This window comes from Oncorhynchus gorbuscha, linkage group LG03, assembly GCF_021184085.1.
Source record: "Oncorhynchus gorbuscha isolate QuinsamMale2020 ecotype Even-year linkage group LG03, OgorEven_v1.0, whole genome shotgun sequence".
In the NCBI taxonomy this organism is placed as follows: Eukaryota; Metazoa; Chordata; class Actinopteri; order Salmoniformes; family Salmonidae; genus Oncorhynchus; species Oncorhynchus gorbuscha.
In genome coordinates, this window is record NC_060175.1 from 93,101,120 (window position 1) to 93,245,298 (window position 144,179).

Sequence of the window (144,179 nt, forward strand, 5' to 3'; positions counted from 1 at the left end):
GTGTTATGGGCAGTTTGGGAGAGAGTCTGACTGTCTCTTATTTTATGTGACCACCAATTGATGTTCTGTTTTGAAGTGCTAGCCTGCTAGAATCTGACCTCAAGTTCCTGAATGTATAATGTAATGCATTCTTAAACCTGGATTCTGTTTCGTATTCTGCAATGGCACTGACAGTGTTTGTAGTGGCATTGTTTAGTGTGATATGTCTCTGGTTTTGAATGTCTAAAAGTGTAATGTTTAGGATGGAGCACAGCAGAGCTCCTCAGATACTGGGCCAGGCCTCATGTAAGCAATGCTCTGTATTACAACCATAAATTCCATCTGTTCTATTCACACAGCACATGCAACAATGCAAAGATTCCAACGCTGCTGCCTGCCTTCTATTCTCTCTCACTCAATCTCTCCCTTTAATGGTTTCTTTCTTTCTCTCGCTCGCTTTCTCTCGCTCTCTTTCTCTCGCTCTCTTTCTCTCGCTCGCTTTCTCTCGCTCGCTTTCTCTCGCTCTCTTTCTCTCGCTCGCTTTCTCTCGCTCTCTTTCTCTCGCTCTCTTTCTCTCGCTCGCTTTCCTCGCTCGCTTTCTCTCGCTCTCTTTCTCTCTCTCTCTTTCTCTTGCTCTCTTTCTCTCTCTCTTTCTCTCTCTCTTTCTCTCTCTCTCTTTCTCTCTCTCTTTCTCTCTCTCTTTCTCTCTCTCTTTCTCTCTCTCTTGTAAAGGTACAAGTTTTAATCCTATTAACATATTTTATGCTTAATTAAGTGGGTTTGCATTTTCTGTTTTGTGTTCAGAGTCAATCTATTTCATTATACTGTACCTTTTTATCTAAGACAGACTGCAATAATGAGGCCATAGGCCACTGGGTCATTCTAATTGGCACCGGAGGGGATCAAATAAAATAAAACTTTATCCAACCGAATACAACAAGTTTAGACTTTACCGTGAAATGCTTACTTACAAGCCCCTAACCAACAGTGCAGTTCAAGAAGAGTTAAGAAAATATTTTCTAGGTTGACTAAAATAAAAAGTAATGATAAAAAGTAACACAATAAGAATAACAATAATGAGGCTATATACAATGAGCACCGGTACCGAGTCAGTGTGCGGAGGTACAGGTCAGTTGATGTAATTTGTACATGTAGGTAGAGGTGAAGTGACTATTCATAGATAATAAACAGCGAGTAGCAGCAGTGTACCAAAGGGAAAGGGGGGGTCAATGTAAATTGTCCAGTGGCGATTTTATTAATTGTTCAGCAGCCTAATGGCTTTGGGGTAGAAGCTGTTGAGGAGCGTTTTGGACCTAGACTTGGCGCTCCGGTACCACTTGCCGTGCGGTAGCAGAGAAAACAGTCTACAACTTGTGTGACTGGAGTCTCTGACAATTTTATGGGCCTTCCTCTGACACCGCCTATTGGATGGCTGACGTTTTACGTGCTTCTAACCAACTGTGCTATTTTGTTTGTTTTTTCGCGTTGTTTGTAATATTTTTTACAACTTATTTTGTACATCATGTTGTTGCTACGGTCTCTTATGACTGAAAATAACTTCTGGACATCAGAACAGTGATGACTCACCACGAACTGGAAGAATAATTTTTCCTTAATGAGTCTTCTTTAATTCTTCTTTAATGGGAACAGGCCCAAATCCCTGTAATTTGCGTGAAGAAAAGACCGAGAATAAAGGGGTGGATGTTGGGCTTCCTTCTGAGAATTCGTAGGCGAGCAGTAAACTCTCACTGCCATCCGTTCTATTGGCCAACGTGCCATCATTGGAAAATAAAATCGATGACTGACGATCAAGATTATCCTACCAATGGCACATTAAAAACTGTAATATCTTATGTTTCACAGAGTCGTGGCTGAACGATGACACAGATAATATAGAGCTGGTGGGATTTTCCATGCATGGGCAGAACAGAGAAGTCTGGTAAGATGAGGGGTGGGGGTGTGTGTCTATTTGTCAAAAACAGCTGGTGCCGATGTCTAAAATGAAAGAAGTCTTGAGGTATTGCTCGTCTGAGGTAGAGTACCTTATGATAAGCTGTAGACCACACTATCTACCAAGAGAGTTCTCTATATTATTTGTAGCTGTCTATTTAAGTCCATTAGAAAAATAAAATGCTCATCCAGAAGCGGCGCTCCTAGTGACCGGGGACTTTAATGCAGGCAAACTTAAATTGGTTTTTACCTAATTTCTACCAGCATGTCACATGTACTACCATAGGGAAAGACATTCTAGACGACCTTTACTCCACACACAGCGATGCATACAGCATACAAAGCTCTCCCTCACCCTCCATTTGCCTCCCGATTCCTGCTTACAAGCGAAAAATAAAAAAGGAAGTACCAGTGACTCGCTCAATACAGAAGTGGTCAGATGATGTGGACGCTACGCTACAGGACTGTTTTGCTTGTACAGACTGGAATATGTTCCAGGATTCATCCAATGGCATTGAGGAGTATAGCACCTCAATCATCGGCTTCATCAAAAAGTGCATCGACGGCGTCATCTGTTCACCCACAACTGCTTGGCCAAACACGACTTCAACGACATCATTAAGTTTGCTGACAACATAACAGTGGTAATAACAGTGGTAGGCCTGATCACCGACAACGATGAGATAGCCTATAGGGAGGAGGTCAGAGACCTGGCAGTGTGGTGACAGGACAACAACCTCTCCCTCCATGTGAGCAAGACAATGAAGCTGATCGTGGACTACAGGAAAAGGTGGGCCGAACAGGCCCCCATTAACATCTACGGGGCTGTATTGGAGCGGGTCGAGAGTTTCAAGTTCCTTGGTGTCCACATCACCAACGAACTATCATGGTCCAAACACACCAAGACAGTTGTGAAGAGGACACGACAACACCTTTTCCCCCTCAGGAGAGTGAAAAGACTTAGCATGGGTCCCCAGATCTTCAAAACGTTCTACAGCTGCACCATCGAGAGCATCCTGTCCGGTTCCATCACCGCCTGGTGTGGCAACTGCTCAGCATCTGACCGTAAGGCGCTACAGAGGTTAGTGCGTACTGCCCAGTATATCACCGGGGCCAGGCTTTCTGCCATCCAGGACCTATATAATAGGCGTGTTAGAGGAAAGCCCCAAAAATTGTTGGAGACTCCAGTCGCACAAGTCATAGACTGTTTTCTCTGCTACCACACAACAAGCGGTACCGGAGCGCCAAGTCTAGGACCAAAAGGCTCCTCAACAGCTTGTACCCCCAAGCAATAAGACTGCTGAACAATTAATCAAATGGCCACCGGACTATTTACTTTAACCCCCCCTCTCTCCATTTGTTTTGTACACTACTTCTACTCGCTGTTTATTATCTATACATAGTCACTTCACCCCTACCTACATGTACAAATTACCTTGACTATCCTGTACCTCCGCACATTACCAGTTCCCCCTGTATATAGCTTAGTTATTGCTATTTTATTGTGTTACCTTATATAATATTTTACTTCAGTTTATTTGGTAAATATTTTCTTAACTACACTGTTGGTTAAGGGCTTGTAAGTGAGCATTTCACAGTAAGGTCTGCACTTGTTGTATTTAGCTCAAGTGACAAATGAAAGTTTAATTTGATTTGATAACACTGCTGACATTTACTCTATACTCTCTCTCTCTCTCTCTCTCTCTCTCTCTCTCTCTCTCTCTCTCTCTCTCTCTCTCTCTCTCTCTCTCTCTCTCTCCCCATCTCTCTCTCTCTCTCTCTCTCTCTCTCTCTCTCTCTCTCTCTCTCTCTCTCTCTCTCTCTCTCTCTCTCTCTCTCTCTCTCTCTCTCTCTCTCTCTCTCTCTCTCTCTCTCTCTCTCTCTCTCTCCCCATCTCCCTCTCTCTCACATGCTCTGTCTCACACACACTCTCTCTCTCTCTCTCTCTCCCCATCTCCCTCTCTCTCACATGCTCTGTCTAACACACTCTCTCTATGTGTAATTACAAGTAGAAACTGTTTTGCCTGAAAGCCTACTACAGGTGCCTTAGCATATATGGTGCTGTAGCCCATAGTGTGCTGTAGCCTATAGGGTGTTGTAGCCTATAGGGTGCTGTAGCCTATAGGGTGCTGTAGCCTATAGGGTGCTGGGCCAAGCAACCAATACTCTAAACCTGTTAGTCCCAGCTTGCACTGCTTCGAATAGCCAATTGAAAAGGAGAGGGTTGAGTTGAGAGCCTGTGATTGGATGGCTGGTAATGCTACCTTGTCTCCATGATTAATGTACAGTAGCTAGGAAGCAGGAGCCAGGGAGAAGCTGTTTCCAAAGATTGTGTAACATGAAAACATAATATCACAGAGTTGTTATTGAATCTATTCTACAGAATGGGTTAATTTCATTACAAACCCTGTTTTCCAGAAGTAGCATACGCTCTTTAATCTCAATAAAATGCTGTTGGAGAATGAAGTCATTCTGATAAGAAATGAATGAAGATAAGGATTCCACTGATATTGATTTTACACAAATACATTTATTAAACATCTCAAATAATCAAGAACAGTATCAAAAACTGATTTTAGTTTACATAATACATGCATAACAAAAATAGAACTTTGTTCAGTATGAACATATGCTGTTTTCACACTTAGCCCTAACAACTTACACATGTAAACAACTTACACATATGAGCAGCTATGAACATGATAAGAACACATGAAACAAGACCTAACACATGACACCTACAGCCAAAGTCAAATTCCCCTCCCTCTGGTCTACGGATACAACAGCCACATGTATTTGACACAGGAGGTCTTGAAAATACTAAATGGATGGCTAGTAAATGATCTTACTTACACGATCAGAACATAACATCAAACAACTATAGCAAAGTCAAAGAATTTTCTCTATGATTTACAGAGATGACAACCAGAAATCAATTATCTGATACATTATCTGACACAGATTAATAATGTGTTCAAAACATGCATTCATCATGCAAAACAGTACAGTAATACCAGTAGAAGGTATTTGAGGAGTTTATTGCTATAAGCTAAATCAGGTCAATTATGACAAAAGATTACTGGTATGCTATGTACAGTACATCATGCCTTACATCTGCCACAAGGTATAATAGAATAGCAACAGAGGGGGCAGTAGTGGTTGCTTTGGAATAGAAACCTAGTCCCAGGGATACTCAGGATAAACTACAGGTAATAATTATGCCTTGTTCAGGAAGCCGCTATCAAAACGTTGAATGAAAAGTAACGTCTGCAGGGCTGGTTTGATTGAATTGAGCCCATCGACTCACAGTCTACAGTGAGGGAAAAAAGTAATTGTTCTCCTGCTTATTTTGTACGTTTTCCCACTGACAAAGAAGTAATCAGTCTATAATTTTAATGGTAGGTTTATTTGAACAGTGAGAGACAGGATAAAATAAATCAAATAAAAACGCATGTCAAAAATGTTATAAATTGATTTGCATTTTAATGAGAGAAATAAGTATTTGACCCCCCCTCAATCAGAAAGATTTCTGGCTTCCAGGTGTCTTTTATACAGGTAATGAACTGAGATTAGGAGCACACTCTTAAAGGGAGTGCTCCTAATCTCAGTTTGTTACCTGTATAAAATACAACTGTCCACAGAAGCAATCAATCAATCAGATTCCAAACTCTCCACCATGGCCAAGACCAAAGAACTCTCTAAGGATGTCAGGGACAAGATTGTAGACCTACACAAGGCTGGAATGGGCTAAAAGACCACCGCCAAGAAGCTTGGTGAGAAGGTGACAACCACAGTTAGTGCGATTATTCGCAATTGGAGGAAACACAAAAGAACTGTCCATCTCCCTCGGTCTGCGGCTCCATGCAAGATCTCACCTCGTGGAGTTACAATCATGAGAACGGTGAGGAATCAGCCCAGAACTACACGGGAGGATCTTGTCAATGATCTCAAGGCAGCTGGGACCACAGTCACCAAGAAAACAATTGGTAGTCCTGTGAAGGACTGAAATCCTGCAGCGCCCGCAAGGTCCCCCTGCTCAAGAAAGCACATATACATGCCCGTCTGAAGTTTGCCAATGAACATCTGAATGATTCAGAAGACAACTGGGTGAAAGTGTTTTGGTCAGATGACACCAAAATGGAGCTCTTTGGCATCAACTCAACTCGCCGTGTTTGGAGATTTGTCCTGTCCCGTCAAACATGGAGGTGGAAACATTATACTTTGGGGGTGTTTTTCTGCTAAGGGGACAGGACAACTTCGCAGCATCATAAGGACGATGGACGGGGCCATGTACTATCAAATCTTGGGTGAGAACCTCCTTCCCTCAGCCAGGGCATTGAAAATGGGTCGGGGTGGGTATTCCAGCATGACAATGACCCAAAACACACGGCCAAGGCAACAAAGGAGTGGCTCAAGAAAAAGCACATTAAGGTCCTGGAGTGGCCTAGCCAGTCTCCAGACCTTAATCCCATAGAAAATCTGTGGAGGGAGCTGAAGGTTTGAGTTGCCAAACGTCAGCCTCGAAACCTTAATGACTTGGAGAATATCTGCAAAGAGGAGTGGGACAAAATACCTCCTGAGATGTGTGCAAACCTGGTGGCCAACTACAAGAAACGTCTGACCTCTGTGATTGCCAACCAGGGTTTTGTCACCAAGTACTAAGTCATGTTTTGCAGAGGGGTCAAATACTTATTTTCCTTATTAAAATGCAAATCAATTTATAACTTTTTTGACATGCGTTTTTCTGGATTGTTTTGTTGTTATTCTGTCTCTCACTGTTCAAATAAACCTACCATTGAAATTGTAGACAGATCATTTATTTGTCAGTGGGAAAACGTACAAAATCAGCAGGGGATCAAATACTTTTTTTCCCTCACTGTTGGTGTTAGGGTTGTGCCCTACTCTCAAGGGTGAGTAGGAGGTTCTAGGGGGGAAGCCGTGACGTTTGAAGCGTGCACTGATGTCATAAGATAGGTGTGCATCATTGTGCCATAAGGAAGGTTCTGAGAGACCTGTGGACAAACAACTGCTGTCTCTAACAGTAAGAGACAGGTGCAGGTATGGTGGTGAGATGGGGAAGATCCATGGAGGAAACACAAAAACATTCACTGTCATTTCTACTGTTAAAACCAACCAGAGCAGGGGTACGATCTTAATCTATGAAGAGGAGGGTTGGAGATCTAGGCGCTCTCACCAGACAAGAACTGAGTACCCAACACCAATAGAGAACCTTAGACTGAGGGAGGACAACGTGTGTGGTGATAGAGAAGGATGGTTTGGCATCTCAGTCTCTATGACACTGTCCTCCTTATGGTCCTTCTCGTGTTTCATGCGTCGGTTCTGGAATCAGATCTTTTGATCTGCCGATCGGTGAGCCTCAGGTCTGCAGCCATCTCCAGCCTGCGGGGTGGACACAGGTAGGGCCTGAAGTGGAACTCCTTCTCTAGTAACACTAGCTGGGTGCTGGTGAACACTCTTGCTCTCGCCTGCCTCCGTCTCTCCCTCCGTCTCTGTATCTTTTTCCATCTCTTCCTCTACTTAGGAGACCACCAGCCTCGTTATGACAGGACACTGAATCACCTGGGGAAATGACAAAAGGAACATTTAAAAGTAATGCTGTACTGCAAGTGTCTGAGACATAACAAGGGATAGTTACATCTTGTGTTACATCTTCCCCCCTTCTAAAGACAAAGTCTAGGAGGGGAAACATCTGACACATGCATTAATAAAATCTACACATGTCAGTGTCAACTCATCACTTAAAGAGTGAGACCACTGGAAATAATCACCTGCAGTGTCACATGTGCTACAACAGTCCTGTCAGTATTATGTGCAGGGTTTTATACTCCCAATTTACCCCTGGGTATCTGACCTATCTAGGAGGAAACTATTGTATGTAATACAGTTGTGAACTAACATAAATGATAAGGAATTGATCAAACCAGGGGCCTAACCCCCATCCACATTCTGAAATGTCATTTTTGACGAGTTTCCGTCATCCAGGGGAAGAGATGTCTTGGTGAGAGGGAAAGGGGTGGATGGAATGCACCTGTTTCCTCTGAAGAGAGCTTTGCCTTACCATGGCGGGTATCCACCTGGTCAGGCGTACCTCAGAACGGGTCAGACAGGAACAGAGTGCAGCTGACACAAGCAGAAGAGGTGACAGTAGGACGAAAGAGTGGGATCTCATTGAATTGTGGCGCGTGGCCTCTACTGTATCCAGTGCGATATCCAGCAGGTGCTAGTGTTGTAGTAGCCCTGTGGATGACATATGGGGGATTGGTGGTGGTCCATAGATATAGCAGGGTGCACTTCAAATGGATATGACCTCAAAAGTTGGGAAGGAATGATCTTTTGTATGATAAATATATAGCTTTACACAGAACTTAAATGACTTGAATAAGATGTAAGACTGTATTGAATATAACCAGATGGATAAACCGTGAAGTCACTTGCAGCTATCCTCTAATAGTCTGAAAGGAACTTAATGGCGCCGAGGAACCCGCTCCGATTCTTCAGGCAGCATAGCAATACGTGTTTCTTTCTTCTTAACCTACGGAGGAAAACAACCAATTAGAATATATGAATAGTAAGAGAACAATAGCAGTGCATGATCAGTATGCCATTTTAGAGAGACAAAGACAGATACAGGACAGAGACACGACAGAGACAGGGACAGGACAGACACAGGACAGAGACAGGACAGAGACAGGACAGAGACAGGGACAGGACAGACACAGGACAGAGACAGGACAGAGACACGACAGAGACAGGGACAGGACAGACACAGGACAGAGACAGGACAGAGACACGACAGAGACAGAGACAGGGACAGGACAGAAACAAGACAGAGAGAGGACAGAGACAGAGACAGGACAGAGACAGTTGAGAGGACAGAGACAGAGACAGGACAGAGAAGGGACAGAGACAGAGATGGGACAGAGACAGAGACGGGACAGAGACAGAGACGGGACAGGACAGAGATGGGACAGAGACAGAGACGGGACAGAGACAGAGACGGGACAGGACAGAGATGGGACAGAGATAGAGACGGGACAGGACAGAGATGGGACAGTGACAGAGACAGGACAGAGACAGGACAGAGACAGGACAGAGACAGGACAGACACAGGACAGAGACAGGACAGAGACAAAGACATAGACAGAGACAGAGACAGGACAGAGACAGGACAGAAACAGAGACAGGACAGAGACAGAGACAGGACAGAGACCGGGACAGGACAGAGACAGAGACAGGATAGAGACAGGACAGATACAGGACAGATACAGGATAGAGACAGGACAGAGACAGGACAGAGACAGGACAGAGACAGAGACAAAACAGAGACAAAACAGAGACAGAGACAGAGACAGAAACAGAGACAGGACAGAGATAGGAGAGAGACAGAGACAGGACAGAGAGAGAGACAGGGACAGAGACAGGACAGAGACAGGAAAAAGACAGAGACAGGACAGACACAGGACAGAGACAGGACAGAGACAGAGACAGGACAGAGACAGGACAGAGACAGGACAGAGACAGAGACAGGACAGAAACAGAGACAGGACAGAGATAAGACAGAGACAGAGACAGGGACAGGACAGAGACAGAGACAGGACAGAGACAGAGACAGAGACAGGACAGAGACAGAGACAGGATAGAGACAGGACAGATACAGGATAGAGACAGGACAGATACAGGATAGAGACAGGACAGAGACAGGACAGAGACAGGACAGAGACACAGACAAAACAGAGACAGAACAGACAGAGACAGAAACAGAGACAGGACAGAGATAGGAAAGAGACAGAGACAGGACAGAGAGAGACAGGGACAGAGACAGGACAGAGACAGGACAAAGACAGAGACAGGACAGAGACAGGACAGAGACAGAGACAGAGACAGGACAGAGACAGGACAGAGGCAGGACAGAACAGAGACAGAGACAGGACAGAGACAGGACAGATACAGGATAGAGACAGGACAGAGACAGGACAGAGACAGGACAGAGACAGAACAGAGACAGAGACAGAAACAGAGACAGGACAGAGATAGGAAAGAGACAGAGACAGGACAGAGAGAGACAGGGACAGAGACAGGACAGAGACAGGACAAAGACAGAGACAGGACAGAGACAGGACAGAGACAGAGACAGAGACAGGACAGCGACAGGACAGAGGCAGGACAGAACAGAGACAGAGACAGGACTGAGACAGGACAGAAACAGGACAGAGACAGGACAGAGACAGGACATAGACAGGGACAGAGACAGGACAGAGACAGGACAGGGACAGAGACAGGACAGAGACAGAGACAGGTCAGAGACAGGATTTATTTGTTATTTACAGAGTAGGCCTACCACAATTGGGAAGATATTCGAATGAAAACCCAGCGCAATTAAAGTTACTTCGTTTCTTGAACTTTCCTGGTACGTTATAGCAATGCTCCTTATTGGAAACTATTGATTGAGTAGCCTATTTGAAGGAATGATATGTAAGGCTACTTGGATCATATCAATGCTATCACAAAATATTTTTAAAATTATTTTTGACTGAATGTGTATTTTTCGTGAATGTGTAATTATAATATGAGTGTGCTGTTTGTTGAAATATAGCTATTACTATATTAAAATGATGATAAACCATTGTGAATTGTGTTCTTACATCTTCCAGGTATAGACTACAATGCTTGCACTTAAAACTCACTTTTGTATATTTATTTATTCTATTTGCACGTGATTATGCATACAATTTCTGCTGGTTGTATGAAAATGCAAAGAATGACAAGACCCGAGTTATTAGCGTAATTACTTCCCTATAAGCAAACGACCTCATATGCTAAATGGAAGTGGTAAAACAAGGGGTTTTGAAAATCATTGCCACACAAAGATAATGAAAAGAATATCGTAAATAATAGTAGTTTTACCTCAAATGTCTGCTTATCTGCGTTCACTAATCAATTGCAACATGGATGTGTTCGCTCTGTCAAACAACATTCATATTACAGAGTCGTTTTCGATTGATAAAACATGTGTGGTATACGGACGAACAGACAAAGAGGTAGTGGAATAATGACATACTGTCGCCATATGAACCCAAAGCTAACACTAAAGCAATACAGTGTGGGCTACTAACGAAGTGTGTTAGGGTACATTTTTTGAACTTGTAGGCTATTACAAAATATATTATAATAATGCAATCATGTAAAATATTATTAGCTTAATATACACCAAATATATGTGTACATATCAAACTCAAATGAACATGGCAGTGCCATAGACCCTCGTATACATTGGACCAATGCCGTCATTAGGCTACTGCATTTATTTCAAAAAGCTGATTAAATTCTATAGGACTTTTACTACAAGTATAGCCTACAGTACCTCTATTTATCTAATATTATACGACAACGCTGTTGAAGAGAATCCTCCAGTAGACGTCTTAGCCTCTCCAGCACCACTCTGATCCCTCTTCCGTTCACCCTCCTCCAAGCACCGCCACAAGGGCAGCCTCACTCCCTGAAGCTGCATTCCCACTTCACACCCTAACTCCAATAAGTTATTTTAACATCAACATGATCATCTCATAATGATCATCATTGTAAGCACAAATGATCAAAGGAAAGACAAGACATCATTTAGAATACAATAGAACAACACGAATAGCATGAGGGGCAGAGATGGAATTTCCGGTGTTGTGCCCATTCTATATTTCCTTAATTTTGTGGCTAGAGTCAAATACTTTCTGTGGCACACGTCAGAGTAAAATACTTTCTATAGAACAAACTTCACATCAGGATATGCAACCGAAATGAATAATTAATGTATATGTGTGTTATATTAAACATAGAGGAGGGAGTAAAATGTTGGCAAGCAATAAACATTTCAGAACAACTATGGCTGAATTATTATCCTTACCAGTCGAATAAGACATGGGAGAGATGACGAATATTGGCAAAGACATTTATTCATAAACTAATACAAATCAGTAGCGGATTTAGGTACGGACGACATGGGCGGGCGCAGGCACTATACAAGCTAGAACCGCCACATACACTTGAAACAAATAGCCAAACCGAAAACTGCAGACAAAAATGCTTTCTGCTACTAAGATCAGTGAAATTTAGGCTAACCTGACAACGAAGTGAAAAGCAGAAATCTCAACTTTTTCTTACCCGTTCCAATTGTTCTTCCAAAATCAATCTTGTTTTAAGAACTTTTGTTATTTAGAGTTCAGTGAATTTCGGTCACAGATCTTGTCAGATAGAGGCATTCATTATGCACATAACAGGTCCGATATTGGTGCAGTTTACATGAAATATGACTTGGTTGGAGTGTGCATTGAATGCGAGAAGATTCATTCCATAACCTGGGATAAATTCAAACATGGGTAAATTATACTAATAACCCAACTCGATAGGTTTATTTGAGGTTCATGTGCATTTAATGCACTTTTTAATTTCCTTCACAAATGATCCATTTAGATGTACACTATTGGCATTGTGATTAGTATGATAATTATGAGCGTCACGCTATTATTATTAAATCATCATCATCATCTTGTATACCTGTAGCATCAGGCAGTCCTGTAATCTGGAGAGGAGAAATCAGGCCTAAAGTAATTACATTCCGTTTGTTTTCTTTGCCTCAAACGTTGAGCACACTTACTCGCCTGTAGCCTATTGGATATAGAATCTGTGAAATACTAGCTCAGCAAGACAATCATTTATCTCCTCCGCGCGCAAACGTCACAATTCTCAGTGAACTCTGGTTGAACCGCTCGCGTGGCAATAAATCATTTTTTTCTCTCTGCACAAAAGCGGGCGCCGGTCTCTCTGGGTGTCAACCCCTTTTTACAACCCCCTTACCTTCTGCACTCTCTTAGCCTGCTCTTGGGTTGGTGTATAACATATTGCCTTCTGCAGACTCTTAGCCTGCTCTTGGGTTGGTGTATAACATATTACCTTCTGCAGTCTCTTAGCCTGCTCTTGGGTTGGTGTATAACATATTACCTTATGCAGTCTCTTAGCCTGCTCTTGGGTTGGTGTATAACATATTACCTTCTGCAGTCTCTTAGCCTGCTCTTGGGTTGGTGTATAACATATATTACCTTCTGCAGTCTCTTAGCCTGCTCTTGGGTTGGTGTATAACATATATTATCTTCTGCAGTCTCTTAGCCTGCTCTTGGGTTGGTGTATAACATATATTACCTTCTGCAGTCTCTTAGCCTGCTCTTGGGTTGGTGTATAACATATTACCTTATGCAGTCTCTTAGCCTGCTCTTGGGTTGGTGTATAACATATTACCTTCTGCAGTCTCTTAGCCTGCTCTTGGGTTGGTGTATAACATATTACCTGCTCTTGGGTTGGTGTATAACATATACCTTCTGCAGTCTCTTAGCCTGCTCTTGGGTTGGTGTATAACATATTGCCTTCTGCAGTCTCTTAGCCTGCTCTTGGGTTGGTGTATAACATATATTACCTTCTGCAGTCTCTTAGCCTGCTCTTGGGTTGGTGTATAACATATTACCTTCTGCAGTCTCTTAGCCTGCTCTTGGGTTGGTGTATAACATATTGCCTTCTGCAGTCTCTTAGCCTGCTCTTGGGTTGGTGTATAACATATATTACCTTCTGCAGTCTCTTAGCCTGCTCTTGGGTTGGTGTATAACATATTACCTTCTGCAGTCTCTTAGCCTGCTCTTGGGTTGGTGTATAACATATTACCTTCTGCAGTCTCTTAGTCTGCTCTTGGTCTCTTAGTTCTTGGGTTGTATAACATATTGCCTTCTGCAGTCTCTTAGCCTGCTCTTGGGTTGGTGTATAACATATTATATGCAGTCTCTTAGCCTGCTCTTGGGTTGGTGTATAACATATTGCCTCTGCAGTCTCTTAGCCTGCTCTTGGGTTGGTGTATAACATATTACCTTCTGCAGTCTCTTAGCCTGCTCTTGGGTTGGTGTATAACATATTACCTTCTGCAGTCTCTTAGCCTGCTCTTGGGTTGGTGTATAACATATTACCTTCTGCAGTCTCTTAGCCTGCTCTTGGGTTGGTGTATAACATATTACCTTCTGCAGTCTCTTAGCCTGCTCTTGGGTTGGTGTATAACATATTACCTTCTGCAGTCTCTTAGCCTGCTCTTGGGTTGGTGTATAACATATTACCTTCTGCAGTCTCTTAGCCTGCTCTTGGGTTGGTGTATAACTATTACCTTCTGCAGTCTCTGCCTGCTCTTGGGTTGGTGTATAACATATTACCTTCTGCAGTCTCTTAGCCTGCTCTTGGGTTGGTGTATAACATATTACCTTCTGCAGTCTCTTAGCCTGCTCTTGGGTTGGTGTATAACATATTACCTTCTGCAGTCTCTTAGCCTGCTCTTGGGTTGGTGTATAACATATTACCTTCTGCAGTCTCTTAGCCTGCTCTTGGGTTGGTGTATAACATATTACCTTCTGCAGTCTCTTAGCCTGCTCTTGGGTTGGTGTATAACTATTACCTTCTGCAGTCTCTTAGCCTGCTCTTGGGTTGGTGTATAACATATTACCTTCTGCAGTCTCTTAGCCTGCTCTTGGGTTGGTGTATAACATATTACCTTCTGCAGTCTCTTAGCCTGCTCTTGGGTTGGTGTATAACATATTACCTTCTGCAGTCTCTTAGCCTGCTCTTGGGTTGGTGTATAACATATTACCTTCTGCAGTCTCTTAGCCTGCTCTTGGGTTGGTGTATAACATATTACCTTCTGCAGTCTCTCTGCTCTTGGGTTGGTGTAGCAGTCTCTTAGCCTGCTCTTGGGTTGGTGTATAACATATTACCTTCTCTCTTAGCCTGCTCTTGGGTTGGTGTATAACATATTACCTTCTGCAGTCTCTTAGCCTGCTCTTGGGTCTCTTAGCCTGCTCTTGGGTTGGTGTATAACATATTACCTTCCTGCAGCAGTCTCTTAGCCTGCTCTTGGGTTGGTGTATAACATATTACCTTCTGCAGTCTCTTAGCCTGCTCTTGGGTTGGTGTATAACATATTACCTTCTGCAGTCTCTTAGCCTGCTCTTGGGTTGGTGTATAACATATTACCTTCTGCAGTCTCTTAGCCTGCTCTTGGGTTGGTGTATAACATATTAGTCTCTTAGCCTGCTCTGCAGTCTCTTAGCCTGCTCTTGGGTTGGTGTATAACATATTACCTTCTGCAGTCTCTTAGCCTGCTCTTGGGTTGGTGTATAACATATTACCTTCTGCAGTCTCTTAGCTCTTAGCCTGCTCTTGGGTTGGTGTATAACATATTACCTTCTGCAGTCTCTTAGCCTGCTCTTGGGTTGGTGTATAACATATTACCTTCTGCAGTCTCTTAGCCTGCTCTTGGGTTGGTGTATAACATATTACCTTCTGCAGTCTCTTAGCCTGCTCTTGGGTTGGTGTATAACATATTACCTTCTGCAGTCTCTTAGCCTGCTCTTGGGTTGGTGTATAACATATTACCTTCTGCAGTCTCTTAGCCTGCTCTTGGGTTGGTGTATAACATATTACCTTCTGCAGTCTCTTAGCCTGCTCTTGGGTTGGTGTATAACATATTACCTTCTGCAGTCTCTTAGCCTGCTCTTGGGTTGGTGTATAACATATTACCTTCTGGTCTCTTAGCCTGCTCTTGGGTTGTGTATAACATATTACCTTCTGCAGTCTCTTAGCATATTACCTTCTGCAGTCTCTTAGCCTGCTCTTGGGTTGGTGTATAACATATTACCTTCTGCAGTCTCCTGCTCTTGGGTTGGTGTATAACATATTACCTTCTGCAGTCTCTTAGCCTGCTCTTGGGTTGGTGTATAACATATTACCTTCTGCAGTCTCTTAGCCTGCTCTTGGGTTGGTGTATAACATATTACCTTCTGCAGTCTCTTAGCCTGCTCTTGGGTTGGTGTATAACATATTACCTTCTGCAGTCCTGCTCTTGGGTTGGTGTATAACATATTACCTTCTGCAGTCTCTTAGCCTGCTCTTGGGTTGGTGTATAACATATTACCTTCTGCAGTCTCTTAGCCTGCTCTTGGGTGGTGTATAACATATTACCTTCTGCAGTCTCTTAGCCTGCTCTTGGGTTGGTGTATAACATATTACCTTCTGCAACATATTACCTTCTGCAGTCTCTTAGCCTGCTCTTCTTGGGTTGGTGTATAACATATTACCTTCTGCAGTCTCTTAGCCTGCTCTTGGGTTGGTGTATAACATATTACCTTCTGCAGTCTCTTAGCCTGCAGTCTCTTAGGGTTGGTGTATAACATATTACCTTCTGCAGTCTCTTAGCCTGCTCTTGGGTTGGTGTATAACATATTACCTTCTGCAGTCTCTTAGCCTGCTCTTGGGTTGGTGTATAACATATTACCTTCTGCAGTCTCTTAGCCTGCTCTTGGGTTGGTGTATAACATATTACCTTCTGCAGTCTCTTAGCCTGCTCTTGGGTTGGTGTATAACATATTCTTAGCCTTCTGCAGTCTCTTAGCCTGCTCTTGGGTTGGTGTATAACATATTACCTTCTGCAGTCTCTTAGCCTGCTCTTGGGTTGGTGTATAACATATTACCTTCTGCAGTCTCTTAGCCTGCTCTTGGGTTGGTGTATAACATATTACCTTCTGCAGTCTCTTAGCCTGCTCTTGGGTTGGTGTATAACATATTACCTTCTGCAGTCTCTTAGCCTGCTCTTGGGTTGGTGTATAACATATTACCTTCTGCAGTCTCTTAGCCTGCTCTTGGGTTGGTGTATAACATATATTACCTTCTGCAGTCTCTTAGCCTGCTCTTGGGTTGGTGTATAACATATTACCTTCTGCAGTCTCTTAGCCTGCTCTTGGGTTGGTGTATAACATATTACCTTCTGCAGTCTCTTAGCCTGCTCTTGGGTTGGTGTATAACATATTACCTTCTGCAGTCTCTTAGCCTGCTCTTGGGTTGGTGTATAACATATTTACCTTCTGCAGTCTCTTAGCCTGCTCTTGGGTTGGTGTATAACATATTACCTTCTGCAGTCTCTTAGCCTGCTCTTGGGTTGGTGTATAACATCTCTTAGCCTGCTCTTGGGTTGGTGTATAACCTTCTGCAGTCTCTTAGCCTGCTCTTGGGTTGGTGTATAACATATTACCTTCTGCAGTCTCTTAGCCTGCTCTTGGGTTGGTGATAACATATTCTTACCTTCTGCAGTCTCTTAGCCTGCTCTTGGGTTGGTGTATAACATATTACCTTCTGCAGTCTCTTAGCCTGCTCTTGGGTTGGTGTATAACATATTACCTTCTGCAGTCTCTTAGCCTGCTCTTGGGTTGGTGTATAACATATTACCTTCTGCAGTCTCTTAGCCTGCTCTTGGGTTGGTGTATAACATATTACCTTCTGCAGTCTCTTAGCCTGCTCTTGGGTTGGTGTATAACATATTACCTTCTGCAGTCTCTTAGCCTGCTCTTGGGTTGGTGTATAACATATTACCTTCTGCAGTCTCTTAGCCTGCTCTTGGGTTGGTGTATAACATATTACCTTCTGCAGTCTCTTAGCCTGCTCTTGGGTTGGTGTATAACATATTACCTTCTGCAGTCTCTTAGCCTGCTCTTGGGTTGGTGTATAACATATTACCTTCTGCAGTCTCTTAGCCTGCTCTTGGGTTGGTGTATAACATATTACCTTCTGCAGTCTCTTAGCCTGCTCTTGGGTTGGTGTATAACATATTATTGCCTTCTGCAGTCTCTTAGCCTGCTCTTGGGTTGGTGTATAACATATTACCTTCTGCAGTCTCTTAGCCTGCTCTTCTGCAGTCTCTTAGCCTGCTCTTGGGTTGGTGTATAACATATTACCTTCTGCAGTCTCTTAGCCTGCTCTTGGGTTGGTGTATAACATATTACCTTCTGCAGTCTCTTAGCCTGCTCTTGGGTTGGTGTATAACATATTACCTTCTGCAGTCTCTTAGCCTGCTCTTGGGTTGGTGTATAACATATATTACCTTCTGCAGTCTCTTAGCCTGCTCTTGGGTTGGTGTATAACATATATTACCTTCTGCAGTCTCTTAGCCTGCTCTTGGGTTGGTGTAGTCTCTTAGCCTGCTCTTGGGTTGGTGTATAACATATTACCTTCTGCAGTCTCTTAGCCTGCTCTTGGGTTGGTGTATAACATATTACCTTCTGCAGTCTCTTAGCCTGCTCTTGGGTTGGTGTATAACATATTGCCTTCTGCAGTCTCTTAGCCTGCTCTTGGGTTGGTGTATAACATATTACCTTCTGCAGTCTCTTAGCCTGCTCTTGGGTTGGTGTATAACATATTACCTTCTGCAGTCTCTTAGCCTGCTCTTGGGTTGGTGTATAACATATTACCTTCTGCAGTCTCTTAGCCTGCTCTTGGGTTGGTGTATAACATATTACCTTCTGCAGTCTCTTAGCCTGCTCTTGGGTTGGTGTATAACATATTGCCTTCTGCAGTCTCTTAGCCTGCTCTTGGGTTGGTGTATAACATATTGCCTTCTGCAGTCTCTTAGCCTGCTCTTGGGTTGGTGTATAACATATTGCCTTCTGCAGTCTCTTAGCCTGCTCTTGGGTTGGTGTATAACATATTGCCTTCTGCAGTCTCTTAGCCTGCTCTTGGGTTGGTGTATAACATATTACCTTCTGCAGTCTCTTAGCCTGCTCTTGGGTTGGTGTATAACATATTACCTTCTGCAGTCTCTTAGCCTGCTCTTGGGTTGGTGTATAACATATTACCTTCTGCAGTCTCTTAGCCTGCTCTTGGGTTGGTGTATAACATATATTACCTTCTGCAGTCTCTTAGCCTGCTCTTGGGTTGGTGTATAACATATATTGCCTTCTGCAGTCTCTTAGCCTGCTCTTGGGTTGGTGTATAACATATATTGCCTTCTGCAGTCTCTTAGCCTGCTCTTGGGTTGGTGTATAACATATATTGCCTTCTGCAGTCTCTTAGCCTGCTCTTGGGTTGGTGTATAACATATATTGCCTTCTGCAGTCTCTTAGCCTGCTCTTGGGTTGGTGTATAACATATATTGCCTTCTGCAGTCTCTTAGCCTGCTCTTGGGTTGGTGTATAACATATTACCTTCTGCAGTCTCTTAGCCTGCTCTTGGGTTGGTGTATAACATATATTGCCTTCTGCAGTCTCTTAGCCTGCTCTTGGGTTGGTGTATAACATATTGCCTTCTGCAGTCTCTTAGCCTGCTCTTGGGTTGGTGTATAACATATATTGCTTTCTGCAGTCTCTTGGTTTGGTGGCTGACAAATTCAGGAAAACATCAATAAAAAAATACTTGTATAAAATATTTCCCCCATGCTTATATGAAAACAGGCAGAATATGGAGACTTGTATAAACATGGGCGATATTGACAGAAAATATATACCAAACGCACAACACTAGCATTTCCACTCAAATATATGTTTTTTTCCATGTATACCATGTTGGACTTGGAGCAAAAATAATATTCCTAACCCCTTTGTTCCAAAAACGCACTGTTTTCTACACGGCTCTTTTCAAGAAAAAGCTACCATGCCACGGATCTGCGAATTTGTTTTCTGGCAGATAGAGCTCTATTCGGGCAGATAAGAGGAGACTGAGAGCATGGGGAAGGACATTAATGGGCAGAGGATGTTGTCAGTTAAAAGAAGTGCATACAAATGGTTCTGTCTCGGCAGCTCAGGCGGGAGATTTATGGCCCGGTGCCCCATATTGATGTAAACAATGCAGAGTGTAATGAAAGGACCAGAGACTTAGCTGCTGCACTCAGCACTTCATAAGAACACTTCATAAGTGAGGAAAAGGAAAAGACACTGTCAATTTACTTTCTCCCAACATGCGTTCTTGTCTTGAACTATACGCACATAAGCAACTTCCTTCTGCAATACACCATAGCTGGGGCGGACTGGCCATGTGGCATTTCGGGCAAATGGAAAAAAAAGAAAAAAGATTATGTCATTATCCAATACATAGGCTATATGACACACTATATCATATATATCATGGCACAGCAGTCTAGGGCACTGCATCTCGGTACTAGAGGCGTCACTACAGACATCCTGGTTCGAATCCAGGCTGTATCACAACCCGGCTGTGATTGGGAGTTCCATATGGCGGCCCACAATTGGCCCAGCGTCGTCCGGGTTTGGACGGTGTAGGCTGTCATTGTAAATAAGAATTTGTTCTAAACTGACTTGTCTATTAAATAAAGGTTCAATAAAAAAATATACAAAAGTATGTGGACACCCCTTCAAATGAGTGGATTTGGCTATTTCAGGCACACCCGCTGCTGACAAGTGTATACAATCGAACACACAACCATACAATCTTCATAGACAAACATTGGCAGTAGAATGGCCTTACTGAAGAGGGCCAGCCACTAGAGCATACAGGTCGCAGTGGTGGGTGGTATAAGGTGCTTTAGTGACAAAACGGATGGCACTGTGATAAACTGCATCCAGTTTGCTGAGTAGAGTGTTGGAAGCATTTTTGTAGATGACATCGCCGAAGTCAAGGATCGGTAGGATAGTCAGTTTTACTAGGGTAAGTTTGGCGGCGTGAGTGAAGGAGGCTTTGTTGCGGAATAGAAAGCCGACTCTAGATTTGATTTTTGATTGGAGATGTTTGATATGAGTCTGGAAGGAGAGTTTACAGTCTAGCCAGACACCTAGGTACTTATAGATGTCCACATATTCAAGGTCGAAACCATCCAGGGTGGTGATGCTAGTCAGGCGTGCGGGTGCAGGCAGCGAACTGTTGAAAAGCATGCATTTGGTTTTACTAGCGTTTAAGAGCAGTTGGAGGCCACGGAAGGAGTGTTGTATGGCATTGAAGCTCGTTTGGAGGTTAGATAGCACAGTGTCCAAGGACGGGCCGGAAGTATATAGAATGGTGTCGTCTGCGTAGAGGTGGGTCAGGGAATCGCCTGCAGCAAGAGCAACATCATTGATATATACAGAGAAAAGAATCGGCCCGAGAATTGAACCCTGTGGCACCCCCATAGAGACTGCCAGAGGACCGGACAGCATGCCCTCCATGGGGAATCCAGAATTCTAATCGACTTTCCTGCTGTTCCTACCGCTTCCACTGGATGTCACCAGTTTGTAGAAATTGGTTGAGGTTTTTCCATTGTGTAATGAAGAAGTACCATAGCTCAGAACGAACGTCACTTCATGTGTACCTTTTGATAGAGGCGCATAACCAGAAAAGTAGCGTCAGTTTGTTTTGCTCCTGTATTGAACACAGATCATCCCGTCTTCAATTTGATCAATTATATACGTTTAGAAATACCTAAAGTTGTATTAAAAAAGTAGTTTGAAATGTTTTGGCAAAGTTTACAGGTAACTTTTGAGATATTTTGTAGCGACGTTGCGTAAGTTGGAAGCGGTTTTTTTCTGGATCAAACGCGCCAAATAAATGGACATTTTGGATATATATCGACGGAATTAATCAAACAAAAGGACCATTTGTGATGTTTATGGGACATATAGGAGTGCCAACAAAAGAAGCTCGTCAAAGGTAAGGCATGATTTATATTTTATTTCTGCGTTTGGTGTTGCGCCTGCAGAGTTGAAATATGCTACTCTCTCATTGATTATTGTTGTGCTATCATCAGATAATAGCATCTTGTGCTTTCGCCCGAAAATCCTTTTTGAAATCTGACATGTTGGATGGATTCACAACGAGTATAGCTTTAATTTGCTATCTTGCATGTGTAATTTAATGAAAGCTTGATTTTTATAGAAATGTATTTGAATTTGGCGCTCTGCATTTTCCCTGGCTATTTATCCCAGAGAGGTTAAAGAAGAAAGTGTCTAAACCATCTGACACAGATGTTTTTTTGTGGTCAAGTTTAAGGAGCTCCTTTAGCACCTCGGACTCAGTGACTGCCTGCAGGGAGAAACTTTGTAGCGGGGCAGGGGAAAAGAGGAAAAAGCATTGGGGATAGTCGCATTCGAAGGGGTGGGAGATGAGGAAATGTTGGACGGGCAAGGAGGCATGGCTGAGTCAAATAGGAATCCTGACCTAATGAAGTGGTGATTAAAGAGCTCAGCCATGTGCTTCTTGTCAGTAACAACCACGTCCTCAACTTTAATGGACATGGGCAACTGTGAGGAGGAGGGTTTATTCTCCAGGTCTTCAACCGTTTTCAAGAACTTCTTGGGGTTAGACCCACAGAGAGAGAACTGCTCCTTAGAGTAACTAATTTTGGCCTTCCGGATAGCGTGAGTGCAATTATTTCTCATTTGCCTGAACGATAGCCAGTCAGCCTAAGTATGCGTTTGCCGACCCATTCGCCAAATGCAATTCTTGAGGTGGAGTAAGGCTATGTAGTATAGGCTGCTGCAGCAAATGTAGTTCTACCTGTAACAATAAAAAAGGTTACCATGATGAGATGATAGGTCTACATACTGAGATGGGCTGTCAGTCACCACCCTGAGCTTTGATGAATCACCATGCAGTGACCAGAGAGGCTATAGAGAATCTAGATTTAGACACTGCTTATCATTTAACAGTTCCATTTCATGTCATTTACCACTTTCTCACTGTTATTTATCCCAGGAAAGGGGAGTGGTTTTGGGTGGTAAGTCTCTGTAATCGGGTTCCTGCCATTCAAACCTAGGCGGGTACATTTTTAGCTTAGTGGGCTTGTCAAGCTTGGGTTTTTTCTCATTATCTGACTAATAATCGGGCCGCAAGGAAAATAATGGGCCGGTGTGACTACCTCCAGGAACAAAATGGGCTGGTGTGTTACAAATGCTAGGGCCAATTTCTGGTCCCATTCCACACCTGCACCATAGCTACATTGGCTGCTCTTAAATAACCCATTAAAGCAACCGACTAAAACGGTTTATTTTGCCTTTCTTGGCCAACGTGAAATTTGGGGAAATTAGCATGTTGGTTTGTGTCCAATAGACATTACCTTTCATTTGTATATCTCTCTCTTGGTGTCACGGCAGTCGAAAGAACTAGACCAAAGCGCAGCATGGTGAGCATACATATTCCTTTTATTAGGATGACGCCGACAAAAACAATAAACAATACAAAACAACCGTGAAGCCCGTTGCGGGCCCCGGACTGGGGTCTGTCACTGGAGGCTCCGGACTGGAGTCCATCGCTGGAGGCTCCAGACTGGAGGCCGTTGCTGGAGGCTCCAGACTGGAGGCTGTCGCTGGAGGCTTCGTACCATGGATCATCACTGGAGGCTTCGTGTAATGGATCATCACTGGAGGCTTCGTGCCATGGATCATCACTGGAGGCCTCGTGCAATGGATTATCACTGGAGGCTTCGTGCCATGGATCATCACTGGAGGCTTCGTGCCATGGATCATTACTGGTGGCTTCTTGCCATGGATCATCACTGTAGTGGAGAGACACACAAGAGGCCTGGCTCTGGGAGCAGGCACAGGACTCACCAGGCTGGGGAGACATACAGGAGGCTTTATCCTTGGCAGAGGCACTGGATACACTGTGCCGTGGAGGCGCACTGGAGGTCTTGAGATTAGAGCTTGCGCAACCCGTCCTGGCTGGGTGGTTATCTTCGCCCTGAAAATATGGGGCGCTGGCACAGGACACACTGGGCTGTGCAGATGTACCGGAGACACAGTGCACAGAACAGGCACAGGATATCTCACCCTAGCCGGGCAGATGCGGGGAGCTGGGATGTAGCGTACTGGGCTGTGAACACGCACTGGAGACAATGTGCGCTCCACCGCATAATGACCAGTACAACACTCGCCACGGTAAGCACTGGTCTCCAACCTGAACCAACCAAACTCCCTGTGTGCCCCCCCAAACAATTTTTTTGGAGTGGCCTCCCGGTCTTTAGTGCCAGCCGTGACCCTGTGTAATCCCGGGTCCTCCTTCTCGCTGCCTCCACCCTCCTCTCTGCTTCCACCTGCTCCCACGGCAGGCGATCCTTTCCGGCCAGGATCTCCTCCCATGTCCACGATCCCTTAGCATCCAGGATGTCATCCCATGTCCATTCCTCCTTTTTCCCACGTTATTTGGTCTTTTGGTGGTGGGTAGTTCTGTCATGGCCGTCGAAAGAACTAGACCAAAGCGCAGTGTGGTGAGCATACATATTCCTTTTATTTAGGATGAAGACAATAAACAATACAAAACAACCGTGAAGCTTAAGGGCTATTAGTGCCACAAACAAAGTTAACTACCCACAAAGACAGGTGTGAAAAGGGCTGCCTAATTATGGTTCCCAATCAGAGACAACGATAGACAGCTGTCCCTGATTGAGAACCATACCCGGCCAAACAAAGAAATACAAAACATAGAAAATAGAACATAGAATGCCCACCCCACATCACACCCTGACCTAACCAAATAGAGAAATAAAACGTTTCTCTCAGGTCAGGGCGTGAAACTTGGGCCTATACCATAAATTGAACATCCAGTCCATTCAGAGGAGTGCTGGGAGTGTTACATTTTCACCCCAAAATGTAGCACGGACGGAAGATCTATTTTACGCACCCTTATTTTGGGATTGATTCTCTGCTCTTTTAATACGTTTCTATTGTATATAACTTCAAAATTGTTACGTCCAAATTCTCAAACACATGGTAAAAACATGATACAGGGTGAATTCTGAAACAGTGGGACACTTTCTGCATTTCACTCTTCTGTTACCTCTTTCATCATCTTATCCAAGATACAGTATTAGCCCAACAAATGATTTATTTCTGAAATCCTCAAAATGTTTCCTAATCACACAAAAAGGACAAATGTTGGTATCATATTCACATGAGGCATGACACACCCATTTGTGTACACTGAGCCAAAACCACATTTTTCTTCCGCATTTGGTCAACTGGGACAGCAGGTTAGATAAACTGGGGCACCATTATTACAAGAGATTACAGAAGACAGAAATGTATCATGTGTTGGGATAAAAGAGATTACAGAAGACAGAAATGTATCATGTGTTGGGATAAAAGAGATTACAGAAGACAGAAATGTATCATGTGTTGGGATAAAAGAGAGTACAGAAGACAGAAATGTATCATGTGTTGGGATAAAAGAGATTACAGAAGACAGAAATGTATCATGTGTTGGGATAAAAGAGATTACAGAAGACAGAAATGTATCATGTGTTGGGATAAAAGAGATTACAGAAGACAGAAATGTATCATGTGTTGGGATAAAAGAGATTACAGAAGACAGAAATGTATCATGTGTTGGGATAAAAGAGATTACAGAAGACAGAAATGCAAAAAGTGCGACATTATATAAACTGGAACCGCTTAATCCTGACACGTTTATCTCTTGGTCTGAGAAGTGAAAATCCAAACTATTGTTACTAAGCCCTTGCAGAGACACCACATGACCAACATCACATCACTTCATTGGTGTGACATAATAGAGGGAGATGGAGTCAAACGGGAACCTCACCCGCAAAGGACACGGTAAGACCAGTTTCTGTCAAACTGCCATAAATAACGCAATGTGTCAAATTGTGATGTAAATGTGCATACTATGTACTTGTGCATCAAAATAAATAATAAAGCTGCCAATATTATGTTTACATTTTGTAATTCAGTCATTGTAAGACCCTCACAAGCTTCTACAGATGCACCATCGAGAACATTCTGTCAACGCCTGGTACGGCAACTGCATGGCTCTCCAGACTGTGGTGTGGTCAACCCAATGCGTCACCGGGGGCACACTGCCTGCCCTCCAGGACATCTACAGCACCTGGTGTCATAGGAAAGCTAAGAAGATCATCAAGGACCTCAGCCACTCGAGCCACAGGCTGTTCTCCCTGCTACCATCAAGCAGACGGAGATAGCACAGGTGCATCAAAGCCGGGACAGAGAGACTGAAAAATAGCTTTCATTTCCAGGTCATCAGACTGCTGAACAGACATCACTAGCTGGCCACTGCCACTGCCAGGTACTCTGCCCTGCACCTTAGAGACTGCTGCCAAATGTATATAGAGACATTGAACACTGGTCACTTTAAAAATGTTTACAGCGTTTTACCCACTTTATATGTATGTACAGTGGCTCATCCTATATAACTACTGCTGCACAAACCTTTTCTATTCCTATACTGTCCATACTGTCTAAACCGACTATTTTTTTATATATAGTTGGTCCCCTGGGGGTGGCAGTAGCCTAGTGGTTAGAGCGTTGGACTAGTAACTGAAAGGTTGCAAGTTCAATTCCCTGAGCTGACAAGGTACAAATCTGTTGTTCTGCCCTTGAACAGGCAGTTAACCCACTGTTCCTAGGCTGTCATTGAAAATAACTGACTTGCCTAGGAAAATAAAGGTTAAAAAAATATATATAAATATTTACATTCCGGACATTATATTGCTCATTCTGATATTTCTTAATTTACAGTTTTTTACGTTTTGGATTATGTGTGTATTGTTATTCAAAGTTTCACTTTGGGATTTGACAAATTAATTTTTGACCCAGTAATTCTGCATGGTTAAAAGGGTTAAAACGGCTAAAATGGTTAAGTTTAGGTACGATGGCTCTTTCTTGTGATATGCCTGATTACTGCACTGTTGGAGCCAGAAACATAAGCATTTCGCTGCACCTGCGATAACATCTGCAAATCTGTCTAGTGACCAATATTTGATTTGATAAGATTTTTTTTACCAACCATAGATAGCTAAAGTACAACAGCATGGAGTAGCTAAAGTGGAACAGTCTTATACACTTTTCCAACGGAGGAACGAGATCCAGTTTACATTAGGGACCCCTTATGTTAGGCAGGGCTCTGTTTCTTGTAGTACTGTTCTACGGTTTAATTTACACTCACTGGCCAATTAGGTACACCCATCTAGTACCGGATAGGACCTCATCGCCTCCAGAACAGCCTTTCTTCTGGGCATTGAAACGTTTCTCAGTTGGTATCAAGGGACCTAGCATGGGTCAGGAAAACATTCCCCACATCATTAAACCACCACAACCAGTCTGTACCGCTGACCCCAGGCAGGACGGGGGATGTACTCATGCTGTTTATGTCAAATCCTGACAGCCAAATTCTTCTTTACATTTTTTTATATATATATAGAGTGGGGCGAAAAGTATTTAGTCAGCCACCAATAGTGCAAATTCTCCCACTTAAAAAGATGAGAGAGGCCTGTAATTTTCATCATAGGTACATAGGTATCTATGGGGTTGAGATCTGGAGACTGGCTAGGCCACTCTAGGACCTTGAAATGCTTCTTACGAAGCCACTCCTTCGTTGCCCGGGCGGTGTGTTTGGGATCATTGTCATGCTGAAAGACCCAGCCACGTTTCATCTTCAATGGCCTTGCTGATGGAATGAGGTTTTCACTCAAAATCTCACGATACATGGCCCCATTCATTCTTTCATTTTCACGGATCAGTCGTCCTGGTACCTTTGCAGAAAAACAGCCCCGAAGCATGATGTTTCCACTCCATGCTTCACAGTAGGTATGGTGTTCTTTGGATGCAACTCAACATTCTTTGTCCTCCAAACACGACGAGTTGAGTTTTTACCAAAAAGTTATATTTTGGTTTGATCTGACCATATGACATTCTTCCAATCTTCTTCTGGATCATCCAAATGCTCTCTAGCAAACTTCAGACGGGCCTGGACATGAACTGGCTTAAGCAGGAGGACACGTCTGGCACTACAAGATTTGAGTCCCTGGCGGCGTAGTGTGTTACTGATGGTAGGCTTTGTTACTTTGGTCCCAGCTCTCTGCAGGTCATTCACTAGGTCCCCCCGTGTTGTTCTGGGATTTTTGCTCACCGTTCTTGTGATCATTTTGACCCCACGGGGTGAGATCTTGCTTGAAGCCCCAGATCGAGGGAGATTATCAGTGGTCTTGCATGTCTTCCATTTCCTAATAATTGCTCCCACGGTTGATTTATTCAAACCAAGCTGCTTACCTATTGCAGATTCAGTCTTCCCAGCCTGGTGCAGGTCTACAATTTTGTTTCTGGTGTCCTTTGACAGCTCTTTGGTCTTAGCCATAGTGGAGTTTGGAGTGTGACTGTTTGAGGTTGTGGACAGGTGTCTTTTATACTGATAACAAGTTCAAACAGGTGCCATTAATACAGGTAACGAGTGGAGGACAGAGGAGCCTCTTAAAGAAGAAGTTACAGGTCTGTGAGAGCCAGAAATCTTGCTTGTTTGTAGGTGGCCAAATACTTATTTTCCACCATAATTTGCAAATAAATTCATTAAAAATCCTACAATGTGATTTTCCGGATTTTTTCTCATTTTGTCTGTCATAGTGAAGTGTACCTATGATGAAAATTACAGAACTCTCTCATCTTTTTAAGTGGGAGAACTTGCACAATTGGTGGCTGACTGAATACTTTTTTGCCCCACTGTATGTATATATATTTTTTAAACCCTATTTCTGAGATACTGGAACTGGCGCGCCTGGCACCGACGATCATGACCACGTGGCTCACTGTCTGTAAGAGTGACCATTTTTAGTGAACGGGGTGGTGTACCTAATAAACAATTTGAGCATAATCACAGTCCCGTTATTCCCTAACTTTCCAGGTGGTGGGGCAATATACTGGGCATCAACACTGAATACATTTTTTATGGAGTATTTTCATGATTCATGTATCTGCTACAATGCAATAGGAACCATTGAGTTCTGCATAGCCTACAGAACACTCAGTGAATGCAACTGGTAGTCCACCACCCGTCCCACCTGATTCCATGGGCCTACTAGTGCATAGACTTGGAGAGATGACAAGAAATGATGGCTGCTGAGAATGATACAACACCTTGGAAATGTATCAGATCAAATCAAAATCAAATCAAATTGTATTAGTCACATGCGCCGAATACAACAGGTGTAGTAGACCTTACAGTGAAATGCAAGCCCTTAACCAACAGTGCAGTTTAAAAAAAATACTGATAAGAATAAGAGATAAAAGTAACAGGTAAATAAAGAGCAGCAGTAAAATAACAATAGCGAGACTATATACAGGGGGGTACCGGTACAGAGGCATTGTGCAGGGGCACCAGTTAGTCGAGGTAGTATGTACATGTAGGTACAGTTATTAAAGTGACTATGCATAGATGACAACAGAGAGTAGCAGTGGTGTAAAGGAGGGGGGGGGCAATGCAAATAGTCTGGGTAGCCGTTTGACTAGATGCTCAGGAGTCTTATGGCCTGAAGGTAGAAGTTGTTTAGAAGTCTCTTGGACCTAGACTTGGCACTCCGGCACCGCTTGCCAAGCAATAGCAGAGAGAACAGACTATGACTAGGGTGGCTGGAGTCTTTGACAATGTTTAGGGCCTTCCTCTGACACCGCCTGTAGTGCCTTGCGGTTGGAGGTGCAGCTGTAGAACCTTTTGAGGATCTGAGGATCTGTGCTAAATCTGTTACATTGTCCAGAGAAATCTATTTAATCAAATCATATTAATAAAATCTCTGTTGGGCTTACTAGTGAGGACACAAAGTTACCAGTAGCTCTCTTGATATTGTAACTAATCACTCTCCCCTTATAATTCTGAAAGCCCAGTTTATTCAGTCCATCCACTGACTGCAATGTCCTATACTCTAGAAAAAAAAGTTCCCAAAGGGTTCTTCGGCTGTCTCCATGGGATATATATATATTTTTTTTTGGTGGGATCCAGGTAGAAATAACCCATTTGGGTTCCATGTAGAACCATCTATGGAAAGGGTTCTACGCGGAAACCAAAAAGGGTTCTTCCACAGGTTCTCCTATGGGATAGCTGAAGAACCTTTTAGATTCTATATAGCACCTTTTTTTCTAGGAGTGTAAATAGCTCAATACTCTGACACTTGCCTGTTACCAGGGGCTGAAATGTAGGTAAATGTTATATTATGCTACACTAATGTTTCTCAATGCTTTATAAGTAATTGCAGTAGGCCTATAATTATCTAAATGATGAATAATCCCATGATGGTAAATAAATAACATTTTGGCAACCTATTGTCAGGTTCAAGTGCTTGTAATATTTATAATATTGCGCTTTGGATGGTAACTTTACTTGTAATTAATTCATTAACAATATAGATTCAAGAATCAGTTCGACACACACACACGCACACACACACACACGCGCGCGCGCGCGCAGAAGCACACAGGACAGACACATCTGCTCCTCTGGTGGAGAACCGACAGACGCTAGAGTAGATTTACGGATTTATGACGCGTCCTCCTCTGATCTGGTCAATGTGAGAGTGAGCCGCCCTATTCCCCCTATCCCTGGAACATGGTGACGTGAACCCTGTTTCAACTCAGCGCCTTTATGCAGCTGCCATGGCTGCCATTTAAACAGACTAGCTCATCCCTATCACAATACTCCGGACATGGCCCTTTTGTCTTACAAGACACTCATCTAAGACGAGGAAATGTTGCTATAACCATAATCCATTACTAACATAAATCTCAAAATAGGCACAGATGAGTTATCACCACAATGATCATTACAACTGTTGATTTATTTTGGGGATTTATGGATGAATGTGACTTCGTTACATGCTTTCTACTTCTTTTAACTATTTAAAACAAGTTTGTTTTCGTTTTTCTGTCAGCCAAGAGAGAGAGAGAGAGAGAGAGAGACACGCCTTGCCAAAGGCCTGCCATAAATCAACCTTCTAGAGTGGAATGTTCGCCTGTATTCCCTTGAATCACATGGAGAGAAAAATTCTCAATATTCTCTAAATACTTTGAAGAGACAAGATTCACAATGGCTTATCTTTTGCAGGAATGCTATCAAATCATTATATTTAAGAAATACATAACACTATAGGCTACATTTGTACAAATGCAACGTATTCTTTATTTACTTTTGGGGAATTAATCACACCAATTGAAATACATGACATGAAGTTGGACAATTAAACAAATAAATAATAAACGAACATAAACAATTTCTGAAAAGACGGATCTTATCCTGGAGCTAGTTACAAAGTAAATAAAACATTTAATTTGAGCCAGTGCTTAATTCCTTTAAATGTAAACCCACATAATTATTTACATTTTCTACGTTCAAATTAGTTTTCTTATTAATTACATTCAAATGTAGATTTGATAGAATGCTGAAACTCGTTATCAAGTTTTCAAATCAAGTTTAATAGACATTAGGTTGCAGCTGCTTGCAATTTTAAGTCCCGAAGAATGTCTGTTAAAAACACTTTCTCCATCATTTCTGAACAGTATCAATAATATTTTCCTTCAATTGACCGTGACTTTTCGCATTGCGTCACAAAGTACAATGAGTCAATTAAATTAAAGTCAGAAGTGAAACAATAACGTGTTTCATGCTGATTGTGTTTACTCAAATAATATTGGACATCGTGAAAATAAAAGTTGCCACATACTGTAACTTCCAGATATCTTCAGGCCATGAGGTCAGTGGCGAGGTGGCTAACTCGATGCCGTTGACTGTATGCTCAGAAGAAGACCCTCAGAGGAAGTTGTAACCGTATATCCCTGGCCTTAATGTCAAATTCCGGATGCAAGATGTAGCTAGGTTTAGCTATAAATTCGTGAGCTATACACAATCTACAGAGGTCCAAGTTTAGGCTACACTATTCATTTTTATAACGAATAGGCCTATACGTGTAAGAACTCCAATATGCGATACACAGATACAGAAAAATAGTTGCAGGTTAGCTTGAAAGGGTTGTACGAATACTAATGGCCATTGAAAACTAAGTTAGCTGGAAATGGGTTTCTACAGGTTCTACATGGGTTCTACAGAGGTTATACATGTTTTACAGGGGTTCTACAGGTTCTACGGTGGTTCTACAGGTTCTACAGGGTTTCATAAAAGTGCACCGAAAGCCAAATTATATCAAATCCCATAAAATGTGGTATGCATCCTATAAAATATCGCGTGACATTTTCTAGGCCCATAAACACATTATTTGTGCCATATAGACTGCAGTAGGTTTAATATCTCGTTGGGAGCAATTCAAAGCATTATCTAAATATCGTTCATTCTATTCGGAAAAAAACACTCTTTTGTGTTAAATAATTCTAAAAAGTACATTTGAACGTCAATCCTCTAAATACAGTTCATAATATATATTGGACCTTTATTTAACTAGGCAAGTCAGTTAAGAACAAATTCTTATTTTCAATGACGGCCTAGGAACAGTGGTTACATGCCTTGTTCAGGGACAGAACGACAGATGTTTAACTTGTCAGCTCGGGGATTCAATCATGCAACCTATCGGTTACTAGCCCAACTAGTCCAACGCTCTAACCACTAGCTACCTGCAACCTCACTAATATAGTGATTACGAGTCACTATATAGTCTGTTACCCACACAAATACATACTGTAACATATCATAGCCTAAATATCTATATGGAGATGAATCTGAGAGAAAGTGAAATGTTCAAACTGTAAGAGGGGAATACTTCCTAATACAGTTCTATGAAACACACCTGCCATGTAATATTTTGCATGGAGATCCCCGGCAGCATCTCTAATGAGCATCTCTGATGCTGACATATGGTGAGAGAGAATTAAGTCTAGATATTCGTAGGCCCACTTTGACCATAGATCCTAAACTGACCTTCAGTCAACTGCAAAGATAGGTTTTTGCTACATGAGGTACAACAGTTTGTAATAAAATACAGAATATGCCTACAAATGATAGATAGCAACAGCATATGGATTTTAAAATATTTATGTTTTAAAAAATGATTTTATTTATTTTAGAACTGGTTATGTTGTTGTAAGAATCAAAGGCATGTCCAGGACCACATTTGCATTTGAAATGGTAAATGTAGGTAGGCTTAAGCCTATACTACGCCGGAAAGTGCATATATACATAGGTCTAGGTCTACTAATCCTTAATTTAATCATATTGAAATGTAAATACTATCCTCGAACATGTACTCGTGAGATTACACTGAAGCTATGCACATCAAAACTATTTTTGTTATGTACATAATTCGAATCCAAAAAGGTAATAATGCATTCGACATGAGTAACACTCACATGCAGACCGATCATAAGCTCCGAAGTAACCGCTTGGAAGTCCCTCAAATTTGTAGGATGTCCTACAAAGGGTCTAGGTCCTACAGGGCGCACAATGGAAGAGAAGTGACCGACAGTTCACCGCACTATCGGGTCACCACTGAGAGCAACAAAAGAGCAACACATTCAGAGGTGCCCTTCTACCGGCCCCTCAAGTAGAAAAACACACAAAGAAAGTCCAGAGCCCTGACGAGGCCACGCAAGGACCGGGGACGACCTACGAGGGCACACACAGAAGGTACAAGTATAGAGACCCAGTCAGGTCACGGGGGGTTGCAAAGGTCGGTCATCCCGGCTGAAACGGACCTAATGGGACAGAAAATGTGCCCTCCGACTGAACTCGGCCTTCTCGCGGTTGATCCCAAACTTCAATAAAGTACCTTTTCAGCCTCGCTACATGGAGGCGACAGGATCTAGAAAGAGATTGGAGGGATGGTGAGACTGTGGCGTAGCTACACATTAATTTCTCTCAATTGTCCAGGCAGCTATATAAAGGGTACTGGAATTCTGCATGTTTTAGGGCTTTACGGGCGTTCCAACTGCCATTCCAAAGTCATGTCCAAGTCACGGTGTTAAGTTTCCTTTTTGGCCCTGATAGTTTTATTTCGTAAAATTACTAGTTAGCGATTTGGGCTTATTTCTGAGAGAGGCTGTTGCCAAATGAATATATTCAGACCCAAATAATTCGTTACTCTGCGGCGCTAAGATTGATGGTTTAGAATACCTCTCCCCTTTGTGCTCTTTGCCCCCCCACCTAGCAAGCCGTTGTATCATTTCTATTCAAGTCACACAGTTTAAATCATCTATCAAACTATTGCGCTCTTTTCAAAATTTTCATTTTTTGCACAACATTTTGAGCAGAATAAGAAAAAGTTATTCTACAATTAAATTCGTTTTGGAGAACTGTTAATTGGACGGCCTGTTTCGTGGCTAGGGCCCAGATACGATCAAATGCGCAATATGACTGTCCTATGTATTATCACAGTTGCATGGTGACAACAAGTCCACAACATTGCCATAGTCCTATCGAAAATCCCCCCACGATGCTTGAGCAGTATAGGCTATACTTACCAAGAGCAGAGGTCACGATGACGTTGCCTCAAGCGCCACTTTTTAAAAGCATATTCTTCACTTTGACGGGGGATGTCTCAGGGCGCAACAAACATAGACTATTATACGAATGATAATTGGTGAACATCTCAAACTTACAACTAACATTCCATTGTATATAGGGTACAAATGATTGCATATTGAGAAGGTGGCCTACGTGCATGCATATTAAACACTATTATCCAAACTATTGTTTCATACAAGATCATCTTGGAAAATCTGGATGCATATTTTTAAGAGGCAACAGGTCTTGCTGGTAGATATAATCCGAATACAATATTTTGCAGGCTATATTCTCACTTATTGTCCAGGATGTAGTCCTTCAAGGCCTTAGGCCTTTCAGAATCTGACCTCGAGTTATTGACTTTATTAGAAGAAAAGAAGCAACCTGCAATTGGGGCTAAACAATGACTTAATAGGAGCCCATATACCATCAACACAACTGATTATGTGTCATATTTTGGCAATATGAAATTGATTTCCAAAAGGTATGTGCAGAGCTCTATGTTCAGTAATGAGCAGGAAGCAGGGCTCCAGCCAGCCAATCTGAAGGGGCATGGTTGAGGGCCTGGTGGAATGGCTTGCCAAGTTAATTGAATGTCCTTGAGAATAATGAGCTACGTGTAGGATAATATGATGCATGCAGCCAGGCCATAACCCTTTATTTGGAGTAGAATTATGGATTATTATTGGATTAGGGGGGAATATGAACGGTGGATCTGTATACGCGTGCCGACCTCGAGAACGATTCTAAAGGAACATTTCAAATCGTCAGTATCATATTTGGCATATGCTAAACAATTTATAGCTAAACATTGCCAAACAAATAATGCGTTGTTAGGCTGAACCAACAATAAAGAACTTGGTAAATTGTGACTATACTATTTTATATAACGGCCACCACATCAATAGCCACAGTCACCAAAACAATATGCACTCTGTTGGCCATGAATGAATCGATCCAAACGCGCGTAAAACTAGTACACCCACTGTTTTATTGACCAATATGATTATAACAAATACACTAAACTCTGTGTATTGCATTTCACAATAACCTGCTAAACACACCACAAACTAGATTGTAATTAAAAATCCTGTTTCTGAAAGCAAGGAGCTAATTCACCTTGTTATAATCCTAAACATATGCGTTCAAGATCAATGTTCCATTGGTACGTTCCAGCATTTTTACCAAAAATAACTATGATTGCCTAATAATGACATTCTTCCAGTGTTGAGCTTGAAATAAATAGATTGTGCATTTCAACTTGGGCGGTAGGGCAAACAAATGGCTCACAATAACATTTTGATTAAATGTACAATAATTTCCTTCATTCAAAAAACATTTCTCGTAAAAAAACATAATCTTGATTCAGCATTAAATAACTTAAACCCTGTGTCACGTAAAAATAACTCATCACTATTCGTATAAATCCATGCGATATAACATGCATTTTATATAACTTTGGACTTAAATGAAACCGCACAAATACCTACGAAAACAAAATATATAATATACTATAAATAATCAGTCATTCTCTATCCCCCTTCTTAAAGGGGGTTTCTTTTCGCCTTATAACCTTGTAATATCCTCGCCATCCTCTACTCCGGACAGTTCATCGGGAGTAATGCTACCAGTGGCCGAGGAAGTGGCGACAACACCGACTGATGAGGTGGTGTTGGACCCGGAGGATATGCCCGTGGTGGAGGATCTCACTTTGGTGTTAGGAAGCCTATGGTCTTTTTTCCACTTCATCCTGCGGTTCTGAAACCAAATCTTGATTTGTCGTTCGGAGAGAACCAAGGTATGGGCTATCTCAATGCGCCTCCGCCGAGTTAAATAGCGGTTATAGTGGAATTCCTTCTCCAATTCTAAGACCTGCTGTCGAGTGTAAGCTGTCCTAGACCGCTTGGAATCCGGTCCATTGTAATTCGGGTTCGCTGTAAAGGGGGAGAATTAAAGAGAGAGAAAGAGAGACAGAGAGAGAGATAGAGAGAGAGAAAGACAAGGAGGGAAGGAGTGGGTAAACAATAGTGTCCTCAACTGAGACATATGATGGTCAGGGCATAAGGAATGGCTAGATATGCTAGTCATGGTATTAGAAATCATAGAAATGGGAAGTTAAGAACTTGTCTATTTCTCCATACTGAGGGGACACTCACATCCAAGTATGCACTAAATAATTAATGCAAGATTCCAAAGCCAGTCTTTTTTCTGTTCATCTGTCCCCCTCTTCTCTCCATCCCGCACATACATAACAGCAGAAGCCACATGGTGATACAGCTGCCCAGAGTATACCTCAGCTATAAAATTTATGGCGGGTGTAATTACCGACGCCGAGTCGTAAATCCGACTCAATTGTGCCATTTCAAAGGCTTCTCCCCTATCTTAGCAGGGGCTGGGAAGGAGATGGGAGTCAGAGGCACTGATAAAGGGAGGGAAAGGAAGAGAAAGGAGTAAGAGAGTGTAGAGAGAGAGAACAGACAAACACAGACAAGTTGCCTACCGGTGCTGACGTGAATTTTCTTCATCCATGGGTATACCACGGGCTGCTTGGAGGAGGCTGAGCTGTTTGGATGCTCAGGTGTAGCTTGGTTGCAGGCGGAGGATGCAGCTGGTGGAGTGATGGGGGACATGGGTAACTGTGGGGTCTCACATGAGGCTGGCTGCCCTTTCCCTGCAAGCAGGTGCGCAGAATGGGGTAGTCCATGTCCCCTTTGCGTGTCAGGTTCAGGGATGCTTGCACAATTATATTGGCGCTCTTGGTAGCTCGCCCGCGGAGGGTATAACTCCTGATGGTGATGCTGGAAACCAGAGCTAGGGTCCCTGGCGCGGCTGTAATATTCGGGGCTGTGCTCGGGGATGTAGCTGTTTTGTGAATATTCCTCGCATGGAGGAAATTTCGGATCAATGTAGGTAGAGTCCATCAAATACGAGCTCATGATCATTAATTTCTGCAGTGGAAATGTATTTTTCTAGCTTTGTCGTTTTTCTGCTCCATATAGCCCTCCTACTTGCGAGCAGCCCTTGTAAAGTTAGTTTTACCACGTGACCCCACGGCCCAATGGAAGAGTGAGAGCTAGTCCCCGGATAAGGAACCAAAGGTTTTGAAACATATCTTCGGTCGCCATTGTGTGCATAATCTCTCTCTCTCTCTCTCTCTCTCTCTCTCTCTCTCTCTCTCTCTCTCTCTCTCTCTCTCTCTCTCTCTCTCTCTCTCTCTCTCTCTCTCTCTCTCTCTCTCTCTCTCTCTCTCTCTCTCTCTCTCTCTCTCTCTCTCTCTCTCTCTCTCTCTCTCTCTCTCTCTCACTGCTCTCTGAATTCAATTTTAATTTCTCTCTCACTCTCTCCCTTGTTGTGTTACCAATGCCATTGATATTGCAGCAAAAAATTGCAACACAAACACTTCTTATGTGAATTACCCAGTGTCATTATAGTTATATTATTAGCATCATTTCAGAGGTACAAATAGCAGTAAATAATAATAATAAGTATTAATAGTAAAAATTATAACCAATAAAAAAGTAGAATGATTAGGCCTGCCTAGATCACAGAAATAATATTATTCTCAAATATAAAATAATCCAATAATGTTCGCCAAATCCTAAATAGTTTTTTTTAAATACGCTAAAATGCACTTTCACATAGCAGTCAGAATTATGAATTATTTTTTAACTAGAACTGAGCTTGGCACATATGAGAAGAAAGTGGACACCAAATGGGCACCGTATCAGGGAAGTAACCACACAATGAGTATTTTGCTTTGCATTTGAGAACTTTCAAAACTGTGTCAATACTTTTCAAACATAGCATTCCAAATACTTTTCAAATGTATTAAGACTTTTCAAATGTATTAAGACTTTTCAAATGCATTAATACTTTTCAAAGGCATTAATACTTTTCAAATGCATTAATACTTTTCAAACATAGCATTCCAAATACTTGTCAAATATATTAAGACTTTTCAAATGCATTAATACTTTTCAAATGCATTAATACTTTTCAAACATAGCATTCCAAATACTTTTCAAATATATTAAGACTTTTCAAATGCATTAATACTTTTCAAAGGCATTAATACTTTTCAAATGCATTAATACTTTTCAAATGCATTAATACTTTTCAAAGGCATTAATACTTTTCAAATGTATTAAGACTTTTCAAACGCATTAATACTTTTCAAAGGCATTAATACTTTTCAAATGCATTAATACTTTTCAAAGGCATTAATACTTTTCAAATGCATTAATACTTTTCAAATGCATTAATACTTTTCAAAGGCATTAATACTTTTCAAATGCATTAATACTTTTCAAATGCATTAATACTTTTCAAATGCATTAATACTTTTCAAATGTATTAAGACTTTTCAAATGCATTAATACTTTTCAAAGGCATTAATACTTTTCAAATGCATTAATACTTTTCAAAGGCATTAATACTTTTCAAATGCATTAATACTTTTCAAATGCATTAATACTTTTCAAAGGCATTAATACTTTTCAAATGCATTAATACTTTTCAAATGCATTCATAGTTGTCAAATGGGCCTACTTTGCTATCTTGTGCAATGGACACAAGGGAAGGCAAATATTATTTAATGATGGTATATCTCTAATGTTTATATCACTGTCATTATTGGATATTGCATTGAGGTCTCTGTCTCCATGTTTAGAGACGTATGCATTTGAATACAAATCTTTATAAGGCTGCAATGTTGATGAAACCAGCTTTACGTGCCCTGAAATGACTCGTAGGGACGTTTTGACCAATCGTAAGTTTATCTCCATCAACACTAGTGGTTGTCTAAGTGCACGTGTATGGTTATTAATTTGATGTTAAACCTAGATGTGGGAGTAAGTCCATTACAAACTCTTGCAGATAAGCTGTCAATTATGTCTGGTAGACTATCCGTTGCCACAGACGCTTTACAGGTACTATTATACTGTCATTAACTGCTGGCTAAATTTGTCAGTGGCTGTAATTCCATGCCTTCAATTATGCACGACACCACAAACCACAGGACTGTAGACCTATATAATCAATGTGACCTTTGTGAGTCAATGGAGTTAATAATAATAATATTACATATTTAAATATTAAATATTTATATTAAATAAATATATTATAAATGTAGGACCTACTACATACTAGGGATGGATTATAATAAGATTATATTAACAAGGGTTATAATACGAGGTCAATCACCTGTTAATCATCATCTAATGTAGCGGTAGTGGCCTTCTTTTAGTCTTATATGAGCAGGTGAAAATAACATAACAGGGCAGATGTTTATGGTTTGTTTATGTGTAGACCGCGCCCGCCATTTCTATTACTTTTGGCAGCGATGTTTGAGGCGTTTTATAGGGCTGTAAAACGCAGTAAATCAGTCTGCTTTAAACGATTGCTGTTTTTTTACATGCTTACTGGTACTGACCGAATACTCGTAGAAGCCCTTTGCTTCCAGATAGCCTACTGTACACAATATAGGCCTATGGACGTCCTGACAATGCCTAGGCTACTTATGTGAAGGTTGAACACATACGGTGTATGCTGCACATATCCTTCTTCTGAGATGTATGCTATTCGTGCCCTGTTATTCCTGCTAACACTGCATGCAGCTATAACCTACTGGATAGAAGCGAGGGTTGACCAGACGATTATCTTGACATACGTGGGATTTCAGTAACCCATGTATTCCCGTAGAGACGTACTTGCGATTGTTATCTATTAACACAAATTCGGTTCTACAGGGTACATATAGGGAACTAATGAGTCTTTTCCATTGCAGCCTGAAAAGAAGAGCTCCAACTGGAAGAATTCAGTTAGGTGAAAATCTCTCTCTCTCTCTCTCTCTCTCTCTCTCTCTCTCTCTCTCTCTCTCTCTCTCTCTCTCTCTCTCTCTCTCTCTCTCTCTCTCTCTCTCTCTCTCTCTCTCTCTCTCTCTCTCTCTCTCTCTCTCTCTCTCTCTCTCTCTCTCTCTCTCTCTCTCTCTCTCTCTCTCTCTCTCTCTCTCTCTCTCTCTCTCTCTCTCTCTCTCTCTCTCTCTCTCTCTCTCTCTCTCTCTCTCTCTCTCTCTCTCTCTCTCTCTCACACACACACACACACACACACACACACACACACACACACACACACACACACACACACACACACACACACACACACACACACACACACACACACACACACACACACACACACACACACACACACACACACACACACACACACGAATAGAGTCTCCTGCCTAATATGTTTTTCTCTATCAGATTCAATCAAAACCCTGCCTTTGAGGTAACTTCTCTAAACTATTAATATTCAGGCAAAACACGTGCACTACGGGTACAAAGCGGGCGACCGCGTGACAGCACAGATGAAATATACGTTTATTTTGTCCCCAACGATTTCTTGTGATCGCATGCCTCGTCATTACCATACTGACCGCTCCGTAACCTCTCTTCCTGCCACTCCAGAAGTTAATGAGAAGACAGAGATGAAAAATGTTATATCCATGTTATATCCTGCATGGTGTGAATGTGACCTGTTTCAATAATCCAGAGGGGCAAACATAGGCTACTGAAATCGTGAATATATTTAATATATAGTCTAGAAATAGAATCCAATAGAATGTTTTATTTTTTAAGTAATCAAAACAATAACATGTTCACTTAACTTGATAAAATGGTATACCTAGAATAGAAAATAATCGAAAAGGTGAAGGTAGGCCTGCAAAAGACGTCAGCTACCTTGGTAACCATGAGACAAGAGAATAAGAAAACGCACTCAAAATGTAAAGGACCCTTTCGTTCTCATCTTACTTTAGCTGCTGCAAATCTCCACATATTATTCTCATTTTTGCACACAAACGCCCCACCCCGCCTACGCCTTCACAGGCCCCGTGCACGCCTTCACAGGCCCCGTGCACGCCTTCACAGGCCCCGCCCATGCCTTCACAGGCCCCGTGCACGCCTTCACAGGCCCCGCCCACGCCTTCACAGGCCCCGTGCACCGCCCCCAGCTCCCCTCTCCACCCAGCTCCAGTGTTGTGGACGCATTTTAATATTCGTTAGACAGCCTGACCTGCGTTTAAACCCTCGCGTTTGACTACTTCCAATAGTTCACTGCCAAGGATTATTGATGGGCGAAAATAAATAAATAATTTCTCCCCACAAATGGCTTTCAGATCTCTCATCTAGTTCAATATCTAGTTATAATGTAGAACTACAGAAAAACGAGGGCCATAGGCGAACTAATTTGATGTTCCATTTGTTCATGGGAAAAATGGTTAACATTTGCTTTTCTGTTAAATGAAAACCTTTCAGCATGTTCTCTTTCACACGCATATGCTATGCATATCTGTAACACACGATATGCATGCAACACATGTAGGCTACAACATTGATGGTAGGATGAGAAAAGATTCGTTGTTCTTTCACTGAATAATGTTTTTTTTTTACCAGACAAGTCAGTTAATTAGGAACAAATTAGTATTTACAATGACGGCCTACCCTGTCCAAACCCGGATGACACTGGGCCAATTGTGCGCTGCCCTATTACACCCAATCACAGTGATTCAGCCTGGATTCGAACCAGAGACTGTAGTGACGCCTCTTGCACTGAGATACAGTTGCCCCACTCGGGAGCCCAATAGGGCTTTTGAATAGATATCTTTCAGAATATTATAATAAATTGACCACAGTGTGCATGGTGAGGCCCGGTGAGGCCAAACTGTGTGAAATGTAATGTTTAATATTAAACCCATTGCACAATGGAATTTGTGTGCATATGTCTAGGCTTCGGTGAAACCAACTTCTTATCATGAGAGCAAATAGCTTCATAGCCATTATCAGGTAACACTGCCCTCTCTGTTGGCTCTGCGCACGGGAAAGGACAGGGCATGTAGCCTATTTGTGTACAATATAATAAACAACTTACTGATACATACATGCTCCCCTTCATTCCGCCTCAGTCCTCGATTGTTGTCTGCAAAATTGAAAAAATATATCAAATTAGATAATCAGTGGGATAACCAATAAAGTTCCAATGCGTAAAAGTATATATTATTCCCACTCCAAATGATTCGGAATGGTTTTAATAAAAGCTCTAAAATAGAATAGCCTATGATGCCATGAAAAACCACATACGGTATTGGTAATGGAGGGCCAGGATAGCCTGCACTATTTTCGAATTTCATAAACCACAAAATGATCATTATTGGAGAATTATCTAATAAATTTGCAGGTTTGAAATAGCTAAATACTTGTTAATTTGTAATCAATTGACGAAAATCAAGTCATACGACACAAATCCCTATTTCTAAAGACATCACTATTTTCCCTGAAATTCTAAATGTATTTGGAAAATACAAACCACATTTAACTTTCCCCATTAAGGAACAATGTTCATGTCCTTGAATTTGGAGACCCTATTAGATTTTTAAAAATTCAATTCAGTCTGGTACAATCCAAGTTGGTGTAGCAGTCAGACAGACGTCTTTTGTCCTCGTCTTGTCATGTCCCCTGTATATATCTTTTTATGCGCATTTATATTTAAAAAAAATTCTAAACCTCAACTTCAAAACACTCTCCTGCAACCGCCTCACCCAATGTGGTGCGGATATATTTTTTTCTAAAGTATTTGTATTCACCTCGAATCCGGAATCCCCCAACAGAAGCTATCCAGCTAATAGCTAGTAGTCAGCTAACCACTGCTAGCGGTCATCAGCTAACAGTTTAGCTCGGAAAGCACTCGCCAGTTTGTACAAAGCGACTCAAACCAGAGCATTACGGACCTATTTTCTCTCCATATCCTCGGATTCCTACCACAAGCTCTGGACATTTTCACCTGGATCTTCGCAGCTAGCTAGCTGCTAGCCGAGTGTCTACTGGCTAACGTCGGTCCCAGAGCAAGCACCAATTAGCCTGGAGCTAGCCCATGCTAGGCCCTTTCTCCCGGTTAGTTAAAGAGGCCCATCAGCCACTCCTGGGCTACAATACCCGGACCCCTTCTACTGCCGGTGCGGGGCACGGAACCCTGCCGATCCTGCACGACTGGACTACGACGTAATCTGATCAAGGGGGTACTCAACTGGCCTCTACATCGCAACGTCACTTGAATGCCCATCCACTTGCTGCTAGCCGCGGCCCGCTAGCTGTCTAGAGCATATTGGACTGTTAGCTGTATAGATTCATCGGCCAATTTCTTGGGCCACTATATCTATTTTGCCAATTGGACTTGGACCTCTCTGCTACCCGGAACCCTACTAATCCATCACGATTGGTCTATTGACATCACCGCACACAGAGGCTAAAACAGACTTTCCTCTGTCGAGATGTTGCTGTAAGGCCCTTCTGCTATCTTGCTAGCCCTGGGCCTGCTAGCTGTCTGAATCGCCGTGTCTCCAGCAAACCCAACCACTCACTGGATCCCTATTGATCACCCGGCTATGCATGCCTCTCCCTAATATCAATATGCCTTATCCATTACTGTCCTGGTTATTGAATATTGTCTTATTTCACTGTAGAGCCTCTAGCCCTGCTCAATATGCCTTAACCTACCATTTACTTCCACCTCCCACATATGCGGTGACATCACCAGGTTTAAACATCTCTAGAGACAATATCTTTCTCATCATTACTCAATGCCTAGATCTACCTCCAATGTACTCACATCCTACCATACCTCTGTCTGTACATTATGCCTTGAATCTATTCTCTCACACCCAGAAATCTGCTCCTTTTACTCTCTGCTCTGAACGCACTAGACGACCAGTCCTGATAGCCTTTAGCCATACCCTCATCCTACTCCTCCTTTGGTCCTCTGGTGATGTAGAGGTTAATCCAGGACCTGCAGTGCCTAGCTCCAGTCCTACTCCCCAGGTGTTCTTATTTGTTGACTTCTGTAACCGAAAAAGCCTTGGTTTCATGCATGTTAACATTAGAAGCCTCCTCCCTAAATTTATTTTATTCACTGCTTTAGCACACTGCCAACCCGGATGTCCTAGCCGTGTCTGAATCCTGGTTTAGGAAGTCCACCAAAATCCCTGAAATTTCCATCCCTAACTATAACATTTTCCGACAAGATAGAACTGCAAAGGAGGCGTTGTTGCAACCTACTGCAGAGATAGCCTGCAGAGTTCTGTCTTACTATCCAGTTCTGTACCCAAACAATTCGAGCTTCTACTTTTAAAAATCCATCTTTCCATAAATAAGTCTCTCACCGTTGCCGCTTGCTATAGACTACCCTCTGCCCCCAGCTGTGCTTTGGACACCATATGTGAATTGATTGCCCACCATCTATCTTCAGAGCTCGTGCTGCTAGGTGACCTAAACTGTGACATGCTTAACACCCCAGCCATCCTACAATCTAAGCTTGATGCCTTCAATCTCACACAAATTATCAATGAACCCACCAGGTACAACCCCAAATCCGTAAACACGGGCACCCTCATAGATATCATCCAAACCAACTTGCCTCAATTATCAATCCTTTCATCTGGGATTATAAAACACACAGGATAGGTAAAAAACACCTCTGTAAATCCAAGATGGAAGGAGGATTGTCTCTCCCAAATTTGATATTTTATTACTGGGCCGCTAACCTCCGCATTGTTACGTTTCTGTTGGATGACGTACTCCCGGCATACAGCTGGCTTAGTATGGAGCGGGAGGAGTGTCACCCCTTCTCTATTGGCGCTGTGATTTTGTCGCCTGTCAATCTGGAGATGTCACTTTATTGTAAAAATCCTATAATACATAGCACAGTCCAAATCTGGAAGCAAATTAAAGTCCACTTTGAGCTCAGACCAATGTCATTCATGCTCCCTGTCGCCAGGAATCCCTCCTTTGCCCCTTCTAACCTTGATAACACCTTTGAGCGATGGGGAGAGTTGGGGATAAGCATCATAGGGGATTTATACATAGAAGGGACCTTTGCTTCCTTTGAGCTGCTGAGGGAAACTTATAATCTTCAGAGAAGTAATTTTTTCAGATACCTACAAATTAGAGACTACGTTAGAAAACACCTCCCAACATTTGGGAATGCTAAACCTTCCATGTTTGACGGATGCATAAAAATATGCCCCACCTCAGATAAACTGATATCGCGTCTATATGATGCTTTTCAATCTGTTAGCACACCTTCTACTGATGCCATCAAGGCAAAATGGGAGGAAGAACTAGGGACTGACATATCAGTGGCAGACTGGGAAGAGAGCTTGGAGTATATCCACACATGCTCCATTAATTCCAGACATCGTCTCATACAATTCAAGGTATTACACAGATTACACTATTCCAAAACTAAACTGCATAGGATATTTCCTGACACATCCCCTACATGTGATAAATGTCAGGCTGCGCAGGGTACACTACTCCACTGCTTTGGCCTATGCTCTAGCTTGCATGGTTATTGGGGTGGAATTTTTAGGATCCTCTCTGAAGTTTTGGAGACTTCAATAGATCCAGACCCGCTTCTGATAATCCTGGGAGTATCTGAGTCCCTAAACAGATTAACCAACCCCCAAAAACAACTAATCTCGTATGGTCTCATCTCGGCAAAAAAACTAATCTTGTTGTTTTGGAAAAGGAGGGAAGCGCCCTCTACCAAATTATGGCTCAGTGAATTGGCAAACACTGTACACTTAGAAATAATTAGATATATTCTGAACAATAAATTATCAACATTTGATAAAATCTGGCAGCCTTTCCTCTCCTACTTGGACGAGTCGGCGCTGTGAATTTGTACTTATTAACGCACTCTCAATGGTAAAATTTTAATCTACCTTTGGGCAGCGTGTGCTGGCCCTACCACCTGAGCAGTTGGGAGGGGGGGGAATAGGGGATGAAGGATAGGGGGATAGGGGGGACATCTTCCCTCTTTCTTTCTACGTGTCCTTGTTTTGTATGTCGTGTTTTGTATTATTTGTTCTTCACCCAGAACTCTGGGTCTTGTTGTTCCTGTATGCTCTTTTATGTTTAGATAAGAATTGTATACCTGTCATGTATACCTATACACCATCCTTGTGTGTGTTTAATAAAAATATTTGAAACAAACCAACTTGCCCTCCAAATACACCTCTGCTGTACTCAACCAAGATCTCAGTGATCACTGCTTCATTGCCTGCATCCGTAATGGGTCTGCGATTTAACGACCACCCCTCATCACTGTCAAGCACTCCCTAAAACACTTCAGCGAGCAGGTCTTTCTAATCCACCTGGCACGGGTATCCTGGAAGGATATTGAACTCATCCCGTCAGTAGAGGATGCCTGCTTATTCTTTAAAAGTGCCTTCCTCACCATCTTAAATAAGCATGCCCCATTCAAAAAATGTAGAACCAGGAATAGATATAGCCCTTGGTTCTCTCCAGACCTGACTGCCCTTGGCCAGCACAAAAACATCCTGTGACCTTCTGCATTAGCATCAGACAGCCCCCATGATATGCAACTTTTCAGGGAAGTTAGGAACAAATATACACAGGCAGTTAGGAAAGCTAAGGCAAGCTTTTTCAAGCAGAAATTTGCATCCTGTAGCATAAACTCAAAAAAGTTATGGGACACTGTAAAGTCCATGGAGAATAAGAGCACCTCCTCCCAGCTTCCCACTGCACTGAGGCTAGGAAACATTGTCACCACCAATAAATCGACTATAATTGAGCATTTCAATAAGCAATTGTCTACAGCTGTCCATGCTTTCCATCTGGTTACCCCTACCCCGATCAACTGCCCACCACCCCCCACAGCAACTTGCCCAAACCTCCCCACAAACTCTCCTTCCAGACTCACATTAAACATCTCTAATCCAAAATGAAATCTAGAATCAGCTTTCTATTTCGCAACAAAGCATCCTTCACTCATGCTGCCAAACATACCCTCGTAAAACTGACCATCCTACCGATCCTCGACTTCGGCGATGTCATTTACAAAATAGCCTCCAACACTCTACTCAACAAATTGGATGCAGTCTATCACAGTGCCATCTGTTTTGTCACCAAAGCCCCATATACTACCCACCACTGCAACCTGTACCCTCTCGTTGGCTGGCCCTCGCTTCATACTCGTCACCAAACCCACTGGCTCCAGGTCATCTCTGCTAGGTAAAGCCCCGCCTTATCTCAGCTCACTGGTCACCATAGCAGCACCCACCCGTAGCACGTGCTCCAGCAGGTATATCTCACTGGTCACCCCCAAAGCCAATTCTTCCTTTGGCCGCCTCTCCTTCCAGTTCTCTGCTGCCAATGACTGGATCAAACTGCAAAAATCTCTGAAGCTGGAGACTCTTACCTCCCTCACTAGCTTTAGCACCAGCTATCAGAGCAGCTCACAGATCACTGCACCTGTACATAGGTCATCTGTAAATAGCCCATCCAATCTACCTCATCCCCATACTGTATTTATTTATTTATCTTTCTCCTTTGCACCTGAGTATCTCTACTTGCACATTCATCTTCTGCACATTCTACCATTCCAGTGTTTAATTGCTATATTGTAATTACTTCGCCACTATGGCCTATTTATTGCCTTACCTCCCGTATCCTTCCTCATTTGCACATTCTGTATATAGACTTTTATACTGTATTATTGATCGTATGTTTGTTTAATCCATGTGTAACTCTGTGTTTTATGTGTCTAACTGCTTTTCTTTATCTTGGCCAGGTTGCAGTTGCAAATGAGACCTTGTTCTCAACTAGCCTACCTGGTTAAATAAAGGTGAAATAAAAAATAAATACATAAAAATGAGAACAGTAGCCCCTATCTGCAAAAGCAGGGTGTCTGCGGAAAGCTTTGTGTCTTGGCTATTAATCTTTGCCTTAAAATCGTTTGTGTCATTTACTGCCATATATGGGCATACGAATGTGTAAGGGCAGGCCGAGCCGAATACCTAATTTCAAGATGGCTGCTACCTACATTCCGGTTTAAGTTGTGAAGCATAAACTAAATAAACACGGAATACGTCGATACACACCGAAAGCCGGGACTCCACAGATCATGAGGATGTCTTATTTGTCTGCCAGTGACCTACTGTTATTGATCACCAACGTTTTCACCAAACATCTACAATATAAGCTTCGATTTGGTCTGTGTTTGAGCTATAGATACATGGGGAGGTATGAAATTAATCCTTAGGTTTGTAGGAACAAATCTAATCTATTGCCAATGCTATCTGATGATGTATGACTTAATGGAAACATTGAATGTCCACAGAGTGACTATGTCTTTGCGCATTAAAAATATGATGATCCAACGGGGATTGCCTATATCCCTGACAGTCTTGTAACCAATGGGATAAGCGTTCCAGTGATATGCAGGTGACCTGGGTGGGACAATGCAAGGCCTAGAACCTTTTATGTGCAATGCATAATGCAAACTATCGCTACCTGGCTCAGAGACAAGACGCATTGAGCAGGTTACACTACAATGTAAACAGCTTTCATCGCTTTAGCATGAAAGCTGGTTTTCTCAAAGGGGGGAAATGTAAAAAGGAAGAGTATCGAACAGGAAGCTAAAAAGAAGGCAGCTATGAATAAGTATACCGACATTGAAGCTTTGAATAAAATACCCGTCAGACTCGGATAAGGGAAGCAATTTGGATAACGAGGATTTCGACTCGGCCGATGAGGACTACCTTCTAGAAGGATTGGATCCACTTTTAGATCTGTTAGTACATTATTTTCACAACTTTATATAGCTAATTTACTATATGTATTTCGTTTTTTTATAAGTTGTCTGCTTTTTGTGCTTTGGATTAAGTTTACATTGGCCTATGTAACTAGTCATTTCAATGTTATATAATGCCAATGTAGTTGTCTATTTTCATATTAGTTCACTGTTTGCTGTTCCTTGTAACTTTGCAGAGGCCACTAAACTCTCGTGGCCACTGTTTATTTGTGATTCTCACCTTTGCCTTTGTGTGTGTGCTTCACACCTTCTATGTGAGTCACTGTACAGGTAAAGTTTAGGCTTGGTGTTTTTACTTTACAGTAATGTTGTTTAGTAAATTTAGTGAACTGTAATTCTGTGTGTCTTACAACAATATACCTTTATTTTATTCACAACAGAATAGAGGATGCAGATGAATTGGATGATGACGTTTGGGAGCCACCCCTCCCCAGCTAGCGCCCCCGCCGGTCAAGGTCTTCATCCCCCACTGCTATGTCAATCACCCGTCTGATGGTTCTACATCCACTTTTCATAGACCTCTTGAAAAACAAAATGGGGGCTTGTGGCACCATTCGTAATAATGGTTTCCCCAAGACCAAGGTAAGAAGGAAAGAAAATTTAAAAAATGTGCTTTTAACAAAGCACACCTGTTAATTGAAATGGTTTTCAGGTGACTATCTCATGAAGTTGGTTGAGAGAATGCCAAGAGTGTGCAAAGCTGTCATCAAGGCAAAGGGTATCTACTTTGAACAATCTAAAATCTATTTTTGATTTAAGACTTTTTTGGTTACTACATCATTTCATATGTTTTAGTTCATAATTGTGATGTCTGTAACGGCGTTCGTCTGTTGGAGAAAGAGAGTCGGACCGAAAAGAGTCGGACCGAAAAGGCGTGACAGAACCCTCCCCCCCCTAAGGTGCGGACTCCCGGACGCACCTCAAGAGCATAGGGAGGGTCCGGGTGGGCGTATGTCCATGGTGGCGGTTCTGGCTCGGGACGTGGACCCCACTCCATTAATGTCCTATTTCCCCCCTCCGTCCTGGGATAATCCACCTTCTCCGCCGACCATGGCCTAATAGTCACCCAGATCCCCACATAACTGAGGAGCAGCTCGGGACAGAGACGCAGCTCGGGACAGAGGGGCAGCTCGGGACAGAGGAGCAGCTCAGGACAGAGGGGCATCTCAGGACAGAGGGGCAGCTCAGGACAGAGGGGCAGCTCGGGACAGAGGGGCAGCCCGGGACTGAGGGGCAGCCCGGGACAGAGGGGCAGCTCAGGACAGAGGGGCAGCTCGGGACCGAAGCAGCCCGGGACTGAGGGGAAGCCCGGTACTGAGGGGAAGCCCGGTACTGAGGGGAAGCCCAGTACCGCGAGGAATCCCAGTACTGAGAGGAAGCCCAGTACTGAGAGGAAGCCCAGTACTGAGAGGAAGCCCAGTACTGAGATGAAGCTCAGGCAGGTAGTAGGCTCCGGTAAATGCTGGCTGGCTGGCTGGCAGATCTGGAAGAGACTGGTTGTCGGGCAGATCTGGAAGAGACTGGTTGTCGGGCAGCACTGGGCTGACTGGCGGCACTGGCGGTGCTGGGCAGACTGGCGGCGCTGGGCAGACTGGGAGCACTGGTGGCGCTGGGCAGACTGGGAGCACTGGCGGCGCTGGGCAGACTGGGAGCACTGGCGGCGCTGGGCAGACTGGGAGCACTGGCGGTGCTGTGCAGACTGGGAGCACTGGCCGCGCTGGGCAGACTGGGAGCACTGGCCGCGCTGGGCAGACTGGGAGCACTGGCCGCGCGGGGCCGACTGGGAGCACTGGCGGCGCTGGGCAGACTGGAGACTCCGGCAGCGCAGGAGAGGAGAAAGGCTCTGGCTGTGCTAAACAGGCGGGAGACTCCGACAGCGCAGGAGAGGAGAAAAGCGCTGGCTGCGCTGAACAGGCGAGGCGCACTGGAGGCCTGGTGCGTGGTGCTGGAACTGGTGGTACTGGATCGAGGACACGCACAGGAAGCCTGGTGCGGGGAGCTGCTACCGGAGGACTGGTGTGTAGAGGTGGCTCTGAATAGACCGGACCGTGCAGGCGCACTGGAGCTCTTGAGCACCGAGCCTGCCCAAGCTTACCTGGCTCGATGCCCACTCTAGCCCGGGCCAATAGGAAGGGCTGGTATGTGCCGCACCTGGCTCTGCACCCGCACTGGAAACACCGTGCGCTCCATAGCATAACATGGTGCCTGCCCGGTCTCTCTAGCCCAACGGTGAGCACAGGGAGTTTGCGCAGGTCTCCTACCTGGCATAACTACTCCCCCTTCTAGCCCCCCCCCAATAATTTTTTTGGGCTGCTTTTCCGGCTTCCAACCGCGTCGCCGTGCTGCCTCCTCATACCTGCGCCTCTCCGCTTTAGCCGCTTCTATTTCTTCCTTGGGACGGCGATATTCTCCCGGCTGCGCCCAGGGTCCTTTTCCATCTAATATCATCTCCCAAGACCAGAAGTCCTTATATTGCTGCTCCTCACAATTAACAGGGAGAGTAGGCTCAGGTCTGACTCCTGACTCAGCCACTCTCTCTCTGCACTCTCTCCCAATAAATATTTGGGGGTTACTTTCGGTTTTCGCTCTGCGTCGCCGTGTTTTCCTTTTTGACTCCATTCGTCTATAGCCCTCTTCGCACTGCTGCAGGGAATCTCAGGCGGGCTCCTGCACTCGCTCTGGGTCGGCCGCCCACCTGTCGATTTCTTCCCACGTCGTATACTCCATGCCTCTACCGTCCATAACGTCCTCCTTTAGCTCCTGCCAATTTACACACTGCTCGGTCTGTGAATGTTGGGTGTTTCTGTAACGGCGTTCGTCTGTTGGAGAAAGAGAGTCGGACCGAAATGCAGCGTGTAGGTTACTCATGACTTTAATGAAAGATATGACGGTACATGAAATAACTGAAATACGAAAACAACAAACGAAACGTGAAACTAATTACAGCCTATCTGGTGACTACAACACAGAGATAGGAACAAACACCCACAAAATACAAAGCGAACTCAGGCTACCTAAATACGGTTCCCAATCCGAGACAATGAGAATCACCTGACTCCAATTGAGAACCGCCTCAGGCAGCCAAGCCTAACTAGACACACCCCTAATCATACACAATCCCAATACGAAACACAACATATAAACCCATGTCACACCCTGGCCTACCCAAACATATAACAAAACACAAAATACAAGGACCAAGGCGTGACAATGTCTTCACTATTATTCTACAATGTAGATAATTGTAAAAATAAAGAGAAACCCTTGAATGAGTAGGTGTGTCCAAACTTTTGACTGGTACTGTACATCTGTTGCTTTTCTATTGTTTTTGTAAACAGGTCATTTCTATGTGCGACCAATACATTGGATTATTAATTTATGCCTAGGTTAAACGTTCAGGCACTTTGGAGAGGTTTAAAAAACACTTGGATATCCCCTGTATGTCCCCAGACACCACCACAATGTTTGAGAGAGGTTGATATGGTAGAAATTGTGTTTTTATACTGAACAAATAGAATTTAGGGATTGCAAATATGTAATAGCACTTAAATGATCTCATTTACAGACATGCCACTTTGGAGAGGTTTAGGGACACTTGTAAATGTGCTGTGACCACACCTGACACCACTTACTAAAACATCTGCCCATTTCTAGTTGTTAGGTCTATCAACTCCATGTTGTGTCCTGATATTGCTCACATGTTGTTGAAATCATCTGACATGTTTCCACATGTTGTAGAAGCCATCTGATGTGTTTCCAGCTCTGGGCATCAATAATTCACTTATAGCTTGTCAATGAAAGAATACTTTAAAAAATAAATAAACAATGGTTATTTTGTGTGTGCTTGATCTTGTGTATTCTGAACTATGTAACTCCAATCTATCTTCTGATAATTTCCTTGTCTTCCTTCCAAACATACCAAGTTTTGGCATGTCAGAATCATGTAATTACACATGAATAGCAGTTACTTTTGGGTATGTCTATTTAGGCGGGAAACAAAATTTTGCCATTACATTGAAGAGGTTAACCCCCAGCAACAACTGCTCCCCGGGTGCCAATGTCATAGACGTCGATTAAGTCAGCCCCCACACCTCTCTGACTCAGGGGGGGTTGGGTTAAATGCAGAAGACACATTTCAGTTGAATGCATTCAGTTGAACAACTGACTAGGCATCCCTTTCCTTCCCTATTGTGTTTTATGCAATCTCATCTCATAAAGAAATTATTTTCATAAAGGGAAATTAATATAATCTGAATACATTACAATATAATAAACCATTCAGTCTACAAACAAATGCATAAGCATAAAAAGCATAATAGAGTTTTCTGTTCATCTAAAAATGTTTGGGCTTCTGGAGGTGGGTCCCTCTACCAACAATTAGGCAATGTTCTCATTGCCAGGTAACACGCTCTCATGATCTAGACTAGACAGTGGCTTTCTTATTGGATGATTATTTGCTAACCCTGGGAATACCATGGCTCGATTACAGTCAACAAGATTAGAAAAAGTCAATAGGAAGACATACCGAGCTTAAGAACAGTGGAGAACTTAGCCACCCCAATGCACTATAATGCAGGCAAATCCCCTCTATAACAGCATTTCCAAAACTTGGTAATGAGGCCCACCCTGGGTGCACCTTTTGGGATTTGCCCTAGGACTACACAGCTGATTCAAATAACCAACTCATCATTAAGCTTTGATTATTTGAATCAACAGTGTAGTGCTTGGGCAAAAACCAAAACATGCACTCATGAGGGGCCCCAGGACCGCGTTTGGGATACCCTGCTCTATAGCATCATTATTCTCTATTTGGAGGGGGGCATGTTTAATAGCACCCCCTATTGACTGTGTATCATTTGTTTCCACTCTCTTCATCTAACAGGAAGTAAGGGGTTAAAACTCAACATCAAATAAATAGCTCATCTGGTAGGCTCGTGTCCCTTTGTAGTCCGTAATAGTTTTCAAGTCCTGCCACATCCAACGAGCATCAGAGCCGGTGTAGTAGGTTTAGTGTCTCACTCCTTGAAAGTGGCAGCTCCAGCCTTTAGCTCGATGCGGATGTTGCCTGTAATCCATGGCTTCTGGTTGGGATATGTACGTACGGTCACTGTGGGGGCGACGTTGTCAACGCACTTATTGATGAAGATGATGACTGAGGTGGTGTACTCCTCAATGCCATTTGATGAATCCCGTAACATATTCCAGTCTGTGCTAGAAAAACAGTCCTGTAACGTAGCATCCATGTCATCTGACCACTTCGTATTGGGCGAGTCACTGGCACTTCCTGCTTTAGTTTTTGCTTGTAAGCAGGAATCGGGAGGACAGAATTATTGTCAGATTTGCCAAATGGAGGGCGGGGGAGAGATTTGTATGCATCTCTGTGTGTGGAGTAAAAGTGGTCGAAAGTTTTTTCCCCCTCTGGTTGCACATGTGACATGCTGAGTTTGCCTGCATTAAAGTCCCTGGCCACTAGGAGCACCGCTTCTGGATGAACATTTTCTTGTTTGCTTATGGTCTTATACAAATGGTTGAGTGCGGTGTAAGTGCCAGCAACGGTTTGTGGTGGTAAATAGACGGTTACGAATAATATCGATGAGAACTCTCTTGGTAGATAGTGTGGTCTACAGCTTATCATAAGATACACATGGTTAGCAGATGTTAATGTGAGTGTAGTGAAATGCTTGTGCTTCTAGTTCTGACCGTGCAGTAATATCTAACAAGAGGTCTAACAATTTCACAACAACTACCTTATACACACAAGTGTAAAGGAATTAATAAGTACATATGTACATATAAATATATGGATGAACGATGGAAACGGCTTAGGCAAGATGCAAAAGATTGTATAGAGTTCAGTATATATATATGAGATAAGCAATGTTGGGTATGTAAACATTATATAAAGTGGCATTGTTTAAAGTGACTAGTGATACATTTATTACATCCAATTTTTAATTATTAAAGTGGCTAGAGATTTGAGTCAGTATGTTTGCAACAGCCACACAATGTTAATGATGGCTGTTTAACAGTCAGATGGACTTAAGATAGAAGCTGTTTTTCAGTCTCTCGGTCCCAGATTTGATGCACCTGTACTGACCTCACCTTCTGGATGATAACAGGGTGAACAGGCAATGGCTCACCTGGTTGTTGTCCTTGATGATATTTTTGTCCTTCCTGTGACATTGGGTGGTGTAGGTGTCCTGGGGGGCAGGTAGTTTGCCACCGGTGATGCATTGTGAAGAACTCACTACCCTCTAGAGAGCCTTACGGTTGTGGGCGGAGCAGTTGCCATACCAGACGGTGCTACAGTCCGACAGGATGCTCTCGAATGTATATACATCTAGAAGTTTGTGAGGGTTTTAGGTGACAAGCCAAATTTCATCAGCCTCTTGAGGTTTAAAGAGACGCTGTTGCACCTTCTTCACCATGCTGTCTGTCTGGGTGGACCATTTCAGTTTGTCTGTGAATTGTATGCCGAGGAACTTAAATCGTTCCACCTACTCCACTACTGTCCCATCAATGTGGATAGGGGGGTGCTCCCTCTGCTGTTTCCTGAAGTCCACGATCATCTCCTTTGTTTTGTTGACGTTGAGTGTGAAGTTATTTTCCTGACACCACACTCCAAGGGCCCTCACTTCCTCCCTGTAGGCCGTCTCATTGTTGTTGGTAATCAAACCTACCACTGTAGTGTTGTCTGCAAACTTGACGATTGAGTTGGAGGCGTGCATGGCCAAGCAGTCATGGGTGAATAGAGAGGGCTGAGAACGCACCCTTGTGGGGCCCCAGTGTTGAGGATCAGCGGAGTGGAGATGTTCTTTCCTACCCTCAACATCCGTCAGGAAGTCCAGGACCCAGTTTCACAGGGCGGGGTCGAGACCCAGGGTCTCGAGCGTGAGGACGAGTTAGCCTACTTCAGCAGTAGGCTAACTAGGCTAACTGTGTCATTTTAATCATTTTAGTCAATAAGATTCTTGCTACGTAAGCTTAACTTTCTGAACATTCAAGACGTGTAGTCCACTTGTCATTCCAATCTCCTTTGCATTAGCGTAGCCTCTTCTGTAGCCTGTCAACTATGTGTCTGTCTATCCCTGTTCTCTCCTCTCTGCACAGACCATACAAATGCTCCACACTGCGTGGCCGCGGCCACCCTAATCTGGTGGTCCCAGCGCGCACGACCCACGTGGAGTTCCAGGTCTCCGGTAGCCTCTGGAACTGCCGATCTGCGGCCAACAAGGCAGAGTTAATCTCAGCCTATGCCTCCCTCCAGTCCCTCGACTTCTTGGCACTGACGGAAACATGGATCACCACAGACAACACTGCTACTCCTACTGCTCTCTCTTCGTCCGCCCACATGTTCTCGCACACCCCGAGAGCTTCTGGTCAGCGGGGTGGTGGCACAGGGATCCTCATCTCTCCCAAGTGGTCATTCTCTCTTTCTCCCCTTACCCATCTGTCTATCGCCTCCTTTGAATTCCATGCTGTCACAGTTACCAGCCCTTTCAAGCTTAACATCCTTATCATTTATCGCCCTCCAGGTTCCCTCGGAGAGTTCATCAATGAGCTTGATGCCTTGATAAGCTCCTTTCCTGAGGACGGCTCACCTCTCACAGTTCTGGGCGACTTTAACCTCCCCATGTCTACCTTTGACTCATTCCTCTCTGCCTCCTTCTTTCCACTCCTCTCCTCTTTTGACCTCACCCTCTCACCTTCCCCCCCTACTCACAAGGCAGGCAATACGCTCGACCTCATCTTTACTAGATGCTGTTCTTCCACTAACCTCATTGCAACTCCCCTCCAAGTCTCCGACCACTACCTTGTATCCTTTTCCCTCTCGCTCTCATCCAACACTTCCCACACTGCCCCTACTCGGATGGTATCGTGCCGTCCCAACCTTCGCTCTCTTTCCCCCGCTACTCTCTCCTCTTCCATCCTATCATCTCTTCCCTCTGCTCAAACCTTATCCAACCTATCTCCTGATTCTGCCTCCTCAACCCTCCTCTCCTCCCTTTCTGCATCCTTTGACTCTCTATGTCCCCTATCCTCCAGGCCGGCTCGGTCCTCCCCTCCCGCTCCGTGGCTCGACGACTCATTGCGAGCTCACAGAACAGGGCTCCGGGCAGCCGAGCGGAAATGGAGGAAAACTCGCCTCCCTGCGGACCTGGCATCCTTTCACTCCCCCCTCTCTACATTTTCCTCCTCTGTCTCTGCTGCTAAAGCCACTTTCTACCACTCTAAATTCCAAGCATCTGCCTTTAACCCTAGGAAGCTCTTTGCCACCTTCCCCTCCCTCCTGAATCCTCCTCCCCCCTCCTCCCTCTCTGCAGATGACTTCGTCAACCATTTTGAAAAGAAGGTCGACGACATCCGATCCTCGTTTGCTAAGTCAAACGACACCGCTGGTTCTGCTCACACTGCCCTACCCTGTGCTCTGACCTCTTTCTCCCCTCTCTCTCCAGATGAAATCTCGCGTCTTGTGACAGCCGGCCGCCCAACAACCTGCCCGCTTGACCCTATCCCCTCCTCTCTTCTCCAGACCATTTCCGGAGACCTTCTCCCTTACCTCACCTCGCTCATCAACTCATCCCTGACCGCTGGCTACATCCCTTCCGTCTTCAAGAGAGCGAGAGTTGCACCCCTTCTGAAAAAACCTACACTCGATCCCTCCGATGTCAACAACTACAGACCAGTATTCCTTCTTTCTTTTCTCTCCAAAACTCTTGAACGTGCCGTCCTTGGCCAGCTCTCCCGCTATCTCTCTCAGAATGACCTTCTTGATCCAAATCAGTCAGGTTTCAAGACTAGTCATTCAACTGAGACTGCTCTTCTCTGTATCACGGAGGCGCTCCGCACTGCTAAAGCTAACTCTCTCTCCTCTGCTCTCATCCGTCTAGACCTATCGGCTGCCTTCGATACTGTGAACCATCAGATCCTCCTCTCCACCCTCTCCGAGTTGGGCATCTCCGGCGCGGCCCACGCTTGGATTGCGTCCTACCTGACAGGTCGCTCCTACCAGGTGGCGTGGCGAGAATCTGTCTCCTCACCACGCGCTCTCACCACTGGTGTCCCCCAGGGCTCTGTTCTAGGCCCTCTCCTATTCTCGCTATACACCAAGTCACTTGGCTCTGTCATAACCTCACATGGTCTCTCCTATCATTGCTATGCAGACGACACATAATTAATCTTCTCCTTTCCCCCTTCTGATGACCAGGTGGCGAATCGCATCTCTGCATGTCTGGCAGACATATCAGTGTGGATGACGGATCACCACCTCAAGCTGAACCTCGGCAAGACGGAGCTGCTCTTCCTCCCGGGGAAGGACTGCCCGTTCCATGATCTCGCCATCACGGTTGACAACTCCATTGTGTCCTCCTCCCAGAGCGCTAAGAACCTTGGCGTGATCCTGGACAACACCCTGTCGTTCTCAACTAACATCAAGGCGGTGGCCCGTTCCTGTAGGTTCATGCTCTACAACATCCGCAGAGTACGACCCTGCCTCACACAGGAAGCGGCGCAGGTCCTAATCCAGGCACTTGTCATCTCCCGTCTGAATTACTGCAACTCGCTGTTGGCTGGGCTCCCTGCCTGTGCCATTAAACCCCTACAACTCATCCAGAACGCCGCAGCCCGTCTGGTGTTCAACCTTCCCAAGTTCTCTCACGTCACCCCGCTCCTCCGCTCTCTCCACTGGCTTCCAGTTGAAGCTCCCATCCGCTACAAGACCATGGTGCTTGCCTACGGAGCTGTGAGGGGAACGGCACCTCAGTACCTCCAGGCTCTGATCAGGCCCTACACCCAAACAAGGGCACTGCGTTCATCCACCTCTGGCCTGCTCGCCTCCCTACCACTGAGGAAGTACAGTTCCCGCTCAGCCCAGTCAAAACTGTTCGCTGCTCTGGCCCCCCCAATGGTGGAACAAACTCCCTCACGACGCCAGGACAGCGGAGTCAATCACCACCTTCCGGAGACACCTGAAACCCCACCTCTTTAAGGAATACCTAGGATAGGATAAAGTAATCCTTCTCACCCCCCCACCCCCCTTAAAAGATTTAGATGCACTATTGTAAAGTGGCTGTTCCACTGGATGTCATAAGGTGAATGCACCAATTTGTAAGTCGCTCTGGATAAGAGCGTCTGCTAAATGACTTAAATGTAATGTAAATGAGTTTGGAGGGTACTATGGTGTTAAATGCTGAGCTGTAATTGATGAACAGCATTCTTACATAGGTATTCCTCTTGTCCAGATAGGTTAGGGCAGTGTGCAGTGTGATTGCGATTGCGTCGTCTGTGGACCTATTGGGGTGGTAAGAAAATTGGAGTGAGTCTAGGGTGTCAGGTAGGGGGGGGAGGTGATATGATCCTTGACTAGTCTCTCAAAGCACTTCATGATGATTTAAGTCAGTGCTACGGGGCGATAGCCATTTAGCTCAGTTACCTTAGCTTTCTTGGGAACATGCCCTCTTGAAGCATGTGGGAATAGCAGACTGGGATAGGGATTGAATGAATATATCCGTAAACACACCAGCCAGATGGTCTGTGCATGCTCTGAGGATGCAGCTAGGGATGCCGTCTGGGCCGGCAGCCCTGCGAGGTTTAACACATTTAAATGTTTTACTCATGTTGGCTGCGGTGAAGGAGAAGGAGAAGGAGAGGTTTTGGTAGCTGGCCCTGTCAGTGGCACTGTATTGTCCTCAAAGCGAGCAAAGAAGTTGTTTAATTCGTCTGGGAGCAAGACATCGGTGTCTGAGATGGGGCTGGTTTTATTTTTGTAATCCGTGATTGACTGTAGACCCTGCCACATACGTCTCGTGTCTACTGGGATCTGATCCATTGTCCTGGGTGGTGGTCCAAACAGAGGATTCGCTTCGGGAAAGTCATATTCCTGGTCGTAATGTTGGTAAGTTGTAATGTTGGTATTGTTGGTAAGCTCTTATATCCAATAGTTCCTCCCGGCTCTATGTAATAAGACTTAATATTTCCTGGGGTAACAGTGTAAGAAATAATAGATTCAAAAACAAAATACTGCATAGTTTCCTAAGAACGCGAAGATAGGCGACCATCTCTGTCGGCGCCATCACAGCAAGCAATACCTCGAGACTTCTTTAATATTGGACACCCCCGCACCTCGTCTTACCAGACGTAGCTGCTCTGTCCTGACGGTGTATGGAAAATCCTGCCAGTTCTATATTAGGTGAGGTGAGATACAATGTAACAATTGAGATTTAACTTGTCACGCTGCTCTTAAACAAATGTTGGCTTCCAGAACTATTTCTATTCTGTTAACATTCCATTTCTCAACTACGAAAATAAACAGTATCACATCTGTGTGTTGATTATGGGATGGCAGGGGATGGATGACATTTATCCAATGGACTGCTATACCATGACAGGTATCAATTGGACTGGCCTACAAAGTTAAAGATAGTCAAACCATTGAGCAGTGAACATGATACACTCATCAGTTTCTCTGTCAACAGTGTGATTTAGCAATATCTTACCAAGACAATCCTGAAAAGTGGGTTGCTATGTTTATTCAAGCACAAGTATGAACTTGTAATTTATACACACATCCCAGCTCTGAAACCTGACTGCATTTTTGTGGGAGCATAGCTGTACATAGTAGCTTCAGTTAGTACTGTATGATAGGACATCAACACACACACACACTCTTATTTTGGTTATCTGACAACTGTGTAACAGTAACATGAAGCATTTGACAATGTGCAGACCATTATCTAAATTAATAAATTGTGTTCTGTTTAAAGATGTATCATATGCCTAATGAATGAGAGGAGAGTAAATTAGAAACCAGTCAGGAAAGCTAGAACAGAACTGTCTTTCAGAAGTAACTCTATTTTTACTAGTGGGTTAGGGACCATGCATGATCCATACATTAACACGTTTGTAATCTATTGGAAGACATATCTCCTCTACCGACAAACAAACAGCAAGCAGAGCCAGATATAACATTACGATTGGTTATAATAACTATAAGGAACGTGTACCACAAAAACAATTGAACAAATCCTGTTGTATCAAAAACATCAAGCCAACCGAACCACAGCATCAAATACAAAATAAACGCTATAGGTTGACGCAACATACATGTTAGTAAAAATATGATAAACTTACTGGAGCATTTAAGGATCCATTTGCGACCGAGAGATCAGCACCACCACCACTACAGACGGACTAGTCCGGGCCAGGGTAATCCACACTAACTGAGACAAAGCCCTTTCTTCCTCAGGTAATAGAAGCCAGCAGCTGCGATCCAGGACCAGATTATATATGATGTGTATATATCGAAGGTTTGTCAGTTTTTCCAGGCCATAAACCCCACTTTAATGGCACCACGTGCTCCCTGTGCACCATTCACAGGCCCTGCTGGAGGCAATTGGCATAAATAACATTACAAACTTTAAAATACTAAAAGAAAGAGACACTAAAAGGGGAATGCGATAGCCCTATATAACAATGTAGCACGGTTAGGCCCGACAGTGCCATTGAGAAATCAGTCCATGCTCTGTTGTATTTATATAGCAGTGAAACTAGGCTAAAATCTGCAAGGTGAGTGAAAATATATATATTTTTCATATGGGGCAACATTTCCTACAGGAAAAGGCATCTGATTAATCCTCTTCCCTGAAACTAGATTTTGTTCTTGTTAAGACATCTTGTTACAATACATGTGAATAATTAGGCCAGCAGTGTGCCAAATACAGGTCAACGCGTAGCTGTGTTTCAATGTATGGTTTTGTCTACTACACTAGCGTACAATATTGACTCACATGATAAAATATCTACTTAAAGCTATATTAATAAACCGTTTTTTTGTTAGCTTTAGAAAAAGCTTTTGATATAGACTGAATATAAACATATAGCATACTCTCTTAACATATGGTCCTTCTGTAGCTCAGTTGGTAGAGCATGGCGCTTGTAACGCCAGGGTAGTGGGTTCGATTCCCGGGACCACCCATACGTAGAATGTATGCACACATGACTGTAAGTCGCTTTGGATAAAAGCGTCTGCTAAATGGCATATTATTATTATTATTATTATTATTATATTTCATAACCATAGCTTTACATTTGGTACGTGAGTAAGGCCACTGAAACATCCAAGTCTGTGAGTGGCTATAGGCCGATGGAGAATGTTAGCCTATACATCTCAACCCATACGAATTTAGAAGCAGCTCGCTATGCTCTCTGGCTCTATCATGTTAAAACAGGAGCCATTTTATATCTGTGGTGGAGAGGTGGAAACGCAGTAATACCGTTTTATTGGGGGTTTAAACGTGTATGTGCATGCGTCTGTCTGTCAGGGATAGATAGGCCTACTGTAAATGTTTCAAATAGACGTGTGGGACCTCGAATCTATTTCTTAATACTAGGTGCCTATACATGTATACTGATACAAAACTGCGACACGAATGTGCTGGTAATACGGTATGGGAGGTTTATTCAAACGTTTTCTCAACACCAGTAAGCGTTTTGATTGAATCACAAGCTTATTCAGACAATTGTACAATAGGCCTTCTGTACATATGCAATTATTGTGCATCTATGGGGGTGGCAGATTATTCAATATGTACACTGTTTCGATTGGTTCAGACAACTGCGAACATATATATATATATATATATATATATATATATATATATATATATATATATATATATATATATATATATATATATATATATATATATATATATATATATAAGACATGGAATGGTAGGTATGGGTGCTGTCCTCAAATACCATCACGAAAGTCTTACATATTTGGTTGGACATAAATCCATAGTTCAGAAAGTGAACCGTCTGTTTGCTGTAAGCCCGAAAACAACAAAGTCACTCAAAGTCACATTTAATAAAACAAAAAATGTTCGTCATTATAAGAGACACGAACAGTTAGGTCTCCTCGCTTTGATTGTATTACCACTCAGTATCACTCACTGACATGTTCTAAATTATTATCTCAAGGATAAAAGAATAGCCAGAATGCTCGTGTATTCGCATTGAAACATGAAAGAGGGAGTGGCCTTATAGTCCACAGCTCCTCCCTAAGAATTCCAAAGGTCTTTACACAATCTTTACATTTAGACAACATATTACTATATTTTTGTTCAATATTTTCCTTCCATTTTTACATCCATCAAGCAAAGAATTAAAGTCCACATGTAAAGTTACAAACACGTAATATGATAATAATGTAATAGTCCGTAACACAAGTGCTGATTTATGAAAACGGCCTTCACGTTTCGAATAATGGTCTCCCTCTGCATACTTCTTTTAGCAGTTCGTCTCCAGATCAGTCATCAACTCCATGTTTACATTGAGTCCTTTGATTTCAGTTTCGAATCCTTCTTCCACTTCATACGTCGATTCTGGAACCAAATTTTGATTTGCCTCTCGTTCAGACAGAGGGAATTGGCGAGGTCAATGCGCCTGCGACGGGTGAGGTAGTGGTTGAAATGGAAGTCTTTCTCCAACTCCAGAGTCTGGTAGCGGGTGTAACTGCTTCGAGAGCGTTTACCGTCAGATGATTCTGAAGTGGTATTAGAGAAAATATGCATTAGCCTACATTTTAAGAAAATCCAAGAGTTATCGAATATTATAAAATTTTAGGTCAAGGTTAATGTCGAATGACGTGAGATGAAGATACTGCCTCTCTATTTTGAGTTGCAGCATCTAAAATGATTCGAATCGTTTACAAATGATGAAACGTTCAAGTGACCCAGCCTCAAAGAAGTGAAACTATTTCAATTCAAATTAACTGCTTGAACGAAATAATGAAATTGAAATCATGGGACAAAAGCTCTGGATGAATGAAATGAAATTGTATTCGTCCCTTGCAGGTGTAAAAGGTGTAAACTAACAGTGAAATTAATGTTCTTCTAATTCTATTTCATTGAATACAAAAGCTTATTTATTCTGGCGTTTGTTCATTTTAAATAAATATTGGAAAACTTTTAAAAAACAGCATTTGCTGCACTGGGAAATCCAGATAAATATTATAAGGAAGAACACTCGCAAAACTATACTTTTGGTCTTTAAAAGTATTTAATAAAGCACCAAATGCAGTGGTAATATTTAGTGGTAACTCCAGCACTAGACTATAGCTTAATGGGCAATAGTGGATTTTGGACATGAATACCATCTTCCAATTATATCTGGAGCTTTCCAAGGTGAAAAGTTCACACGGAGGTCAGGGCACATACTTTTCCTCCGAGTTCAACTAGACTATAGCCTATACTCATCTTAGAGTATAATAACCTGTTAGGAGCTGAAAAGCATTAATACATTAACGTAAAAAAGACTACTCGTTTATCGTTTTCTAATATTTTTGTTTCTCTTATCCAATTATGCAGCCATAAATCTAACCGTGGCAGATCACCTCTTCACAGTAACAGAACAGGTTTACGAGCAATAGACGCCTTTGTCATAAAATTTATGACCGCCAGTTTTATTATTTCCTGCGTTTGGCCTATAAAACTCAAGACGAAAAACGGTGAATGGACAAAGCAGGATAGCGAGAGAGAGTGAGTGAGTGAGGGAAGTAGTAGGCTTTAAGTTGGCTTTTTTTTCAGTTTACCGTGGCTCAAGTGTAGTTTTGTCATCCAGGGAAAAATCTGCGGTTGCTGTCGACTGTCTTGGTGCTTCTTCGAATGGTTTTGACATTTCACGGGTTGCATAGTTTCGACTTTGATTGCGTTTTCTTCAGTCATAGCGTTTTCGACCACTTCCATTGGCCTTCCAGTCCCTTTGCTCAGTATCCCATCACGAAGGCAGTTTTGCACGGAGTTCCGGGAGCTCGCAGCTGAGCAAGACTGTAGTCGTGGTGGAGGTTGAGTGTCCGTATTGCCTCGCAGGCTAGTTTCCATCTCTTCTCGTTTCAGAGAGTTCGCAGTGGAATCAGAGGAGGTGAATGTTCCGTTGAAATGAAGACCTCCGTTATAGGCATAATTGGCTTGATGGAGGGAAGAGAGAGAGCCATAACTGCCAAAACTATTCATGGTGTTAAAGGAGGATGCCTCGTGCGTTTGCTCCTTAAAAATGTTGTTTGCTACGTACGAGCTCATCTTACACGAAACACACAAAAACGGTGCGCAAGGGATTCATGAAGTAAAAACGGCAATAGACTAACAATACATATTGTATCCGATATTGTATGCTGTTATATTGTTATTTATATTAGTTGTTGCTATTAATAGGAAGCTCTTTGGAAGTTCAAGGGGTATCTTTTTTTTATACCACGGTTTATAGGTGGTGGCATTCATATGTTTTTTTCTTGATTCGACGTGTAATGCCCAAATATGGGGAATAGGATCACGTGCTGATGTTGGCCAGTCATGCATTGGCTTGATATTCCCGGGGGTATATTGATGAATAGGGGGAATGTGCCCGGTAAACTTTGTGCTTTGGGCTGTTGGGGACCATGGTGGGGTCTGGGTGTGGAAAAGGGCGAGACTGTAAGACAATAGCGTCATCTGGTGTCTGGTGTAGGGCAGACCAGGGCGGTCATCTCATCTATGCCCCTCCATAGGCCCACTTCCCTTGCCCTGCTGCATTACATAGCGTACCAGCCTCTAGTGGGGGTGGGGCGGTTTGCCTCATAGAGGCACTATGAACAGCAACACTGATTGAGCAATACAAAACGACAAATGCTCCATAGTCGGCTACCGTAATAATAATAATTTAAATGCTGTGCTATTTGAGGCGCCATTATGCTATGTAGGTTTATCTTCATTTGGTTTAAATCGGGTTGATAGTCATCCCGGAAGTGCGGAAGAAATAGGTCCCTGTGCCCAAACTGCCCATATCAACGTTTATTGAGCAGCATAAACATTCTCTAAGCCATTGTTTATAGGCCGATTGCCTAAAGGTTGGACTAGCTATCAGCTTTATAGTACAATATGGCTTATGGCTTATGTTTGAGTTTATTTTGGTATCCAAAACTTGTTTCCGTTGCTTCTTCATTTGGACATGTGGATTGGCTACTATGACTATAGAAACAATAAGGATGCTTTCTTAAACAGTAATATGGCAAGTAATATTCATCCATGGAAAGAGCCATTCACTTAATACTTTGCAGGCTACCTGTAATACATTACATTATTTGCAAGACTAAACACACAAATTGTGCAAAACAACATCACTGTCGTATCTGGATTATAGTGGAGGTTAGTGATCTGTATTGTGATGACCCGTTGCTCAGAATTGTACAAAAGACAGGGACGGACATGTTTTGAAAACATTTTAATCAATGATACACAATTATGATCAAACATAAATTCACAAACCTAAACCTCTTTATTGGGTAGTCTTGGGTAACCCAAAACGGTTATTAGGCTAAACAGTGGTAAGTACCACTTTATGAGAACTTCCATTTGAGCTACACAGGGTACACATAAGCGTACATAGACTATATACAGGCATATCTACAATTTAGGTAGTGTTGTTCACCCCATGAGAGATTTCAGGATATTTGTTAGATGCATATTGCACAACACAAAATTACGATGGGATTCATGGGAAAGTAAAGCTTCAAATACCTATATTATCAAAAACAAAATAAGTGTTCCTTCGCATTTCCTTCACATTTGGAATGCTTATGCATATTGTGTTTGTAAACCATGCCTATGAATGACCTATGTTAATTGGTTGAAGTGATACAAACCGATACATAGATGGGGGGTGGGCAAATAGCAGAATAATATCATGCATTAGAGTTTCTGGTCCTTGAATGGCTAGGTAGTTTAGTTGTAGTCTCATGATTTTGTTTTAAATGTCTTTCTTTCATTTATTTGTATTTTCCCCCTCTTCCTTCTCCACGCCGTCTCCTTCCTCCAAGGAGGTCCCTATTGATTCACTCCCTGTCACCGTAGACGTTAGAATGCTCTCTTTCTTCCATTTCATACGACGGTTCTGGAACCAAATTTTGATCTGACGTTCTGTCAAACAGAGAGCGTTTGCTATTTCGATACGTCTACGTCGGGTTAGATAGCGGTTGAAATGGAACTCCTTCTCCAGTTCCAGGGTCTGGTAACGGGAGTATATCTGGCGTCCTCTGCGTCTGTCTGATCCAAATCCAACTCCTGTGCAGTTAAAAGAAAAGTAAACAAAGTGTTGGATTACACACACACACACACACACACACACACACACACACACACACACACACACACACACACACACACACACACACACACACACACACACACACACACACACACACACACACACACACACACACACACACACACACACACACACACACACACACACAGCCAATCTGTACATTTTTCTGATATCAGATTATTTCATCACCATAATCTAGATTAGACATTACAAAGGTACTGACAATGTGATGGCAGCGATTCATGTCCAAAATAGCCTATTTCTGCTCCGGGTAGTAACGCATCTGGCATGCAGTGAAATAAACAAGCGGTTCTCCAAACCATGATACGTAATATGAATGTCCAACGTCTGTTTGTAAAATATACATAGTTTATGCAAATTGTTTAAATTAAATATATAAGATTCAGGTTAAACAAAACATACAATTTGGGGCAACTCATAGAATAGTTACGCATACTCAGAATGGAGGCCTTTCACCAGGGCGAGACGATGCAATGATGTTTTATGGGGCCATAAAAACGAAGTTGCTCTGTTGCTAAGACATATCGTAAAACTGACCCATTTACTTAATTTATTTGTTGTAGTAAAACTCACCGCTGTGAGAGTTCATTCGCTGCATCCAGGGGTATATCTGGACGTTAGCCTTCTGCTCCTGCGATCCTCCTCTGGCTTGATCCAAGCTGTACTCCTGAGCACTGTGGCTTTGTGCATTCAGCCCTCTGCTTGTTTGTCTGCAACTGGCAAGACCCCCATCCTTGTCTTGAAGAAACACATTAGATCCATACTCATAGGATGCCCGGCTCTGCCCAAAAACAACATTGTCTTGGGGAGAATAGAAAGGATTGGAGTATATTCGATTTTGGTTCACAGCAGCCCCATACGAGGAAAAATGTCTCACTGTGTCATAAGTTGTGGAATTTAGGGACACGTTTGGCAAAACATCTTGTCCACCGGATAAATGGCAGGAGAGCGACGGGTTTGCGAAATACGAATTCATACCTTGCCTGTAACCCTCTCCTTTAACTCTCCCCACTTTATCGGTCTTTTTTCTCTTCACTTCCCTCTCTCAGTAGCTCCCCCTTCCCGTCTCTCTTTATACTCTGTCTATCTCACACACCTTTGCAAAACCTTCCTTTTATACGTTATCTGCTTCTGTAAAATGGACGGTTCCTTGAGATTTCAATATTATTAATTTCCAGTAAGACGCACTAACCCGAGTGTTTTAGCTGAGGCTCCGAGAGGGAAAATATGACAATGTCAGCTGACCCTTCCCCACCAATTGAGAGCAAGGAGTTAAAAGGAAACCGTAGCTTTTAGATAACCAGCTTTAGCTCTAACAACACAGTCAGAAAACACATGCATGAAGTTAGTGGGTCTTGCTACTCAGCAAGAAAACAAGACAATATAAACATATAAGTGACATGTGTATCTGTCTGAGAGAGAGAGAGAGAGAGAGAGAGAGAGAGAGAGAGAGAGAGAGAGAGAGAGAGAGAGAGAGAGAGAGAGAGAGAGAGAGAAGGTCGTTTGCAAGCGCATATTTTGCATATTGTAAATGCCACTAACACGTACATTGTACAAGTATATTTGTATAATGTAATTGTTTGACCTGAGCACTGTACACCATTTCAGGGTGAGTTCTACATTTAGACGTTTATGTATCGGTAGCACTCTCATAAAACTCGCGTGCTTTGTTGGTTCTTGTGTTTTTGCTGAAGCAAAAATTTCTTACATTCTTTCCATGATTTACATCGTGTATGAAATCATTACATGACGTAGGTAAGTATCGTGCCTCGGCTCTGAACTGGTCATTCCGATTGTTAGGGGGAAGGTCGGGATGCTAAGAATGCGTTTAGGGTCTCCTCTGTGATGGGCAATAAAACCAACTGACGTTGCCCAGCTCACCAATAAATAACTCTATGTATAAATCTCGAGCCTCTGAAACGAATGTGTTGGATTATAATCTCAAAGAAAAATACTAGAATATTTTTTATTTAAAGTTACTACGCTATTAACCGTGTCCACCTTCTATCCCGATAATCCAACAATCAACCGTGAGTACAGCATTGATCAGGCTATGTCAGAGGATGTATCCACAGAGAACTTTTACGGATACAATCACATTTTAGACATTTAGAGCTAGGTATTTATTCACCTAACCACAATACTCTCTCACCAAATACTGTAATATCAGTCCCAAATTGCATATTATAAACCGGGTGGTTAGAGCCCTGAATTGGCTGAAAGCTATGGGAATGGGAATGATAAAAAAATGTTTTACTGTTCTAATTATGTTGGTAATACGTTTATAATAGCAATAAGGCACCTGGTGAGTTTGTGGTATATGGCCAACATACCACAGCTATTTATTTTTTTAACATTAACTAGGCAAGTCAGTTAAGAAAAAAATCTTATTTTCAATGACGGCCTAGGAACAGTGGGTTAATTGCCTGTTCAGGGGCAGAACGACAGATTTGTACCATGTCAGCTCGGGGGTTTGAACTCGCAACTTTCCGCTTACTTGTCCAACGCTCTAACCACTAGGCTACCCTACCGCTACGCACTCGGCGTTGCGTCGTGTTGAAGTATAGCCCATGGCCGTGGTATATTGTCGATATACCACACCCCTCATGCGTTATTGCTTAAATATATGTTATGACATATGTTATGTGTGTTGCCTTCACACAAATATTACATAAATGAACGGTATTTATATGATTTTAGTATCGGTGACATGATGTAGGCTATATCTTAAACAAGGATGTATATTTTGAAATAGCCCAGTACTTTAGCTCTACACCATATGTATGTAAATGGTAAAGTATTAGGTTTGTAATGTTCTTTTCGTTATGTGTCGGACCTCAGCACTACTAGATGTTGCCATTGGCGTCGGCTAATGGGGGTCCTAATAAATCTAATCAAATAAAAAATAGACTTTTAATTGTGTTATATGTAGGCCTATGACATGAGCTCGTGCATAACTGAGGGAATTGAGTCATTTATCATTAACAAGAGTCATTAATCATTTAATGAATACCCGGATAAAATGAGGTACAAACTCGACACAACTGTTATGATCTTGCAGATAGGATAGCAATATTCCACGTTGAAGTATTTTGTTCTCCGTGTGTGGCAAAGTTCATTCAACAATAGACTACTGCAAAGCCTTTTCCATCTGCAGCTTCAACACAGACCTGCACCTAAATCAATTGAGATTGATTAATTTGATTGTTCAAACAACCTTCAAGCTATTCGATAACAAAACGTTGATTAGAGAACGATATTAGCTAAACATTGCCGATATTTCCAAATTGTTTTCAATAATCAATAGTAATAATATATAATATTCACAATACATTGAGATTTCACAGTATTGAAACTACAAATGTATACAAATGTATTTGACAAGGGGATATCTATACAGACTACAACAAAACGAATCTTTAACTTGCAGATGTAGGTCTATGCTCCTGTTCTGGCCTAAACAGGCCATAAAAGCGAGGACAGAACAAAGACGAGGAAGTCTGTGGTGCAATAAATGTTTCCCACTGGATTAGTGGCCATATGTGACATCCGCAGACTGGCAAACAGGGAGAACAAAAATAGGAAAACCAAGAAGGAATATTTCACCTTAAAAACCTCTAATTGTAAACAGTATTACATGTGTGTTATTGTGTTAACTATTTGAGGAAATGAAAGGCAGTTGAAAGTGCGTCATAACTCCGAAATGAGACCTATATGCCGATATCCTTCCCATTCAATGTTCTATTAAAGTTGCTTTCGTTATACTCACATTTTGCATTTCACTAGCCTACATAAATAGTGTGAATAGAATTAGGATTCTCCTCCTACACTCAACTAAGACAAAATGGTCGCAGACTGTATAGGACTACTGCTTGGGCTACATAAGACTGGGTTTCTAGCAAATGATGAGAGCCATACAGCCGAGCGCGCGACCGAAATCAGCAATACTCACAATGTATCAACATCACGTACTTCTATGTGTTGTCAACTGTGACTGAGGAGATGACTGAGTGTGAACCTCAATGATATGACTGCACTCAATTCATCGGTATTTCACTTTTTATACCCTTTATAGGCTCTGTACATTTTACCCCTATATGACCGAAGTATTTTACATAATTGTTTATAAACCAACTATGATGATTTTTGTTTTTATACCCTGGAGTTTGTGGTAGTTCCATTGCATAATTCACAAGAGCTGTTGGTATGCGGTATAGTGATGTGAGCTGGGAGAATGAGTTGTATGCCTATGCCTAAGTGGTTTATGGCAGCCCACAAATTACGTGCTTTTGAAGCAGAGAGGAAAGAGCCTGTTTGGCCCATATTTCTTTGAAGAGGAACATCTGCACTGTTGCACTTCATAGGCTATATGCGTGTAGCTTACTACTCTATTATCTACTAGGCCCACTACTGCTGCCGATAATAATACTAATAATTTACTCAAAACGATATAATTATTTTAATGGTCATTCTTAGTAGTAGTAGTAAATGATGAAACAAGCCAGAACAGTCCAATTAGGCCTAATAATGGTGTCACACACTTGTAGTTATAATCAGGAGGAGCAACACGGGGTGTCAAAAACAATTCGAAATTTGACTTTGGAGCAACTTCGAAATTTGACACATGTGCAATAACGTATATTTCTGCAGTGAGACTGAGAGCATGTTGGTTGTAATAGCCTACGGTTGCAACATTTGATCTTAAGCTGTAACAACATAATAAAATAGAAAATATCAAAATTATGTTGAGTTATAGACAAGGCTACATACAGTACAGTGTTCAGTTTTCCATGTACAACAATTTGAAGCACAAAGGAACATGTGTTGATCATGTGGGCCTGAAGCAATGCTTTTGTATCCGCTTTCTCTTACTGTAACATGAGGAGTTAATATTCAATGCTAGCTCTGAACAAACTTTGATGAGATAATGTTAACATATTGCGGAGATTGGGTATAAAGAGTATGTCTACTCGCTTCCCACTGGGCACAGAAGTCAGTTCAACGTCTAGTTTTGATTTACATTTGGTTGAGTTGTTAACTAACTTAAATACAACAACAAAAAACTCACAATTTCATTGGATTTAGGTTAAAAGTTGGATGAGAAAAAATACGAAATACCCTTACCAAATCCAATTCGTTTCCCACGTTGATGCAACGTCATCACAGATTTTTTTTTTTTTTTTTTTTTTTGGGGGGTTGAAATGACGTGGAAACAACATTGATTTAACCAGTTTTAGCCCAGTGGGGTATAGGCTTTATGCCTGTTATGCACAAGGCTAATGAGAGATGAGGCTGTTTAAGATGACTAAAACACATCGTAAATCATGTTAATTAGCAAATATCTTCTATTTTGATTGCTGATTCAATAACAATGTGTAATAGACATTAAAACCTTTGACCGTACAGCGCGTGGCCATATTATAAGTTTCAAATCCCCAATATAAATAACCCCATAGGCGTTTGCTATATTTTCTAAATATAAAAATGTATGATATCCATTGGGTTTTTTGATAAACCTTTAAAAAAGCAGCCAAATACAGACAAACAATAAATGATTTTCTGCATTAATAAAGCCAGTCTATATCTGCAAACTGACATCTGGAATATTATACACTCTTTTCATTTTTACAAGTGAGTTGGGTCAATCGTTGATGTAAGATTTTGAAGTGTAACGTTAGTTACAAGGGGTTGGGGAAGCGAGTTCGCATGTTAGTAATATATGGCTTCTGTGTTATGAATTTTTTATTTGAAAGATATTTCTCTGTCTCTGTCTCTGTCTCTGTCTCTGTCTCTGTCTCTGTCTCTGTCTCTGTCTCTGTCTCTGTCTCTGTCTCTGTCTCTGTCTCTCTCTCTCTCTCTCTCTCTCTCTCTCTCTCTCTCTCTCTCTCTCTCTCTCTCTCTCTCTCTCTCTCAAGGATAACCCACTGAAGAGCTAAGATGTATCCCCCATGACAAGCACAATAGGAAACCATGGGGAAAAAAAGGTTCGCGCGTCTATTGACATGCTGTAGTTTCAATTAGCCTAATACAATATCTGAAGTGATCAAATGCTCTTATTTTTCCAATAATGGCTTTACTTTAGGCTATAGAAATAAATAGAAAAGACACAATATGTAACACAACCCCCCCCCCCCCTCTTATCACGTAGCTTTGCCATCACTACACATGCATGCATGCCATGTGTATTTAGGGCAAATTAATGTACAAGTGTTTATAATATTTAACCAATTATGCACAGGTAAAGGCTTATATCCAATGGAGCTCAGTATAGACTATTGGTGATCCAAAAATGATGACGCTCGTGCGTAAAATCTCCTGCGGGAAGCTTAACGAAGCTCGTGCGTAAACCTTAGCAATTTGATTTACGCGCAAGTTGTAGGCTAGTTAGGCGTGGATATCTTAAGCAAGGATTCTGCCCTATGTGTGTGCATATGATTGTTTATAGGAAATGTGATATTGACGATTATTTTGATAATGATTTATTGATATTTTTGTTATTATGATTTTGACCATGTTTGCTGTTGCTGGTGTTCCTTCAGTTAATATAATTAAATATTAAATCATTTTTGTTGTGTACAGCTTTACTATTGTATCAGAAAATAACAGGTTTATTTTCTACTCATAGGCCGTCTCACAACCCACCAATACAGACATAATTTCAAAATGGGGACGGTTGAAATATTTCATACGATATTCCAAGCTGCGTGCATGCTGGTGACAGGTTCAGTCATTTTGGTATGCACATATTTCAGCTCTATATGAAGTTATATCCACACTATTGTGGTATATAAGTTACAGCCAGCCTACAGACTGACTAACAGATGTAGTTCTGTCCTTGAGCTATTCATGTCTATTAATGTTCTGTATTATGTCATGTTCCATGTTTTGTTTAGACCCCAGGAAGAGTAGCTGCTTCACTCGCAACAGCTAATGGGGATCCTAATAAAATACCCCCCCCCATACCAAATACCCCACTACTCCCCCTACACTACCCCTCACCCCCACCGTGGAAGCGGTAGGCACAAGGGGGCACTGTTAATAGCAGTGAACAACAGTCGTGTGTGTGTGTGTGCGTGTGTGTGTGTGTGTGTGTGTGTGTGTGTGTGTGTGTGTGTGTGTGTGTGTGTGTGTGTGTGTGTGTGTGTGTGTGTGTGTGTGTGTGTGTGTGTGTGTGTGTGTGTGTGTGTGTGTGTGTGTGTGTGTGTGTGTGTGTGTGTGTGTGTGTGTGTCCAAAACACAGTTCAATGTCATCTCTATAATCTGGAAGAATGGCAAAGAAAGATTCAAGCCCCAAATGAACATAGCGCTGCTTACCACAAAACAACATGGTCCCCCCCAGTGGATCCTCTCGCAATATTTACCCACCCAAGGCAAGCTATCTTCGACAAAACAAACCACACTCTAGCATAACATATGATTACATCTAGACGGTGCGTCATTGCATTTCTGAACAGTGCACTACTGAAGTATCAATTTACAAGCGGAGGCAGTCTTGCCTACTATAGGGAAACAACTGAGGTTACATTAGCCTGCAGGTCAGGTCACGAATACGCAAAATATACATCACTAGCATTCATATCCAATGTCTTTCCCCTCACCTATCTGATACCATGTAGCCTGAATGGCATAACGTCTCAAATTTCCCCTTCTAACAGATACGGTTCATATCCAGATTCAAGCCAGCGAGGAAGGATCACGGAATCGCTATCTTACCCGCATCTGCGTTCTCCGAGTTGTTTGTAGTGACCGTGACGCAGGATCACTGGTCCAGTGGAAGGGTATGTCGGTGATCCTGGCAAATGGACCTCTACGCCGCTACACCGCGCATGGCATATGTCTCCAAATCTTCCTTCGGATCGAAAAGCAAAAACTAAATTGAACAATTTGGTAACCAGCACAATTTACTGTCCGCTGCTTTCTCTTTCTCTCTTTGTGCAACCGTTGGGTTATTGTTCCTCTAGGATAGGCTACCGTAGACAGGGGCTGGTAAAGGCTGTGACTGTCGTGAAGCCATTTCCAACCGCGAGGCAGGAGCACGTCGAGAAGGGAATGTAGCCTATAGACCTAATGCGTTCCATATCCAAAAGCTTAACTGCTATTTAGCCTATACTGAAGGAAAATAATGTATTGGCGATATCATTTCTAAGCCCCTGCTGGGAGAGCTGCTTATATAACGTGAGATCCGAGGAATAGAGAACAGCATAAAGTTCATGTTCACCGAGATGGTGTGTCACGTGGCTCGCTGCAACCAATCCCAGAATGGATTCAGTCGTAAACGTTGATTACTCAGCTGTAAATGTATCCCCAAAACAACTAGGAATGTATTGGACATCCTAGTATTTTTCTCCTTCTTAAGGATAAAGTTCTATAGACCTAAATATTTTCTTAATTTTCTTTAATAAAGAGCAAAACGGAAGCAATGCAAATACCTGTTCCACCTCAATGATGTGAGAGTATTCCCCAATATGCTACTTTATATCAATATCTCAATGTATCCACCAATGTGAACATTGGCATTGAATAAAACACACACACACACACACACACACACACACACACACACACACACACACACACACACACACACACACACACACACACACACACACACACACACACACACACACACACACACACACACACACACACACACACACACACACACACACACACACACACACACAAAAACACACACACACAGCCTATTAGGTAAGTAGATATAGTTTGAGGCCATGCACCTCAATCAACACCTTCAATATAGTAAGTTTATGCTCAGGTTCAATTAATTCGATTCATCAATCTTCATTCGATTCAAAGATATGCTACTATATGCACAGGCCTACAATACTCCTAATTTAGAGAAACGACACAGACCTATAACGTGTGAAAATGATATCCTTTCGTTTTTCATATTCTCATGAATACTTCATATAGGGTTAGATATTTCCCACACCCAAAAGCTTGATTTAGCCTTTCCGTCCAAGAACATATAGAATATTGGAAAAGCTTCACATGTGAATTTAATCATTTAGGCCTATTCGCTGAAAATGTAGTGTAAATCTGAAAATCAGACGGAACTAGGGATATAGGCCTATTTGAGCAAAACAAGTCAGTAGGCAGGCCTCTTTTGGGATACTGTAAAATAGAAAGGTTCCGAATAAAGATGAGGTAATGTGAAGATCTAGCCCAGGCCTTATGGCATTTAAAGTTGGAAGAGTACATTTCTTGGATAATTCAAAAGAGCAGGCGGTGATATTGGAGAGAAACACGTTTGATTTGTTTCGCACTAGGTATACTATACGCCTACAATATTTGATTACATTTTTTCAGGCCTACAAATGTTTTCGATCCTCTTGGTATTCCAAATAGATCTAGTCTTGTCGCTTAACATAGACAAAGGCTATATCATTAGTCTCTCTGTGAGATAAGAAAGAAAGATAGATAATTTTGTAAATTCCACAGCTATGATTAAGATATAAATAAATTATATACATACACCGAGTTGCATCTTGTTGCATCTTGTGCCATGTCGCAGGATTCTGTGCAGGCCATGTGCCATGTCGCAGGATGAGTCGACATTGCACACCATAAAAGTAAAAACACCGTGTTTCCGGATATAGCTAGTCCCATTTATAGCACTATTAAAGTTTATGGCAAGTAGACTAAACCTAAACGGGAATCTGTTAAATGTATACACACAAAAGCCCGACGGTCAGACAATTCTTCCGGATAATTGTTCATGGCACGGAAGCTTCCTGTATGTTCAATACGCTACAAGCATGCAATAATAGTTTTAAAAGAAATAACCTTACCTAATGCCAAGTCATTTATCAGTAGGATACGAAAAACAATGAAAACACTGATAGGCCTATATTTTTTGTGCTACTTTTGGAATGACAACCGAGAAGATTTGAACTACATTTTACAATGTGCATTCATGTAAGTTCCTGAATTTTTATTGAATAGCCGTTTCATTCAAGAGCATTATTTTAGTTGAGGAAAAACAAGTTGTGCAATAACTTATTAAGTAGGTATCTTATAGTAGTAGGCTTCAGACAATAGGCTATAGGCCTTTAACATATTATCCTCCTCATTCTTCTTCTGTTTTCGATTTACACAAATATATCAACACAGAAAATACATCGTGAAGTATCAGTTTTGAATGTTTAAGATGCATTTTGATTGACATTTTGGGATAATGTCTGAATATCATTTGTGTTTTGGACTACTGTTGTTTACATGTTTACATCCTATTTTTATTGAGGTGATGCATATTGCTGCAATTAATTAAGTTAAACACTATTTATTTTTAGTATGTGACTAGTTATGATGGTGTTATAAAATGATGGTGTTATAAAATTTAGGCCTTCATTGTAAATAAGAATTTGTTCTTAACTGACTAGCCTAGTTAAATAAAGGTGAAATAAATCAATGGTTCGAGATAGACAGGTTGCTCGAGATGCCCCAAAACACATCTTATAGCAGTACTCCTGTTATGAAAACAAAACGGCAAAACACATTCTGATAAGGGTGATTCCTATACATCTCCATACATCACCAAAGCTGTACAGTGGCACACAGTTCAAGTCCTACAATAGGGAGTGCAGAATAGCATTGGGCCTCAACCCCGGGCTCCAAACTAATCCCTGTGGAATAGGCCTTGTTTTACGGGGATTTTATCTTTCTCTGAGAACATTTGATCAAACAGTAGAAAACAAAAGTATGAGACACTTGTTTCCTAAATAACAATATAACATTACCAGATAAACACATTTCTATTCAAGATGTGGGAGCTCTAATCTCTCAAGAATAAACAGACTCCTTCTGATGTTGTTGTCTCCAACACTGCAGTTTTATATGATCCATTCGCCCATGCATAAACAATTATGTTATCCCAAAGGTTCGAATCCCGGGCCAGGCAATAGAAGAGACTAACCCACAACTGGAGGGCTGCTAGTTTCAGAACCAAGCTACAATTGGCTGCCTTTGTGCCCTTGAGCAAGACACTTAACCCCTAGCTAACTCCTGGCATGCTACACTGCAGCTGACCCTGTGCTCCTCCCAATGTGCGGTGTGTTTGTCTTTGGGAGGATTGGAACAGAAAAAAATAAGAATGGCTTTCTCTGATGAAGTAATATAGAAGGACTATTATTTTCTCTGATTCTATGGGCTGAACCATTGCTTCTCCACTGTTGGACCTGCAGTCCCTGTATTCATAGAACCATACTCAATGGTCCAAATGCAGAAGACTGGGGCTTGTCTTAACTCCATATTTAAAAGCTATGATTGATAACATCTAAATTCCAATGTTCCACACGTGTTCACACATAAATCTAAAGTAAGTCACTGCTGTCTCTGGGAAATCAGCCTGCAGCCATCATAATTATGATTAACAGTATGGTGAGGAGCAGTCTGTAAACCTTACCTCTTTTGAGGGTGGTGAGAGGTGATACATTTCCTGCAACTTCAATGAATGTTTATGCATGTGGAGGTATGTATGTATAAATGTATTTAATGTTTATGTATATGAATGCTCTGAAGACGGCTTTGAGGCCATGGCCAATATTTAACCTCAATTAATCAGTGATACTGTCAAGTGCAGAGTGCATTCAGTGTTTTTATTTTATTTTAAGTTATGTATGAATGTATACAAATACATTGGCCACCTTACACGCAAAAAATGTGGGTTCCTCAAGGGTTCTTTAGGAAGGGTGATGGTTCTATGTGGAACCATACTGATCCAAAGAACACTTAGAGCCCTTCAATGGTTCTTTGCATTTCAAAAAAGTGTTTTTCTGATCTTTAAGTGATAATTAAAATGTGGGGACGATTGCAGTTAATCCAATCTGTTGTGTTGCGCTGTTCCATATTTGATATGACTGAGGCCAGTGACGGTGTGTTGTGAAAGTATGCTCTTGTGTCTATCGTTGACTCGTCAGTAGTTCCTAGTTCTCTCCTCAAGGACCTCCAGCTGTTCCAGAGTTAGCACACCTGATTCAGCTTGTTAATATACACAATAATGAACCTATGGAATTTAAACAATATAATATAGCTATTAAACCAGACCCAGCATGGTTCTACAAAGAAATGTTGAGATTGAGAAAGCATTATCCATAAAGGTTCTATAAAGAACAATAAAAAGGGTTGTATAAAGCCATAAAAGGGTTGTAAACATAGTGGAACCCTTTTTTGATGCATTCAGAAAGTATTCACACCCCTTGACTTTTCCACATTTTGTTGTGTTACAAGGTGGGATTAAATTGATTTGTCTTGTTTTGTCAAGGATGTTCACAGAATACTAAATCATTTCAAAGTGGAAGAAAAATACTAACATTTGTAAAGAATAAATTTTAAAAAACATAATAATAATTACAAATAAACACTAATATATCTTGAGTCACTACATGTTAAAATTGCGTTTGTCTGCGATCACAGCTGTGTCTTTCTGGGTAAGTCTCTAAGAGCTTTGCACACCTGGATTGTGCAACATTTGCACATTCTTTTTTAAAATTTTCAACCTCTGTCAAGTTGTTTGTTGATCATTGCTAGACAGATATTTTCAAGCCTTGCCATAGACTTTCAGACCAATTTAAGTCAAAACTGTAAGTAAGCCACTCAAGAACATTCAATGTCATCTTGGTAAGCAACTCCGGTGTCTATTTGACCTTGTGTTTTCAGTTATTGTCCTGCTGAAAGATGAATTTGTCTCCCAGTGTCTGTTGGAAGGCAGATTGAACCAGGTTTTCCTCCTCTGCTTAGCTCTATTCCATTTCTTTTTATCCTAAATAAAACTCTGTAGTCCTTGCTGACGACAAGCATACCCACAACATGATGCAGCCACCACCATGATTGAAAATATGAAGAGTGGTACTCAGTGATGTGTTGTTGGATATGCCCTAAACATAACGTTTGTATTCAGGACATAAAGTTAATTTCTTTCACAAATATTTGGAAGTTTTTATTTTGCACCTTATTTCGAACAGGATGCATGTTTTCAAATATATTTATTCTGTACAGGCTTCCTTCTTTTCATTCTGTTATTTATGTTTGTTGTTTTAACCTTTATTTAACTAGGTAAGCCAGTTAAGAACAAATTCGTATTTACAATGACAGCCTACCCTAAACCAAACCCTAACCCCAGATGATGCTGGGCTAATTGTGCACCACCCTATGGGACTCCCAATCACAGCCTGGAATTGAACCAGGGTCTGTAGTAATGCCTCTAGCACTAAGATGCAGTGCCTTAGACAGCTGTACTACTCGGGATCCCCATCATGGAGTAAGTACAATGTTGTGGATCCATCCTCAGTTCTCTCCTATCACAGCCATTAAACTGTAATTGTTTTAAAGTCACCATTGGCCTCATGGTGAAATCACTGAGCGGTTTCCTTCCTCTACAGCAACTGGGTCAGGAAGGATGCCTGCATGTATCTTTGTAGTGACTGGATGTATTGATACACCATCCAACATGTATTTAATAACATCACCATGCTCAAAGGCAAATACATGTATGTATATTTGTTTTACCCATCTAGCTATAGGTGCCCCAGCTTTTCATTTTTAATTAATTTGTAAAAATATCTTAAAACGTAATTCCACTTAGATATTATGGTGTATTGTGTGTAGGCCAGTGACACACAATCTCAATATAATAAATTGTAAATTCAGGCTGTAACACAACAAAATAGGGCTACACTTGACCTGTTCCACTGTGTAATGTGAACAGGGAAGTCTGAACCATATTAGTTATTGATATAATGACTCTGCAGTTACATCTAGTAACACTTTTATCACCATATACATTGAAATGACCAGCAGATGTAATAAATCATTTCATACAGAGTTAGAAATCCATCACTCATATTACCAATAGACAAACACTCTGTGACTTGACATGTTTTGAGCGATAGTTTTCCAGTACCATGTACAATGAGAATTGTTCTATCGGCCTCTTGGAGACACAGTCAACGATAGAACTAGTATCTCAAAATAATTGCCCTAATGCGGATTTAACACAACAAAATGTGAAATAAGTCAAGGGGCTGTGACACTGAGAAGCTTCTGGCCGTCCAAGTGGACTATGGAGAAATATGCAGGCTACGAGTACAACTTCAAGTTAAGTGGCAATATTGCATCAGAGCTCCACTGTAAAAAGTCATTTGTTTTGCTAACAATTTTCCGTTGTTGTGGAAACCTGTTGCCAAGAATCATTTGAGTAACCCAACTCAATCACAGGAGGTTGGTTGCACCTTAATTGGGGAGAACGGGCTCATAGTAATGGCTGGAACGGAATCAGTGGAATGGTATTAAATACATCAAACATGGTTTCCATGTGTTTGATGCCATTCCATTTACTCCATTTCAGCAATTATTATGAGCCCGTTCTCCCCTCTGCAGCCTCCACTGAACTGAAAGTATTTCAGTGTTCAATACTTAAGTAATGAAGTGTTTTGGTTCTCCTTTAAAATTCTGATTAGTCATTTTCAGTGGTCGTGTCTTAATGTTTAACATTGTTTTATGTATTTGACCATTTGTCATTTTATTCCACTTTATAGCAGGCATTGTTGAGCACAGTGCTCATTCCTCTAGCAGTAACTGAAGAGAGGACAAAATCATTACAGGAAGCTGCATTAGCCTCTATCATTAAGAGTGGTACACACCTTGTTGATGGTGGGAATGACTTGCCTCATTATTCAACATCAATTTGCCTGACAGATTTGATATCTATTCATCATAATCAATTACAACTTGTAGCATAACATATGCTTAATATTATTTTAGAAATATACATTTCTTTCTTTAAACATGCATACAACATTGTGTGAAAGTATCATAAAGAAAAACATATATACATTAACCACGTAGCACTAGTATATTCACAACTTGCAAATACGTAATAAATCTATATCAGCACAACACAGAAGTGTTTTTTACTCAAATATCAATGTGTTTGACTCTTACTTTATTAATTTAAGTACAGATGCAAAACATAATAGAATCAAGCAAGAACAACTTATTTAATAAACATTAGATTTACTTTAAAATATGAAACAATTATGACTTGTAAAATCTCAATCACTTTAGATTAGCAGAACACATATAAATGAAGTTATACTTACTCAATAACCTAATATTTGTTAAATGTACTCAAAAACATTAAGTGATAAGAAATCTAGTTGACATCTGAGTTAGTACGACTTTTATGATTTGAGTTGGAGATGTTTGAGTAGCCACTACTCAATTTCTTTAATGAGTTTGACAGTTACTTTTTTATAGTGTAGTCTAATGGGTATTGGCACAATAATAATCAACAGTGGTCCAGGGCTGCCCAACCCTCTTCCTGGAGGTCCTACTGTCCTGTAGGTTTTCAGTCCAACCCTAATTTAGCATATCTGATTCTGATAGTTAAGGTCTTGTTGAGCAGCTAAATAGTAGAATCAGGTGTGTTAAATTAGGGTTGGATTGAAAACACACAGGACTGTAGATCTCCAGTAAGAGGATTGGGCAGCCCTTGTCTGCTCTGTAGCCTACACTGTAAATGGGGTTACTGTGATTTTGACAGTAGCTTACAGGCACCTCGGTGTCATGTAAAATTCTGCATTTCATATTACACTTACTGTAATATAAACATGGTATCAAAGCAAGTACTGTGTAACGACACATACTGCAATACAATTGACCGCATTATACTGTAAACAAGTCAAGGCTACCATAATCGGAATGAATGAAATTGAGGGGAGGAGTTTGTATTTCACATTATTTTACTGTAATTGCGAGGGATTGGTGCAAGTAGGTTGGCTGCTAGGTAACGTGTTTACTAACATTGCAGCATATTTAAGCAATATGGCCAAAGGTGGTGTGGTGTCTGGCCAATATACTAAGGCCAAGGGCTGCTCTTATGCAAGACCCAACACGGAGTGCCTGGATACAGCCCTATTTGTGTTTTGTGCTATATTGGCCATATACCACAAACCCCAAGGTGCCTTATTGCTATTACAAACTGGTTACCAGTGTAATTAGAGCAGTAAAAATGGTCATGCCTATGGTACATGGTCTGATATACCACGGCTGTCAGCCAATCAGCATTCAGATACGTAATAAATACGCATGTAATAAATATACATGTCTCAAAATATGCTATTGAGCCAGAAACAGCACTACCATGCACCCACTAATGGTCAAAAGGTTGTGGGTGCCCCAAAAATACGGTATTATGTGGGGTGGGATTACAGTAATATTCAAAATACAGCCATTATTTCCTGAACACAACATTTCCCCACAATGCACCATAATTTACAGTTTGCAGCAGTACAACATATTTTACTGTTCATAATTTAAAACAAATAGCATGTAATGTAGTTTTGCGTTGCAGTGTACATGAGGGATCGCTCGCTCGGTGTTGTGTAGCGGGCAGACAGGAGAAACAGTCATCTAGCACACGCACGCTCGGTGTTGTGTAGCGGGCAGACAGGAGAAACAGTCATCTAGCACACGCACGCTCGGTGTTGTGTAGCGGGCAGACAGGAGAAACAGTCATCTAGCACACGCACGCTCGGTGTTGTGTAGCGGGCAGACAGGAGAAACAGTCATCTAGCACACGCACGCTCGGTGTTGTGTAGCGGGCAGACAGGAGAAACAGTCATCTAGCACACGCACGCTCGGTGTTGTGTAGCGGGCAGACAGGAGAAACAGTCATCTAGCACACGCTCGGTGTTGTGTACGGGCAGACAGGAGAAACAGTCATCTAGCACACGGTCGGTGTTGTGTAGCGGGCAGACAGGAGAAACAGTCATCTAGCACACGCTCGCTCGGTGTTGTGTAGCGGGCAGACAGGAGAAACAGTCATCAAGCACACGCTCGCTCGGTGTTGTGTAGCGGGCAGACAGGAGAAACAGTCATCTAGCACACGCTCGCTCAGCCATTTAGTCATTCAGTCAACAAGTTCTTACAGCCAAGAAGAGGTACGATTGTGAGCCATCTTGTTTATTCATCTTTTTATGTCAAAAAAACAATGGCGGGGACACACAATTCCGTCGTTCACATGGAAACACCAGCAAACGAGCCTATTAACATCAAGAATATAACAAGACGTACATAAAGATTATATTCAGTGCAAAGAAAACTACTCTATTATCACCAGCACATTAAAAGAACACCCCTTAATTCCCCTTAAAACCCTTGCAATTGTAGCAGGTATTATTATCACACACAGTCATGTGCGTTTTCTATAGGCAGTTTTAGTTGTTGGGGAAAATATAGATTTTCATCTAAACATAGCAGTGCCATTATTATTGAATACAAAATGAAGTAAAAGGCAAAGCTCTGTTTTAGTAGGTAGTGCCGTGGTACAATCTGAACGACAAAATCGTTGACTTGGCTTTGAGCTAACTGTGTCTTCCTAAGACTCACAAATTGTCTTAAACAAGCATAGGTATATATTGGGCAAATGATATATAATTTAATCATATAACGTTGATATAACACTATAAAAACAATATCATTTGAAATCTCTATTTAGAAATCTCTATTGCAATTGTCCCTGTTTTTAGGTAGCGTCTTAAGGATTTTAAACGATTGCATGTCCCTGGTAATTCTAACAAAACTATATATGAAGTAAGAACCACATATTCTTGTCTTGGCCATTCACCACAAATGACAATGAAGTATAATAAAAACAATTAAAACACGTGTTTTACATATGAGCCTGCTGCTAATCAATGTTATATCCCTCAGAAGTCACACTGCTGTCATGACATTGAACATTGTTTTTAGTTACGTTTTGCTTACGATTTTAAATCACATATTCGCAAAGATGTCTATTGTGAATGTGTTGTGTATTTACAAGATTAGATTGGCATTGGCCAAGGTTTGTTGGACCTTGCGTTGTCTTCCTATATGCATTTGTTTGGTTATGCTTTTGTCAGATAAACCAAACAAAACATATTCTAAAAGTAGCCTAGCCTACTCTGTTAATTAAACATGCGTTTAAAGTTAACCCATACAAAGATCACCTATGTGCTACCATTACCTTTCCCAGATGTAATATTGGCAAATGTATATTGTAAGGAAACGTTCAAAACGACAAAATAACTCATTTGTATCTCTAAAGCATCGTGATGAGGGAGAAATAGATAAATGATTATGCCAGCAATATCTGTAAGATCTTTTTTCCCTTTCCCGTGTTGACTCATAAAACCGTGTCCATAAAGTTGACGCTCTCTGCCTTCTTCTCTCCTCTCCCCGTCTACTATATGGGACCTCTTTTTCCTCTTTTTCTGCCATTAAACCATAAATGACCATAAAATCACTCCTTGGGATCAACATTCTTTTTCTCTTCCACTTCTTTCTGTTCCCCCTCTTCCCCGTCACCGTCCTCGTTGACCTCCTCCTCAGGCTCGGCATCAGCATCCGCCTCTCCTCTCTGTCCCGGAAACTTGTCTTTGTTGTTTTCTTTTTTCCACTTCATTCGTCGATTTTGAAACCATATCTTGACCTGCCTCTCTGTGAGACTCAGGGCATGGGACACCTCGATCCGCCGCTTTCGTGTAAGATAAGGATTGAAGAGAAACTCCTTCTCCAGCTCCAGAGTTTGGTAGCGACTGTAGGTTTGTCTTCCATTTCGCCTCCCTGGTGCTTAAATTAAATAGTAAATACGGTTAGTAAATAAGAATGACTTTGATGGCGGCATTAACATTTCAGGATGAAAGAAAAAACAACTCTCAATTAAATACTGTAGAGGCCCATAGTGCGATTACTTAAATAAATGCGATCATCTTCGTGCATAAGATAAAAGGACATACAATAATAGCTATGATGGTTTGTATTTGGAGTCGGTTTAGCCATTGAAATGTGCATGAGCTAGAAAGTACAACCTAACATTTACTTTTTCAATGATGTAACAGGTAACTGTGTACGCACGCACACACACACTCACTCACACACAACACACAACAAAACATCACACACCTCACACACACAATGGATACAAGTTCTTCTGCAGATTGTGGAGGAAACTATATTTAGGCCTAAAAAAACATATATCTAGTATCACATTAAAAACAATATAAACGATCTAGTCCACAAGGTTTCATTCTAACTATTTAACATCCACTAGCCTATTAGCTTGGTTTAGGGTAAGGAAATGTGAACGGGATGAACGTAGGATAGTCATGTTAGAAGCATTACAAAGTACCTCATATTTGTTTTAAAGTAACTTATTGTTACTGTAATAATTTGGTCATATTGGTCATAACATTTTTAGGGCATTCTGGTTAGTAGGTTTCTATTATATTTAGGATGCACTTAGTTGTACTTCTGGTACTTCAAATAACCATTGTTATAACTGGATTTCTGTTTTTTTTTTGTCATTTCAGATTTTCTCAAGCAAAACACAATCTTTATCACCAAAACCATCGTCAAGTTAGCCAGCATTGGTTTGGGAATTTGGGAATTATTTGGGAATTATATTACATGAGAACCTGGTTGTTTGTAAGAAGGTCATAAGTTTATGTTATACTTTACATAATACAGTGCTAATGTTGTGTATACTTGCGAGAGCTATAGATAGGCCTAATCCACTTACTTTGGGTGAAATGTATATTTGTTGCACAAAAATGTAACAAATAAATAGATACAGCCTCCATCGCTTATTACATATTTTGTTTTTACGCACGGAGGTCACACACACACACACACACACACACACACACACACACACACACACACACACACACACACACACACACACACACACACACACACACACACACACACACACACACACACACACACACACACACACACACACACACACACACACACACACACACACACACACACACACACACACACACACACACACACACACACACACACACACACACACACACACACATTTATAGCTATATAAAAAAAAGAACACAAAATAATTCTAACCGTGGGGTCTCATCCAAGGAAACATAAGAGTGGGAGACGAGTTCTGATTTAAATGGCCTTGTCCTTCTCCCGGGTTAGAGCCGTTAGACGATTTACAGTCTGGGTATTGCGCGAGGCTTGGCTCTTGCTGGGTACCATAAAGCGGTTGTCTCGGAAGAGCTTCATATCCATAAAATTTCGTTGCGTCTCCATGGCAAGCCAGTGCGCAGGGGTTCTGTTGGTATGCAGGGTTGGAGATCCCCGTGGTCCCATGGTGGAAAAAATCCTGGACATGATGGGACGGCTGTTGAAAGCCCGATGCAGCTGCCCCGGGTCCGTAGACCAGCGTGTGGCTACGGGCAACGCTTTGTGGGAACCTGCAGTCGTAGTAAGTTGGCTCCAGTGATTCACAGCCTTTGTATTTGGAGAAAAGAGGGTTAACAAAATATGAGCTCATTGTTTAGTTTGCATTAAACCACAGACGAGGTTTCTTCGTTGTAGAATATCCCCTTTTGGATTGTGGCAGCCTTTTGTTTAGGTTCCCAGTCGCACACAGCGCAGACTGACAAACCGGAACTAGATGGAGAAACGCTGCCCCCTTAGACAGTCTCAGGCAGCTCTCTTGCGCTCCAACACTCTTCTCTTCGAGTCTCTCTCACTATCTCCGGTATCTTCTATTTTTCAGCCTCAAATCCGGCTCATGGTGTGTGCTTTGGATGCATTAAGGTCCAAGCTGGCTTGCTCCGCGGACAGAGTCACGAGCGTTCCTTTTTTGTTGCTTCCCACCCAACCACCCCCACCACAATTTCCCCTCCCAACACCAATCACCCCCCCCTTAATTTTTCTACAAGCTGTCAGCGGGTAGGCTACATACCCCTTAAGAGGCAACATGCCCTAACCATTCTATTAGATAGAGGAGTTCAAATTGATGCATAAGATGTGAAAATTATCGAATCAAAATATCGTTGTGGTCATATTACCCTTACATGATGCTTACATGATACATAGAAGTACACACGTATAGCCTAACGAATATAATAAAAAGGCTTTGTTCATAAAATCCTCATGTTTTACTGTTTCTGAGCCATTCCTTATATCAACAAAGGTTTAAATTGGATGCTGTTAGCCTAGACTACCATAAATACTTAGCTTACACAATAGCACTGCTTGCGGTCCCTATACTGCCTGCTATTATGACAGTGAAACTAAACATAGAGTCCTATATAACTTTAAAAACGAGTAGACCAGGCTTAGCATTTACAACATGCGTAAGTCTACTGATAATGGCGTACAATAATACGATCTTTAAAAAATCTTCAAAACCACAAAAATATCTAACCCTTGTTGCTCAACATTAGCCCATGCTACGTGTTCATACTTGAGATATATATAGGTCTACGCGATTTCCCATGTCTCTCGCGCACTTAAACTACAGAAGGCGGTGAAACACCGTAACGCTCAAATATAAACACGACCTGTTGTGAATACCCGACTCACTGTACTGACCCTGTTAAACCTGAGTAGATGTAGTAAATATGCCGCTTGCATTAGATGTCTCGGTATTTCTGCGTACATATTGCTGGTACAATATTTATTTCAGTTGTGTCTAGTGTAGTTGCAGCAAAGTCTCTCCCTGAATGCGCTCATGTGGGCTTTGTGGTGTTACTGACGATTTTTACACATGATCGTAAAATAGGAAAGGCACAGAGAAAATTTATAGACTTGTCGTACAGTCTATAAATATGCTGATTGCTGGTCTTTGTTGCAATTTACCGTCGTGGAAATTTGAGCTGCTGTTATAGACATATTTCAATAACAAAAACACAGAGAATAACTATAAAAACCTCACTATACTAGGCTACTATTATAATACTAGTTCTGATGTAGGCCTATAATTGCTAATAATAACATTATCATTACAATTATTATTATTCTAGTATTATAATATTATTATTAGGATCTAGTATTCATGTTAACATTTGTATTAGGGTCATTTATTTTTGAATCCTTTAGTGTTATTTGTCAATACATTGAAATACATACTTTCTTCATTTGTTCATTTACATTTTACATTTAAGTCATTTAGCAGACGCTCTTATCCAGAGCGACTTACAAATTGGTGCATTCATTTGACTTGTTTGAAAATGTTTTCTCCTTAAAGTGGTTTGATATGGAAATGTGTCTTATTCTATTAAGTATATATATGGTGACTATTACAAGTTTCTGGTGCACGGTCCACGCCTCTCCACAGGAAAACTAGGCCACACCACTGGCGTAAAAGAAGAAACAAAGAAGTGATTTAAATTGCGCTTAACTTGAAAAGTGTGATGTTTTCAAATGTTAGTCCAAATGATAATTGAGCATCAATGTTGGTGCACATATACAGAATCAACCTAATCAATTTGCTAGCAGTTGTTAACAGTTTACAATCATGAATAATGAATCCATAACATGTATACAAAACAGCTTTACTGTGTTAACAAATACTAGGCTAATGTTCTACTAATGTAAAGGTCATAAAATGTGGAAATGGGACATTTGGGTAAAGGAATGTACAAATGCAAAATAGACCTATCCTAGAAATAGCCTACAATTATTAGGCTATACACACAACACAAGCGCATGAAAGGTTCGACAGGCATAATCTATGTCTCCTGTACCCAGTCCTACAAGTGAGAAAGTCAATTATATCACAACATTTTTTCTTAAAAATGTGATGAACGACCGAAGCAGCATTTCTTTCATCAGTAGACCTACAGACATACGCCTTGCCTTCTCCCTGTTTTTGCACCAAATCCACAGCACGGAGGCACTAGCGGTACAGGCCCAAAGAGTCGGTCAACAGCGTCATCTAGTGTTAAGGTCGATCACCAACATTCAACTGCACCATGCATGGTTTTATCAAACCCACATATATTACACGAGGGGAAAAATGCAGTAGACGACATAACACATGTGTTGAATATGTATTTCACGATCCGTCAAATAAACTATATTAGTAGGCTTCCTACGTTTAGCGTCTGCTTTTATTTCAGTAGACTCAGGATATGTGTTTATTTTCATGATACTATCCTATGGGTTGTCTGCTAACCACTATAGATACATGTACATTGTCCAATGCGAATATGCTGCTTTTGACGTTGGTTTCTTCTTGCGGTCAGATAGCCTATGTCTAATCTGACCTTCTCAGAGAGGGAGCTGCCCTTAGAGTTTAGCAAATGTAACCTAGTAGTTAGAGCGTTGGGCCAGTAACTAAAAGGTTGCTGGATCGAAGGTAAAAAACGGTCGTTCTGCTCCTGAACAAGGCAGTAAACCCAAGGCAGTAATAATAATTTGTTCTTAACTGACTTGCCTGGTTAAATAAAACATTTGTTTTAAAGGCAGCGGCATGTTTGCGGTGGGCCCAACAGACAAACTAGCTGCAGCAAGACCCCTTTGAACGAGCCCAACATCACCCACCGTCCCACCATTAAAACCATAAAGTAATTTAGCCCAGACGTCTAGCCAGTTAGTCGGGTTTGCTTTGTTCGTCTGCATTTGAGACAAGCAACTGAGTTCTAGCAGAGCTGTAAACGCAGCATTTTTGTCCTGTGCGGAAATGCACTGGATTGGGCTTTGAAATGACAGCATCCTGTCCGTATTGTTCGACACCACAAAAAGGCAATTTAGGCCTAGACCCAGTAAACAAATGCCAGACATGGGAATTTATTTTCACGTTAGAAGATTTTCATTTCGTTACCTTTCAAATAGGTCCAATGTCTCGAAATGTGTTTCTAATTGTAATTTAGTTGAGGTAAAAATATTTATTTTTCAAATAAGCAAGTTGACTGAAAGAAGGTTTAGGTTATAGCTTTAATCCAGGATTCCAGTCGAACGATTCTTAAAGGCACTAAACTCTTCCCTTAGTTTTACACACACGTAACGTTACAGGGCCTTATTCAATTTAGAAAATGTGCCAAATTGTTAAAGGTTAAAAATATAATAGTATCTTAACCAGCAGCTCTTAGTATTTATTCCTTCTTTGAAAAAGTATTTCAAGTGACACAGATATGATAGGTCTGTGATGACACACAGGTTTATTTGTCAAATTTGCATATGAAGTTGACAACCACATTTGGGTTGTTTGTCTGCCATTTTTATCACGAAATAAATTTATATATTTTTTTTCCAAGTTATGTGTAAATGACGGTATCTAATGTTCTATAAAACATTTGACTACTAAATGTTGATTTATATGTTTTTGATGTTTACAATTAGACCTAAATGTGGTTTAAATGTGGTTGTTTGTGGATACTTGTGGTGGCCTTGTGCATACCTAGTGGACTTGTAAACATATATTAATGCATTCAAATATAATTTTGTGTCACAACACCATATAAAAGGAGTACACAAATGTTTCGTTGAATCATATTTAGTTACATCATTGTGGTGTTGGCCTACTCGAAATAGTCACCCATTTACGGGCGCGCGTGGTAGCCCTAAGAGTCTGCCTAGCCTGGAAATGCTAACAGAAGATTAGGAAACGTTCCATCTGCTTCCAATATTCCACTTGCGGGGAAATGCGGCTATTTAAGATATTAGAGCTGTTTCTTTCCAGGTTAACAGCAATCTGGTTTGTGTGCATTTGTGTTGACATCATTAATTTACTGGCTTGGTCTATTTGAAGCGCCTCAAATGTGTGCTCTAGGTCGCAATATTTTGTTTTACATTGGTTTGCACGGGTAGTAAGATTCTATGCATATCTACGTCTGTTTTGTTAAGAGATTGCTTGAAAATACAGAAAACACAAGAGCCTCATGATCATTTTTATATTTGAGTAGGTCTATATCTACACTCTCTATAATGAATGGCACGGCACGTGTTGTCTATACAATCGAAATAATACGAAACGCACAAATAAGTACACCGAACGGATACGTTACCACATATACACAAGACAGACATACATTTGTTAAGAGGGCAGATGTTCTCTTTCTGTACAGAATATGGCCACAACACCTGCATGACATTCACAAGAAACAAACACGTCAGGAATATTCGCACGGACGTCATAAATTATGGAGGGTAGAAATTAAAATAATTCCAGTGTTCCATTCCTTATACTTTGGGACAGTTATACATTTGTTCAAAATATGTTTAATGTTTCAAATGTTCCTTATGTAAATAAACATAGAGGCCTACAGGTATCTTCACAAGTGCAAATGTTTTCTTTCCCTTAAAGGCTATTTTAAACCTAGACAAGGAAAGGTGCATGTGGAGAAAAAAAAATATTTAGCATCAAACATGGAGGGTGGAGTTAATAAAAAAACACAAACAACATCCAACATTAAGAAGGGGGCATCATATATTTTGGTTTATCTTTGTTGTTATCCATGGCAATAGTGGTTATTTTACTGTGTCTGATTCTTGTTATTGTTCTTTGTCGTTGTTGTAACCATTCCTTTATTATTGTTCTTTGTCGTTGTTGTAACCATTCCTTTATTATTGTTCTTTGTCGTTGTTGTAACCATTCCTTTATTATTGTTCTTTGTTGCGGTCGGTTTTTTCCTTGTTCATTTTCTTCATCTTCATGCGCCGGTTCTGGAACCAGATTTTGACCTGCCTCTCCGTGAGGTTGAGGACTCTTGCCACCTCGTATCGACGGTCTCTGGTTAGGTACATATTGAACAAAAACTCCTTTTCAAGTTCGAGAGTCTGGTATTTTGAATAAGGGCACCGCTTCTTCCTTGTTGAACGCGCGTGAATCCAGTTTGCAACTGGGTTATCTGAAAATCAACACATAAAAACAGATAACACATTATCAGTCAGCAATAATATCAAACTTGAAGCTATGACGCATGATAAGGCCTTGTACTTTTGGGTCTCCAAAAGCTATGCTAGATCTCAGAGGTAGTGGTGGTATCTCAAATGTATGAGTGAATATAATGCTGTAGGAAACAAACGTCAAATGTATCTTTTAACGTTAGAACATTTAGTGTTGCTCTTCCAGCTTTTCCTTGGCTTGGACTTCTGAGAAATGCCGTCGTAAAATACTCAATGCCTATTCGCTTTATAGGCCCATAAAAACGGCCTGTATTTCAAGCCTTATATCCAGTGAAAGTCCCTCGAATATGTTGTAAACATTCCTCAACTGTTGGAGTTATATCGACATTTGGTTTGGAATGGAAAAAGATTATGTCGGATGACAACAGACAACATAGACTTACGCTACACCGCGTGTTCATGTGTTGCCATGCTACTGTAGTTCCTTATCAGGGTTTCTCTTTGGTGTTTTTCTAGGGAGGATCCAGTTTTACTGGATATACTTGACATAGCAACATAATATCTCTTTAAAATATAATTGTAGTTTATTCACTAGTAGACTATGGGGGATATAGTGGCATAGTCTACTAGCATCGTAAACCATAGTGGCCATACAACATGGTTAGTAATGATTATTAATATTGACAGTCCCAATTCTCGGGCAAAAAGTATTTATCATCTAAAACAGATTTGCTGAGATGCGGGCATGTTGCAGAGTCCCTCAAATTTACAACGTCCATAGGTTTTTCGAGTAGTCCCCTATTTTATAACCCGCTCGTCGTTTTATAGCCCAATCCAACTAGCGTTTGTCTCTTTACAGTCCCTCAAGGTAGCCCCCCTAGCCGAGTAGATTCAGTCGAGGAAAGAAAGGGGGATGAAATTGTGACAGAGAGACGCTATGGTCTAGCTCTAAACCAAATTAAATGAACACAGACAGAATCTCTTCCTAACTACTCACATTCCCGGTTTTGAACAAGGGGCTCGAACTTACTCGGGTCTAATTCTGGTTTCTCGTCTTTATGCTTCCCGAAAGCCAAAGGCTCGGTCTCGGGAGAAGGGATGTTTGGTTGGGTCTTTTCTCGGATGTCAGCGGTGGTGCAATATATATAATCCGTGTAGGTGCGTCCGTTGGAGGCGAGGCAGTCACTGGCTCGATGCTCCTGGAAGGCGTCGGGCTTCAGCCCATAGTGTCTGGCGTTGGCAGGGTAGCCTGGAAAGGACATTGCCCCCGAGATCGGCTCCAGCCATGACCGCACATACCTTGAGTCCGTTCCTAGATGAGGTTGATGGCTGTATGGATGGTAGACCACTGAGGGCTGGGAGTGAACAGGGGTCCAGGATGTAGTGAAAACGGATGGTTTAGAGGCAAAGCTGCAGGAGGGATAGTCACCACGCTCCGATACGAGGGACGTCGGACGAGGGCCGGTAGGGTGCGAACCAGAACCCGAGAATCGAGCCGCAATAACATCCTCGCTTTCGTGATTTATCAAGGAATCTACATAATAATTACTTAAGGGAACCGTGGCCGACATGTCGATGCTGCCCCTCTATTTTACATGCATCCGATTATTTTTTGGAGCGTATGTGTACTTTTTTATCTACCCATAGAACAATCAAGGCAGGTAATTATTTCTCAAAGCTTCCCCGGCTGCTATTGGCTGCCGAAGCAACACGTGATTATATTTACCCCCCAAAAAATTGCACTGTGGATCAATGCGCGAGTTATCCTGGCATAGCATTGCACTAGACATGGATTATAAAATCATATTCAGATGTTTTTCCCTGGATGCATAAGAGGTAAATTCAACAGTATTATGTTCTGACGTTGATCAAATAGCAGCAAAAATGAGTATAATATGTGAAACTAGTCGTCAAACAGGCTGGGGTTGGCTAGGTATGAAATCGTAGGCACTATTTGCTGATGTAATCAATCTCTGTCTAATGTCTCCGTAGTCCAGTTTTATGCGCGAATAGACTTAGTTCAGTAGTAAAATGGATCATAAAACTCACTCTCTAACACATTAGGCTTTGAATTATGCTGCGTTTATCATTGTATAAACGTATTTATCTTTTAATTTGGATAAAATATAGTTTACGTGATTTTATTTTATGAGCAGCCTGCATAGATAATATTGTACATTCTATCCTACTACCATTGCACCAAAATGTATATACAAGAGAAAAGTTTGCACAGACAACAAAGAAGCAGAATTGGGATATCCCCCCGCCCCAAATGATGTTTGGATAGATAGAGGACAGAGTTACTACTACGATGCTTGAAAGTTGGCCAACTACAGCGGCTATATTCGACAAGTGGCAATGCATGTTTTTATGTCCTTCAATAAATGTTTACGAGGACCATCTGATTGTTCATAAACGTGTCGTTAATAAAACTACAGTCGAGTTCCTAGCTTAACATAAAACCAACACTGGAACAGTGAGGACAGACAGCAACGACAGGGACTGAGGGATTTTTGTGCTGCAGGGGAGATGAGATATTGGTTCAAGGAATAATCAGGCTAGAGATGAAGGCTTGCAACAAGAGGAATACACTTTCTTGTTTTGTGAGACTATGATCCGAGAATAAGCCTTTGTGTTGTCATATATGCCTAGAGAAGAAGTCTACGAATACTCTAATACTCTAGATAAACATATTAATCAAATCAAATTGTATTTGTCCAGTATTTTCTTAGCAGGTGCAGAGAAATGCTTATGTTTCTCCAACAGTGCAGTAATACTTAACAAAACAAAATGTGCATTTGTGTATTCCGAATGTGCATTTGTGTATTCCGAATGTGCATTTGTATATTCCGAATGTGCATTTGTGTATTCCGAATGTGCATTTTCTCATCTCAGCCATGTATAGGCATATATAAAAAATAAAATGCAAAATCACATTTTATTTGTCACATGCTTCGTAAACAACAGGTGTAGACTAACAGTGAAATACTTACTTAATTAAGGGTCATTTTCCAACCACGCAGAGTTAAAGATAACGATAAAAAAAAAAAAAGCTTGATTCAGATTAACTGCGATAACGACGACGGACTTGACTCTAAGGGATAGTGGGGTAGTTAGTGGATAAAGGTTGACATTGGTGATACATGTTGCAATTCGTTGTATGCATGCTATGGTAAGATACATACTTTAATAATCAAAATATTACATTTGAGCTTTTGCAGTCTAAACGAATAACAGACAATAATGCACAATGTTGCCTCCAAAATGACAAACTAGATATAGCCTATTATCTCAAATGTAACTTTTGAATAGTATATTTTTATTATATTCGTCAAGGGGACTATAATGATGGCCCCTTCGACTGTATCTTCTTTTTTATTTGACAACTGCTAGTGTGAAGTCATTGCGTTGGTGACCTACAAGATCAAGGGGGGTCATGCGTTTTTGCTTTAAACTGAATAAATGTATGCAAACTTACATCTCAAAATGTGATTATTTAATTATCTCACTAACTACTGCATCATTTGAACTTCCTGTAATGAAAACATGTATATGCTGTACAGCATCCTTAGATTTTGAAGTGTATTTCTCTTTCATGGCGGTTTGGTTCAAATTCAACCATGAAATATGAACACCTAATAATTATGTAACCTATAGCAGGTGTTTGTGTAGTACAGTATGGTCTTACGGTATTATGGATGGTGGTGAAGAAGGCGACTTGCAAAGTTAGGCAATGTAATTTTTAGGTTGTGTTATAACTTGTGTTTTAAATATTGTGACGAGTAATCCATATATTCTTATCAATACGATGCGACTAAATATCAAGACAGGCAAATAGAAAGTATTTTGCTCAAATGAAAAAGCATAAACCTTGAGCTCACTAACGCTGAGTATTTTCTCATACACGGTTAACATTCAGGCTCAGTGAGAGCACAAGCCTATTTGAACCCTAGGGGTTACCCATGATATCAACACCATGAAATACTAAATATAGCGTATCTATTATAGCCAAGGTAATCTTTCATTAACAAAAGTCTAAAATACATTTATCTGTCATACTGTATTTCAAACCAATGCGTAATGCACGCTCTATAATCTTCCGCATAAAAGGCAGCCGGTACTAACGAAACTAATGAACTATTCACAATAATATCTACTAATATAAATATTTATATGTGGTTAAGATCAGATCAGTTAAATTACAGCTGGTCGGCATTTTGCAACACGTTTTGACTAAACAGATCTTCCTCATACATTCTTGGAAAAGGGCTATTGTTTGGTGACTTAATGGATCATTTTATTAGTATAAATTACATTCATTTATTTAAAGGGATACTTGGGGATTTTGGCAATGAGGACCTTTATATACTTCCCCAGAGTCGGATGAACTCGTGATTACCACTTCTATGTCTCTGTGTCCAGTATGAAGGAAGTTTAAGAGGTAGTTTCACAATCCAATGCTAACTAGCGTTAGCGCAATGACTGGAAGTCTATGGGTATCTGCTAGCATGCTGGTAGATACCCATAGAGCCAGTAGACTATCTGCACGTATATCTAAGACACAGAGCAGTTTGAGTCTTGTTCAGTATTGTTTGCCACATATGAAATTAATCTACCAATATTAATCTTGGAATTGCCTATTGAATGGAACATTCACAGGACAAATGTAATTATATCAGGAGACAAATACTAATTTGAGCATGGTTATTCCCTTATTTTTGTCATTACTTTGCTTTCTTGTTATTTATGTTTGAATGTATTTATTGTCCTAATGATTATTGATAATAAAATAAAATATCCAATGTATGTATCCTGGTTTTCATAATATTTTGTGGATACTAGGCTTATTTCCTTTTCTGTTGTTGACCATATTTTGAATTGTCTGATAACTTCAGGCTATTAGCCTATTAGCGCGTTGCCTGTGTCGTGACAGCTGTTGTTATGATGCTATATGTAGGCCTACTGATAGAATAAACTAAGCCATAATGCAACCCCTGATTGGAAAGCCTAGTATAGAATTACTGTTCATTCATTCACTTGAAGTACATTTCATAATATAATATGATACGCTAGAGCAATCCATTTGCTGTGCGAACCAAATGCGCTCTTTCGCACGTCACCATGATCCTTTTTATTTCTCGTATGTTCTGGTTAAATCAAAAGAGCCTAACTAAATTGCCAAATATTTTGTATTTTCTCCATAGCCTACTTTATCATCCCTAACAATATTATTCTATCAAATGCCACTAATGTTGTACATGTATCTTGGACATTCAATATTAGGAAATGCTTTGAAATAATGTATTTACTCTGACTGTCAACTTGTGGTTTGACATTTGTTTAGCGCAATGGCATTGGAATTCATATCCAAATATGGTGAATTAGTTAGGGCGAGGGCTGCAGGAGATGAAAAGGTGCCGACTGTCACCGTAGACAACAGTAGTGTCCAAAGGTGCTGTCGTCTCAGTGCAGGGGTCAGACTGCAATATATTGTTAGCAGTCGGATTCCCAACTCTTCGTTCAGAAATGCTACAAGAGACGCTTATAAGAAATACATATTTTTTTGCGCATGCATGTTTCAGTCAATCAATAACCAAAACATAAGGCTACTGTTTACGATACATAGGCCTACTAGCTAGCCTACATAATAACGACCTTAAGTTGGTGATATAATTTCCAATAAATACGAAGGGAAACAGTAAAAACAAAGTCCCTTTCCGCTTTGTTAGTAGGCCTACTTTACGCACTAATATGTTTAAATAAAAAATCATCAGAATCCATAGAACCCTTTTTGATTTGAAATATGATTAGATATAGACCTACTCCTAAATCATTTGGGAATTTTTAAACGTCTTATGTAACATTATATGGATCAACGTCATTGTTGGAAACTATGATGGCAAATGTGTGGAGCTAAAATAATATTCAAATCAGGAGGATAGTATACTGGCTAACTAGAATTTGATTCCACATTTTTCCATTAGTAAATTCTAGTTTTGAGCTGAACCCTGCATCTATGTCGCATAACCAATTAAGATTTTTCTGAATTAATTGTGAAAATATCGTATTACAGTCATCAGTTAATTCACGTGCATTACTACGTGAAGGAACCTCAAGTAAATACTTGTTTTCATAGCCTATATGATACATATTTTTGAACAAGGGACATGTTGTTGTATTGTCAAAGCTCATTTGAATTGACAAATGAGTAGGTCTATACAGTTCAGAATTAGCATGTTGAACTCGTACCCTCAAACATGTATGCGGAATCACCAAGGTGTCTATTTGGAAACTATTCAGGGAACATATTGTTATTCTGATAAATAACAGAAACGTAATACCGTCCAAAAACATTCACATACAGTAAGTATATGGTTAAGGCCACTTTGGAAAACAAGTGTTGTAATTCATCATTTTAAGTGCTATCCTCTGGGTCCACATTGTACATTATGTTGTATATGTTTTTTACCCAAATAAATTCAATTCAAGGCAACAGCTAATTTAGGGAAATTAAGGATGAGGTAGGTCTATGAGTTACCCCAAATACTTCAAATAGCACAATCATCTTTAGATGCTACAAAATCTGCCATTAGGTTTTCCTTTTCATGACGCCCTTCATGACTAAATGGTTATAAAGCGTTATAACACGTCACTTAATTGAATTGGTTAATTAATAATAAACCCAGACCACTAGTAGAACAGCCAAGTGCTCCTTCCCGTGTCAGATCACAAAAGATAAAATCAGAATGAAAGTTTAAAGGCCCAGTGCACTCAAAAACGTGATTTCCATGTATTTTACATATATTTCCACACTATGAGGTTGGAATAATACTGTGACATTTTGAAAATGATGCCCATGGCCTTTTAGTGTAAGAGCTGTTTGAAAAGATCATCTGGAATTTCAGTCTTTTTTTGGTGGGATGGAGTTTTGGCCTTCTATGGTGACATCACCATGCATAAATGAGTTAAAAGACCAATAAGAAAGATAGTTCCAAACCTCCCTGCCAATAAGAGGACATTATAAGTTTTCCTCTCCCCACTAAAGACCACTCCTAGACAGTCCTAGCAAAATTCTTGCTTGAGAAATTGTTAAGAAGCTATTTTTGTTTATTTTTGACCATTTGAATTGAAAACAATCACATTAAGGAAGTAAATTGCTACCCAGAAATCATTGTATAATGAGGTAAAAACGACTGCATTTGAACTTTAAGGGTCTTTACTCCATACCCGAATGACATTGCTCATCCTAATATTTATATATTTCTTAATGCCATTATTTTACTTTTAGATCTTTGTGTATTGTTGTGAATTAGTAGATATACTGCACTGTTGGAGCTAGAAACACAAGCATTTCCCTACACCTGCAACAACATCTGCTAAATATGTGTATGGACCAATAAAATGTGATTTGATACCAAACTAGCACATTCTGAAGAGAGATAGCTGGTTACTGAGGTGAAGATAGCTTATTTTTACTGCCCAAAGTTATGCAGGTGGGGCGGCAGGTAGCCTAGTGGTTAGAGCGTTGGGCCAGAAAGGTAGCTGGATCGAATCCCTGAGCTGACAAGGTAAACATCTGTCATTCTGCCCCTGGACAAGACAAACCCTCTGTTCCTCATTGTAAATAAGAATTTGATATTAATTAAATAAATGGTTGAATGCAATCATCGTTGTAATGGTCATTAATTGTATATTTTACAAACTGCTAAACAGTATTAACAATATTTAAACCAATTCTGATGTAATCAAAATGCTTGCACTGCATGTAGTTAAATGACGTTTTTTTTGAATGATCCATGTTGCATTTGAACATTTTACACAGTATAGGCATAGGCCTAATTGAACGTTTTACTGCAGTGGGCTATATCAGGGTCACAGAGTGTTTCTTGGCAATCTTCAACAAATCTACTTTGAAACAAGTATACACCTCACACACATGTTTATGGTCTTTAAAAAAGAAGACACCTGTACCATGTCAGATATAGTATTCCATTTTTAGTTTGCATTCCAACATTACACTTTAAATACATCACAGAAGACTGAAAGATAACAGAAACGTATGACATAGAAAGAACGGATTTTCGGTGACTTTAAAAAACATTATGGCGCCTTTTTAAAATTATGTTTACTAATTATGAAATTATGAAAAGTATTGCCTATAGTGTCTGCATAGTGTATTATCTCCTCATAACTCTGATAATATTCGACAATTCATAAAATTAACAACGCATGGACACACACACACACACACACACACACACACACACACACACACACACACACACACACACACACACACACACACACACACACACACACACACACACACACACACACACACACACACACACACACACACACACACACACACACACAAAGGTTACTAGGCTACTTGCCACTGTGATGCACCATTTCGTTCCAGAATATAGGCCCTCCTCCGCAAATGCTTGAATCCGGTACGAGATACCTCTGGTTATGCCTATTCAGATAGCAGTAATCATGCACACATTTTGTTTTGCCATCACACAACAATCAGTGCTAGCTGCTCTCACACGATCCAGCCTTCCATCAGCCAGCATTAGGCCTACACATACCCAGACACACGGATGGTTGTGACAATGAGTTAGCCTTTATTAATAGTTAACAACTAGTACTTCCCTAGCCGCTCACAGACAGAGATACAGGCCTAGTGGACTGTAAAGACATGTAATAAATACCTCCATTAGCCTAGCTATTCCCTTATTTTCTTCTTCCGTGCTCCACCTGTTTTAGGATTTTAAATTAGTTAATCAAATGCCACTGTGCAGTTGCTGACAGCATGCTATTTTCTATTGAAATTGCTATTAATTTGAGAAGTAATAACTTGTGGACAAAAGAGGCAAAAGTATTATTCATGTAACGAGAACCTTTATTTTAAAAAGTTGCTACATACGTGCGTAATGGCTGTGCGTAATTGTGCGTTAGTGCGTAATTGTACACTAGCGCGAATTAGGCACATATCAGTGTGTAAGCACTGTGTGTTTCCTGTGGGTGCTATTTGGAGTGGTGTAAACTCTTTGTCAGTGATGCATTCCAGGGGGAGACGCCTATTCACTAAACTGAATGAAAATGACTTTGGATTCCAGACGGTCCCTGCTAGTCTGCTGTGATGATGGGGGGTTGAGAAAACAACAAGACAAAATCGCGAAAGAAAATATAAACACATGCTCTCCCAAAGAGGGGACGTTGACTGTGCCATGTAAAAAAGTTATTGGCTAAACATGAAATAATTTCAACATTAAATCATTTTGTTGTGTATTATGAATACAACACACAGATGATATTCCAAATAAAATGGATAACACATGTTTCTCGGCCACGTCTTGTCATTTGGGTCATGCGAATGAAATCAGTTAAATTATTACCACAAACATTTCAAATTAAATTAAATTAAATTAAATCAACCTATATGGCCCAACATTCCAATGCGGATAACTTGACATAACCTAGTTAACTACATGAATAATTCATAAAGAATAATAACATAACAATTGCGAAACACAATTAGCCCACAAATGAAATAGGAACAGGACATAAAACATAAATAAATATTATGTAATATACCCAGCGTATTTCATCTATAGGCTAATCTACCCAATTCCTTTCTATTGAATGAACATTTTGTAAATAATTCGATTTTTTAAATTCACGACTTCTTCCTCTGGACGCATTATAGTCTAAATCCAGTCTATGACCAAGTTTCTTGAATCAGAACATGTTTTGTCTTTTGAGAAAGTTGAGGAAAGTTGGCGGCAGGTAACCTAGTGGTTAGAGCGTTGTACTAGTAACCGAAAGGTTGGCTAGATCGAATCCCCGAGCTGACAAGGTAAAAATCATTCCTTCTGCCCCTGAACAAAGCAGTTAACCCACCGTTCATAGGCCATCATTGCAAATAAGAATTTGTTCATAACTGAGTTGCCTAGTTAAATACCATAAAAAAAGTAATGGTAAACATATTATGACGATGGAGTCATTTCCCCTTGATTTAAACAGGTGGCAAATGCGTTACAGGTCAGCAAAACCTACGAGATATTCAAAGGTCCATTCTGTTAACCCAAACACACACACAGTAATACAATCAGAAAAATACTGTACTATGTGTACCAACGAAAACTTGTATTCAGAAGAAGATCAAAGAGCCCACATGAATACAACATACATTGTTTCCAGCTTTAAGATCAATAATATTTTACACACTTTGGCTGGCCTAATAGCCATGTGATCTTTAGATGGTGGCCGACCAAGCTAAGCCTGTAAAGGACATTCCCATCATTTCATGGTCTAGAAACCAAAACCCAACCTAAACCAAAATCAGGGGAAACCTAACCAAAAACCAGGAACAAAATGATAAGGCAACAATAGCGGTCTAACGTCTACCCCATGTCGTTTACAACTCATTCTCCATCTGAGAAGCTGGAGTACTTTTTACAGCCCGCCACAAACATGAGAGCCGGGAAGAAAAAGTGTCCGTCCCGGCTATTAAAGCTCCAGTTCATTTACAATGCCATTTGTGATGATTTCAGTCAGAGCCTAGGGTGTCATTTAAAGGAAAGTGTCGCCCTTGATGAAGACGAACTGACGTAATCAAGGCAGTTTCTTGTTGCGGAGCCAGGAAGCGAATCCCAACAACATGAAACTACCTAAACCACGCTTCAGCTGCGCGAGACGTGGTGTTCCAACCGGAAGGGAAACGAAATAAACAGCAAAAATATTCAAAGCCAAGTAAGGATTTTATTGTATGTCTACAATAACATATCTATTACCCGAATGATATTCTTGCCTCTCTCATGCTATCCTAAATAGGCTTATCGTGTAAACTATTAATATAAGAATAATACATGGTGTGTAAAAAGGCCGAACCAACAAAAGGGAAAGCTCGTTAGACAAAATGCTGAAGAACATCAGAATATATCCTAAACTGTTCTAACGTCTCCAGAAATGGCAATCATGTAGACATAAAAGACAAGACCAGTAGCAGCAATAACAAGAACTGTCAACCAAGCGCCGTTGGCTGAGCAACCGGCAGACATAGGCAGACATACTAATCTCAAAATAACAGCAGAATAAATATATATTTGTGTCCTACCTTGCATTTCCTCACACACCCTCTGTCGTCGTGGTCCTCATTTATCCATGCTGTCCTTATTGTCGTTGTAATTGTTGTTGATAATCATCCATCTGTTTCCTTTCTTGCTGAGATGCAGTATCCACAATAGAAGGCTGCAGCTTGCCTCCATAGCAAAGGGAACCCCCCGAGCGCATTCGTTCTATCCAGTAGGCATAGCAGACCCTCTCCTATGTGTAGAGTAGCCTGTCCCTCCTCTCCTCCACACACCTTTAAACGATGCATCTTAACTGCAGCAGCCAGATAGCACATTATATTTGCAGATCATAAAATCCACCCCTAGCTGTGCGCTTCTACCACGAGACGATTCTGACGTTAGAATTTTATGACCTTGACTTACTGTGCTCACCTGGATAATAATTAAATCAACGTAATGGTCTCTCTCTCTTCTATTAAAACGGCCATGATCTTCCCAATTTCTCTTATCCACAGCCTCTCTCTCATTCCCTCTCTTTCTCTCTCTCTCTCTTAATTAACATAGTGCCAAATTGATAATAAGGGGAAGGACAAACTATATTTTCCATGGGAATAATCAATGGGACAAATATGACACGAGCAACAATGTGGATGCAAAAAGTCCAGTGCAAGAATAGCCTATGACATATAGCAGCAGAAAACTAAAGGCAAACACGATGAAGCTCGGGAGTAAGAGGACATTGCTCGACAACAAACAAAACAAAGTTTTTTTTCATTCCAGCAGTTCTAAGCTGCTTGAGTGTTGGTGTTCATTACTACAGGCCTTCACTTATATGTTTGCTTTACATAACAATGGAAACGGCACCTCTATTTAATGTTCATGTGTTGAAAGGCAAACTCAAGTGCTTGAAGTCCTTCCTTCATAAAGTCGTGTACTCTTGGGTATCGTTGAAATATTGTCATTGTATGACGGAATACTGTGTGTGTGTGTGTGTGTGTGTGTGTGTGTGTGTGTGTGTGTGTGTGTGTGTGTGTGTGTGTGTGTGTGTGTGTGTGTGTGTGTGTGTGTGTGTGTGTGTGTGTGTGTGTGTGTGTGTGTGTGTGTGTGTGTGTGTGTGTGTGTGTGTGTGTGTGTGTGTGTGTGTGTGTGTGTGTGTGTGTGTGTGTGTGTGTGTGTGTAAATGGAAGGGTTTTATAGATAATATAATTTCAGGTGAAGTTGTAGGCCGCCATAAGATGATCCCGACCCCGACTTTCACTATTGAGTTTCTTGAGCTTCATCCTTCGGTTCTGGAACCAGATCTTTACCTGTCTATCGGTCAGATCGATACTCTTACTGATCTCCAGACGGCGCTCGCGAGACAGATACATGTTAAACAAGAACTCCTTTTCCAGCTCGAGCGTCTGATGCTTCGTGTACGGGCATCTCTTCTTCCGTCCAGTTTTGGCTTTTAACCAGTTTCCTGGAGCATTTTCCAATGTAAAATCATCTGTAGACATAAAAACATGGAAAAGGTGAGCATAGGCCTACTGAAGGTCTACTTCCATGTTCAAGACAGACTATATCAGAAATACTGCATTCCAATTGGTCTGCGTCAGGTCTGCACTGCCGCACCGCGATGTCTGGACGGTCTCTGCCAGTCTTTATCTCAAACGCACATTCAAGTTCTTGAGCTTGAATCAAATGTCCACGCTCTTTAAATACACGGGTTTAATAAATACCTATTTTTTTACTTTCTTGGAACGCTTGGAACGAAAATACAAATAGTTTAAATTGAAACATAATTTAGGCCTATTTATTTTGACGGGATTCTACAGTGTCTGTCCCTGTGCTATAGGCCTACAGACAATATACAAGCCCAGACACCATGTAGCCTTTATGTGCTATAGGCCTACAGACAATATACAAGCCCAGACACCATGTAGCCTTTATGTGCTATAGGCCTACAGACAATATACAAGCCCAGACACCATGTAGCCTTTATGTGCTATAGGCCTACAGACAATATACAAGCCCAGATACCATGTAGCCTTTATGTGCTATAGGCCCACAGACAATATACAAGCCCAGACACCATGTAGCCTTCATGTGCTATAGGCCTACAGACAATATACAAGCCCAGACACCATGTAGCCTTCATGTGCTATAGGCCTACAGACAATATACAAGCCCAGACACCATGTAGCCTTTATGTGCTATAGGCCTACAGACAATATACAAGCCCAGACACCATATAGCCTTTATGTGGTTTGAGGCTATAGGGGAACTATACAAGCCCAGACACCATGTAGCCTTTATGTGGTTTGAGGCTATAGGGGAACTATACAAGCCCAGACACCATGTAGCCTTTATGTGGTTTGAGGCTATAGGGGAACTATAAAAGCCCAGACACCATATAGCCTTTATGTGGTTTGAGGCTATAGGGGAACTATACAAGCCCAGACACCATATAGCCTTTATGTGGTTTGAGGCTATAGGGGAACTATACAAGCCCAGACACCATATAGCCTTTATGTGGTTTGAGTCTATAGGGGAACTATAAGAGCCCAGACACCATATAGCCTTTATGTGGTTTGAGGCTATAGGGGAACTATAAGAGCCCAGACACCATAAAGCCTTTATGCGGTTTGAGGCTATAGGGGAACTATAAGAGCCCAGACACCATAAAGCCTTTATGTGGTTTGAGGCTATATGGACACGCAAATTAGATTGGAAATAGTTTAATAATTAATTACGCATATTCCATATTTCAGGGTACATGGATAACATGTTTGTTAGACCAACTCTCCGATTGCCTATTAAATGCCCAACCTTTTTAAACGATTGATGAAATGAATTCAAACAAAAGAGGAGAATATAAGAAGGGCATCTCTGGATCATCAACGGTCTTATTTCGCTCCTAAAAGACGACGCAAAGGGAATTATATAGGGTTAATGAATAGTCCATAATACCAAAAGGAAGGCTACATTGTAGCGGTTAAAATAACCCGATGTGTGGCGCATTTAGCCTACAAATAGCGGTACCGGAAAATATGTAGTCGACACTTTTGAGAAAACAAACAATTGATATTTTTTTAAGCAGTGTAGCAGCATAGTCAAATTTCAACTGGAATGTTATGGGGACTATAATGATGGTTGCATTTTAATGGTTGTTTTGTTGAATGTTAGTTGTATAATCATAATAATTATTATAATAATACATTGAACATTCGTTAACAATATATATATATTCACCATTTGTGTTTCTTTGTATACGCTATCTATCCACCATAATAATTTAAATGCCGTTTAAGCTTTTTCTCAATCAAAGATCTCATGTAAGGAAAGTAGTATTACCTCTCCATCTTTATGAATGTTATTTCAGTCTAAAAAGTAAATCGCAGGCCTACACTGTTTTACCAAAAACAGTAATTATGGAAATTGAGGCGTGTGTGTGTGTGTGTCTGTCTGGTCTATCTGTTTTACGGTGCACGCGCGTTATGAGTGTGTGATCTTGTTAATTTCAATGATAACTGCCCAACTCACCTTCGCACATTAAATAGAAAGGTGATAAGTGCCATCGCCACAGTAACCCCTGCTAAAACCAGACCGTGAAATGCCTGTTCAGAATGTCTCCGATATATACATAGCCTAGATATACTGTAGCAAACCAACAATATAAACAAACACTGAATGCAAACACTGAATGACATGCATGCAGAGGATATTTTAGTATGCTCTCTAGCAGAGGCTTTATTGCAGGATTGTAAGTACATTGCACTGTGTGCGCGCGTGCGTGTGCGTGAGAGAGAGAGAAGGAGAGAAGGAGAGAGAGAGTGGGGGGTGGGAGCTTTCTGGATTACCTTTCAATTCGTCAGAGTTATCAGAACAACTGTCAGTCTTTGCACTCTCTTCTTTCTTGCGCTTTCGCTGTTCTTCCTCTTCGATGCCTGTTTCCTCGCTAACTTTCTCCTGCGTAGATTTGTTAACGGTTGATTCTCTTGGTGATTCAACAGATGTCGTCACCGGGGCCAAAGACGCAAACCCTGTCCCGAACTGCTCCTCTCGCTGTCCCCTGCTCTCTCCTGGGTATACCCGTCTTACTCCTCCATAACATTCGGACACCTCCGAGACAGCGGTTTGGTCCGTCTGGCTGCTGCTATTGTTCCCAAGCCGAATGTAAGTAGCCGACTCTGTATTGTCCGTATTAGCCCTGCTGCTACTGTCACCCTGATACAGACAACAGAACGCCTCCTTTTTGACGTTGTCGATTGGAAACGAACACGGTTGTAAACTGGACTGGGCAACAGGTTGCTCGTCACTGTTAGTTTTAGAAACAGAGGTCCAAGTGCCCAGTTGGGATGACAGGTAAAGCGCATCTTGGTAGGAGCCGAGAGGGTGGCTACTCGGAGGAACCTCGTCTTTTTTGGGAAGGGGCGATCCAACTACTCCAAAATGTCTCATCATTGAGCATCCATACTCAGATGCAGCCGAGTGGATGTACATTCCTGGGTTGCTGCCGGAGAAGCCCTCGCCTCTATAGGAAGAAGATGATCCTCCCATCAAAGAATCCATCAGGAAATGACCGGCAGCAATGTTATCCTGGCATGACATTATTTTTTATTGTTGGTATTGTTGGTGTCTTTTGCGTTCCTGTGGTAACGGTTTTTCTCGGGGAGAATAAGGACAGTAGGACACTGACAACTTTTTGGAGCCAAAAATATCAGCAACATAATTATGGATTCTTGGAGCTCCATGTCATGTGATTTTCAGACCAATAGCGGCGTGGAAGTGGCATTGACGCTCCAGACTAAGGTGACGTCAGCGCGGTCAAGTTGTTAAGCAAAGTTATTTTTGCACGGTGAAAGGGCGCCACCTAGCGGAGAGATTTAGGGGGGAAAGCCACGGGAGGAAGGAACAAAGGGGTGGAGAAAATACTTTGCAATCATTTACGTGGGTATAGCCGAAATGAAATATAGTTCAATAAGTAATCGTTAAGATAGGCTAACATAAAAACAAGACCGCGCAAATAATTGGATAAATATGATTATTTATTGGAAGTCGCTGCAAATGCCACTATAGGAGAGTCACTATTCGTCAATAAATTAAGACAATCCAATGGACGTACATATTATCAGCCCCACTCTCGGGTAGGCCTAGACTTGTTAGGCAAACTGATTTTCATAAGATGTAGACTTTGCATTAAGCTAACCTATACAATCAAATAACTGTAGCTAGTCGTTGTTGCACCAGCAGTTGCACAAGAACGTTTGTTCGATTAAAATCTATTTAAAATGTTAACCAATGTGAGTATTCCAAAGTGTATTTTTGTCATTAAACTTTTTTTCTAGAGCATTTTACGGTAGTGCTATTCCTTGTATGTGTACACCTAGAAGTCCTAGTAACGCCTAAGCATATTTAGGTGTTTTTTGAATCACCAAAAGCTAGAACATTCAATTAAATATGGCCTCTATGATCCATCTACAATTGATCATGAGTCTATAAAGAATGGTTGGTGGCAAAATATTTTTATTTACGTTTAAAATGATATCAAGGATTATTATAGTTCTGGCCTTTCTTTTCCACTCCAACTCGTGTGTAATATGTCAAACAGAGGGAGAAACATTTATGCCACGTGTAAATTGTTTATTGAAGACAAAGGACCAGAACTCTTCTAGACAAATATCAAGTGTAATTTCATGTGTACATGTTGACTATTAAGCAGACATGTGTGTAGGTTTTTAAAAATGTAGTAGTAATTGAAGCTTCGACTCAGACATTCTTAAATCCATTGCGAATATATATGTTGTTACATATATACTATATTCTATAGTTTATACCCATTCTTAGAAAAAAAACATCTGGGTAGAACCAAAAAGGGTTCTATGCTTGCTTCATATATGGCACCCCTTAAGGTTCTATATATAATCGAAATTGGGTTCCCAAAGGTTCTATATCGATTAATCCCATTAAAGAACCCAAATGGAACCCAAAGGTTCTATGTGGAACCAGTTTTGGTTCAGTGAAGAAGAAGCCATGGGGTTCTGATCAAAGAACCCTACTAAAGGGTTCTGTATGGAACCTTTACGGGTGCCATATATGAAGCAAGCAATAGAACCTTTTTGCTTCTACCCAGAACACTTTTTCACAGAGTTGTACGGTACATTCTATAGTTTCCCCATTAAAAGAACATTCTAGCATTTAAAACGTTGCATAACGGTAATCTGGTTTTCCAGTAAGGGCTCCAGTTCATGTTTTCTGACATTGATAAACAAAGGCGAAAGTAACATTTTATTTTGAATTCATGTTTTTAAAAATTCCTATTCACATGTTGTTTTGAAGTTAAAATGTAAGAGGACGAGTATAAAAATCCTATATGCTGGACGGTTTTCATGTTAATAGATTATTGTGTTTCCTTATTTTGAATCACCTTCACAGTGTGAGTCAACACCAGAATCAAAAAGATGCGCATAGTCTTTTCAGGCGAAGGCCTATGGAAATGGCTATCCATAAGGCATATGTCTAGTGTTTTTGTCGTTTTATACTCGAATATATATCCCCAACACGATGGATATTCCCGTTACTAAGGTAATACAGTGACATCGACAAACAGTAGGCTACCAGGTTTAGCAACTACTGCCAAACAATGCAGGGCCCCTTGTGTGTTGAGTGTTGTTATTGCTCGTGTGTTGGCTATGACGCTTTATAATGACAGGGGCAATCCAACATCTTTAAAAAAAATGTAATTTCATCACGAGCAATGATAAATAGGGATTATCAGACTTTGCACGTCTTGTATTCTAAACTGATGCAAAAATGTAACAATGGTTACTAGACCTATGTCTCATTTGAATTGGAACGTTGAATGAAACGTGTCCGTGAATTTCGAGGTTGTTTAAGTCTGGCCCATCGGCCCACGACTTCTTCTGTTCCTTAAGTCTAATTCAGATAACACCAGAGCAATTTCAGTTGCATAGCAAAAAGTTCAAACGAACCGGATGAAAAAGGTTTAAGCATATTGACAATTAGAGACGATTTGATTAATTTCGAAGCAAGTAACAAATAGTCTAGCTACATTTACATTACATTTAAGTCATTTAGCAGACGCTCTTATCCAGAGCGACTTAGCTAATAGCCTAACAGAAATTCATGTACATTATTCATGTTTATCTATATTGAATGGTGTGATGCCAAGGCCATTTTCACCTAAAATAAATAATATTAGCTAAATGCTGTGGCCTATTTCAAATAGGAAGATTATGCTAATACATATAGGCTGTGGAGAATGCTGATATTTCTCCACCAACCACTAAACGCTAGGAGTAATACCAGACTGTTTTGATTGGTTTTCTCACCTGTCCATCATTTCACCATCTTGTTAGAAATGGAATCCAGGGGTCTCTTAAATCAGATCGGCTTTAGCCAACATCTGTATTGGGGTTGTTTTGGCGTTGTCCGAGGTGGAACTGCGTTAGAGCTATCAAATCCACAAGCGGCTCCTGGTAAATCCATGCGGCCTTGTTTACAAGATGGAACCCTGGAATGTGAGATGTAATCTACACCTCCATTAGGATGATAGAAACCTTCATTATTTCGTTTAATGAATTTCAATTTGAGCGTCATTATAACGCCTACACTTTCTCATTCTGAACTTCTAACGCGAGTGAGGTGGGTGTGTTTTCGGTACAATGATCACAAGAGCAGCTGCTCACCGCTTTGACAGCTCCAACGCAGCTACACCTCCAAAACCACCAAAACATCTGCTATGCAGGTGTCTGCTATCACCGGTTAGCGCTTGATCTGATTGAATCTATGCCTCACAGTCTTCCATTCTAAAGCTAGAATTCAATATTTGTATTCATATGTCTCAGAATATGTTAACAATATCTAACACTGAAATTTACAATAAAAAGTATATTTTTGTCCATGTATGCTCTTCAATGGCATGTAGCCTGTAGGCTGTGTCTTGATTTCGTTCTGAACATTACCCACACAAGCAACTACATGTACACTATGTTTCATTTTTAGAGTAAGTTTAGTGCACCAACATAGTATAATTGTACACATGTATGGAATAAAAGGGATATTATGTTTATGATCTTACAATTTTCATTAAAACCACTTTTCTTGTTTTCACATACATGGAACCTGGGGTATGACTATAGAGACCTCGAGGACTCATCTTTGAATCTGTGCCATTAAGCACCTGTGACAGCATGAGCGCCATCGAGGCTATCTCCATTTTGAAGTAGTCCATTTTCTTCATTACTATTTCTTATCCCTCCTGATGACCCAGTTGGACATGACTCCAACAGGGAGCCCATGCTGATATGGCCTTTTGGCCACTAGAGGCCTCTATCATTCTCTATGGGTATGGCATTATATTACATTCTATAAAATGAAAAAGTATTCTCAAATGGGTTTTTATTGTTTTGTGATAGAGAGATAATGTTAAATGTTGCTGTAATGTCACCTTTAGGAGGCTATTAAGTTTGCAAACTGAAACCAGCATCCTGGTTCCTGAAATCACGATATTCATGCTGAATGCGTGTGTGTGAGTTGTACCTTACTCTATCTACCTCGACATTTTGGCGTTTGAAGAACATTGGAACACGTCTAATTCTGACGTGAGATTTACGCACGTATATATAGGCCTACTTAAGCGTGCGCGCACACACAGACGTAGGGGTACGTTTCATTTGCTCGTAGGTATGTCCTTTCCATTCGTCATATTACTAAATAGTTGTTGATTTGTATTTAGTATAAAATAAGCAGAGGCACATTTATGTTTTACGTCTTTAAACTTTATTCAGTCTACTAATATATTTACCATCATGCCGAGTAAAGAAAACAGACAGGCTACCCACATTCAGGATTACGCATAAACCGCCCATCCCCTTCCCATGTTGCGCATATAGAGACCGAGGGACGCCAAAACTATTTTGCATTGCAGGCCGCCATGACCACCATGATATATCTTTCCAATTTGATGTAACGAGGTTGAGCTCCTTGCAAGCAGACGTCCACACCCTGTGAATGTGGGAATGTATGGCTGAGGCATGTAGCTTCTTAAAGACAATTATAAATCAAAGGTGGTAATCGGAAAGCACACATTGATATTATATTACATTCCAATATGGTTACGACCACACAAGGGACCGCAGGTTAGTTTCTTCGACGTAGGCTACTGTATATCTACAGCTTTGGGCTTTCATCACATAGGGGGAAGGTAAGCCACCTATGTACGTATAAGCGCATGTACATTGGAAATCACTATGGCGAGAACTCATTGCAAAACAAATATTAAATTGCAATTTGTATCAAAATTGACATTTTTCATTTTTGATGTAATCTATTTTTTGGTTGTAAGCACCCGTTCATTTGTTTATGCAAGAGGATATATGTTGAGTGCGTTATCTCCCTTCACGTAAGAACTCATTGCAGAATTATTTTCCAAATCTAGGCCTTTGACAAGTTACACTCTGAGCAACTTGATAGCGCGGGCTTGTGCTTTCAAAACACTGCGCTCCTATTATAAACCACGTTTATTTTTTATATTTTTTATTTAACCTTTATTTAACTAGTCCTGACATAGCACCTGACTAAAATGTGGAGAAAATGATTGAGCACAAACATAATTTCAAGAAATCCACCTTTAATTACAACGACACGTAATTTAGACAGTGTATTTATCCTTCCCAACTGAAAACATGTATGGATAAGATAAAGGAATGTTAAAAACATCAAAGAATTGAAATAGTCCTTCAGTACTCACAAAACACATAAACCATAACAATGACACATACATGGAGTCAAAAACACATACATTCTAATTATTTGATCGGTGCCTAAAATGCCATACAATCCATTCAAATAACCATTAGCTACTATCACTTCGAAAAGAGTCATTAAAGATTTCGCTATTTGTTAGGTTAGTTCCTTTTCAACATTATTGAATCACCTGCCATGTACTTGCTCTTACGAAATGCCATTCTCCAGGCCGTCTCATTGCGTTCGTCTGTGACAGACCCGCCATTTTCCTTCCTAATAGCCAAGCGCACAACCGGATCAGCTCAACTGAACCAACCCCCGGCTGCATAGTATCCTTTCTCTCGTCGTTTCTCAGGACCAATCACGATCATCACATTAAAACTATAAGACAACCAAAACAAAATAAAATGTAATTCAATATCGAAGATTACATGTAGGACTACATTTTAATGACGTATGAATAAAAGCATCCATCAAAAGAATAACATGATGTTTCTCGTGTCCTATAACTTTATAAAGCCTATTGAAGGAAAGGAAACAAAACAATGCTCTCCCATTGTGCGACCAACACATTCCGGGGTGAATTCTGGCCCCCTGTGGTTGATAGGCAGTTTGAGGAGCCTCTGCAGTTAGAGGACGGTGAATATGTGTGGCAAAGAAATCCAACAAATTACCGACGTCATCGTCCCAGGGCCAAGGTTGGTGGGTGTGACAAGTGAAGTCTTCTAGCCTTGATCTCTGCCTTCTAGCATCCCCCTCTTCCGCCCCCAGCTTCATTCTGGAGGGTGACTGGGTAGTGTGTTACATAGAAAAAACACACACACACAAAGAGAGAGAGACAGAGAGAGAGAGAGAGAGAGAGAGAGAGAGAGAGAGAGAGAGAGAGAGAGAGAGAGAGAGAGAGAGAAAGAGAAAGAGAGAGAGAGAGAGAGATAACAAAATTGAATGGAATTCTGCATCCTTCTCAAAGAAGAACATAACCCAAATGCATTATCTATACATTATTTTCCACAAGAAACGATGGAAATATGAAATAGGTATTAAAGCTCATGCCAACATGTTATAAAACTTCTCATGCGTGAAAACATATACATTTTACAGGGACAATAAAGTGTATTTACTGGGCGTGCTAAAGCTGGAAAAGTTACCTGCTGTAGTTTAATGGCATGGGTCAAAGTTGGACTCTCTACACATTCCTTTTTCTGTTCCCACTCACTCCCATTGGTCGATACCCCTCCTGCGCAAATTTCCGGGCAAAAGGGGCTCCTTGATTCCACTTTATTGCAGCGGGTTAGAGGTGAAAGCCTTGACATTATTGAAGTTCAAAGACTACTTTTAATTATAAATTGTAGTTAATACATACACGTGCAATCTTCCATAGACATATGCTCTGTGAGCACGCGGGCGCAGGCACGTAGGCCTATCCACACTGACACAAAATCTATCAAATCAGTCACACACCAGTGATGTCCTCGATATGTCCTCGATATTTATAGATATGCACATACACCTACCACCATTGACCTGGAATTCCAAGATCTAATTTTAGGGGTCCGTTTTAATCAGAAATGTCTGTCTGCCATATGGCTAAAGTGTGTGCGTGCGCGCGTGTGTGTGTGTGTGTGTGTGTGTGTGTGTGTGTGTGTGTGTGTGTGTGTGTGTGTGTGTGTGTGTGTGTGTGTGTGTGTGTGTGTGTGTGTGTGTGTGTGTGTGTGTGTGTGTGTGTGTGTGTGTGTGTGTGTGTGTGTGTGTGTGTGTGTGTGTTATATGCAGTCGTATGTGCACAACACCGGCCCGAGGTCAGGTTGAACAGTGTAGTTGTCAAGTTTTTTTGTTCCGACAGCCAGTCTTACTTGTTTACTATTTACTGCGGAAGTGAGCACCATTCCCCCCGAACAGACGGTGCAATTTAGAGAAAAAATGTCAATTTAGTGCCTTTGTCTTTATGGCAGTGTCTAGACTGCAAGAGTGGCGATTCCATTTAGTGGGCACTAAAGAAGGATCCCGTACCTCTTTCTTTCTCTGCGTTTCTGAAATTTAGCCTAGTTTGCATGTTGTTGTTTGTGTCTAACCCAGCAAAAGCTCAAATATGCACTCCTATACGAATGTACCCCTCAACAGTCCCACAACACACTACCTCAACTTTTTTGTCAGAAAATGTTTGCATAAAAAGGGAAGGCCTATTCCTAGATGACAATAGTTGATATACATAAATACCCCGAGAAATACCCCACTCAAATCCCTTAAAAATTAACATCAGATAGGCTTAATGGTTAAAAATAAAATCTAAGACACAAATGCAGTCAGATGTTTTGGCAATACTTTTCAACCATTGGCTGCCACTCTTAATCACTTCCCTTTGAAAATGACCAGCAGATAGCCATGGTCAATAATAACATCTATGACAAAATCCACCAGAGTCTGTTTGTTGTCTATATGTCTGTTTATTTCATAGGTATCTATATAACAATGATACACAGGCACAGCTCCATATTTTCCTCCTCATCTTCCATAGCCAACACCGACATAAAGCAAATCATTTAAACGATCGTTAACATTAAAGCTTTCAAAGTACACCGCTTGTTTGGGCGGTGTAAAGAAAATAGCAGCACCGAAAGGGGGTGAGAAATTAAAAATGAAATCATATTTACAATCACGAATGCACATAGTTGCATAGTCTGTACAAGGGAAACCATCAATACAAATTGTACACGTCACAGTTCTCAATGGCAAAAATGAAGCCTGTAAATACTATTTTGTCTTCAATAGTCTCGTCGAAAAGAGAATCGTGGTTTCATGGTAGGCTACACATAGGCAATACATATACCTATACAAGGACCAGAGGGAAGAGACATGTTTAAATATCCAATACAGGCCTATCATTGCTTCCAAATTGTGTTGTAACATTTAATATTCAACAAATAATATACTTGTGAAATGCACAAGTAAATACACAGAATTAAAATTCGTGGTAACTACATTGAAATTCATATGAACTACGGCATATCAATGATTATTATATCACCTGTAGGCCTATATCTGAAATATAAATTATTCTGTGCACGAAGGCTACAGGAAAATGGCGGCTTATTACGCATACATAGAGAAACCCCATATGTTGGAAATAGAAATAACCTCAACATAATATTTAGTTGCTCAACGTGGCTGCTGATCTGGGCTCTTTGTTGTAACTTGAACTTTGTTTATTACGGGTGATAAGAATTCACTGAGAAAAGAGTGTTATTGACCTTTGACTATAATCATTAGGCCTATGCTTTAACACTCCTCACATGCTCACAATAGAGGGTTTCCAGAAAAATATTGCAAACGATCTCTGCTTAATTTCTTTTCTTTCATTCTTCGATTCTGAAACCAGATTTTAACCTGTCGGTCGGTGAGGTTCAGCATCCGGGAAAGCTGCAGCCGTTTCTCTTTATTGATGTAAACGTTAAAGAAGAACTCCCGCTCCAATTCTCGAATCTGAAATTTGGAGTATGGACATCTCTTCTTCCTCGTGCGAGGAGTACCTGGGGTAATCAAACAGGAAGGACATGATCAACGAAAGTTTCAAGGAATAATTTGTCATTCACGAACGGATATTCATATGAAGTTAAAGTAGCCTAGCTAACACGTATTAACATCAACATAAAGTACGTAGGCTCTTTCTGCGAATACACTATTCAGGTATTTCTAGAAGCATTAATTTAATGGTACCAATTCTGTCAACATCCAACACGTAATATATCAAAACAATCAGCCATAAAGACTATTAAATTATCCCACGCACTCAAAGTGCAAAGAATATCAACTTACAGCCTCTAAGTATGTGTTTATTTATTACAAATATACAATAACAAAATGTATACGGCTGCAGGTTGCGGGGCATTCCCATGGAATTCAACTATACATTTGCACACTCCTTCATGGTTGTTTGAAATGTTGTTATATATATATATGATATATTAATCCTCTTGTAAAGCTAAAATGGCTCTCAAAATGGCAATACATCACAGTTGTGGTCAAAATCTCATGAAAAAGACTAAGTACAACGACATAAAACATCTCTACAGTAATGCTCTGATTGTGGAACATTAGGCTTCACAAACAGACGCCAGTGTGTGTGTGTGTGTGTGTGTGTGTGTGTGTGTGTGTGTGTGTGTGTGTGTGTGTGTGTGTGTGTGTGTGTGTGTGTGTGTGTGTGTGTGTGTGTGTGTGTGTGTGTGTGTGTGTGTGTGTGTGTGTGTGTGTGTGTGTGTGTGTGTGTGTGTGTGTGTGTGTGTGTGTGTGTGTGTGTGTAAATCACTGCAAATTCAGACATAGATATCTCAGGGCTAACCGAATGGAAAGTTCACACTGACCACAATTTACACATACCCATTCATAACTAAATGCAATACACATAGATGTAGCTTGGATGCTAACACAAATGTAGCTATATAGACTACATCTGGACAGAATGTGTTTTCAAACTCAGTGTTGGGGAAGCTACTTTGAAAATATAGTTTAACAAGCTATCAATTACTTCACAATGGAATGGAATCATTTAAGATAAAATACCCTTAAGAAACATACAACCTTAACTGGAGTAACTTTGAAAAAGTAGTTCACTTCATGCAAACTACTTCATGAAAAAGTATCATACCTTAATCTGACTACAAATGACAAGAACAGGTTACCTTGGAGTTAGATGTTAACATAATGTCATTTAGCTTATTTAACCCCAAAACTATGTTTCAAGGGAAAATCCGGCAGGTGGTCTGATGCAGAAAAAGAAAGGAAATTCCTGCCTACTTTACCCATCATGTATTTTAGCTACACCGCTACATGGTAAAAACAGTACCAAGATTTGAATTTATTTGAACGACCAAGCTTCAGCAAATTTGAATGAAATGACTAGTTGAACTAACCTACATGTAGTTCACTACTCCCCAACACTGTTCATACTGCGGTACAGAGCTTGAATTGCGGACACAAGCATGGTCCAGATATGGACACAAACACATAACCGAGTCTCTACGACTGATTCAATTTGTCTCCAGATACATATAAATAGCCTAGATGGATACTTACGGAGCCTGTCATATGGTCAATAGCTGAATTAAGAATACTATTTTGCCTCCAAGTGCACAAGGCTAATAATCTCCCAGCATCTTTTAGTAGGGTTAGTTTGCATGCAAGCTGCTAAAAGAAAATTAACAAGATACCAAAAGCAATGTTCTGCCCAATTGGTTTTTACTCACGACAGACCAAGGAGAAAATCCCTTAAAATGCACAACGCAAGTTCATGATCAAAGTTAGCATTTGTCACAATAGCGCGCTCTTAAAATTTCACGGACTCTAAGATAGAAGCGTCTGTGTATAACATGCTTTTTTTTCAAAGCACTTTCCCATCGTAAAAAGTATTCTCGTTGTAAGAAAGAGCTTTGTAGGTTACAATAAAATCCTTTGAATGCTTATAAAACTCCACATAAAATCTGACCGACAAAACACTCGGCTAGTCCCTTAACCTTTCCCCATTTATAGCTTCGGTACCTACTCGAGTGGCTGTTCTTGCTGGCACTGCCGTCCTTTGTGGCTGAAGAAGTACACGAGCCCGAATGTGTATGTTCCTCCTCATCCTCTGGGTCCTTGTCCTGGTCTGGGGCGCCCAGTAGAGCCGCTGGCTGCTGGGACTCTGTTTCCAGTTTACTTGCCTCGCTCTTATGTAAACAATTCTCTGCTGACTGATTGTCCGCGCCGCAGTATGCGGTCTCAAAAAAGCGGTCGAAACCTTGAGGGAGGACGTTGTTTTTCCCCACTCCGGGGTAGAACCCTGTGGAGGAATGGTTGGAGCTGGGATGGTGGTGGTGGTGGTGGTGATGACTGTACACACTCTCGTTCGTTTTCATAAGCATTTCTGTCATGGTGGATGACGGAAGACAGTCCCTGTGCACCAGATCCTCTCCAGAGTAGCATGATGCATAATTGCTTCTATGGTGCCATTTACTAGAAGGGTCCAATCCATAGGAAACTTCCCGTACCGGCTGCACGTGAGGCAGATTTGAGGAATATGGGTAGGTTATCTGCCGCGACGAGGCCTGTGGAAGAAACGTAGAGACGGCGGAAAATTCGGGGACATAGTAGGTGCAGTTCGGGAGATAGATGTTTGAGGCGCAGCCCGTTCTGTCCCCAAACTCGGATGTCCGGTCTTTGTGCGTCTGGGAGCAGAAGTTTCCCAGATTCACCGAGTTAAACATCTTTCCCCCGTACTCGGTACTATAGATAGATGTTTTGGATTCGAACTGCAGAAGGGGGAAATTTAGGAAGGCAAGATGACGCGCAATCCGTCTAAGTCGCCAAAGACACGTGATCGAAAGTAGATATTGTCATATATCAATTTGGAACACTTGGATGTGTAGTAGTTCACTTAGGTAAGATCTAGGAGGTTCAAACGATTAATTTAAACACCACAGGAGCACTAAGAAAACCAGTAACATAATCCTGTTTGTTGGCTTAGGTTATGGCAATTATAAAGATAAGCTTGAGTATGAGGCTATTTATGTATGAGAGTGGGCTAGGGTAGCATAGTTTAGCATGTGATATAGCAGACTAAATTTGATTTTGAATTCTACAGGTAAGACCTTACTATTATTATGACTATTATGATTATTATTACTACTATTACCATATCATAGTATACTACATGTTGTATATTGTACAATAGCATATAGCCTACAGGTAGACAGCAGAATTTACTCTCACACATTGTAATGTATGACTAAACACTACCAACAAAGTGTACCGAGATCACTGTGAAGTTAAAACAAATCCATGCTTTACAATGAGACCAAGATTCCAACACCACACTCGAAGCGCCCCTATTTTGAAAAGTGTGTTTTCACACATAGCCTAGCAGGCTTTATTTATAGGTAAATATCTATCGTGAATCTATGACTAACCTCTTTGAAACTGCTCCTCATCAAGGCAATGATTATGACTGTTTTTGATTGATATAGATGTTGTCTTGCTTAAGATATTGCAGTTTTGAAATGTGGGTTATTTTTCATCTAAACCACTTTTATAGCCTATATTTACATTTTTAACAGCCACTAACAGACTAACATTTCTCTATAAGGAAAAAAAAACATTAAAACTCAATGTTCAAAATAAACATTTTGAATACGCATTTGGCTACATTCACGTGTTTGAAGGATTTAGTTTTTCTCCGGATGGTATTTCATTTTATTTTATCAAGACATGGCCTTGATGGAAGCCTATATCTTTGGTGTTGTCTCAAAATAAATGTGAACTAAACGGGAATAAAACAAGAATACACAACATACTGTTTAGGGTGCTTTAGTTCGACAAAATCACTCATTCTCTTCATTTACTTCCCTTTCTCTTGGATCATGTTAGAGCTGGAGGAGAATAGCCGAGGCACTCAAGACCAAGGTTCCAGGCTGAACGTGGTGGAGAGAAGAGCACAAGTGAAATTTAACCTTGGTCGACGACGGCTGTCTTAACAGCTGTAATCCACCAACCGCGGAGTGTAAAATATAAAATAATCTTAACTTTGAATTGCAGAAATGAACAGTGTTTTAGAAAATGATAGTCTACTCGAGAGGTGACCTAGCTATATTTAAGCTAAAAGTCTAAAGGAGACCATTTCTTTTGTTTTGAATTAGGCTTGAGGACATATTTCTGCTTAGGCCCCACAGTCTCACTGGGCAACACATGAATCGATTTGTCATGGAATACTTTCACTCTGACAGCTGTTGAGAAGTCAGAAATCCTTTACTGTATGTATGTCTTTAGGGCTACATCGTGTAACTACTGTACATAGATGCCTGATTAAATATGCATTGTTTTCCGGAGAGAAAACAAATCTCGTCATTGATTCGTTTTAATTGTGCTCCCAGACAGAACATACATTGGTTATTACCTTCAAAATATACATGACGTCTGGAATCCCCATCACAAACGTGGCTGGGCCATGTGATCAAGTAGAGGGATGTATGGTATTTAAATAATGTAATTGCATTTATTCAATAATACCTCCGTGTGCGATTTATCTTATGTGGGAAACTTTCACTGTTGTTGAATCACGTGAACCATACTGGCCAATCATCAATACAAAGTAAAACTATGATCATTGTATTGATTATGATAAATATCATTAACTTCCTCTGTTCCAAAATATGTTTTCTGAAGGGTAATCTGTATGCAAATTATATAATTGCATAGCCCAAACTCTATTGTTTCAATAATTTAAATGTTTAAGATTGTGAGAGTGTGTAATCATGTAATCATAGGCGCATTTTGGCAGTCGCCTTAAAGCACATTATAGGAAGAAAAACCCACGTTATGTCTGCTGTTCCATTTAAACCATCATAAATCAATTATACTATAATAACTAGACCTAGGTATTTTGGAGAGGTGTGTGGCAGTAGCATTGAAATATGTTTGTTTACAGACCCCTTTCAGAAGATAAAAGGTTGAAGTACACGATGCCTGCATCCAAGTACAAAGAAAGCAGACAGCTGCCTAGACACAGCACTTGAATTTGACCACTAAAATCCTCTACGTGCCTAACCATAAAACGCCGAATGGCTGTAAGAAAAAGCTAAATCCCTTTGTTCTATAGAACACAATACAGTGAGAGGGAGAGTAAGGAGTTAAACATTTTTGAACACTAATAAGTTCTACCCTGCACATATGAAGTAGTCTAACCATGCAGTCATACTGTCTAAATGAAAACACAAAATGAACAATTCCACGTCACACCACAAGGGACGGGTAAAAGAAGTTGAAAGCATTCATAGCTTATGTTGGACAAATGTTACTTAGCTACCATTAGTTAGTCTGGCTATATATAGCCTAGAGCGCAGTGAGTCAATTCCCTCTCGTTCAGGCTTGTAGCGTCTAATATTGTAGCCTAATAGAACATGGTGAAAGTTTGGATCCTATAATGACATTCAAAGACTTTGCATACCATATTGGGAAACCATTGGAATATCATGACGCATGACCATAAACAATATGGATATAATTCAGGCTCTGACAGAAGTATATTCATTATATAGGCCTATTTAATTATTCAGGTTTAGACAATCCATAAACGCACACAAAGAAGCGATAGCTCGACTCCCAAATGCATAGGCCTAAAGCTACCATCCAGTTTTAGGAAGGCCTAGTATTCATATTTTGCAAGGAATTCTATATCTTGGATAATGAATATCACAAATCATGATTGGAATATAATAGCGCTTTTTGCTCAAGGCGCTTTGCATTATTTAGGAGAAGCGCGCCTCAAGAACGGATATAATACGTTTAATTGGGAACTTCATACATTCCAAAAAGTAAACTAGTCGAAAACATAATAATAAACCATTCATATTGACAGGATGCAGAAAATGTACTGTCGTTGTGCTGTTGAGTCATTTCAATAAAGAGTTATAAACGGCGCTAATTATCCAAAGCTTTATTGTAAACGAAGCCTCCACGCAGAATAATTAATTATTACGTCCTTTGTGGAATTCATTATCGTCGATAGCAAGACAACAACAAACAAAGTGCATAGTGACCTTCATGTAATAGCCTTCATGTAATAGCCTTCATGTAATAGCCTTCATGTAATAGCCTTCATGTAATAGCCTTCATGTAATAGCCTTCATGTAATAGCCTTCATGTCCATAACAATGTCAGATATTCTCCAGCTCAGAAATCACTAACAACTGCGTTTCCTGCATGCGCTCTAATTAATATGCACAATGATTTTGAGAAGGATAATCAAGCGAGGCCTTAACTGAAAGGCCTAATCGCTGAAACAGGGATATACCTATCTACCAGTCGTGTACAATTTCAAACAGAGATGCCAACACATTGTATGTGGTATTACATAAATGGCATGCCCACAACACTTGGGTAGTAAGGAAAATGAACACCGTGGGTAATCCTCCTTCGAAAACCTAAAACGATGAATGACTTACGGGGCTGAAGCTCTAAGGCCATCATTCGGGGGATACGATTTACCATGTGTTTATTCTTCTTGGATTTAAGTTCAAGTAAAGGATTTTAGTCTGTAATATTCCACCCGCAGTAGGACCCTGGAAGTGGATGGCTGGTGCGCAATAAGAAATAAGCACAGACGTTATTTCAAATTCTATTTCATGTTGAGTCAGGGTAAGTTCAATGAAATGACGTGGAAACAACGTTGATTCAACCAGAGTATGCCCAGTGGGAAGGGTTTCCTTCACGAATGTTTTTGACTAACTTAAGTCCCTGACGAATATGTCTACCACACGCAGCGAGTATGATCATAAAATGTACGAAACTAAAGGCAGAGGCTTCAACTTAGGAGCCACACATGGCATTTGGAGTCCTGAGAATTTCCTGAAAGAAGGAGGTGTTGTAAATATTTGCCATTCTCTGGTTAAACATCACTGTTTGTGAGCACAAGCTTTTACGACTAATGTCAGGAATATAGGCAATGCATTTATACCTCGCACCATTATTACAATGGTAGCCTAAATGTTTTTTAGAACACAAATAACTATCTGGACAAAAATGAACATTAAAAAAGTACATGGGAATAAGTTGAATTTGTACACACAAGTCGTAGGCTATTCTGTTTATAGCCTATGATCGATAGCATGTCTATTGTGTGGACTGGTTCATAGCCTAAACGTATTATGGACTATTCCTTTTCCTTAGCTTTTGGGGAACAGACAATGCTGTAAATAACTTAATCATCCACATTTTTGCTTCTGTGATCCAGACACAGACCTTGTTTCGTCACCACCACGCACCAAAATGGAAGGAAAGCACAGTTATCCTGTTGAGAGGCGCACGGCCGGCCCGGCGCGCCACATATTAAAGCGGTCTGAACCAGGGCTAAATGTGGGGAGCGTGAGTAATCATGTTACTGTCCCCCCATGGCCTAGATACATTTAATTGGATGTACGTCGGGCTGTTAAACGTGGTTCTATGAGCTGCGAAGAGTTTCAAGCACAACAAGAAAGGCTCTTATTTTTACTGAGGTCTCAGTGAATGCACCTAGCTTGAACGCATTTGTACTGGAAACCAGTAGGTTACAAGATCAGATGACATAAACGCGGTAAAAGGGCTCTCCAGAGTCTATTTGTGGACTATAGGAGCACAAAGGTTGACAAACCATTATAGGCCGTTGATTAGTCCTCTCATCACAAAGATATACATTCAAGTTAAAGGAACTCCAGTGTTTGGACATTTAAATAGCTTTGTATTTTGCGGACAATAATTTGGTGTGTTTTACAACAGTTTTTTTTACAATAATGATCAATGAAATGTTGTCATCAATTCTGTGAAAGTGTCAAATTATTTCACACATTGGCAATTTATTTGATGTTTATTTTCATCCATATTTATCCAGTGATGTGTTGAAGTAGAAACAAACGTCTGCTCCTCTGAGGAGTTTATTATCATAGGCTATGGTAAATATTATTGACTGGTCAAATCCTTTTTATTGCATGGCGGCAAAGTGTAGTGGGCATCCTAAAAACAAAACCAGCTCGTGTTTGGCCTACTTATGAACATGAATAAAAAGGCACACAAAAAAATAATCAATAATTGCAGGCCTGAATAACTTCACTTTTTTTAAACAGTTATTAAACCTCCCTCTATTATGTTGCACCTACATAAAAAAAACTTTCCTTACCACAATGTGTTTGCATATGAGTCTGAATATGTTCTAAATACATACAGTTCTAAATAAACAAATCACACTAAAATTCATATTTTGACTTTTTTTGTAGGTTATATTATCAACTACAAGTATGCTTCCATTGCGAAAAGAAGAATATCTTATTACATCAATCGTAAAGATAAATATCTTGCACAGATGCGTCACAGTTCACCAAATAAACGTGTCTATATGAAGTTACATTTTAGTGTGAAATGGAATACATCAGAGGAAAACGACTAAACAGGTTCATTTCTGCAGGTCTAATCTATACTAAACGAATCCAAATGTAACTATTTCATGTAGCAAATGGAACCTGCTTACCCAAATTCAGTTATTGCTATAATTACATTTTACGTAGCCCGACTACTTTTTTTGTTTGTTTATTTGCTGCGATATTTGTTACTACTGTTTCAATTGATGAGTTAGCAAAGCATACCCCTGTTATTGTGTGTGTCAATAAAGATGTTTCCCTACCTAATTGCTTTGTGGGTTTCACTGTCTGCGTTTGTTAGTTCACTTTTGAAGTCGGGGCGGCAGGTAGCCTAGTAGTTAGAGCGTTGGGCCAGTAAACCGAAAGGTTCCAGGATCGAATCCCCTAGCCGACCCTGAACAAGGCACTGAACCCTCTGTGTGCCGTCGTTGCAAATAAGAATGTGTTTTTAACTGATTCGTGTAGTTAAATAAAGCAAAAAAAAAGTCAACACGTAATTTTCCATGCAGTGAGATATTATATACAATAGCAAAGATACGTTTCAAAGGCCTAAATGTTGCGGTACAATTAGGCATGACAAACGATTGAATTGAACGAGGCCGCGGCTGTGTTGATCAGTGAGCCTAGCATGTCTATACATCATCATCCAAGTCCGGCTTTATTTTAGGAAACAACTGACACTGGGCACTGAATAACGCACATGCGTTACTCGATATATGCTAAAAGCTTGAAGGACTAAAGTGCATGCATATTAAAGATTATTTTTAGGATAATTTGGTAATTTGGTAAACTATTCCTACTATTCCTACTATTTCAATACCACAACGTTTCAAATATAAGTCAACGCATCGTCTGTATTTACCAGTCAGAACTCAATCAGAGTCAATTTTCCCGTTGCACAGCTATTAGGCTTACAGCTCAGCTCAAAGTAAGCACTGTTCCCGCCCACACATGGTTTTCAATGCATTTTACCAACGGCAAGTTAAACAAAATACAAAAATGGAAACTAGTGAGACTTTTGTTTTTGTTTTGCTCCCAGTCGGAGACAATTCACATATTTCTATTGCACCCAGTCAGCCAGTCAGTCAGTGTGTTGGTACACTAGGGATCCATATAAGGTACTAACTTGACCTTCGGTTTGTGCACTGTTCCCGCCCACACGTATCAGTTAAAGGAGTGGGGGTGAGGAGAACCTATAGAAAACACACCCCACAACCTTGGATAGGCCCCGAAATGGATTGTGCACGCAGCCATAATGTTAAACAAATAACAAACACAAGCTGAGGAGTTTTGGAAGATCAAAATCCAGTTTTGATTGGCAAAACCATGATACTTAAGCTGACAAAGTTAATCCGCTAACAAATACACAGTTCACGTTTAGTTCGTCACAGTGTTAGGTTTGTCTGGACCACAGGATTTAGATAAGAATGAAAGGTATCCACTAAATGCTTGTAAAAACGATTGGGGGACACTCTGGTACAAAGGTCCTCCTCTAAATTGTTATTTCGTTACAAGTATTTATATTAATACCAATATTGTTATTCTGTAATTATTATTGGTATTATTATGCTATAATTATTATTATGACATTATTATTAGGCTAATTATAAAGATAATGCTGGACGATGCTCTCTGATTTTATTCAACACACACACACACACACACACACACACACACACACACACACACACACACACACACACACACACACACACACACACACACACACACACACACACACACACACACACACACACACACACACACACACACACACACACACACACACACACACACACACACACACACACACACACACACACACACACACACACACACACACACACACACACACACACACACACACACACACACACACACACACACACACACACACACACACACACACACACACGCAAGTGAATATCGTTGCACACTACTTTTCTCTAACATGCTCGGTGTCATAAACGGTATGAGAGAGAGAGAGTGATAGAGAGAGGAGAGAGCAAGAGAGAAAGATAATGATAGAGAGAGGAGAGAGCAAGAGAGAGAGAGAGAGAGTGATAGAGAGATAGAGCGAGAGAGAATGAAGACAGAGAAAGAAGAGAGAGAAAGCGAGCGAGAAAGAAAGGCCGTCGAAGGCAGACCTGGCTCTCAAGAGAAGACAGGCTCTGTGCAGGCTCTGTGCAGACCACATACAGGCTCTGTGCAGACCACATACAGGCTCTGTGCAGGCTCTGTGCAGACCACATACAGGCTCTGTGCAGGCTCTGTGCAGAACACATACAGGCTCTGTGCAGACCACATACAGGCTCTGTGCAGACCACATACAGGCTCTGTGCAGACCACATACAGGCTCTGTGCAGACCACATACAGGCTCTGTGCAGACTGCCCACTTCCTAACTTCCTGCAAAATGACCATACACATATTTCCCTCAGATTTCACAGACTCACAAATAATTCGAAAACAAATCCAATTTTGACAAACTCCCATATCTATTGGGTGATACACCAATCACAACAGCAATATTTATGTATATGCACATAATGTGACATTTGAAATGTGTTTATTCTTTTCGAACTTTTGTAAGAGTAGTGTTTACAGTAAATGCTTTATTGTTTATTATCTATTTATCTTGTTTCGACAATGTAAACATATGTTTCCCATGCCAAGAAAGCCCTCAAATTCTATTTAATTGAAATTGAATTGAGAGAGAGAGAGAGAGCGAGAGCGAGAGCGAGAGCGAGAGCGAGAGCGAGAGAGAGAGAGCGAGAGCGAGAGAGAGAGAGAGAGAGAGAGAGAGAGAGAGAGAGAGAGAGAGAGAGAGAGAGAGAGAGAGAGAGAGAGAGAGACATAATGTGACGGTGCTGGGGTGCCTGCTAGGCCTCGTGGCTATCCGTGAAGTTCTCAGTGAAGGGCATGCACGTACCGCTTATACTGACCTCTGTGACGGGGCGCGAAGGGTGACAAGCCACCATAAACAGATTTAGCCAGTCTCAAAGTCAAAAGTACGATCGGTGTGCATGTATACCACATATAACCTCATATCTGCATTCTACACAAGAACGAAGAACATCGTCTCAGAGATTGGTTCTTCACTGACATTACCATCATATTTTGAAGGCTACATTTGAGTCAAATGTGCCTCTTTTTCATTGCTGGATACAATGACCGATGCGTAAAAGCACGTAACACTAGAAGTAGCATTATGCAATTTACTATAACTGTTCCAAGTCGAATATGTGTTTTCGAAGTGGAAAAAAAAACACAGGGAGAAAATTATAACCTGTGATTGATTGCTTATATGTACTCATTTTCTAAGATGCAAATACTTTTTGAAATATAGCCCATATCCAGACAATATGTAGGCTATATATTGCATAACATACAAAATACTTATATTATTATGATTTTAAAAAAATAGTATGAGGTACTGGGCTAATATTCGTAGTACAATATCCTCTCTAATTTAACACATCAAAGGCATTCGACATTGAAACTGCGAGAATATTCTCTGTGTAATCTCTGCGTAAAACCACTCCAATGAAGACACACACATAATGTAACCCGAATATTTTCATCTTCAAATACCAGTTTTCAGAGTTCAGATTCGCATGCATTCACTTCTATTAATAAGTACGGTATAATCTAACATGTTAGACTATTATAGACTATTATGTGCAAGCTAAAATCAGGACCACAATATTGTTTTGCCTTGTGCGTAAAATTCACACATTTTCCAACCATGCATTCTCCACAATGTCTCAGGTAGAATACAGCTGAACTTCAATTTTTCTAGATTAAACATTATTAAACGGATGCACCACTAAATACTTATTATTCAGATGATTGCTAGTTGTGTATAGTAGGCTAGTACCCAAAACACGTTCTCTCTCTTTTCTCATTTGTTGACTTTACCTATAAGCAAATCCATAGGCTGCTGCTAGAAACTAGCGTATGGTAAAAGCATTATGGTCTAATACATCTCTTGAGAGGTGCATTGAGTTGATGACTCAATGCACCTCTCAATATCCTGACTGTAGAAACTGTGAACACAGGTAAGTTAAAATGGCAAAATAACAATAATAATGTTGCAGAAGAAATGAAGGAAGCTGAAAGGACGGAATAGTAACTATGGCAACGTATCACCTCAATGTTCGCAATGTTTTATTTCGCCTTTATTTAACCAGGCAAGTCAGTTAAGAACACATTCTTATTTTCAATGACGGCCTAGGAACAGTGGGTTAACTGCCTGTTCAGGGGCAGAACGACAGATTTGTACCTTGTCAGCTCGGGGATTTGAACTTGCAACCTTCCGGTTACGAGCCCAACCACTAGGCTACCCTGCCGTGATGATGAATCAAAATTTGCAGCCTTCTAAATTCTCAATAAAATCATGTATATTTTGAAGATATTGTTGAGATATACTAAGTTCAACACAGTATAGTCAGTTTATAGTAGGATAGAAAGATATAGTTCAATACTGTATAGAAGGCTAGTAAACTATATTCAACACGGTATGGTAGGCTAGTAAACTATATTCAACACGGTATGGTAGGCTAGTAAGCTATATTCAACACGGTATGGTAGGCTAGTAAGCTATATTCAACAAGGTATGGTAGGCTAGTAAACTATATTCAACACGGTATGGTAGGCTAGTAAACTATATTCAACATGGTATGGTAGGCTAGTAAACTATATTCAACATGGTATGGTAGGCTAGTAAACTATATTCAACACGGTATGGTAGGCTAGTAAACTATATTCAACACGGTATGGTAGGCTAGTAAACTATATTCAACACGGTATGGTAGGCTAGTAAGCTATATTCAACACGGTATGGTAGGCTAGTAAGCTATATTCAACACGGTATGGTAGGCTAGTAAACTATATTCAACATGGTATGGTAGGCTAGTAAACTATATTCAACACGGTATGGTAGGCTAGTAAACTATATTCAACATGGTATGGTAGGCTAGTAAACTATATTCAACACGGTATGGTAGGCTAGTAAACTATATTCAACACGGTATGGTAGGCTAGTAAACTATATTCAACACGGTATGGTAGGCTAGTAAACTATATTCAACACGGTATGGTAGGCTAGTAAACTATATTCAACACGGTATGGTAGGCTAGTAAACTATATTCAACACGGTATGGTAGGCTAGTAAACTATATTCAACACTGTATGGTAGGCTAGTAAACTATATTCAACACAGTATGGTAGGCTAGTAAACTATTTTCAACACGGTATGGTAGGCTAGTAAGCTATATTCAACACAGTATGGTAGGCTAGTAAACTATATTCAACACTGTATGGTAGGCTAGTAAACTATATTCAACACAGTATGGTAGGCTAGTAAACTATATTCAACACTGTATGGTAGGCTAGTAAACTATATTCAACACTGTATGGTAGGCTAGTAAACTATATTCAACACAGTATGGTAGGCTAGTAAACTATATTCAACACTGTATGGTAGGCTAGTAAACTATATTCAACACTGTATGGTAGGCTAGTAAACTATATTCAACACTGTATGGTAGGCTAGTAAACTATATTCAACACTGTATGGTAGGCTAGTAAACTATATTCAACATGGTATGGTAGGCTAGTAAACTATATTCAACACAGTATGGTAGGCTAGTAAACTATTTTCAACACGGTATGGTAGGCTAGTAAGCTATATTCAACACAGTATGGTAGGCTAGTAAACTATATTCAACACAGTATGGTAGGCTAGTCAGCTATATTCAACACAGTATGGTAGGCTAGTAAACTATATTCAACACTGTATGGTAGGCTAGTAAACTATATTCAACACAGTATGGTAGGCTAGTAAACTATTTTCAACACAGTATGGTAGGCTAGTAAACTATTTTCAACATGGTATGGTAGGCTAGTAAACTATATTCAACACAGTATGGTAGGCTAGTAAACTATATTCAACACAGTATGGTAGGCTAGTCAGCTATATTCAACACAGTATGGTAGGCTAGTAAACTATATTCAACACGGTATGGTAGGCTAGTAAACTATTTTCAACACAGTATGGTAGGCTAGTAAACTATATTCAACACGGTATGGTAGGCTAGTAAACTATATTCAACACGGTATGGTAGGCTAGTAAACTATTTTCAACACAGTATGGTAGGCTAGTAAACTATATTCAACACAGTATGGTAGGCTAGTCAGCTATATTCAACACAGTATGGTAGGCTAGTAAACTATATTCAACACGGTATGGTAGGCTAGTAAACTATTTTCAACACAGTATGGTAGGCTAGTAAACTATATTCAACACAGTATGGTAGGCTAGTAAACTATATTCAACACGGTATGGTAGGCTAGTAAACTATTTTCAACACGGTATGGTAGGCTAGTAAACTATAGGCTAAACGCACAAGTGGCAGCAGCGTATGATGTAGGCATAAGTATTTTTTGATATACAGGGACTAATTCAGACCACTTGACTGGTGCCAGGAGTCGGTCGCCGGATCCGGCCATCCACACAGTTCACTGAAATGCCAACAACTGATCTCAATTCAGAAAAAAACACAAGCCGTCACTTTATTGTGACAAACCCTTAATACCCAATATATATATATATATATATATATATATATATATATATATATATATATATATATATGTTCAATGATAATTATGTTTGAGAGTTATTTGGCTGATATGTGCAACGCAAACTCCATATTTTCTGTTTACCTGTCATTACCACATAACCAGTGCATCATATTGTTTTACCATTCCAAATGAGAGAGCTGGGGTTCTTGTACACATCACTTCAACTACGGACCACATTAAAAGTTCATTGAAACAGCATGTAGGATAAATATAATCAGAATATCCAGCCAACTATGAGGTTCAGGATATTATAACTGGAATGTAGTCCTATTACTGCTATTGTCTGTTCAAGTCACTGTTTTATTGCATTCCAGCGACATTGACTACCTGGCCTTTGAACTGCAAGATGTGTTTATAATATTTAGATGAGGAAGCTACTCAACTTACAGTATATGTGTTGCCACACTCCGAGTAGCATTTATTACAGATCTTCAAAATATTTGTTTTAGAAGAAAAACGGAAACAAAATAAAGCTATAGCTGATCTTAGATATATGTCGTGTATATCCAAACAATAATCCAACGCAATAACCGTGTGTAATGCTAGAATGCGCCTCATTTGTTGTGCCATTATCACATAATAAAGTACTTGAAACCACAGTAAAATGACAGTGGTATATATATATATATTTTTAAAGATTCTGTTTATTAGAAACCTTATTCATACATAGATACATTCATGTCATTTTTTACTTTTATACAACACAACGTTTTAAGCAACCCTCACAAGAGCAAATAAGGGAACGCAATATTGTACAAAAAAATAAGGAACAATAATATAACACTATCAGACGGAGAAAGGGTATCCTGAAATATCATGTAAATAGTATCATATCATACAATGTTTTATAACCATGTCATGGCTGTATGAAATCTTCATTTCATATAACCATTTACAACAGCAAATAATGGAAATGCGAGATTGTATATTGGAACATTAACATAAAACACTATTATATTGAGATAGGATATCCCCAAATATCATATTATTTCCATACTTTTACAATTTGCTACACGTTATAAGGTTAAAAGAGACACCATATAGTACATAACGAATACCAAATACAGTAGCCTACAAATGATTGTCAGTACCTCCGACCAATGCATTATAATCATTATCATTATAATATGCATACATCATAAAGGTTTTTAAAATGCGACGATATGTCTTTCAATCTTTCAGTTGTTTCTACTTTAAAAGTCATAAGGTACCGAGCAATCATTATGTATCATCCATTTGTTTATTTTCCACATAATCACTAACATGCTTCACTGTGTCTTTCACTGCAGGGGTTTAATCCATATACATTCAACACTATAATACATTGTGCTGCCCAGATGTTAAAGGTTCACACACCAGCGTTTAGATTTTGTATGTCATATATGTTTATAATATTATATTAATATTAATATTATTATATTTCTTTCCACTGAGCCTATTTTTCAGTCAAGTTCTACTTCCAATGATGCCCATTTCAAATGTGCACTTTTCCAGCGGTAACCGTTATTCCTGGGCCTATATCAAGTACAAAAAGCTCATTGAGATTATATCTATTGGATGTGCATTATCGAAGAAGACATATATCTCTGCTTGTTATTGCAATAAGGATCTCCAACAACTCTATGGTGGAAGAATAATTGAAGAATAATTGTCAGCACGTCTACGAGAACTATGATCTTCAATAGCAGCCAGCACGAACCCGTGTTTAAACAACAACCTCATCTGTTCTGATCCAACCCCCAAAGTTATTCAGAGGCTGTTTTTGGGGGGGGGGGGGTATCAAATATCTTGAGAAAGTTGTCAGCACATGAACGAATTCATGGCAAATAATATTTCAAAGCGCTGCAGCCATAGAGAGGTTGGCTTGGAGGTTTAACATCCTCTGATTTGCGGCTTGGATTCTGACTCCTTGCTCGTGACCGTGAACGTGCCGAAACACATGGCAGGGAACTAAAGAAAGCAGATAAGGGCATTGTGTTCGTCTCAACCAATGTCTTTCGTCTTAACCAAACTACATTGCCAGTGACATTGAATGCAAGTAAATGGGATTCAGGAACACTGGTGAAGAATTGGCCTGATAGGTTTATCGCAAACTCTGGCCTCGTGTTTATTATATTGCTTTTCATTTTGTTAATTTAGTTTTCAAATCATTTATCAAAATAAATGGTTCATTTTCAAGGGTTTAGGAAATGACATCAGTCATGGACATCATGCACTAATTCCGTCCTTTGGGACGCAAGAATATCATCTCACAGTTGATTAACGTCTGTAGGCTATAGGTGTTTTACCACAACACTATGGTAGTACTATCCTGCATAACTCGGGCAATATTCTAAGTTATCGCAGCAGTATCACTTGGTCGTTTAACTTAGGGCTTACACCTAAAATATTTTCCTGAACATTTTGCACTTTCTGTTGGAGATGGAGCGAGAGTAGGCTTGGTGAGTGCATGCATGCATTTATAGCAATTGCAGACAGGAGAAACACTGCCTGTCAATCGATTATCCTTATGGTGCCACGTCTCTACTAAATCTAAAAGAAGCCCATAGCTTGCTCCCTCATCATCAGTCTCTTCTTCTTCATACGCCGGTTCTGGAACCAGATTTTAACCTGTTGATCGCTGAGGTTGAGGCGGTTAGACAGCTCCCTCCGCCGCTGTCTGGTGATGAACTCATTCAGTATGAACTCGCCCTCCAGTTCGGCCAGTTGGAGCTTGGAGTAGGGCTTGCGTTTCTTTCGGGTCCGGGTGTGCATCGGGTACCACGGGGCACCTGGATGGGGCATACAAGATATGGATTAGTCACACCAGTTAGGACTACAAATTCAGCTCACAGTCACCTCCAAGACTATTCTCATGTCAATGAGACGTCCTGTGCTGCGCACATAAACATGTGTTGTGTTACACTTGACTTGTTGTGGTCTAATCTATCTAGACCTTTCTGAATCTGAATCTTATTCGATGACATGGGGAATGTTTGTTCAGAAGCTGCAGCTGAACTTATGTTTCCTTCTTCGGAGTTTATACATAAAGGCAAAGGGACCACTAATTTACAGTAGTTTGTGTCACATGAAGTTTTACTGATGCAGTTAAAGCTGATGCAGTTAACACGATAATGAAGTATTTCCTTTGCAAAACCCCCAACACCACCCCCTTTAAAGTACACAGCGACAATATGAATTATGTTAACGAGTCATTAAAACGAAATCCCTCTCTATTTGATGCAGTCATCCACAGCGCCTCACTTCTTCAAATCACTGCACTCATTTGTTCTGCCTAATATTTGCGTAATATACATGTCATAACAAGCTAAATGATACAGATAAACCAAACTGATACATTCACATCGATAAGCTTATTCGTAATGATTTGTCTTATTCTGACCCTGAGACCGTGGACTAAAATGGTCTGCAGCCTAAAGTCTCCTGGTTGAACACAAACGCTTGAAGCATGACGGAACATTTTAAGGAAACCCCTAGCGGCGTTTGTCTGCCACGCAAGTGAAGTCGCCTACAGGCAAAAAACAAAACATGAGCATCATAATAACATATCGCTAGAGCCAACAACAAACCTCTGGCTATGCTGAACTACACAATTCCTTTGATAATAAACGAGCATTTTGGGGATTTATAATATCAAATAACAGTGTTTGGATGAATGAGGATGGGACCCACCTCCGCATACAGCTATGTTGCCCGAGTGGGCGGTGTGGTTTCCTGGTGACAGAAGGGTCTGAGGGTCGCTGGAGGAAGTTTTGCTGCCCTCGTTGAGAAGCGAGGAGCTGGAATCGGATTCCAGAGATTGGCAGGACGGCGGGTCTTGAGCGAGTTGCTCGGTCCCATAATTATACTTAGAAAATGCACCAATGTTATTGCTGCCCATGCCAGAGTGCATCCCGTGATCAGATGTTATGAATGATGATGTGTCCCTCGCTTTATCCTCTCGCTTTAGGCTGCTCCCGCCACCACCTGAACAGCTCTCTCTGCTGCTCACGCTGCCATTGCTATAATAACATTTACTCTCCTCTGGTCGAGTAATTTCACACGACCGGTTGAAAGAAGGGTTAATAGACACGGGGCTGCTAAAATATGATTGAGAATATCCATTGCAGGGCTCGGATGGATTCCACGGGAGGGAGCAAACATTGTCCCTTCTCGGGTAGGGGAGAGATGGTAGCCCGGCCAGTTGTCCCCCCGAGGCTCGGAAATTCGGAAAGTAAAAAGTGTCTCCAGTGTGGATGTTTACCAAAGGTCCCACAAACCCGGGATTAAGAAGATTATGCTCGCCCATTTCCGCGGGCCCGACCAACAGCTTCTAGTTTATTGCAATCTGACATTTAACGTAGTTAAACCTGGGGGTGCACCTGATTGGTCAACCTAAAGTCATGTGATCTAAGGACTAAATCATGCTACACAAGGGTACCACCCACTTGGTCCACCTCAGACAAAACAAAACATTAACTGTATTACGGGGTTTATGTGCTTTAAAAAAATACCATAAATGTTTTATTAAATGTGTATAATCTTGTTTTTCTTCTCTGGAACCCAGTCGATTCAAAACCTACTTCTCCTTTTTTATCCTCTGCTATACAAATATATGTAACAGTCCCTAGTCTCGTTTAATATTTTTATTAGCTGGCAAAGGTTTTAAAATACTATTTCTTATGAAAACGATTTATTTTCCTTTGAAGGAGAAGGTGCATCGTTTTTTCGAGCAAATTATGTTTGAATTAAATGTCAAATAAAGCTGTGATGTCCGTCTTTTACAAGCTTGTTTTAAGAAAAGACTGATGCTCATTGCCGCTCTCTACTTTAGCGGCTCTGTTAAAATCAGACGTTATTCTATAAGGTTACTTTAAGAGTGTATATCTCACATAATATTCTCCCATACACCCATGAACAACTTTAACAGATACCCCCTATAAACGTTCGCAGCCAAGCTCTATGAGGACGGTGATAGGCCTATACCTCTCACAATTATTTTATATTAACTTTACAAGTTAGCAGAGGGAACTTAACATATTCAATCGGTGGAGACGTGCTGAATCATATTCCATTAATTAGTTGATTTGTAGTATTATCATTCTGAAGATGCTCTGTAGGAATCGCTATTATGCATCACAGTGTAGCTGTTATAATAGCAAAGCACCGCTAGAGAGCAATTTTAGAGGAAATATACTTTCTTATATGCTATAGTACAACAGCAAAAATGAATGCTTAGTCTCAGCAAAAAAAATGTAATCACTTTACCATATTTAAAAAAAAATATGACTCCTATGCATATCATTCAGGCACGTAGCCAACAGTTAGCAAATACATTCCAATGTGGTCTAAGCCTGTCAAAATGTTCAACATATACGCCAGTGGATGGTATGGTACCATATTCTTTCTCTTTCTTCTCCTCCCATCTGGTCCACAGATCCTCTCATCAATTGCATTGAAGGTATCTGGAAATGCTTAGACTCAGAGTGCATTCTTAGATATAAATCCTTCTAATATATAGCTTACTACTGACACTCATATTAATTCTTCTGACGTTACGTAATGTTTAGACACCGGGCAAGACCGACAAAAACAAACTTATCTACATCTACATTACACGTAATTTAGCAGACACTCTTATCTAGAGCGATTTACAGGAGCAATTAGGCTTAAGTGCATTGCTCAAGGGCACATCGATAGATTTTTCACCCAGTCTACTCTGGAATCGGAACCAGCAAATTGTTGATTACTATGGCAACACTCTCAACCGCTAGGCTAACTGTCGCCTCAGATCTGAAATGTGTAATCAAAAATGCATACCCCTTTTAAATGTCTTTATTTAACGCCTCTTATGCGCACGTGTGTATACTTATGGGTTAAGGCTCATTGCCTATGATCCCAGATGTCTGTAGCACTGGTGACGATTAGTAGGCATAAATAAGGCCTACTAAATAAAGACTTACATAAATTAATGAATGTATATTGCTCTGAATATGTCCGTTCTACTCAAGTGCATGAGCAAAATTGCGCTTTATTGATCTTAAAATATGTTAACCATTCACATTATTTTCATGAAGAATGCGTTACCATAATATCAATTAAATATCACGCGCGGTTTTACGTCATAAGGATATTACAACATATAGAACTGTGTGTTGAGGGTATGGTAAAGGAATATAACTCCTTACCATCCTATTTGATGTATAATAATACTGATGATCTGCTATAATGTGGATTTATAACTCTTTGTCCAAAACAATTTGACAATTTACGTTATGTTCATATTATACGTCATAACAGCATAACTATGTAAAATATAAAATATAAAATATCGGTAAATAAAATAACTTAGGCCTACTGACAACGTAATTGTAGTAGTTATATAACATTTTAGATGTACATGTGTGGCATTTTGTACTTGCAATTTGAATATTCCTGCATATACAAGAAGTACAAAGCCTTATTTGAGAATACTAGCCTAATTAGTTTTACATAGGCTACATTGGTCGCTGCACAATTTTCAACTCAGACATTATTTGATGCAACCCACACGTTATTTGATCCATCGTCAGCAGTGACAGATATCACAGAGAACCAGCGCGCCTCAGCCTCTAAATAGAACGAAAAATATACATCTGAAATTGGAGACGCTGCTTTGAATTCTTTGAGTTTTAATCTGGCCTCGTGCACTTTCAGAATTTCTTCTCCAATCATTGCAGACCCTTAGTAAGTATTGTAATGCAGTACAGCAACACAAATGTTATTATATGTTATGCGTCTAGCTACAGCCGTCTGAGCACTATGGGAGATTACTTGGTATCGGTTTAGTTCACAACCTCTCATGTTCTTAATTACGACATAGCAATCCATTCTAGGAAAAGTTGCCAAAGCAAAAACCTTAATTACAAGACGAGATAATGTCTGTAACCATCTAATGATAAGTCCATGACCATTTTCAAAGTAGAGCTTTAATTATCGATATATATATATATTAAAAGTAAATCTGCATTATGTATAATGGTTCCACTTTACCTCAAAGAGAATAGAGGCAACAGCGTCGTTGTGCCGCAGCAGACAGCAGACCAGACCCCCCAATGCCACCACGCCTTCGATCCAAACCAGCTCTCCAACAAGTCTAGTTCACATTCACACTGAACGATTTCGGGATTCACATTTGATACAGACGATACCTTTGGAAGCTTAGGGGAATTGAGCAACACTCAACTGATATTCTGAGAAAGTAAGTATTTTTGATAGGTCTATATTATTTTACAAAACGAAAGTTGGGAAATACTGGTTGTCAGTTCAAGGTCACTGTCTCGTGCGCTGTCTGGAGGCTCGGGATTGGAATTTCTGTCTTGGAATCTCTCGGCCTGTCCAGACAGGGCAATAGCGGAAACAAAGGACTTTTTTACTCCACTTTGATTTTGTGCAGACAGGTTGCCACGGTTATGGCCTCGGATCTTTTTTAAAGTTCCCCTCAAGGATAAGACCTCCCTGATTGTGAACAACGCTTAGAGAACTGCAAGATTTTAAGTGTAGCCTATTTAATTCTGTCTATTTTAATATAGGAAGAGATTTCCATTTAGAAAAAATAATAGTGTACTAGAGTAAACTGTTAAAATAGGCTTCTGTTATAAAATATGGTTATATTAAACTTTAAATTATAAATAATTAGGATTTAATATCATACCTATAACGAAGTGGCTCGTGCTACAATATTAGATATTTTAACACCAGTCTATGGGTGCACACCCTTTGAACTTGTCCATCAAAAACATTTGTTCAAAACAATTGTTTTTGGAAGATCATTGCGAAATATCATATAATTGCCTGTGAATATTTTTTTAAATAAATTATACAGTTCTATAACTATTCGGCCAGTGTAAGCCTGTGCATAGTGACACGTAATGTGTGTGTGTGTGTGTGTGTGTGTGTGTGTGTGTGTGTGTGTGTGTGTGTGTGTGTGTGTGTGTGTGTGTGTGTGTGTGTGTGTGTGTGTGTGTGTGTGTGTGTGTGTGTGTGTGTGCGTGCGTGCGTGCGTGCGTGTGTGTGGTTCTGCCTAGCAATTATCAAATTCTTTCAAAACAGCTGAGGGAATTGATTAATATATTTAATGGTTACAAATCAATCACAAGCTATCTATTTTCAACCAATTAACATATACTCAGGCATTTTACGCATAGCCCAATTTTGCATAACATTATTTTTCCTAATCCGTTAGAACAGCAATCAGTAGGCCTAAGTAAATAGCTACAAACGAACCACCATCTACTTCACTAACAACAATAATAAGAACCACAAATTCAGTCAGTCACATGGACGAGTTGGTTGTTTCGGGTTGGCTTAGATTGTTGACAACATGTAAACTATATTTCGTCTCCAATGTTTATTGAAAACATAAACACATTTGCACAATGAGCACTTGTTGTCTCTCAAATACATTGTTATAGTTGTCGGTTAACTAGCTAGCGAATTTGAGCCATATTAGCATGGACATAGTCAAAACACCTCCAAACAAGACATGGCATAAATTTAACAGCAACAATAATAAAAATACTATGTTATAATATGAATATGGATTTAGTGTTAGGCTCATATATAGGCCTATTGATGTTAAAAAGTAATAGCCTAATAGTAATAATGATCATTGTAAGATGCAGCATCGTTTGTTGTACAGATGGGTTAGCTGACAATGTCAAGAAAACAATGCGTGCGCGTCAACAGGGGCAGACGTCTGTTTGTTGTTGTGATTCTAGATAGCCATATAGCTAGCAACAATTACAATAACTACCATGTGGGGAATCGTAGTTGGCTCGTTTCAGCTGGTTTTATGTTGTTCTTGATACCATGTCTTGTTTTGAGGTGTTTTGACCAATGTCTATGCTAATATGGCTAAAATTCGCTAGCTTAATAACCAACATCTGTAACGATGTATTTGAGAGACAAGAAGTGCTCATTGTGCAAATGTATTTACGTTTTCAATAAACATTGGAGAGGAAATATATTTGATATGTTATCAACAATCTAAGCAAGCCCTAAACAACCAACCCGTCCATGTGACTGACTGAATTAATTCAAAAATAAATCTGTAAGTCGCTCTGGATAAGAGCGTCTGCTAAATGACTTAAATGTAAATGTAATGTAAATCCAAGTTTCATTTCTACAGCCTGGTATTTTCACCTTGCCACCACCAGAGGTTATCAGCCCCCTTCTCAATTCAGCTTTTTCCCTCTAGAACCCTGCTCAGCAACATGCTGGCTGGGGCCAGTGCCATCTATTTGGTTGGGCCGGGGCCTGGCAGCATCCACAAGCTATTCACTCTATAGCCCTATTTCACATTTTAACCAAACTAAGCCTACACATTAGCCAAAGCTTTCATTTACATTTTGAAACTTGTATCAAATAAGTACTTTTTGGTTACTTGTTATAATCTAAAGGAAGTAAGTGTACGACTACATGCCATTTTCACTGGTCAAATTATTCCAATCCATTTGGAGTGAAGGTGTCTTGTGTTTTTGATTGGACAAAACTCTCTTTCCTGAAATTATCAGTTAGAATGCCGAAAATGATTGACAATATTGAGTGAATAAACATTTAAAACAAACGATTTAAGCCTTTGCGTGAATGATTCAAGAATTTCGACACCCTCGGTGCCTGATTTAAATAGCAATTGTTTCACTAAATTGTCTAACTCAACACGCAATATCTAAGCTTGTCACATCATAGATATGAATCAATTTTCATAATTCTCAATTTAAAACGTTCTCAGATATTGTAGATTGAGCGTGATGTATGAAGTCCTGGATTATATAACGTAAACGTCTGAATAATTGTTCTGGATTTGTCATGATTCAAATTGTCCATTCACTTTCAGTGTATTTAGTGCAAATACAAGATTTGTAGAAGTATGAAGTAAGTTTACAACAAATAGTTCGTGTGTTGGGTGGTGTGGGTGGTGTGGTTGGGGGGGGCTATTTGTCATTTGGTTTGCCTTCATTGCAAAATATTGTTTTAAATAAAATCCTGTATGTAATATTTGAATAGAAAGGCGGCATATTGACATCCTTAAATAAAGCACCGTGATTTACTTGTCTGTACATGACGATATCTCAAGTAATCAAAGAATGGATAACTATATATGATACCACAATCACATCTCGTTTATTTTCAGCATTTATCTTACCCAAAACATTATTAGAGAGAACCAATTAATTCTTCATGTGTTAAAAACCCCTCTTGTCAAATACAACTATATTTCCTAACACAACAATGCAAATAGGTTGGTCTATTTTGACGTACTAAGAGTCAAATTTCCAAAGTTGATAAGAGATTGCATTGTTATTGCACATGAATAACAATGCCTATAGCAGCTGAACCAAGCAAAGTTGTACTTTCTAGCACAAAAAGGAATACCAGTTTTCTAAAATGTGCTGTCATTTGACCAAATATGCATAAATAAAATAAGAAAATGGCTATTACCTTAAATCCGTATGCTGTGGGCAGAAGCTGCGCGTGAGGTGAGCCGTGTCTCGAGCCCAGGACACGTCATGGCTGCTCCCTGCTGTCAGATAGGCGTCGGTGTTTGGAGACGTCAACGTTCTACCTGTCCTTTGTGGTCAATAACACACACGCACACTTCATGATGAGTGCATGAAACCATTGGTTGGTTTTGAGTAGCACGGGGCTGAGAGAGAGAGAGAGAGAGAGAGAGAGAGAGAGAGAGAGAGAGAGAGAGAGAGAGAGAGAGAGAGAGAGAGAGAGAGAGAGAGAGAGAGAGAGAGAGAGAGAGAGAGAGAGAGAGAGAGAGAGGGAAAGAGAGAGAGAGAGAGAGGAGAGAAGAGAATAACCCACTTTGAGAGAAAGGTATGCTCTGTTTAACACAAACGATGACACAGAAACCCAAATGTTAACGAAAAGGCTCACTCAGAGTTGGTCACCAGTCAGAGATGGTCAGGCCAGTAGGATATCGGTGCATTTCCCCCTTTTATGTATTTATGGCATGTCATTAAGTCTAGCTGTCTAGACAGGGAAAAAACACATTATTTGCCTGCAAACAACCCGTGGGCCTTCCCTGCTAAGCTCGCCCAGCCCCCTGTTTAGTATTCACGCGCTGCTCTGATGTCAAGGTCAAAGTGGCTGGCTGCATAGTCACGGTCAAGGGTAAAGAGGTGCCCCAGACGTCAAACGCCGCTATTTATACGCTTCGCATTTGCTTACTACAATTTCAAAGAAGCATTATCAGGTTGACCAATGAAGCATATGGCCACAAGTAGTCCTGTAGGTAATGGTGCGTAATGTTTCAAGAAACTGAGAAAAAGGCATAGTGTTATTTGCTTGGTGTTTGGTGAGTGGTCCCATCTCTCTCTGTTGTGTGTGTGTGTGTGTGTGTGTGTGTGTGTGTGTGTGTGTGTGTGTGTGTGTGTGTGTGTGTGTGTGTGTGTGTGTGTGTGTGTGTGTGTGTGTGTGTGTGTGTGTGTGTGTGTGTGTGTGTGTGTGTGTGTGTGTGTGTGTGTGTGTGTGTGTGTGTGTGTGTGTGTGTGTGTGTGTGTGTGTGTGTGTGTGTGTGTGTGTGTGTGTGTGTACAGTATATTGGTTCTATAAAATAGGCCCAACAATGGTGGAGACGATGATACTATAACTGCTTTAATACATTTACAGAATGAATAGGTTATGGACTTTGGACGGAATTCTATAGCTTGGAATACGGGCGTGTATTACGGGCGTGTATTAACGCAAGTTTATATCCAGTTTAGGCGCAAACTACTTACTTTACATTCCTTGAGAAATTATAGCTAACATATGACATATATATGACACATACACTATTACTCAAGTATACGAAAAGGTATTTCGGAGGCCCGTAGTCAACCTGAAAAAGCAAGTCAATATCACGAGTCACGAGTAACTGCGGGTAAATCATGGAGAAGGTCTCCTCTGTTTTGGAATGCGTCGTTATTTCTAGGGTAAGGAAAACATATGTGGATACATTAAGCTGCTGTAAGTCTATGGATTTAGTGAAACTGAAGTACGTTACTTTAGCATGAACTTGGATTTAAATAATGTAGCCTAGCTGTCGAAATATCAACATTGTGTGTGCGTGTTTTTGTGTGTGTTTGTGTGTTATGGAATATTTGATTTATTCGGGGTATTGTGTTTCTTTAGGAAGGTAAGAAGACATTAAGACATTGTATGCCTACATTGCTTTGATCTAAATGGAGGTGCGCATGAAAAACCAAATATAGCCTATCACTGATCGTTTATTCGTTTGCTGTTCAATACCGAACAC

General features: G+C 40.8%; 8 protein-coding genes and 1 long non-coding RNA gene across 24 annotated transcripts; 1 reads left to right on the forward strand and 8 right to left on the reverse strand.

The window, feature by feature from the left end:
• Positions 1-6,705: 6,705 nt before the first annotated feature.
• LOC124032252 (homeobox protein Hox-C5a-like) lies at positions 6,706-104,595 on the reverse strand. Of its 14 annotated transcripts, none has more exons than XR_006838236.1 (5): positions 74,557-75,055; positions 41,944-41,991; positions 8,382-8,482; positions 8,009-8,187; positions 6,707-7,509 (listed from the first exon to the last, which is right to left on the reverse strand). XR_006838236.1 is itself a non-coding variant. In XM_046344511.1 (2 exons), exons 1-2 carry the CDS (start codon positions 64,761-64,763, stop codon positions 63,012-63,014), a joined length of 705 nt encoding a protein of 234 aa, XP_046200467.1. In that variant the 5' UTR covers positions 64,764-64,933; the 3' UTR covers positions 62,410-63,011. The 14 variants fall into 14 exon arrangements, 1 of the variants encoding a protein (XP_046200467.1); XR_006838232.1 differs by having other exon boundaries at positions 8,358-8,482; XR_006838233.1 differs by lacking the exon at positions 74,557-75,055 and adding an exon at positions 103,646-104,589 and having other exon boundaries at positions 6,706-7,509; positions 8,009-8,482.
• LOC124032249 (homeobox protein Hox-C4a) lies at positions 34,659-37,178 on the reverse strand. Its single transcript, XM_046344506.1, has 2 exons — positions 36,512-37,178; positions 34,659-35,945 (listed from the first exon to the last, which is right to left on the reverse strand). The coding sequence occupies exons 1-2, from the start codon at positions 36,951-36,953 to the stop codon at positions 35,578-35,580; spliced, it is 810 nt and encodes a 269-aa protein (XP_046200462.1). The 5' UTR covers positions 36,954-37,178; the 3' UTR covers positions 34,659-35,577.
• LOC124032254 (homeobox protein Hox-C6a-like) lies at positions 65,932-68,302 on the reverse strand. The gene is made up of 2 exons (XM_046344512.1): positions 67,417-68,302; positions 65,932-66,779 (listed from the first exon to the last, which is right to left on the reverse strand). Exons 1-2 carry the CDS (start codon positions 67,817-67,819, stop codon positions 66,481-66,483), a joined length of 702 nt encoding a protein of 233 aa, XP_046200468.1. The 5' UTR covers positions 67,820-68,302; the 3' UTR covers positions 65,932-66,480.
• LOC124032251 (homeobox protein Hox-C8a-like) lies at positions 83,656-87,490 on the reverse strand. Of its 2 annotated transcripts, none has more exons than XM_046344510.1 (2): positions 86,779-87,490; positions 83,656-85,470 (listed from the first exon to the last, which is right to left on the reverse strand). In XM_046344510.1, exons 1-2 carry the CDS (start codon positions 87,212-87,214, stop codon positions 85,148-85,150), a joined length of 759 nt encoding a protein of 252 aa, XP_046200466.1. In that variant the 5' UTR covers positions 87,215-87,490; the 3' UTR covers positions 83,656-85,147. The 2 variants fall into 2 exon arrangements, with proteins under 2 accessions (XP_046200466.1, XP_046200465.1); XM_046344509.1 differs by having other exon boundaries at positions 83,656-85,476.
• On the reverse strand, positions 91,550-94,149 carry LOC124032250 (homeobox protein Hox-C9-like). The gene is made up of 2 exons (XM_046344508.1): positions 93,551-94,149; positions 91,550-92,522 (listed from the first exon to the last, which is right to left on the reverse strand). Exons 1-2 carry the CDS (start codon positions 94,089-94,091, stop codon positions 92,275-92,277), a joined length of 789 nt encoding a protein of 262 aa, XP_046200464.1. The 5' UTR covers positions 94,092-94,149; the 3' UTR covers positions 91,550-92,274.
• Positions 104,596-104,745: 150 nt separating the features above from the next.
• Positions 104,746-108,270, reverse strand: LOC124023074 (homeobox protein Hox-C10a-like). Its single transcript, XM_046337650.1, has 2 exons — positions 107,444-108,270; positions 104,746-105,090 (listed from the first exon to the last, which is right to left on the reverse strand). Exons 1-2 carry the CDS (start codon positions 108,192-108,194, stop codon positions 104,810-104,812), a joined length of 1,032 nt encoding a protein of 343 aa, XP_046193606.1. The 5' UTR covers positions 108,195-108,270; the 3' UTR covers positions 104,746-104,809.
• Positions 108,271-115,787: 7,517 nt separating this feature from the next.
• LOC124032255 (homeobox protein Hox-C11a) lies at positions 115,788-142,640 on the reverse strand. 2 transcript variants are annotated; one of them, XM_046344513.1, is made up of 2 exons: positions 118,888-119,617; positions 115,788-116,878 (listed from the first exon to the last, which is right to left on the reverse strand). In XM_046344513.1, the coding sequence occupies exons 1-2, from the start codon at positions 119,585-119,587 to the stop codon at positions 116,646-116,648; spliced, it is 933 nt and encodes a 310-aa protein (XP_046200469.1). In that variant the 5' UTR covers positions 119,588-119,617; the 3' UTR covers positions 115,788-116,645. The 2 variants fall into 2 exon arrangements, 1 of the variants encoding a protein (XP_046200469.1); XR_006838244.1 differs by lacking the exon at positions 118,888-119,617 and adding an exon at positions 142,373-142,640 and having other exon boundaries at positions 116,744-116,878.
• On the forward strand, positions 119,527-121,220 carry LOC124032257. Its single transcript, XR_006838245.1, has 2 exons — positions 119,527-119,964; positions 120,747-121,220. It is a non-coding gene; the product is annotated as an uncharacterized LOC124032257 (long non-coding RNA).
• On the reverse strand, positions 133,323-136,949 carry LOC124032256 (homeobox protein Hox-C12a-like). Its single transcript, XM_046344515.1, has 2 exons — positions 135,584-136,949; positions 133,323-134,682 (listed from the first exon to the last, which is right to left on the reverse strand). Exons 1-2 carry the CDS (start codon positions 136,197-136,199, stop codon positions 134,444-134,446), a joined length of 855 nt encoding a protein of 284 aa, XP_046200471.1. The 5' UTR covers positions 136,200-136,949; the 3' UTR covers positions 133,323-134,443.
• Positions 142,641-144,179: the final 1,539 nt, after the last annotated feature.

What these genes read in the sequence shown, in the direction of transcription:
- LOC124032251 (XM_046344509.1), bottom strand. Translation starts at nt 87,214, where the DNA reads ATGAGCTCATATTTTGTTAACCCTCTTTTCTCCAAATACAAAGGCTGT. An exon ending in TCCTTGGATGAGACCCCACG is followed by an intron (nt 85,477 to 86,778) that starts GTTAGAATTATT and finishes ATTTAATTTAAG; the next exon opens with CACCAGGGAGGCGAAATGGA.
- LOC124032252 (XM_046344511.1), bottom strand. Translation starts at nt 64,763, where the DNA reads ATGAGCTCGTACGTAGCAAACAACATTTTTAAGGAGCAAACGCACGAG. An exon ending in AAAACTACACTTGAGCCACG is followed by an intron (nt 63,230 to 64,276) that starts GTAAACTGAAAA and finishes ATACCACTTCAG; the next exon opens with AATCATCTGACGGTAAACGC.
- LOC124032254 (XM_046344512.1), bottom strand. Translation starts at nt 67,819, where the DNA reads ATGAATTCGTATTTCGCAAACCCGTCGCTCTCCTGCCATTTATCCGGT. An exon ending in GCGAATGAACTCTCACAGCG is followed by an intron (nt 66,780 to 67,416) that starts GTGAGTTTTACT and finishes TTAACTGCACAG; the next exon opens with GAGTTGGATTTGGATCAGAC.
- LOC124023074 (XM_046337650.1), bottom strand. Translation starts at nt 108,194, where the DNA reads ATGTCATGCCAGGATAACATTGCTGCCGGTCATTTCCTGATGGATTCT. An exon ending in TAACTCTGACGAATTGAAAG is followed by an intron (nt 105,091 to 107,443) that starts GTAATCCAGAAA and finishes TTATGTCTACAG; the next exon opens with ATGATTTTACATTGGAAAAT.
- LOC124032255 (XM_046344513.1), bottom strand. Translation starts at nt 119,587, where the DNA reads ATGTTTAACTCGGTGAATCTGGGAAACTTCTGCTCCCAGACGCACAAA. An exon ending in CAGCAAGAACAGCCACTCGA is followed by an intron (nt 116,879 to 118,887) that starts GTAGGTACCGAA and finishes TGATTACCCCAG; the next exon opens with GTACTCCTCGCACGAGGAAG.
- LOC124032256 (XM_046344515.1), bottom strand. Translation starts at nt 136,199, where the DNA reads ATGGGCGAGCATAATCTTCTTAATCCCGGGTTTGTGGGACCTTTGGTA. An exon ending in CAACATAGCTGTATGCGGAG is followed by an intron (nt 134,683 to 135,583) that starts GTGGGTCCCATC and finishes TGCCCCATCCAG; the next exon opens with GTGCCCCGTGGTACCCGATG.
- LOC124032249 (XM_046344506.1), bottom strand. Translation starts at nt 36,953, where the DNA reads ATGATCATGAGCTCGTATTTGATGGACTCTACCTACATTGATCCGAAA. An exon ending in GAAAATTCACGTCAGCACCG is followed by an intron (nt 35,946 to 36,511) that starts GTAGGCAACTTG and finishes CCCCCTTTACAG; the next exon opens with CGAACCCGAATTACAATGGA.
- LOC124032250 (XM_046344508.1), bottom strand. Translation starts at nt 94,091, where the DNA reads ATGTCGGCCACGGTTCCCTTAAGTAATTATTATGTAGATTCCTTGATA. An exon ending in GAAACCAGAATTAGACCCGA is followed by an intron (nt 92,523 to 93,550) that starts GTAAGTTCGAGC and finishes GTTGATTTTCAG; the next exon opens with ATAACCCAGTTGCAAACTGG.